General features: G+C 28.1%; 3 protein-coding genes across 4 annotated transcripts; 1 reads left to right on the top strand and 2 right to left on the bottom strand.

The window, feature by feature from the left end:
• Nucleotides 1–2432: 2432 nt before the first annotated feature.
• Nucleotides 2433–5406, bottom strand: LOC119676326. The gene is made up of 5 exons (XM_038087565.1): nt 5364–5406; nt 5096–5309; nt 2757–3097; nt 2511–2596; nt 2433–2469 (listed from the first exon to the last, which is right to left on the bottom strand). The coding sequence occupies exons 1-5, from the start codon at nt 5391–5393 to the stop codon at nt 2433–2435; spliced, it is 708 nt and encodes a 235-aa protein (XP_037943493.1). The 5' UTR covers nt 5394–5406.
• A 29088-nt stretch (nt 5407–34494) lies between these two features.
• On the top strand, nt 34495–82480 carry LOC119680203 (DNA-binding protein D-ETS-4). 2 transcript variants are annotated; one of them, XM_038092901.1, is made up of 5 exons: nt 34495–35284; nt 76747–77659; nt 77745–77905; nt 81689–81929; nt 82001–82480. In XM_038092901.1, exons 1-5 carry the CDS (start codon nt 35234–35236, stop codon nt 82417–82419), a joined length of 1785 nt encoding a protein of 594 aa, XP_037948829.1. In that variant the 5' UTR covers nt 34495–35233; the 3' UTR covers nt 82420–82480. The 2 variants fall into 2 exon arrangements, with proteins under 2 accessions (XP_037948829.1, XP_037948830.1); XM_038092902.1 differs by lacking the exon at nt 34495–35284 and adding an exon at nt 72511–72561.
• LOC119680205 (high affinity copper uptake protein 1-like) lies at nt 55338–56994 on the bottom strand. Its single transcript, XM_038092903.1, has 2 exons — nt 56562–56994; nt 55338–56045 (listed from the first exon to the last, which is right to left on the bottom strand). Exons 1-2 carry the CDS (start codon nt 56688–56690, stop codon nt 55566–55568), a joined length of 609 nt encoding a protein of 202 aa, XP_037948831.1. The 5' UTR covers nt 56691–56994; the 3' UTR covers nt 55338–55565.
• Nucleotides 82481–124414: the final 41934 nt, after the last annotated feature.

Here is a 124414-nt window from a genome sequence, read left to right as displayed (position 1 = left end):
GTGAATTAAATGTGCATCATTATATTATTTATAATTATATAATAATTATAATTATTATTTATAATTATTCTTTTATATAACTTAAATAAAATATATAAACCAATAATAAGTAATTTTAAATATCTAGTGTGTTTAATTATGTTATACATTTATTTTGAACACTTCAATAAACCGCAGTAATTCAGCGCAGTATAGAAGAATAGAGGGAAATAACGGGTGATCTGCTGACAACTAAGAAATTGCAGTGTATGCAGATCTGAGGCCAATTATTGCTTAGTCTGATGAAGTGATAAACAATAATCTAGTCAAGGCGCAAAGAGGGGTTTTGAAGAAACCTCACAGTTAATAGAGAGTAAAAGTGCTCAGGTGCACTGACTCAACTAGCCCCAACATAATTAATTAAAATAAAATAATATAAAATTAAGTAAGATATGATTAAATAATATTAATATTAATATAATATTAATATTATTTGATTATTAATATTAAATTTGATTTTAAAGTCAATATGACAAAAGTGCCGGTGGTATTTAATAGAGAAATTTCGAACAGTATTTAGCTACTGTAATTTAATAATTAAAAATAGAAATAAAAGTGTAATTAATTAATTCAATTATTCTACAGCTGGTTTATGATTCTGTTCTAACACAGCAAGTGAATTTGTTAATAAAACTTTCACAGCAAATTAACAAAACTCCAGAAAAATATGCGAACATAAAAGTTAAGTACGGCTTCGGGTTAGTTGGTTAAGATGCGCTGACTCCGAGCTGCAAATTTGGCAGGACAAGAGTTCGATTTCTGGTATTTGCAGTCTCAAAAAATTAATTACGAATCATTAAATACAAGAATTATTTCCAAGACCACTGATGATGGATATTAGGCAGTTCTTGAAACAGCTTTATGATCAGTCAAAATTTCAATTAATTGTACATATTTTATTTTTGTTGTTGTAGCTCTTCACTGTTCGAAATTTCTCTATTAAAATAATTAACATAATATAAAATAAAATAAACTAAAAGAAAATATAGCATAAAATAAACTAAAATAAAATAATATAGAATAAAAAATAAATAAAAAAATAAAATAAAATAAAATATAAGCATGTAAATGAAATAAAAAAAAATTGAAAGCTGTTAAAATATATTTGACATTAATAGAACATTAATAGAATAAGATGTGACGCAGCATATTGATGTGACACCCTGTCCTCATTTACAACACTTTAATTGATTGTTTATAGACAGCATGGTTAAATTCAAGTCATGCGGTCCAAGAATTCTTTGGTGGTCGCTATAAATCTTTTAACCTTTACTCGTCCTTGTCAGTTTAACCGAATCTCTTTGAAAACTTTTAGTGAACTTTTGTTGTATTTTTAGACAGTTTCAACAATTCTATCTTTATACCATTGCTCAAAATTTTGTATGCTAATTGAATTTAGCTTTAATCTTTGTATTAGTTAAAAATTTTCATGTTAATTTAATTATATATCAAGTTTTGAAAATTTTGTGCTGTTTTATTGAGAACTTAGGCTCATTCATTATCGATCTCAGGAACGCCATCTGTTTACCATCCTTGTCAAGATTTTCGACTATCTCAACTTTCGATGCTGTTTAACCATTGTTGTTCAAATTTCATCATTACAAAATCAAATTTCTGACAATTATTTTTAAATCATTTGAATCTCTAGATTTTGTAAGATGAAAGTAATAACTCATTTCCCTATGCCATGGTATATCTGTTTTTATTATTCACCTAGAACTATTTTTTTTCTACTTCAATATTTCTCATATAACTGGTGTACCTATAACTTATACAAATAATGAATTTATGAAAATTTTAATTAAAAACTTTTAATATAAACTTTCACATTGACTTAAGAAATCATGTCTTTTTCATAAATCTGGTTTAACGACATGTCTTCACTTGGTAGTGTATTATTTTAAGAAAGCACATTAAATAATTAATTAAATTCATACAATTGTTATTGTAAATTAAGTGCATTAGATAATTTAACATATTTAGCAGCATAATTTTAATAAGTAGTTTATTATAATTAATGCCCAATTGTAACAAGTCGAATAAGACATCATAATAGATTCATGTTCATATTGCGAATTTATTAAAATCAATAATTTAATCAGGTGTTGAAAAAATGGCTTTGCAAGGCTTTCAGAAAACTGTAGACTACAATAGATTAGATTTAAAGTATAGATTCAATAAAAAAATGTTATTTTTGGTTTACTTAAGTCAAGTTAGTATTGGGTTATTACCTACCATGCCAAATTTTTAAGTTATCGCATGATATACATATATTTTTTCAGATATTTTTTTGCAGCGATTTATTGCCCTTAAGTTTCTAAACTACTAATATGATTTGTGGCTGTACTTAGGTTTTATAAATATTGTACTAAATGTAATTTTGAATATTATCTTTAAGGATTGCCAAATAGTTTTTTAAAATGATCGATACTATTCAATGCATTATAAATTAGCTGTAAATTTTTACTCACCTAAGTAGATCGTGATACATTTTCTGATCTAAGTTTCCAACAATTACTATAATTATTTTAATGTTTTGTGGATGATCTTCGATATACTAAAAGAGGTAAAATAAAAAAGTAAACATTAATAATTCAGTAAATAAATAAAAAGCATAATAAAAAAATTTATACAATAACAGAGTTACAAGAACTAAAAAATAAAATAATTTGAACTCCCCGAAATACTAATCAATCACTATATATCTATTAAATTACCTTTCGTTTAGACAACTGCACGGGTCGTCCAACAGAGTGATGTTCTTTACGTATAACATTTGTGCACATAGTCAAATCAAAACTTAGCTCTGTCATTAAAGTAGTTCCAGTACTAATTCTCTGACTTCTTCGTGTTTTAACTTTTGTTTTTGAATCTTTTATTGACTCCTTTTTAGTCAATATCGGATCTTCAAACATAACTGTGGTTTCAGCATTGCCAAGCCAGTACACCAACATATCGAAACGTTTTTCTTTTTCTATTTCTTTGGTTATTCGATCATATTCCGATCTGCATTCGGCAATAGATTTTAATAACATTTGAAGAGGTGTAACAGGTTTTTCTGAAAGAAAAAAGAAATGTGAATATTTTGTTGGAGAATATTGATTAAACTAGTCACATAGGTTAGTTTAGAGAAAAAACAATATTACCTGAGTGTTACATTGTTTTCAGGGAGGAATATGGTATTGACATGAAAGAAGCTTTTAATTTCATGTTAAAATGAAGGGAAATGAAGTGGTCTTGTATTAACATCGAGTGTAATTCTTCTAAACTTAATTGAACATATCATTGATACAAATGTAAGATACTATTATATATTTTGATAACAGTTAATTTGCTTCCTGATCATGAAATAAACGACTTTAAAATAATGTTTAATAAACTGTTTTATCCCGTTTTTCAACACATATTTCGAAGTGTTAACTGTAATAATAATTTCTTACGTAAAATTACGCGGTGGTCATTAATTGTTAAATAAGGGTTGTTAAATTTTCAATGACAAATATCAAATGTGTGAGATGTCACGCTCACATTTGATATTTGTAATTAATATACAATGTCTGTGACAATTCTTTAACATGTTAAACTGCATTTTATTGTTTTCGGTACAATTCCAGACAATTCGATCCTTCTAGAAAGGTATAAGGCTTACCTTTAAGCAATCAGTTTAAGATCTTTTGCAAAAACCATCACAAAAGATGGTTTGGTTGTCTTTATCTCGCATTGTTGAAGTCTGATCGGGTTACGCTAAATGGTGTTCGAAAGGTGAGATTTCATACTAGAAAAACTTCTGACAGTTTCGTGATTGGTTGACTTAGTTTTATATGAGCGCGCGTCAAAGATGGACGCCAGCGAAAAGGAAATACGCTATATTTTACAGTTTTTCTTTGATAAATGCGAAAATATAAGCCAGGAGGTTGAAAATGTTAATAACATTTATGGTTCTGATACTGTAATAGTCAACCATGCGAAATTTTGGTTTCGTCGATTCCGTCTCGGTAATTTCGACGTCAAAGATGCACCACGCACTGGAGGGCCAATTGTCGATAATGTCAATGAAATTATGGAAATTGTTGAGTCTTATTATCGTGTAAGCACTGCCTCTATTGCCTAAGAGCTAAATATTACACAAAGATCCGTTTGGAAGCATTTGAATAAGGCTGTGTACAAAAAGAAGCTTGATGTATGTCCACCACACGAGTTAAGGCAAAAAACACATCATGAACTGCTGATGAATCGCAACAAAATCGACTCAGTTTTGAAACGGTTGGTGTCTGGTGATGAAAAGTGCGTCACTTACAACAACGAATTAACGAGTTAAGCCAGGATTGACGGTTCGGAAGGTTTTGTTGCGTGTTTGGTGGGATTGTCAGGTAATCATTTACTATGAGCTGGTTTCCTCTGGCAAAATTTTTAACTCGGAACTATACTATCTACCAGAACAATTGAATTGTTTGAAAGAAGTAATCTCCGAGAAATGGTCAGCTTTGGGCAATAGGAGTGGATTTGTGTTCGATCAGGAAAACGCCAGGCTACACATATCGATAATGACCCGTCAAAAGCTCCGGCAGCTTGATTGGAAATTTCTTATACATCCACCTTACAGTCCAAACTTTGCACCAAGTGATTACAATCTGTTCCATATTTCTGTCATTGGCAAACAATTTTACAGGTAAAAATTCGTTTCAAGAGACGCTTGTTAAAATCAGTTGTCTTGATTTTTTGCCAATAGTTACGAGGTTTATAAAACAGGCATAATAAATAAACCCTCAAAATGGCAACAAATTTTTGGACAAAACGGCGCATATTTGAACTAAATCGGATCATTATAATTATGGTAAATTTCATGTAAATTTCATAATTTCATGCAAAAAAAAATTTTTTTTTTCTATTAGGTATATAGATATATAAATATATCAACATAAAAATATATGCATATTTATTGCATCATAGTAAATAAAATTAATTGTGAGACAATATTCTTGGATAAGATGTTATTGATTAAAATATTCATAATTTTTAAGCAAAATAATTCTAAATATATTTTTTAAATTTTTACCTTTTGCACTCTTTTTGCCAACATTTTTTGCTGGAGCTTCTGCAATCGCAGCTTGTTTTTCCTTCATTTGATCAAAATTTATAACAAATATCTTTCTCCTTAAACCACCTTTTACTTGTTCCAAAAATACATTATGTACTGTATCCAGATAACTTCCGTGGAAGTTTGCTCCATATACCAAATAGTTTTTACCAGGAGCATTAGGACGACTTGCCTGAAATAATAAATATTTAATTAAATTAAAATAAAGTTTGAAATAATTATTTACAGTAGCTTTAGGGGTCGCTCCTTTCTTCATTTTCGTTTGAATGGAATTGTTAAAATATAGTTCAAGAAAGTTTTGAAACTAGTTAATAGAATTAATCTAACAGAATTTTTTATTAATATTGAAATAAAATTCATTGCATTTTGATTTTGTATGTATTAGATATTTAAGCTAAGTTTCCGACTATACATTGACAAATGGAATAGTTTTTCAAATTAAACTATTAACAGATATGGAACTCATTTCACTGACGCTCCTACCTTTATACGAACTTCAAGGTTTTTATTTGTGTTACCATAGAAGGTTAAAGAAATGGAAAACACTGATATTATAATTATTATTTTTCTGTATCACATTAAGCATATTATTATTTTATTATGTTTCACTTTATTGATCTATTGATATACTTTCATCCAACTGTAATTGAAATTACATTTTGAAATAAATTTATATATATAAACTAGTGTTTCCACAGCCCTTCTCCTGCAGCGTTGTTTTTATGTCTGCCAATACGTCTACTTAAAGAATATAGTGAACGGAGTTGTAATTCTGACTGCAGGTCATATATTTTATTATTTTTCATTTAATAATAATCATTTAATATTGTATTGACCTACTATAATTTAATTGTATAAAATCTTTATTTACTTTTTCTTAAGCAATATAGATCTATATATTGAAAATAACGTATTACTTTTGAGTGAAGTTGAGCTCTAAGACTATGACTGATCTTTTTTGTTTCTTGTGAGGCACAATCTTTCAGTGTGAATTGCTTCAATCCATAAAAATAATTTTTTTTTTGTTTTGGGTCATAATATGGTTTAGTGGCAGTCATGTGTTAAGTATGGTCAGAAGACATTAAAATGGGGCTTCTAATTAGGTTATTTCAATATTTTATTTTAACATAGTTTTGATGCCCGTACCAATTAAATTTTTTAAAGTTTAATTTTTATATCTTTATCTAAAAAGTTTGAATAGAATTTTTTTTTAATCAGTACAATCTCGGGCTAAACTAAGATTTTCTCTCTTTTATATTTGAAATGCAATTCATGGAGCAACAATAAATTCCATTTCATTGAAAAAAACTTAAAATCCGGCATAGAAATGCAATCAAGGAATTTTCTACGTCATCTCGAATTGCATACAAAACAATTGCTTTGCTGGAAAGTTCGAGTGAAGAAAATTAAATTGCAAAGTTTGAACGAAACTTCCATGAGCTTCACAAAATCTAAACGGAAATTGCAAAGATAATGCAAATAATTACAATAAGACAACGTAGCAAGTAAGTAAATATTGAAGGCACAGGCAACATCTAAACAAACAAACAAGCAAGCAAGTGAGTAGACAGACAGACATTGTACACACAATAAAATACATATAAAAGCAAACAAATCAAAGATATGCAAAAATGTTTTGCGGGCATTAATTGCATTTCAAAAACTGAAAGAGTATTGCACTTTCAATTAAGCCTGGCAACCGGAAGTTAAGTGCTATATTGAGGCGTTGCTGACGACATTCCATTGAAATGCTTAAGAGCAAAATGAGGTTCGACTACCCTAAAAACATTTCAAACCGACATGAATACTTGGTATCACTTTACAAATTCTAAGCCAAATAAATGCAAATGTCGAAGATATAAAATGAGTGCAATATTTTAATTGAAAGGTGATGCTCTGCCACACCAAAATTAAGTGCATGTGCAACTGCCTGATGCACTTTGAAACCTTAGAAGTTAGTTTCCTTTACTGATCCTTGTTGTCCTTTGCCCTTTGTTGTTTGCATTTAAGTTGCAATTTTGCATCGCATTGAAACAAGGATTTTATTTGAAATGCAAACAATTAATGTATATCGAAATAGATTTATGAGTTTATGAGTTTTTGCTTTTAAGAGGAAGTCCTTTGGGTAGTAGCAAGGCGTTGTGGTTAGCATTATAAGTATGAGCGCTAGTCGAATGAATCAAAAGACAATACGCTATTTGCCAACTTTGTGCTAATATTAATTATAATTTTAACTAACTTTATGTATTTCAAATATTTACTTGCAAATGTTTGAATAAAACAGATTTTAAGTTTTAATTACAATCGACCTTTCAGTGTGAGTTCATAAAAGGTTCAAAGTTAAGCGAACCTAGGCGATATGGTAAATATATTTTTCATATTTATTTATCATTAGCAATCTAATAGTGATATAAACTTTAAAAAGAAAATTAAATACACTTTTTTATGTTAATCAAATGTTTTATATATTGAAATTCTTTTAATTCATTAATATGTATTTATTTGATAAATATGTGTATAAGCATATATGCTAATTAGGCATAATTCATATACACTCATATATCTGGCAGCACTGGTATCATTTCAGTCTACCTTTTCGCTAAAAGCAGTTGTTTAATTTGTCACTATTGTAAAAAGTTATATTGATTTGAAAATTATTAAAATATCTAAAAAAATACGTTTACTCTTTAACATTTAATTATATATGTAAATCATTTAAAAATGGCAACCTACGCAAAGTCAAATACAACGAAATTGAACTATTTTTGAAACAAATCATTATGGGCGATAAAAAATGAGTTGAATACAAGAATATTTAACTGAAACGATAATGGTTAAAAGTTTATGACCCTTTCCGAACGACTTTAAAGCTTCAATAGACGACAAAAAAAATTATGTTGAGTTTTTGGAGGGATTGGAAGAATCACCGCCTAGTTCAGTGATTATTTCGATTTTTTACTGTTCACAACTCGACCAAAATAATTTAAAAAAAAACGACCAGAATTGGGTTATATTACAGAAAAGGAGTTGTGTTCCATTAGGATTATGTCAGGCTACACATGTCTTTGTTAAATCATAACAAATTGACTGAATTTAGAATGTTTTCAACTTTTGATGGATCCCTCGTATATCCCAAATCTTTCACAAATGAATACATTTTGTTTTTTGCAAGATTTTTTTAATGGTAAAAAATTGGCTGACTAAAGTCCTGCTGAAAATCACTTAGTTAAGTTTTTCGCTTATAAACCGCAGAAATTCTACACTGATGGTACTTCAGCTCTTCAAGATTCTCGCTCGGCTACGTGTCTGGTACTAAGATATAATTAAAAAATATTTGTAACACTTAAAATTAAATTAAATAAGGTATATATGTAGGTGGTTTGAATTAAACTCATAACTTATTCAGGGTTTTTTCTAGAAATTAGTTTCTTTGTCATAATTGATTTTAAAATAAAATTTGTTATTAAATAGATATGTTTATATATGCTAAAGAACTATGAACTTACCTAGTTTGAACGATAAAATAAAAAAAATTTGCAGAAATATTGTACTCCTCGTTCATTGTTGGCTGGGGATTTCGTATCTACCAATAAGAGTAACTACATTTGTAATTAAAGTTTACAATTACTCAGGTTATGGCAAGTTATGGTAAGTGCTTCTAAAGCAATTTCGTTTAAATTTAAATTTAATTTAAATAAAAAAAAATACATATTTAAGTTAACATATATCTATGGGTATATTTAATTCAAATAATTAATTTAAATTAATATATAATTCATACAAAAAGTCACAATATATATTGTGTATATGATGATATATTCTTATACTGGTAAAGGAACATGCTAACTTCGTTTCAAAATAACACATATAAATATAAGAAAGTCAATATTTTAACAACTCAAACAAGTAAATCAGCTTTCCGGTTCAACAATAATAAATCATTCTACATATATGTATCTCAACATGGAAGAAGCTTCATTTACAATTAAAGGCAATAAATTTTTATACAACAATTAATCATTTCATTTCTACTGATCATAATCAATATCCTTTGGAACAAAAAAAAAAGCTGTGCTCTAATCTGCCCAAATCTAAGCTAAAAGAAAAATATTTATTTTTCCCCTTTTATCAAAGGAAATTCCTTTAGAAAAACCATTGGTCACTCGTAAAGTGGCATTTATATTTCGGCGGCTTTGAATGAATGCCATACTTTACAGTCGACGCAAACCAATTGTCCTTTTGACAATTATAATTAATGAACATTAACATCCGTTGATAGTAGAAAAACTATTTACGCAGAAAACACATAATTTATTCGCACTCAATAAATCTTAGAGATACTTTTGTGATATGTATTTCTTCATATGTGGGTATAAAAAGAAAAATTCCTCTGTCATGCAATTTTAATTAATTAAAAGGATTAAAATCTTTGAAGAAATAACTAAGATTTCTCACAATAAAACAGGAAAAATTGTGACAAAGCTGAGGATGATTTATTTATTTACTTGTACACTTAACATTTTTTTTAATTCTGGACCATATTATCTTAAAAAAGATTTTTTGTTAGAATAGCAAACTAAAGACAAAACCTTGGAAACGGAATATTTGTATCGACTCATAATAAATTTACAATGAAATGTATTATAAACATAAGTGTTTTGAAAAAGTTAATAATAGAAAGTGATGTTTGTATAATATTTAGAAATCAATATTAATTTCATATCTAAATAACTTAAAAGTGCACATTTCATGAAATAGGTGTAATACAGTGTTGAAAAAAAACTTAAAGACTCTAAATAAATAACCTAAAAAAATAAGAGTAAGTTAATTATTTCCAAAAATTTTGCTAAATGTTTTACACTACGCATGAAGGAACAAATATAATAATGTATGGTATATTATACATATATATAATATATAAAATAAATAATTCCATTCATGTGAGTTATTGGTTATAAAGTTTAGTGTCAGAAACAGAAAGGAAGAGTATCAGAAAGAGAGAGAGAGAGAGAGAGAGAGAGAGAGAGAGAGAGAGAGAGAGAGAGAGAGAGAGAGAAAGAGAGAGAGAGAGAGAGTGATGTCAGCGAACAGTGAAGCTGAACATTCTGTAGTAAGCAATAGCAGAAGTCATTCTGTAGTAAGCACGGTTGCCACTGAAAATTTTTTTCTGTACCAAAATTGGTTCAAAAAGGTACCATTTCTGTAAAAAAAGGTCCAAAATTTCCTTTTTGTCCTTTTTGTTTTCTCGTTCTGTGTTTTTCATAGTGTTATAAATGAACAAAATATAAAATAGTGCAAAGTTGCATTTATAAAAAAAATTAATTGGAAATATCCACAATAAAGTTGGGTCGTCAAAAATGCACCATTTTTTGAACATGAGTACCAAACGAAAAAAAAAGTACCAATTTTGGTACTAAAGTACCATAAATGGCAACCGTGGATATTACCAGAGATAGAGTATGAGTTCTCTAGTTAATAATCGCTCTGTTGTATTATATAGTTTGTTGAGCACATATTCCCTCTGTTATGATTTTGTTGTATATTATCAGCTAATGATTATGAGTTGATTAACTTAAAACCAAGCCGGAAATAACATTCATATAAAAACAAAAAAAAATAACACATAAATAATTTTATTAATTGTTTATATAAGTAATTTTATATACTTCAAAATTTTAAGATTTTTATAAATTTTTTAATTTATATATATATTAAAAAAAATAAAGCCGAAAAATTTTGCCACTCAAAATTTATAATATATTTATCAACAAGTATAATATTTAATTTTTAATTTAATAATATTTAATTAACAATATTTAATATTTGCATAATAAAATACATATAATATTTTAAAATGGTTTTATAGCTGTAGTATCAATTTTTTACCAAGTTGCTTGCATTCTAGAATAGTTAATATACTACACTTTAATTTATAAGTAATATTAATGAAAAAATGTTCAACTTTTTCAATTATGAAATATATAAAACCACAATTCAAATAAAAAATTATTTACATTACATCAATTAAATGGCTTTAATTTTTAATTTAATACTTATACACCATAAAAAACCAATTGTAATTTTTATTTTTACATATAAATTTAACTAAATGCTGATTTTTTTTTCGTGTTTGTGGAAAAATTTTTTTTTAATATATATATAAAAAAAAACCAAAAAAAAATCCAATAAAAATACTTTCAAAAATGCACATGCCATAACTTACTTTTCTTTAGATCTGATATACTCGTATAAGGAAAAATACTCGTTACTTCTTAGACGAGAAAAAGGACATTTTCACATCTACGTACAATAGTTTATTGCCTTCATCAGCCAACTTTCGACAAATGAAGAAAAATCACATGGAAAACTTAAAACAATTATAATTTCCTGGTAAATTAACTTGATCAAATACAAGGACATTAAAAGTTTTTCCTAGTCATGTTTCCCGGCGATTGCGTTTAAATGAAATGTGAGATTTCCACAGTTTTCTTGTGGAGGTCCTTGCAACTTCGGAGCGCGCCTTGCCTTCGCTGCAAAACTACAGCAAAATGAAATGTCCAGCAGGAAAATGCTTTGGCAGGATGGAACAGCAAGCAGGGCTAAGGAATTAAGGGAAAAAATTATTGTCGCCCAATGACAAAAAAGTTCAAATTGCACAGAACAAAACAAAAAGTGTAGAAAGATTTATAAACAGTGAAATGAATGGAATGGTATGGAATGCACTAGAAAAAAATATGAAACCATTATATAGTATTGTTTTTTTTGATTTTTTTTTGTTCTTCTACCCGACTTTTTTTCATATTAGACATTTTGAGCCATGATCCAAAGGCAAAAGTCGTTAAAAGTTTATAAAAGTCAAACAAAGCAGCGCCACAGCGAAGATGGAGAGAATTTAGTAGTTGGAAATCAGCACAGCATCACTTGCAAATGCTGGCTGGGTACTCGAGCACAGGAGCAAGGATCCCACAAGAAATGTCTTTTATGAATTTAATTTTTTTTATGTCACAATAACACAGTACATCCTGGCTGCCATAAATGACGTGTTTTAGGGTAAAAACTACTGCAACGCGGAACATTATTCATATAACTTCATTCTATATGAAGTTTATATTTTTCACTTTCTGTATTTGTTGTTGTGAACCATTTGATATGCTGTCTCGGTTCGCTCCCCAGCTAAACGATTTGATGGCAGTGTATCCATTAGAATTGTTTACTTTAAATTTGCATATAACCTTTAGTGTACTTGATGCTTTCTTCGATAAGCCTTTATTTACTAAAATTTCATTTCTTTTTCATATTCAACAAAAACAAAAAAAAAATCCAAATTTATTTTTGTTTTTTTTTATTATTTGTCAATTTGCATATTGAAATTTTTATTTAACTTTTGACTATAATAAACTCTTTACTTAGCACGAAATATGCAGAATAACAAAAAATAAATTAATAAAAATCATTTTCCAATAGAAAGTGCATAAAGGCACGAGATAATAAACAGAATGGAAAAGCCTTCATATAGCAAAAAGTTGAAATTTGCACATTAATTTCACTTGTCAAGCCCTATAAAAAGTAATATCCATATCAGTATTTTACTCTTAATGTTTATATTTTGTCAGAAAGTCTTTATTTTATTAGTCGCATCCTAAACCATTATGAACTGACCCCATTAGGCCCAAAAGTCTCATATAGCTCTCTTGTGCTGTTTGTCTTTCGTTAATAAAAAAGTTTCTTTCAAACTTTTTCATCAAATTTTTAAGGATATTTTTTTTTCATTTTTGTTTTTGTTGTTTTTTATTTTTCTTGTGTATATTCCAGCAGTTTGGCATAATAACTCTCTTATTATTAGCTCATAAAATGAAAATTTTAAAAATGTTTTTTTTTTCCAACCATTTTTTATATACAATATATTCTGACTACACCTAAAACATAGAACTGATCCATTATACCGAATTGACGCCCAAATTGTTTCAGTTCCCACCCAATATTGCTCACAACATCCTTCTTTTCGTCCTACAAGAATAGCCAATTTTTGTAATTCTTTTAATATTATTATTTTGTAATTTTTGTGAAATATACACTTTAATAATTTATGATGAGGGTTGTTACTTTATTTTCCCAATGGAGAGTACACACGGCTACGAAAAAAATATTAATCGAAATTTTCGCTTTCAGTTCAATTTATTGTTTTGCTCTGCTTCATAAAACATAAATTTAAGCACATTAAAAACTTTCTCCATACTTTCTACGAGTATCGAAAGTATGGAATTTCTGTCAAGTTTGACTAACTTCTCTCAAATTTTTGGTTGATTTTCTTTTTTCCGTTTTTAATACAACAGCATATTACTGTATCTTTAACATTTACCCATTGATTATTTTCCTTTAGATATATGATACGAAATACTTCGAAAACAATTCCTTCTTAAACTTTACTACAAACAAGTTTCTTCAAGTTCATAACCAAGTCGACTCCGTAGGTGTAACTAATAATCAATAAGTAAGAGTTACTGGAGAGTTATGTGTACTGAAGCCAATAAAAAATTGATTTATGTAAACTAAAAGTAATTTATTAAAAAAAAAAAAATAAAAGAAAAAAGCAAAAAATATAAATAAATATTAAGAAAACACAATAAGAGTTTAACTTTTTGGATGACATTATCGGTATAGGAATATAGGAGGTAAAGACATGAGTCAACCCTGAAACCACATTCATAAATATCATTATGTAAACTGGTGATAAGGCATTGGTTTCTGAGTTTGAGTTATATGAGGCTTATCGGAAACAATCATTTTGAAGTCGATCAAAATTGGAAGACGATGTTATCAACTTTCCTGATAATAGAGGTCTTGTACACTAGGAATTCTTAACAGAAGCTGAAACAGTATAAAAAGAATATTATCTAAGTGTTATGCGGACCTTAAAAGAATAAATTTATTGAGAAAAAACCAGATTTGTGAATAAAAATCACAATTAATCATTTTAAAGCCAATTAAAAGTGGAAAAAGATATCAACTTTCCCGATAATAGAGATGTTGTGCACTCGGAATTCTTACCAGAAGGTGAAACAGTATATAAAGAATATTATCTAAGTGTTATGCGGAACTTAAAAGATTAAATTTGTAAATAAAAATCAGCAATTTTATCCACGATAACAAGCCGTCTCACACATCTTTCATTGGGACTGAATTTTGATCAAAACATATATTAATATGTTATTGAACAGTCAGCGTACACAGTCACAAATGGATATCATCGTGTCAGAATTTCTCTCCAAAAACTCAACAAATCTTATAAATAGTCCTCAAACGCTGATATACCTCCCATTAATATTTTTCTGTTTCCAAAACTGGAATCATCACTTCGAATAACTCAATTTCAGTTGACACATGACATTAAAGTTAATTTACGGTGAACACTAGCGTCGAATTCTTATTAACACTTCAAGGCACCCATTTTCAGTGAATAGAGAATATTGATATCGGTAAGTATCGAATCAAAAAAAATACGTTTGAAATACTTTTTGATAATTAGATTATTAATTGCAGTAAGTGTATTATTTTGAAAACAGCCTACTTTGTCAGCGAGCTTCCGAGCTGCAGATAACGTGCCTGATTGCATTTAAGTTTGCAAATGGTAGCATAATCCTTGTTCTTAATCCAAGTTATTGCACAGTCTACACGTGATACCCATTGTGTAATGAACTAAAAGTTCGTACAGCGAGTTCTAACTCCAGTAGTTTAAATTTGGGTTGTGCACAAGGTTTTGCACCCGTTACGTAAAATTAGCCGCTAGTGAAGGTCATAAGGATACCCCGAAATTGTAAACCAATTAACGTTGACGACCCACTCAAACACTGAAAGGAATATTGATGAATATATATTGCAACCACACTATATACACTACTACTACTCATTTTCTGAAATCCTTTTGGAGCATAGAGCATCCACTATCGATTTAAATCGTATTCGATTAGAGCTGTGACGTCTTTCCAAGTAAATCCGATATCCGACTCTTTTTCCGCCATGTTCCTGTTAGTGCACCGGATCACCGACTACCTTGTGGGCGCCTTCCTATAATATTTGCAGGTCGTCCAAATGTGTGCCCGATCCATAACCATTTGCGTTTTGTTACATTTATTGTAACTTGGAGTTGGTTTGTTCTCCCCCATAATTCGGTATTCGATATTGTTTCTGGGTAGTGGTTTTTGAAAATTCGACGGAGGCAGGTGTTGACTAACACTTGCAGCTTATTTTCTTTGAGCTTTTCCATGTTCGCCATGAGTAGAAAAGGACTGCCTTGACATTTGAGTTAAAGATGCGACAAATTGGCTATATTATATGTAATAATCACGGAATAATGTTAAAAAATTTATTATTGTATAGTAAATGCAGCCACTAAAATCCAAATATGGTCAGACAATCAAAGAATGACTGTAAAGTTAGTAGTAAGATATCCTTAAAGCAGTTATTTATTAAGCTGAAAAGCATTATCTGTAAGTTAGCATATTTAGTAATGATTGCTTTCTAATTTCTTTTTGTTTCTTCATGTTATTTTATTAAAATACTGCAAAAACCCTTTACTACTTGACCATGCTAATAATTCCATGAACATGTCTAGCCCAGTCCATACTATTCGTGTAGTATATAATATTAAATATTATCGTATAATGGAATTTATTATGGTATTTTAAATAAATCATTTTTATTTCATTAAATATTTGGAAAAATATTTATATTTATTAAAAATTATTAAATAGAAATACAAATAAAATAAAAATTGATGTGTACTCTGTGAGATACTTTACCCGTATGTAAAATGAAATTCGCAATTAATTACTTTATAATGCTGGGAACACAAAAAATATTCCAATGCTTCATGAATCATGCTTTAGTCCTTGTACGACTTTTTACTGAATGCCAAAAGTCCATATATTTTAAAATTATGGCATGAAGAATGCAGCTGAACTGCAAATAAAAATAGCATCTCCACCAGCAGAAATGGAAAAATTCTCTGCGTACCGAAAGCTGAGCACGCATGCATGAGCGCACAAGGATATATTTACGAGCTCCAAATGTGGTTATAAATGTGCGTAAGGATGTATAAAACAAATACTGAAACAATGACTCCAAGTTCTCTTCTTTAATGCAAAGATAGATTTTCACAAAAAATTGTTAAAAATATTTTCTTTAGATAAAGTAAATATATTGTAAATACTCCATATAAAATTCTTAACGCTAAGAAAAATCCATTATAAAGTATGCTTCCTCAGATTTATTGATACTCTGCGGAGTTGTTAAATTCATTGAGGGTATTTGTTAGTGAAGAACATAAAAAAAATAAATAATATTAAATGATAAAAAGCTATCATTTTTTAGACAAAAATAAAATAATACATAAAAAATATTCTGATATATTATTTTCAACAAACATTTAAAAGATTAGCTTTAGCTTTGTCGAAGAAGAAACAGTAGGCTGCCTTATTTACCACTATCTAATCACAGAGTAATCACTAACCGGACGGGGCGGAATTGAATAATCACGAAGCTTATAAGGAATATACAAATAGCGTCCCACCCATCTAGGTGGGACTCTGCAGAAACTGGAGGGTTTCATCAAAAAGTAAAAGTGCCTAGATGCACTTACTCGGAAAAGGCTCAACATTAGAGATCTTTATTTTTTAGTCAAATAGGGTTTCAAAAATTATGTTAAGAAATTTAATCATATCTTCTTTATTTAGTAGTGATATGGACTTCATATAAACAGTCTCATTACAAATTTATAATTAGCTTACTAGACCGTAACATTTGTAAAAACACTTGTAACTAACGTCAGACACTAACTACACAAAGTATTAGACAGTATCGAACTATGTTAAGGCCGTGTGCGAGTTCGAGTAAATTGATGATAAATTGAGATAAATAGTTAATTTAGTCGGTATGGCAGCGAATATTGGTATTTACCAGAATTTCGAGTAGGGTAAATTAGATAAAAATTAGGTATTACCATTGTGAAAATTTAATAATATGTTTAATAAATATATAAATAAATTTGAATCTATTTAAATAAATATATAAATAAATCTATAAATTTGAATATATTAGACGTGTTCAAATAGTTAAGAAAAGACAAGGACAAAAATTTATTTAATTTATTGAAATTTGGCTGACCATACAACGCTGTTTCGAGTATCGCCAAGTACTCATCATCAATGGTCTTAGGAAAGATTTGGATTTCTTAAAATAAAAAATAAAATAAAAAAAAAATAACATATTAACTTATTTTAATAGATTAAATCATATTATATTATATTAAAGTATGCTAAATCACTTTAGAGAAAATTGAATTAGATTAAATTTCGATTAAGATATTAATAATTAATAAATTAAATCATATTAAATTAAATTAAATTAAATTAAATTAGATTAAAATAAATTAAATTAAATTATATTAAATCAAAATAGAGCAAATTGTTTAGATTAAATTAAATCAAATTAAATTACATTACATTAACTTAAGTTAGATCAAATCTCAATGCTAAGAACAAGAAACTGATATATAACCAAATAATTCATCCGTTACTTCTATATGGATATGTAGCGTTAAGCAAAACTTCAAACACTACTATTCGTCAGCTAGAAATTGCACAAAAGCCAGGCTCTGAGTAGACTTTTCAAAGTACCATGGTACATTAGGATGAATGACATCCTCAAGGACTTCAAGATTGATCCCATCAAAAAAATACATAAAGGATAGAGCCCTGAAATTATTTACGAAAACTGACAAACTTACCAACACCGCGTTATCAAATCTCAGAATGGTTACAGGCTCCTCGGGGAGGTGTGCAGATCTGAGGTCAATTAATGCTTAGTCTGATGAAGTGATAAACAATAATCCAGTGAAGGCGTAAAAAGGGGTTTTAAAAATACCTCGAGTTAAGAAAGAGTGAAAGTGCTCAATTGCACTAGCTTCAACATAATAATAATAGATCAAACTAAATATATTAAATCATACTAGATCAAACTGAATTAGATTAAATTAAATTAGATTAAATGAAGTTAATTAGTTTGAATGACGTAAAATTATTTATATAATTGTTCTTTCTTTTATTGTTGAATTAATTAATTTTCTTCATTATTAAATAAATTATTTTTAATTTAGTGTAAAAAACAATTTGCTATGCACTTCAATATATTTGCTGAGCATTTCTAAAGGAGTACAACCAGTAGATACATTTAATTCTACTGATTAATTGTTCATTAAGCCATCAATTTCGTTGGATGATTAAAACCTTGTGTATATATATATCAGTGATTTTCTTAATGAATCACGCTCCCTGTAAACAATTGATTATCGCAGTTAAATTCCCGTGTTAATTTGACAAAATCAATCTTAAATTGTTTCATTATTGCATCCATACCGCAAATATTTCACGCAAGCAATTTAATTACATTTTGTGGCATTCAACATGCAACAATAGCTGCAAAGCAATTGAGTTGCCACATTTTCCGCCTGTGAACAAAAAATTCCAAAATATTAAACTTTTTCATATATTTTGTTTCAATTTTGTTTCAATTTTGTTTAAATATTTTTACAAAATTATTCCACATTCAACAAATGCAATTGTCTTGTCGCAATTTGCCGTGTATTTTTTTTGACAAATTCTCTGTAGTAGCGCTTCCTCAAAAACATCCTTAATAGAATAAATAACTCTTTTAATAAAAAATGAAAAAAATTATTAAAAATAGCTGCATTTTTTCATAATATGACAAATTGCACTTAATGTCGAGCAAATTTTTTAGTAGTTCTCATCTTTTATTAGTTTTTCATTGTCGTAGAAAAATGAATTCACAACGCAAATATCATTAAAAATGGAATTCATGAATGCAAGCATATGCGAAATGAAATATTTTCATATAATTTTTCTATTTTAATTGGCAGATGAAATATATGCTGAAAACTTTGCTTATATGAAATTGCGCTAACAGCAAATTTCCTCAAAACAAAAAAAAATACTATCAAAAATTCAAATAAATGTTGAACATTACATGTACTAAATTAAGCGACTTATTTCTGTAGGTCACACGAGACCCATGAATATCATATCATTAATATGTGATATATATATATCATTTTAGAACTCAACATTAAGTTGGATTGCTATTTGAAATTTTTTAATTTTTAGTTAAAAAGAACGAATATGCAAAGAATATTCATCTCAGAGGCGACTAAACTTTTCGACACTCATGAATATAGTTATTAAGCTGTCAAAGACTTTAGCTATATTGACACCCTTCACTCATTAGAGTAGATGAAGAATTGCCATTACCAATAGGTGCTAATATGAAATCAACCGACATAACTTATACACTGTAGGCGTAAGTAGGTCATAATTCATTCTACTATGTCACAGAAACGATTAAAATATTTGATCCACTACCGCTTTTCATAGTTTATTTGATATACGCTATTATCTATATAAGCCATTCAGAGACTACTTTTTTTTCTAAACCTAAAAGACCACAAAGGACAACATTTTTCAGTATTTTTTTTTCTTGTGGTGGAATGCTTTATTCACCATCGTCGTCGAAATAGTGTGCCCGACTCCCAAACATTAATAGGTAGTGTACGCACTCTCTTCGTCGAGACTTACTCCCTCTCGGAACCGCTTTCGCATTACGTCGAGAAACGTTTTTTTAATAATTGTTAAGATAAAGATGAAATGGTAGAACGAGTAGTTCTAGTAGTTTTTCAAGACCCATGACTAACTGAAATTTATAATATCTTTTTTCCTGTAAGGTTATAATAGCGTTATAATACAATATTTGAACGCGAGCTGTTACTACTGTTACTCATTTATTTTAGATGCATATCATCGGGTTTTTGATGATCCTACAGGCCTGGTGAATGAGTAGTGGCTTATCCGTGGTATCACAACGGACCCATTATTTAAACTCAAATGGACATTGAAAACGAGGCTTCCACTCCAACCTAAACTAACCTATATTTTATGGCAAACGCTGTGGAATTAGGATGAATGCAATGCAATCAACTCACTTGTCATGACTGTGTGTCGTTTTTTACCGCTCTCGTAGCTATAGTTCCCGCTTTTAGGAATTGAAATTTCTAGTAGATTGCTTAAATAAAAAATAATTTGAAAAAAAGTTTAAAGAAATATATCCTTACGAAAACTTACGAAAAAAGTATGGAGAATTGAACAAAAAGTCACATCAACTGTTTAGCATTCTATTAGGCCCGCTCTGTAGGCAAAAAAATATAATTCGGATAGGTAAATCATATTTTTGTGAATTTTTTTATAATTTTTTATATATATTTTATTCAAATTATATTATTTCTTAATAGTTAGTTATATCTTCAGTTAATTTAAACAGTTAATTACCTACTTAGTTGGCTATTACAGATATAAGTCATCCTTGACCGCTGTCAAGTTACTGTCGCCAGTTGGTAGTACCGAGTAAATACTCTAAATAATCTTGTCTAAATAATTTTTTATTCACTTTAATAATTTTAAAATTATTTAATGCGTACCTGGTACTACAGTTCCTAGTAACTTTTTAAAATAATATTTTTGACTGACAGAACACAAAAATCCAAAACCATTTGAAAATATTTATACAAAATCATATATATACAATCTAAATAAATAATATTAATGAAAGTTCATTAAAAATAAATATTTTCTAATTAAAATATTTATTCAAAAATATGTTTGCTTTACAAATTTGCATTTTATTACCACAAAACAAATCGGAATATCTAATTTGTTATAATATTTTTTGGACTATGGCAAACATAATTTTCTGTTAATAATGGTAAATAATGTCTATTTAGTATACAAGCCAAAAATGAGCCATTATCAAAATTAATAATCAATAAATTTTTTAAATTTTTCCTATTAAAGATGGAAACGAAAATATCTACCACCACAACCAGTTCATATCTAAAGCAAGAAAGCAGACAAGCAGGCAAATGCTTAAAATTAATAGTAAATAAAATTAAATCATGAGTAAAAAATAATAAAAAATTTTAAATCCTTATAGGACGTAAATGCAGTGTGAGTGCAAATATCGCCACATACCGACCCATAAATAAATGCGCATTATTTGCCAACATTAACAGGCGAAGCGGAAACAATTTTCAACATACTTAATGGTTACATTTTGCATTTTAACATTTTTAATAAAGACAAAAAATTTATAACAAACACAGCCCGAATATTGTGAATAGCTTCACAATGTTGAAATAATGAGTAGAAACATGGAGCCATGGAGCCATAGAGCTATCGAGTTGGGGATGTGAGGCTATGAGTGAGGCTGCATGATTATTAGAACACTGCCTGGGCCAGCCCATGTTAGTTTAGCGAAAATTGGTGGCGCTCTAAAAATGTCGTCGTTTGCCAACAGTTGTTCATGATGATGCACACCACACAGCTGACCTGATTATATTACACATCAAAAAGGAATAACGAGTTTAATATCCTTACAGTCATTCATGGCGTATATAATAACTGTGGTAAATATATTTTTCCCTAAAACATTAAAATACAAAAAAAGTATATTATTTTTATAATAATTAGTTTCATTTAAAAAAACCTATTCGATTTTCTTAAAATAGCAAGAAAGTACATTAATTGCTAGCAATTATGTTTTTAAGTAGTAATTTTAATTAATCCCACGGAAGTGTGTCTGCAGCATTATTGACGTTTAAAGCACACACCTCAGCTGCCTTTTATTAGCTAAAATAATTTTATTTAAATTTTTAATTTCTAAAATAAATTTTAAATTACTAAAATCAAAAATAATTGCATCACAAGTTAGCAAACAAGCAACAAAATTAAATTTTGAATAGCACTGAAATAGCACATACATAATCAACCCAATTTCAACTCCCAAAAGCGTGCTACAAAAATTTAAACCAAACATCATATCAACGTTGATATCTTTTACTATGGCATTCGCTAGTCGCTTTAAGCGCAATTCAACGAAATTTTTGTATGCTACAGTTTATTTTATTACTACACAAAAAAGTGAAAAGAGTTTAAGTAAAAAATTATATTCTATATATTAAAATGCTGTGCTGCAGTGTAGATTAAAGAATTTGTAATTATTAATTTTTCTACATAAAGCATTGCCATGTCCTCATTTTTATTGGCACCTCTTTTTTCACATAATCTGCCGTATGCAGTGCGGTCAATTACACCTTAAGCTTTAGCCACTGGCGGTGTTAAAAGATAAAATGTGTTTATATAGTGAGTTAACATGAAAAAAAATGTGTAGATTAAAGCCAACTCTTCAGGGTATTTGCTATAATTCACTTAGCATAATCTATGACCGCATATATAATGCATGCAGTCAGACGCTTATATATTTGTTTGTCCCTTTCTGCATTATATGTTTACCTTTCGGTTGTAGGGTACAATTAGTGACTGGCGATTAAAAATAAATTCCTGCCGGTACATTCATGCATGATGTGAATATTAACGAAATCATTTTGAATATAATAATTATGTGAATAGGTTTTCAAGAGGAAGAAGAGTTAGTATGCAAAAGTTAAAATTATTTGTTGACTGTAATGGAACTGAAATAAAGTCAGTCTGACAGCATTTTCATGTGCATGTTAGCTGAAGTAAGTAAGTATTTAAAAGAAAAAGGAATATGTTTAGAAAAAATATAAAAATAAATGAAATTGTCTTATAAGCATATTTATCTTTTTTTCTCGTAGTTGAAAAAGATCGAAGACCATCGTATTAGACATCAATCCATTAAAACCACCTCTTAGGAATGCAAAATGGACCAATTTGAGCTTTTGAACCATAAGTGGTAAAAATTGAAACCCAATCCAGTCCTTGCCAGAAAGGCAGACATTAGAATACAGAAGGGTTGGTATTTAGAGAAACCAAAATTGGAAAGAAGCAAGGGGAGGAAAAGATAATGGTTTTTCTAAATACTAAGTACTGACTTAGAAAGAACTCTGTGCAAGGCGTTGTTGTAAACACGATGTTAGATCGGGATTACGGAAGATAAGCGGACATTGTCGTCCAAATAAATCGCTTGGAATATATTAGGGCAGCTAATACCTCATATTATTAAGCAGATCGATAGAGAACTTAGCTTGGTAAATAATATCAAAGTAAAAATTATGATACCTGGTAAAATATCTTTGCGCTTGTGATAACGAAAAATAATCTAATCGTTTGATATTAGAAGACTTGCAGCTAGCAAAACTCAAAAAATATCTGCTATTAAGTTTTTGTAAATTCTGGTGATGAAAACCACTTATAGTGAAATATAAGCATAGTACAAAATGTTTTAAAAATAAAAGTGTAAAAATTTTATTAATAAAAAATATTTCTTTATTATGTTAAAATATGGCTCCCAATATTTTTAAAATATGATGTATAACATATAATAAATTTAAATAGAAAACTACTAAAAATATACAATATAAGAAACTATTTTATGATATTTCCTACTTAAATTGAATACTTGAGTTCCATTTTACTGTTTATTAATTAAGATCGCACAGTGTAAATATTTAATTCTTTAAACCACTAATTGCGAAGTATCAAAGGTATCAAAATTTATGTATGAAATGAATATCTAATAATTATTTAATATTAATAAACACAATATAATATAATTATTATAATATATTAGAATTATAATACAGAATATAATGTATAATAATATATATCATAATTAATTATGATTAATAATGTACTAAATTATGAGAGTATATATAGAAAATGTGAACTTAATTACTTAAGAATTAAAAATTTCTGGATGAATAGGAACATTTAAATAAAAAATTAGTTTTTTATTTTCATTTTTTTAATTGAAATATGCTTCAAATATTTTAATATGTAACATACATAACATACTAAATTCAAATAAAAATATACTTAAAATATAAGAAACTATTTTTATGATACTACATAGCAAATATATATGTTATCATATTTTATATTGTTTCTTAGTGTAAACATTTAATAGCAGTTATTTGGAGACCACTAATAGTGAAGTGAAATCAATACATAAAATTAAATTTAAACAAAAGCACATGCAATTTTATTTATAAAATAAATGTTTAATAATTTGTTAAGTTAAAATAGGTCTAAAATGTAATATGAATTATTTGAGAATTATTTGAAAATATTTGAAATTTAGTTATAAAATTAATTTTTAATAATTTTTTAAGTTAAAATATTACTTAAAATATTTTAATAATATATATAATATACTGTTAAGGTATTGAATAGAAAAATACCTTAAATGTATGTAACTTCAGAGCATAAATTTAACATATAATATTTAAAAATGTTTTTGTTGATTAAATAAAAAATTACACTTATAAATTTGTGATGAATATTTAATTGTATGTTCATTTAAAAAAAAAAATTTTGTATTACAGATATTGCGGTCTATTTCGTAGACTGACTTCAGTGTAAAATAATAAGCAAAACAAATTACATTTTTGAATAAATAAATTGTTATTACGATTTATTTAACGTATTATTCAATACGTTTCTTAAATTATTACTGGCTTAAACCGTTATTTGAACACATAAAAATTAAAAATGTTTTTTTAAATATTTAGAGAGTTTTTCGAATAGCAAAGAAAGAAATAAAGGACAAACACAAAAATTAATTTTTTTAATTTTTATTGAAATTTGGCTGACCATACAACGCTGTTTCTAGTATTGCTCTTTAGTATTGCCCTTCATCAGTGGTCTTAGGAAATAATTGAATTTTATTTAATTAGGTTATAGTCCGTATATAATTTGTTTGGACTGCAGAAGCGATGACTAATCGTGTTTATCCACAAGTAGCCAAGGTGAATATTTTTTTTTATTTTAATTTTTATATAAAATTATTTTCATTACAGATATTTCGGTCTACTTTATAAACCATCTTCTGTGTACGAAGATTTAATTTTTATTTAAAAAAAAACATTTTTAATTTTTATGTGTTAAATTAATAACCTTAGCACAATAATAATTTAAAAAACGTATTTTTAAATACATGTAAAAAAAATATTTATTTTCTATTTATATTTATGTTAAGTATTATTTTACCATTCGTTAATTGAGATACCGTAGTGTGAACACTTAAGTATGAGCATAAGCAAGTATGAAGTCAACTTATCAATATTATATAAAATACTCGCAAATTAGGCAGCGCTTAACGCTTGTATTTCTCTCTTAAAATACAAGAATATCATTTATTTTTATGTGTATGCATATATTTAATACATACACTTGACAACTTTCTCTCTCTTTCTTTCTCTGTACAGGTATGTCGACGGAAGTGTGTGCGAATTGCAGATTTCTTGTTATGGCAACTCATTAAGCCGCATAACATCTTTATTAAGTGCAGAAGCTAAGCGTGTATGTAAATGTTAAAACACACTAAATAATATCATTAATGTTGTCTATGTATTTGTTGTAAAACTTTTTTAATTTTTTGCCGCAGCTCTGGAGTGTGACACAGAATCTCTAATATGGAAAAAAGGATACGTGGAAAAACAAATTACAAATTCTAAATATTTGACGTTGTAAGCTCAGATGTCATATAATTAAGAGGATATGTGTTGGGACATATTTGCATGTGAATGACAGCATCACATGCACGTATGTGTGATATTAAATACAAATAATTATGGTGAATTTTCTGAAAACGAACGTAGCTGAAGCCTCATAAGATTACTTAAATTAGGTTAAATACCTTTTGATATTATATATCATGTCTATTTTTATTTATTTTTTTTTTCTGTGTTGTGTTATGTTGTTGTTGTTGCTCCCTCATTTTGTGCACAGGTCAATTTAATTAAATTTGATTTTATACGCAGAGTTGCTCAATTGCTGCTGCAGCAATTCCCGTTGATGTGATACCTTGTTTAATGTTCACAAAAAACAAAACACAAAAAAAAATATACTCAAATGCTTTAGCGCAATATGTGTGCTCATTTAAAATCTAAACATTTTCATTAAATTTTCCCCAGCACAAATTACTTTTATTATTTTGATGCCAAAAAACATTGAAATTCAAAAGTTGCGCTCATACGTTTCAGCGTATAAATGTGCAATTTCAATTACACACAATAATGAAACAGCGTTTAAACAACAACAACTACACCACCACCACCAACAACAGCAAAAATTTATCGCACAGTTATATACACGCATACGCACACACATACATATATTTATATTGCATATAAATATATATTTTCACACAAATATTTGTTGGTGTACGCATATGTAGCCACTTAAAAACGTCAAAATACGCCACAATCAAATTACGTTCACTGTTGTTTTACGTCCTTAACGTTAGCCACTTTGGTACCCCATCACCGCACCATACCACCGCCTGCCGTACGTTTGTTTCGTTCAATTTGTGGCAGGTACGCACACGTTGCGCATTTTAAAAACCACTCACACCAATATTAAAGCGTTGGTAATAAACGATTTTGTGCACTTAAGCAAAAGCGTCCACTCTCACCCACTCTGCACTGCACACAGTTAGTTTCTGCTACTAGTACTAGTACTATTTTTTTCGTATGGCTGTAAATTGGCTGTACGTGTGAAGTCAGTGCTGATTTCTTGTGTGTGAGTGAGCCTCAATAACAATAAATTTCATTTTTAAAATCGTAAAAATGTTACCCAACAAAAAAGCTTAAAAGTCATCCAGTAAATTTCGTTGCACCCTTACACTCTCTCTCGCTCTCTATCGCGCTTTTGCCGGCTTTTCCATCAAACATTTGTACTCACTTGAGGTAACCGTGGTTGAGTTCCTTTCGTTCTCACTTTCCAAGTCAAATTTCGTATGCAAGATTGCCGGTCAGTATGTGTGGCTGAAAGCATTTAATGCTCTTCACCGATTGCAAAATCGTAAAGATACAAATTTAATTTGATTATTTTTAAAAAAAGGCCCGCAAACAATTCTTCGGGTTTATACTCTCAACTTTACGATGGAACTTTAACAAAATTGCCAAAAAAGATATTTTGTAAATTCGTAACAGTTTTGCAGTGGTTATTAAATAAGCACTCAATTCTTTAAGGATTTTATTGAAATCTTCTTAAGGATTGCATTAGATGAAAGTGTTTTTTACACATACGAAACATATGGTTTAACTAAGTACATGCTTTAATTATGTAGAAGCAATTAGCTGAAATCGAAACTATTGAAATTAAAATAGAATATTTATGGCTCTCCAGAAACAAAAATACCACACCCACAATTAAAATAGGTCAATACAATATTGATAATACTACAGATTTTCGTTACCCTTAAGTTTAGATACTATTAGTAATGTGGAAGCATTTAGCTGAAAACGAAGTTATTGAAATTAAATTAGAATATTTATGGATCTCCAGAAACAAAAATACCACACCCACATTTAAAATAGGCCAATACAACTGACAATTGATAATACAACTGATTTTCGTTAACCTTGAGTTCAGATACTATTAGTAATGTATTTTTCAAGCAATATAGTAGTTTTAGTAACTTTTTATTTATTGAAATACTTTTACAACTTTGAAATTAACTCGTCACGAGTTGGCACAATGCGATCGATCTGAAAATTTTTCCCTTAATTTATCATCAAAGGGAAATTTGAAGCCACTCTAATGCCCACACTACTGTGTAAAATGCAGACGGATTTGCTAAATAAATTATTTAGAAGCATTTGGGTTCTATGTTCTAAGAAGCATAAATTGAAATGAAAACATAATATTGACCAAGTCACGATGTAAGAGCGCGACTCTCACTTATAACATCGGTCAATTTTAATTCGAAAATCTGAGGAAGTCTCGGTATCTTAAATCTTAGATACAGTGCTAACATTAAATGATGAAATGCAAGCAGGTCATAAAATGAGTAGGTCTTCGGCGGTCTAATAAAAACTAGTCTCGTCAAAAGATATGAAGGTTCAAAAATGCACAAAACTACTCTTGTCAAAATTAAAGAAGGTTCGAAAATACACAAAATAATTCTATACTAATGGGAAAAAAGTAGTACTTGTTTTCACGCACAAAGTCCAAATTTCTAAAGTCATTACCTACCATTAAGACTTAATATACCACAGTTTTCTTAGCATATGATTAATGTACTCATCATTCATATACCCAATCCTAGGAAGTCAAAGGCATTTCCAAAGACTGAAAATGTTATGATTTGTAGTTGTAACAAGTATCTTTTTTTATTTGTAACTGCTTAAATATAACATATTAGCAGTGATTTTAACATTTAACTTATTCATATTTTTAATATTGTGTAACTTGATAACTATAGATTATTTAAAACAATAACTTGTAGTGGTTGATTACATGTACTTCTTATATCTTCTGAATAACTACGACGAAGACTAATGGCGGGAGATGCGGCTATTGCTATCTCTTTTCTGCATTGTTGACAGCTCTTTATATACATTTTTGGCGCTGCCACAGACTGATAAGTTGGTGTTTCAGGGAACAACAATTAAAACTATATGTATAGATAGAGTTTCATCCATAGGTGGAAGCAAGGTCATCTAACACCTCTGATTTTCTATAGCTCCTTATTGGATAGTGAAATTTCACATTGAATGCATATAATAAATGCAGTCGCTATACCAAGATACCGCGAGAGAAACTTATTTACTACCATAATCTAAACAGTATCGGGTGGTGCCTTTTGAATTTTAGTCGCCTCTTACAACAAGCATTACTTACCTCGGGAATATTCCAAAACTTTCCCTTGGAGTGTTCTTGCATGAGCAGAGAATCTTTCAAAAATCACTACCTGTTGGGCCTGATTTAAATTCAGACTGTTCTAATTAAATAACCTAATTATCTAAGACTAGCCATTTAAAATAAGAAGTGATACAGTTCAATCGACCTTAATAATAATAAACCTATCATTATTTTATAAACGCGATCTCACCAATTTTTATCACATAATACAGTGTCATAATAAAGTTTAAAAAAAATTATTTTTCATAAAAACAGAAAAAACGAGAATATTTTATAAAATTAAATTAACTCGGCAGTGTAAGTTAATAAAATATCTCTTCACACTGTGGCCAAACTGAAGTTACATTAGCCTAATTCATGCCGTAAATTGCTTACCGACGGCATAGTCCAACATCCTAAGCGGTCTCTAGTTTCGAACGCAACCACTGATTCACCCCAAAAAATGGTGGAAGCATGGTTAAGTAAGAAGCACAACTAGTGACTGCAGCAGGAGCTGCAAATTGAAAAATACCAAGCAAAAAGTTTAAATTCAATTTATATTGACGGCACAAAACCACAGAAATCGAGCCAAAGTGTCTACAAAAAATTTTCCATTTAACGTAAGTACTTTTTCAGTTCAAAAATTAAAAAACAAAAAAATATAAAATGAGAAAAAAATGAACAAGAAAAATGCCTAAGTACATAGACCAGTAGAAGGACTCTTCATTGCTTTGGTATGAGCCAGTTTATGTATGGTAAACGTTGCAGGTAACAAGTGGCAGGACGAAACCACATGATTTTAAAATTTTGCCAAAATTGTAGTCCGTGAAACAACAACAATTTTCAACACTTAAAAAAGTAAATTAACTAGAAGTACAAATTTGAATCGGTCATATGAGAGTATTTGACACGCTACCATTAGAATGCTACCATTAGAGTTCACGTATAAATATTCATGCAAAAATAATTGGAATCATAGATTAGTTAATTAATTTTCATATCAATTAAAGAAATAAAATTTAAATTCAACTAATGTAACTTATAGGTTTATAACTACATATTGTTACAAGTAATGTTTCTACTATATTTATCTATAATATATATAAAATAGCTTTCTCCTACTCCATTAATACTAATTCATATAAATAATAGTGTTTCGGAATAAATTTAAATTAATTTTAAATAAAGAATAACTCTTAATATTGTTATTATAATGATATATTTGCTATATATTATGATGTATGATAATCATTTATGATATACCTATACACTGATTTATGATTTATATAATAATGATATGATATATAAAATCATTTATTATTAAAGAAAAAGAGATAAAACAAGAAGAAAGGCCAACTATTAAGCTATATACATGTCGTTTTAATATATATAATCATTTGTAACAGGAAAAAGATAAAAAATAAAAACAAAAACAAAAGATCTGCATATCTGTATATAGTTATGATACTTATAATCACTTTTTACAAGAAAAAAAAGATAAAAAAGGATAAAAATCTTAAAATATCTAACTATAGTTATAAAGTTTTCTTTTTCTGACTACAAATATGTTCATCATTAGAAGGTAGCTGATGTCTTTCGTAACAAGTCACCTGGACTATATCACCTTGACAACGAATCTGATGCATTTTATCATCTCAAACCATGTTTCTTTATTACAATTTCTTTTCCATTTGCTTTCTTCATTAGCTAATGTTACTAATGGGTCCTTATTATTCTTTGATGAGTCATTTCAATTCACTAATTTACCAAGGTAGAACTGTCTCAGTGGTCAAAACGCCATGACTCTCTAGAGACATAGTCTTATTCTGACTGAACATATTTTCAAAAGGAGAATACTTAAGTGGAAATACTTGGTAGCTCGTTGAACAGTTATTTTCCAAAGAACAGGGTTTTGGCTTCGTTGGATTTATTACTACAATAAAAAAGTGTATGGTATTATATTCGCAGCTTCTACTAAACTAGAAACCTTAATCATATTGTATATTATCAAGTATGATAGACTACAGTATTGATTGTTACTATCTTTAAAATATCGATATATGTGACCATATTATAATAGTATTTATAAATATATAGCCTGAAATACCTATTATCTAAGTTGTAAGGTATTTAGAAAATCAAACGCAATTGCATTTAACCAACTTGGTTGAGCGTACAGGCAAAAAGCATCGAACGTCAACAGACACGCTAAATTGAAATTTCCTTTGGACTCTTGGATTTCCTCTCCTTATATTTTCCTATTTTTCATATATCCCCTTTTTTTTGGAATTGATTTTTGGTTCGTTTTTTATAACTTCAATTTAGAGTTTTTAAGGCTTTTACCTTTCCACGTAGTTTAATGTAGCCTTTTTCAACAAAGATGCTGCGTTTAATTTTATTTTTATTCCTTCGGTTGCGCTGTCTGTCAATGGTAATGAAATTGCAATCTTTATGGGCAGATCCATGAAAAATAAATGAAGCTTAAAATGCTGCCGTGGCATAAACGTCAGTTTCCACTGCTCTTACGAGTGCTCGTAAGAGGATTCTCAGGATACATTCGTAATAGTATTTAAGCATTAACTTATCTGTGTTTGGTTTGCTCGATTGATAAGTTACCGATAGGCACATTTCGAGCAATTAAGAATTACAGACATGATGGATGAGTCTTTTCAAGGACTGGAGTTAAAAGGAAATTAACCACACAAAAATGATTTTATATGCAAATGTATTGGCCTCGACTTTTGTGATTTTTAAAAAGAAAAAATAATATATGTTTTCATGCTCCATTTTTTGTGTATAAATTTTTAATAATTAACTTAAAATAGTAAGAAAACTTTTATTGAATCGTTTTTTTTTGTTAATTTGCAAATAATTATTAAAGGTTGTTTTTCAGCGACATGATATCATTAGAATACAACAAACAAACAAAATTTTACACTAATTTTACGAAGTCACACTCACGTTTTGATGCAATAAAACAATACTCTTGATCCATTTCGATGATCACTTTTAAAATCTAAATGTTAACAAAAGAAAGTATAAACATAAATCATTACAGAATTTCTATCAATAATACCAAGTAATAAAGCATTATAATAGTAAAGAAGTTTTGAACAGTAGTAAATAACAAGAACAAAATTTTATTAATTAATTTAATTTTGGGCTAAACATACAGCTGTTTCGAATAGTACCAAATGCCCATCATCAGTAGTCTTGGAATTATTTGTTATATTTAATAAATCGTAAAAAAATTTTAACTAAGGGTTGTGCTCGTACTCTGCCAAATTTGATACTCATAGTCAGTGCTTATTAGCAAACTGAACCAAAGCCGTACTTGACTTTTATATTTGAACTTGAAATTTTATCAACTTGCCTGAAAGTTCATTAACAAATTCACTTACTGTGTTGTGTTCGAATAAAGTGATAAACCAACTGTAGAATAATTAAATTAATTAATTTTGTTTTATTTTTAAACTATTAAATTTTAATATTATTCTTCTGAACTATTTTTCTTTATTGCATGATTTTATTTCTTTCTTGTGCATAGAACCTAACCTAAGATAGTAATACGGAGAAAGGTATGCTCTATATGATTACGGAGCAAATGTGCTCCGAATGTTACTCTCCGATTTGTACAAGCGATTCTGAAAATTGAATATATTTATATTCATATTATTTCCATTATAATTCAATTTCCATTATAATTAAATTTGATTTTAACGTCAATATGACGGTAATGACTATTTTATTTATTGGAAATTATTATTTCTTTATTGTTATACAACAGTTTCTATTAAGTGAAATAGTCATTAGCGTCACATTAACATTAAATCAAATTCAATTAAAATAATATCCTATTACATATAAAGACAAGAATAATAATTGTGTATAATTTTTAATTAAGAGCTTCATTATTAGGTCCTAAAAACCCAATAAAAGTTTTTTAATAAATAAAATTTCTACCTATCAAACAACAAAGGACAAAAAAATAATTTTTTTTGCAGTATACTATTTTAAAAGCAGCTTTAAAGAAATTTGCTGCTTATTTCCGGTCTTCCAAGCGAACGTATATAAGTATATTAGTAAAATGTTTATCTAATTGATTATAAAAGAAACAATTGATTTCCTTATAACATTTTTTGCAGTGTACTTTAAAATTTTTAAAAACACCTTAAAAGAAATTTTGCTGTTCATTCTCGCTCTTCTAAGCGGACGAATTCACCTATGGTAGTAAAAATCTAACAAACTATAAAATAAACAAATAATTTCCTTATATTTTTTATTTGCAGTGTACCTTAAAGTATTTAAAAACGCCCTTACTGTTTATTCCCGCTCTTCTAAGCAGACGAATTCATCTATAATAGTATAATAGTAATAATGTTTATCTAATAAACCATTAAAGAAACAAATAATCTTCTTATTTTTTTCGCACTGTACTTTAAAGTTTTTGAAAGCACATTTAAAGAAACTTGTTTATTCTCCGTCTTCAAAACGGACGAATTCACATATAGTGGTAAAATGTTTATCTAATTGACTATAAAAGAAACAAATAATTTCCTCATAATATTTTGCAGTGTATTTTAAAGTTTTTGAAAGCACTTTTAAAGAAACTTGCTGTTTATTCTCTGTTTATTAATTGCCTATAAAATATACAAATAACTTTCTTAAAAATTTTTTTGCAGTGTACTTTAAAGTTTTTGAAAGCACCTCCGGCGTGTAAGCTTTCTTTAAGATCAACACAAGTAATCTGTTCGTTAAGCTTTTACTAACCAAAGCTTAGTTGTACAATCGAAAGCGCATGCTGAAGGCCACAAGGTGCGTTCAGTATAGGCCACTGCCTTTGGTGCTTCATACCTGTGACAAAGACTTTATTTACAATGAAACCAGTTTGGTAAAAAAAGCTTTGGTATGCAAGCCGCTAAAATTATGAGGTAAGCCGCACGATCTGCAAAATCTCAGCAAACACATTTGAGCGAAAAGACGAAGCAAGCGGTTGGGCTTCGCAAACAAAGCGGAGAAGCAAACTGAATATTGAAAATACAATTTTAAAATAAAATTTGCGTTATTGTCAAACGAAAAGTGCAAGTTACTTCAAAAGACTTGAGAAGAAAGGAAACAGAACACATGAGGGAGAATAAATAAATAAATAAGAAACAAAATTAAAAGATATATAAAAATAAAAATAACATTAAAATAAAAATTGTAATAAACTGAGGACAAGAAACAAACGAAAGCACGCTTGTTTTGAAAAAAAAAATAATTATGCAGACAAAGTTGTTAAAACAAAATTTTAGTAAAATAAAAAAAAAATAATAGTTAAGCTAAAAACTGAAGACGAGTCAAACCTGAAACAATTTAATTAAAAAAAAAATACAATAAAAAAAAATTTATTACAAAATACAAAACAAATACAAAAAATTTTAAACTTCGAAAAAAAAAAATTAATTAATTTAAAATTGCAAGTTGTTGGCGCGCTGTGTAGCGTTCAACTGTATGTGTGTGTGTGTGTGAGTATCTGTGTTACTGATATGCATTTAATTAAAACAATAACAGCAACAGTAAATATTGCATATATGACATGCCAAAGACAAACAACAATGACAAAACTAAACAAAAATAGTTTAATAAGAAAAATTGTATTTTAATTATTTATGTTTAATAAAAATAAATATAAAAAAAAATAAAATTATAAAAAACATTGCAACGAATTTATGACCAAAAAATCCGCAAGAGCCAGAAGAAAGCCTAAAAATAAACAACAACAACAACAACGCCACATTTAACAGATAAGATAAGCAAAGATCTAAGCAGAGATTGTGGCGTCTGCGCACATTGCGCTCACAGTTTACAACAGAACGCGTACAACAACAACAACGCATGTGTCTAGTCTAGCCCGCCATTCATGCAGGCAACCGCATTGAGCAACACCGCCGCATTAACCTCGCCATTGATGCACTGCGCACAGTAGTGCAAAACCGCGCAATCTGTGCACAATAGTGCAGCATTGAAGCATTGAAGCAGTGAAGCAGAGAAAGAGTGAAGAAGCTGTCAGTGTGCTGAAGAGTAGCTGCAGTAATAGTTGTAGTAGTACATCGTAAATATCATAAAATTATTGCCATTGCGATAATTTTCAATTCAATGAAATCTAGTTTCGAATGCTCAGAGACTTTTTTGCCCAACGTGCGCTGCTAAATTAAGATTCTTCGCCTGCATTAAGGAAAAGTAGTGCAAATTCCTTGCAGACTTGGCTTTTTTCAATCACATTTCGCATTCGCACATAGACGATCGCACATAGAATTGTGGGGAATTGTGAGGAATTCTACAATATCATTGTAATTGCTAATTTAGTTTTTGTTTCGATTGCTGCAAAATGAAAATGGAATACGAGAAAATATCTTCGTACTTTCAGAATTCAACAAAGGTGAGTAACATAAATAAATTACTCTTATAAGAAATATACACGACCTCATGGATGCACAAATGCACAGATGCACATAGTTATTCTCATATGTGTACACACTCATAATAATAAAATTAATTAATATTAAATAGGTTAATCAAAACAACTGCCATAATTATTCACAATTATTCCATACACATCCACATACATAGTATTTATTGCTTTTAATTATTTTTAAGTTTTAATTTCTATATAAATTATACAAAAAAAAAGTTTGTTTTTAAATGTTGCGCGTTTTAATCTCTTCACACCAAAACTAAGCCAGGCGCAGATAACCTTTTCTATTATCAAAAAAAAAATGTATTAAAAAAGTTCAAATAAATTTCACAAAAAATTTGATTAACTAAAATATTTTTTTTCATTTTATGTTATTCAATTATATTTAAGTATAATTATTTCTAAGTTTTACAAAAATATTGTTACACATTTTCAGGAAAAGAAAATATATATTTTACCAAACGCTATATTCTGAGAAGTTTAAAAATTTTCTTAGTATTTTTGCACATAAATATGAAAATTAAACATAAATATTGAGTTCCAAATAAAATATTTGACTTATTAAGTAGATTAGCATAGAAAATTAATTATATAGACTGAGTAGCATTGCTTCTTAAGCTTCATTCTACCTAAAATAGAAAAGTTATTACAAAAATTCTTCGAATAATCTATGATCCTCTACGGGTTGGTGACTACTACTGCATCCGAATAAACCATGTGCTATACGAGCTTAATGACGACATATTTATAGTTCAACGAATTAACAACCAGCGGTTTCGCTGACTTGGTCACGTCGCACAGTGTGCCAAAATAGAAATTAGCCGTTCAGAATTCAATATGTTCTGCACCAATAGAGATATTAACATGAAATTTTTCTGAAAATTTGGCCTTTCTTTTATATCGAATTTGAGCACAATCGGGCTACTTGAACTCCTCCAAATTTTTGATAAAAAATAGTCCATTTTTACATTTTCTTAGTTCTCTCAAAAACTATGATAGATAGGAAGTTGAATTTTGGTGCCCAAAATACCTACCTATAATACATATGCCCCAAGTTTTTCGAATTTTGATCGGCTAATTTCTGTTTTGACACACTGTGCATCGAGAGAATGGATTCTTTAGCGTATCAAGTTGAGGATGTATAACCGTACTTGATGAACTGGGAATACCCAGTAACGGGTTGTTAAGACTATTGAATAATAAATTGTCCAGCAGTAATTATCCAAATAGTGTTAGCAATATTAACAGGAAATCCTCATGATTAACAAACAAACATAAAATTGTCCTATTACTTCAGTTATTGCATTTCTCTAGAATAATTTAAATTTTTACCAATTGAAGAATTAAAAAAGATTATTCACTTAAGCCTCAAATAAATCCAATATATCAATATATTAAGTTGTTTATAAAATAATTTAATTTTTCCCAAACGGAGAACTTAAATGTATATTGTGCCCCCAACTTTATTTGGATCAATTTTTGTTCCAACAAAGATCAAACGTTTATAAGCATTATCTCATGCTAATATCAGACAATATAACAACAAAAAGAATAAAAATTAATTAATTAAAAAAAACACATATAAAAATTCCAACAACAATATAATATATATAAAAAGATATTTTAATGATTAGACATTAAGTTGCCCTGCTATAATTTTTCAAATTAGAGTCCTAATAACAACTGGTGATGTTATTCAGTTGATGGTGTTATCCCGAACTTTTTCTGGTCTTTCAATTAAAATTGATGGAACTCGAATTCAATCAAATCAAATTCTATTTTTTTTTAAACATGGACGACTTGGATTATTTTATGAACAATGTTCTGAAGTTTGTGGAGCTAATCTAATTCATCCATGCCTATTGTAATTGACTGATTCGCAACTAATTTCTTTATCAAATAATTTATGAACTAAATAGATGACTGATAGCTAGTCATCTAATGGTTCTTTTAAATCATTCAACAGTTAATTAGCAATTACTTCAAATCAGAAACTAATTTATAAATGAAACCATATTTTATTTTTATAAAAAGCATTTTTTTCTAAAAACAAAACCAGAGGTACGATTATAACTAACCAATTGAAAAGACTTTTTAGACACAAATAAACTAACAATATTTTATTTTTTATAAACTATAAAATATTAATTATATTATTATTAAATACTTTTTATATAATAATTATATATATTATAATATAATTTGTACCATAAATGTTTAAATTAATCATTATTACTGACCTAACATCAGACTTTAAAACTAACAGAACTTAAGCATACAATATTTATATAATAATATATAGACAGATTCAAGATACTTTAAATTAAAAATATTAATACAAAGGTTTTCTTCAGAAATTTAAAAGCATAAGGAGATATTTGTCTGTTTGACCCATTTTTAGTGCTATTACAGCTAACAGCACATTTCGGTACTAGTGCTTATGTTTATTTTTGGTACTACTTAGTGTAACTATAATTCTTGAATATTACATATATTGTAAGATTTTATTGCTTTAACCTAGCACTTTTATTTTTGAATCTTTTATTATAAATATAAAGTAATTTGAATATAGATTAATTTCGAGGAAGAGGTTTATTTCTCAATTTACATTAATATATATTACATAATATGCATTATCTTGAGATCCGGTCTTTCCACAAATGGTAGATTGTTTATGGTATTTTGGGAAAGTGTATGAAGTGTTTGCAAAAAGTTAAAATACTCTAACAGAAATAGTTGTTATTACACTGCAGTCTTAACGATCATGTCCGCAAAAAAAAATATATAATAGTCTAAGATATCCAAACAATAGATCTACTATATAATACATGTAGATTCTAATGTCATTTAAAATTTATTGCAATTTTATTTAACGTTCATGCAACCCACCGATTATAGTGGACAGGGTTTAAAACGATATAAAAGTATAAGAGAACAAATCAATAAAATCAGATGGAAATCAAAGTCGGATTTTTACTTCAAACATACATTTTCTTTCTGAGTATTGCCACAAGTTCTAACTTCGATCTACTGTAACCATAAGCAAATTCATTAAAATTACACATAATTGAGCACATTAAATGCAGCATATATCCCTGAAGATAAAAATAAATCTAATGAGAATTATAAATTTTTATTTATATAGTATTTGTAAAAAAGCAATTCTGGAGTGGTCAGTTCATGAAATAGTTAACTAACTTCAGTCCATTTTTAAACTTATCAGTTTCTTTTCACAATAAGTCTTCATGTGAAACGTTATTCGATTAAAAAAACGAATTTTTTTTTTTGTATAGACAGGCATGTAGACGTTTGGACGTACATTGCGTTCGGACGTACGATTTTTTGTCTTGCTAAGCAATACTATAATCTAATATATTGTTATGAGAATATGTGTTATAGTATTATATTGTATAAACGTCCTATACAGCAACATAATTATAAGCACTTAGTATCAATTTGTCATAACACATAGCTGAAGGCCTCAGTAGCCTGAGCTATATCTATACATGTTAGTATTAGTTTTATGAACTAAACTATCATAATTAATAAAAAACAAACAAAAATATATTGTTTATTTGCAAGAGATTAAATTTGAAATATATTTTGGACAGTATATTAACATTAAAAAAAATAACTAGCTCAAAACAAGTATTAGAAAAAAAATTAATTCTAATTCATTATTTCTTTCGACTCAAACGCAATTAAAAGATAAGAAAGTATTTAAAACTGCTTGAATGAAATAATTATCTCAATAGTTTAACACACATTTTCTTTAATCTTTTACAAAATCTATTCATAAATAAATAATTAATACAATAATAATAAAATTAATACATAATTCAAGTAAGTTTATATGGAGTAAGTTTAATTACATGCCAATTATATATTTTTAACATCTCCTAAGGTATTATTATAAATAACTACATACTTTCTGGTAATAGTAATAAATATTTTTAAAGTTGGATAATATAAACGGTATTTAATTTTAAATTCCGTAAGTAATGGGTGCAGTTTCTCAGCACTTTATAAATTATGTTTATCACTTTACGATATTGTTTAAAAGAAAAGTATCTATGCTTACACTCACTTTACTGAAACCCCATATTTGTAACGCGATTCTGTTTACAATGACTTTAAAGAATGATTAAAACTTGATCTCCTTGGGCATTCAATAATTTTACAATATCTCAATTAAAAAAATACTTCCTATCCAATTTATTAGTAAATTGAGTGACTAATTTTTTAGGGTAAAATTTTTAATAAAATGTTTAAAAATATTCTTATATCGATTTAAGTTTAGCTGCGGTTTTTATTTAAATTTTAATGTTTTTCACAAATATATGAAAAAAACATGAATCAGCAAAAGTGATAGAAACTGATCAAATCCGCATAGTTTTGAAGTAAAAACAAAAATATTGAATGAATTATTTTAAAGAATTAAATTGTTATCAGTTAAAATTTTAATTACAAATCATACCACCCCTGCTTGATATAATCAAGTTGTAAAGAACAAAGTTCAATTTTATTTAAAAATACTAATACGAGTATAAATAATTGATAATAAAAGTTATTAAATTTTTTTATTGATGCAAATTTACATTACAATAATATACAAATATATCAATAAAAACAATAGTAATATATAATCATATAGACAGTAATTCTTTAAAGTACAGATAAACTATTCTAATAAGTCCATTCATTCTTGTTTCGAAGTAATCGATCAGCTCGACTTTACTCGAATTCGAATATTTGGATCAAACACTTTAAATACTTGAAATGTTGGAGTTACTAAAAGAGCATATTTATATTTAATTTATTTTGATCTTATTTTATATAAATATGTATAGTAATAAATGCTGGAACACCATTTCATGTTCGAATATTTTCGAACAGTTCATTCCTGAGCCATATGCACCAGAACACTCGAACATAGATTATATTTTAACCTCTACTATTAATAAAATATGTATTAACCTTACCTTTATAATGTAAATCGGCTGACTATAAGCCAGTTTGGACCCTTTTTATATGTAGTGGTAATCAATATATAAATACATAACTAAGCTATAAATTATGTCGCATTGGTTATACAAGAGCACATATCGTCGGATATTGAACCGTTTTTAGTGGATTGGATTTCTTCACATTTTATTAAAAATGTTTGCATTTTAAATTCATATATGTTAAATGTTTACTACAAGTAAGAATGCTATCAGGACTGTCATCCACTCAATATTACAGATAATCTAAATGGGCACCAACAATTAGACCAAAATTTATTTGAAGCAATTTTTATAACGAAAAGAGAATCTGAAACCGTCTCTCCATACCATCTTTTAAACTGCAATATGGTATGGGGATGGCATATGATATGGGAATGAGAATAAAAAGCACACAGTTTAATTGACATTTGTATTTCTAAAAATATTTCCCTATGGTAGTATGTGTATTTCTAGAGACCACTCAGATTGAGATCCTTCTCCAATTTCTGCAGCTGGCTAACTAAGAATGGAAGACAATCATAATATGTGAAACATTTCAATCACGGTGCCTATTACAATACGCTCACGTTCTGCTAAGTTAATTACAGTTCTTTTAGGTTGATTTTTAGGTTCTTTTAGGTCTTAAAAGAATAATCCCACGGAAAAACAATTTTTTATGTATATTAATGAAAGTCAATAGAAGATAAACATGTACTTTCTTTTATACTTACACACTTTCTCTGTCACTGCCCAGGTTTTGCTAACTGAAGAAACAACTCTTTAGAAAGAGATTAATTTTCATCACACAATATAAAATTCCTCATTAAGAAAAGATTAATCCAGTTATCTGCCGATCAGCCACTGTGATTGATTGCAACCATCTATCATATGCCACACCATCATATGGTATGATTTACTATATGATTTACTATAATATCCTGATCCTAAAATAAAATCAGAATTATTACTGCTACTGGATTTTCCATTATGATGGGAAATGGATACGACAAAATAATATTACATGACGGTATCAGCAGATATATTCTCATTAAAATTCTTTGGAAAAACAAAATATAATGACTTAGGAGAAGTCAGAGAATAAGTACTACACTGATGACTAGACTGAAGTGTTTCATTGAGTGAGTAATTTTTACGATGCATAATATGTGTTTCACCTAAAAAATAGAAAAACTTGTCTTGTCTGATTAGAAGTATTTTAAATAATATTTTCGATTCTAAAGAAATTTATGCATTTCCTTTTAAAAATAGTCACAATATAATTTACAGGCATATGAGTTACATAGGCTCAAATCTATTATTAATTAAACCTACGTCTTCGATAATCTTGGGTCACATAAAGGTAGTTACTGAAGGGAAAAAAATATCTAATACTACTATATAAAAAGTTATTATTATGTCTGACTACAACGAGAATTTATAATTCTTTTAACTATATTTTTAGAATTAAATTCTTTTGAAGAAGTGATAATAATAAAACTTTGTTTTCCTCTAAGCTATACATTTCATATCATGTTTAACCTTGGCTTAGTAAACACTATTTCGTCGATTAAAAGCTCACTCCTCAAAACATAATTCTTTTCATTGTTTTTAAAATATCTTAAGTCTTCACTTAATTAGTTAAAGATTCTTATTTATGAAGATTCTGGTGATTTTTACTATGAAAAATTTTAATTTTATTATCATAATCCAGTTGGAGAGGTTCAATCTTTTTAAATGAAACTAAAAGTAAATTCAAAATTTATGTAATAAAAATTTCAAAAGAAACATGTGCTTTTGATTAGCATTTAAAGTGACGATAATTAACTTATTTGGTCAACAATAACTTGAATTTTATAACAATTAAGACATACATAGATTTATACACAAGTGTTTGAATAAATTAATTTTTGAACTTCGCGCTTAGTTTATATAAAATAAATTATAAAAACAAATTATTTCTTTAAAAAAAAAATGTTAGTAGGTGACCGTTGAGATATCTCAAAATAAATAAATTTTGGACACATAAAAATTTACCTAAGTGCTTATACAGATAAGTTGATATATATCTAAAAGCTTAAGTTAACAAATATATTATTTTTATGATTACCTTTTATTTAAAGTTAAGACAATTAATTATATGTTTATATTATTATTTTATTTCAAATATTAATATTTGAAATATTACTATTTCTTTATATATTTTCAACTAGAGATATATTTATATTTATTATATAAAAATAATAATAAAATATTTATTATTTTTATATTTATTTACATTAATTGGTGCAAGTAGCTGGCAAATTATATATAGAGTATGTTTCGCACCAAATATTCATCTCCGGAGTTGAACCCTTTGTCGAAAAATATTAACTTTTTTTTATAATAGTATTAGTAAGTTATAATATTTACTATTTTTAAACTAAATATATTATTTATATTGAATATATTTGCTTAGATATACTTGCTTAGATACATGATGTAAAGAGTCGTACATACGAAATTTTTGAAAATAAAAACTTCTAGTAGCGTTTTTTTAATGTTGACTTTTATTCTGTTGAAAATAAATATCCTGCCTATCGTTGGGTCGCTGGGTCACTATCGCTGGGTTAGAAAATTCTTTGTAGGGATATTAAAAGAAAATCTCAAAGATTCCCATTCTAGTCCCATTCTAATAATAATAATAATTACAACAATAATCTTTAAATTACTATTTATCAATATATTTAAATATAATATACTTATTTAATGTATTTAAATGTATTTACTAACTAAAATATATATTATATATTACATATTATATATTATATAGCCCTGAAATTATTTGCGAAAACTGACAGACTTACCAACACCGCGTTATCAAATTTCAGAATGGTTACAGGCTCCTCGGGGAGGTGTGCAGATCTGAGGTCAATTATTGCTTAGTCTGATGAAGTGATAAACAATAATCTAGTCAAGATGTAGAGAGGGGTTTTAAAGAAACCTCGAGTTAAAAGAGAGTATAAGTGCTTAAGTGCGCTAACTCAAAACATAATTCAACATATATATTATATATTACATATTATATATTTTTATACTTATATTCAATATATTTAATATACGTATTTATGTTCAATATATCTAATATATTTGAATTCATATTTAAATATATTTAATATATAAAATTAATATTTAATTCATTAATATATTCTTTATTCTATTATATTCTATTTTTTATTTATTGTTTTATAAACTTATTTAAACATCAATTTGCGGTTCAACAAAGTAATAAATAATGTTTATTTATTAATAATTAATAAATATAGTTATTCACTGATTCGTGTAAGTTTTCCACTTTACACTTATAATTTGTTAATCGTTTTCCTGAACTTCTGAGAAAGTACTAATCATTTCTGATCTACGTCTTGAACTCACACCTTAGAATACGTATACCTGTGTATATGTAAATATATATTTAAATATACATATATAAACTATTGATTTTTCATTTTGTGTATATTTTTTGTTCTTTTAAAATAATTTTATAATTTTACGTTAAATTCATTAATTCACCTAATTTCTTCTTCAGACTTTTATCTAAAAAATCTGTATTTTTTTCCACAACAATGCAGAAATGCATTGCTTTAATTTGTGGAAAAGCTATTTTTAATATGCGTACAGCTACTTTGAGTAAGCTAAATACCTTCTTTAAGTGATAGATACAATTAACAGAAGAGTAAGCTTCAGATTCAGATTCTAACAATTAGCAAATTCTGCGAAATGACATTTTCACTTCGCTTCTTAACTTCATTTAATTTTTTTTTTTCAACTTGTTTACTGGATCTTCTCAGTTGCGGAAAAGTGCATTTTTATTAAGTTTTGTCAGTAGACGCAGCAGATGCAGTAGACATGCAGTTTAACTACTGCACTACTGTCTGGCATGAGTCTTGCCGCTGAACGTACCTAAGCCGACACTTGGCCATAGACCTACTTTGGCTCCTGCTTTGGTCGTCGTTCTTTACCACTTTTTGATCGCGACTCGTTATATAGACTGCTTAATGGTATGATTTGTTGGTAGCTTGTTTTCCAATATAAAAAGCATTCATAAACTTGTATTTGCCATTTTTGATTGATTTTTTTCATAAGTAATACACATTTTTTTGATATTATTTAAAATATTTGATTTGATGTGATGAAATGGTGACACTTGATAAATCTGAACAATGTTTATATTTTGCAAAAAAATCTATTTTTCTTTGCCAAGTTCGAAGCAAGTGACTTGCAATGCGTACTAAACTCATTTCTCTTAAGTAGAAAAATCTAGGTGGAAATAGAAATGGTTTAAAAAGTGTTTAGAAGGGGAAAATATCTATGCTTAAATGGCAACAAATTGTCATTTATTATGACCATATTAAAATAGTACAATAATAATTAATTTGAAGCTTAAGTCCAGTTTGCTGATTGCAATATTTTGAATGAAAGTAGAAGATTTCTTGATACAAAAAGATTGACATGAATTTTTAAAAACTTCAATATGTAAGTGATTTCTTTTTCTCATAAATAATAGTTATTTTATCAGATACTACATTTGAGTAGTAGAACAGATGTGTACATTAGTATGTGATGTGTATTTGTATTTTTAATAGAAATAATTGATTATTACCAACATTCTCATATAAAGAGTACATTATGGTATATACTAGGTGAACTGATAATTAAACAGGTGGCAACGCCAGAACAAAATCAATTTTGGCAAGTTTTAAACAATAGCTATAATAGTTTGGACTTTATCAGATGTTTAGTTAGCTATTGATATAGTGTACCTTGGTGATTATTTATAAAATGAAGCAAATTAAATATGGTTCAGTAATAAAATTCCTTCATTTGTAAGGAATGAACAATGATGGAATCAAATTGTGCATGTGCATTTTTATCATTCATTAAAAAAGTTTTTATTAAAATCTCATTCGTATATAAAACTTAAACAACTTTTTCGAAAAATTATGATTTATCGATTTATTGTAATATGCCAATGCTAGTCTGAGCGAAGCTATAATTTATTACCATGATTTTATAAATACTCAATTAGATACATTCACTTACTTCTTAAACGTTTTAACTGCACTAAGTTTGTACGAGTATTTAATAAATCTCCTTTTCTTAAGAGTATCTTTTTTTATTGACTTGCTTAGCTACAATAAATGAATTGATATATCGTTTTTTATAAAATTAAACATTTTTCTAACTTCAATAAAATATCAATCAAAATTAAAATGGCTTACGAAAAAGGGTGCGGTGTACTTGGGTCTTGTCTTTATGACGAGGTTTATAATTTACATTTTTCATTACTTCAAAAAAAAAAAAATAAATTAAAAAAAACTGCAAAAAATATCTTTAACAAAGCAAGAAAGAAAAAAATATTTACTTTTTGTTTGCTGTTTAGTTTAATCAAGTTTGTTTTTGATGTTTATTTCGATTTTTTTTCATTAGTTTTTATTCGAGTAATTCAGAATAAATGCTGGCGCGTGAATGGAATAATAAACCAGATATGGTCAATTGTCAATCACAGCATAATCTACTCCTTTTTCCAGTAGTTATGCATATCAATGGACGCAATTGTACATTTCGCTGAGGGCAAGGCCTGCGGTTACCCAAACAAGTCGCTTTGCCGTTGTATTCAAAATAGTTATTAAGACAAAGTGAAGCAATTTATTATAGACATTATTAGCAAATGATAAATATTGTAAACCATGGACTTATGACTCGCTAGAATTTGCCTACAATCTTAGCGTGTAGTCGTGTAAAAGAGTAATTTTTCAAAATTAAAAGTTATATTATGCAATACCGAATCAAACGAAGTAGATGAAGAAATTTATTTGTTGTTATTAAGTTAAATTTATTTTTAATTAAGTTGATACCTTTATTATTATATAAAAAAATTCGAATTCATAGACTCATTTGTTAAGTGTAGCATATACTGCTCGGTTAGTCAATAAGTTATGATTCAGGATGCTTGTGGTGGACCTATATCGCATCCCTAGTGATTAATCAATTAATAAAAATCATTAAATACTTTTTAAAGCTTTCAAAAGTATAGACGAAAGCCTATTCGCATATTGCTCCTGTTACATTGTTAGAAAATGCAGCATTCATAGTGGATCCTACTTTCTAGAACCCACAGCTTGATTTAAAGTATTGGTCACTATACGTAGGAAAATAACTAAATTTCTTATTAAATTTTCATTTGGTAAATAATCTGGATAATCCCCCAAAATCATATCCTAGATTTTTACAATTTCTGGAATTGATGCAGTTTTTGATCATCCTTCACATGGATCATTTCAAGGACTTGTACAGCCACTTATAATCAAACTAGCAAACCATTATTTTAAAAGCTGCAAACTTTGCTATGAATAATTCTTATCCTAAAACCATTTCTTAGAAAGAATTCAACGATTTTCAATTTCTTTCATTATTCAACAAATGCTCTAAAACATCGACTTCAAAGAAATTGTAAACAAGGAACGAATTTACAATAAGAAATCAAATGATGACTATATTCTTATGAAAGATAAAATATTTAAATGCCGTCAAAGTTTAAATTTTATTACATCTAAAGAATAAATGTGAACTCTATATAGATGGCATCAGTCGGTAACTAGGTTTCACTAATTTTTGTTCCAATTGGTATTTCAGATCATATTTACATGCTACATATTTAGAGGTAATTATATGCATATGTTACAGCTATCTTTGCTGCTATCGAAAATGAATTTGAAAAAATGGGCTAAGTAATGAATTAGGACATAACGAAGTACCTATATGTTGGTTAGTGGCCGAAATGAACGTCGCTCAGATAGCGAGCTAGTGGTTGTCGACCACACTTTTTAATCTGTCAAGGATTCAACAGGCACCACCGTTATGAGCATCAACGATGTCCTGCTGGAGATCAAACGATGAATCGGCATTAGCAATAGGTACTACTATGGGTGCAGTAGAGTAAAATTCTCTCTTGAAAAGCAAAACTTACGCTCTACAGGGATCTTATCCTACCTGTGCTGTTGTATAGTAGAGAAACATGGATGTCATCACAAAATGATGAAGCAACAGTGGGCATTTTTAAGAGAAAAGTTCTTCGTAAGATCTTCGTAAAATTCACCGCATCCAAGTGAACCGCGAGCTGTACCAGTTTAATCACGATATTTTATGGTTTAGCAAATTAGCATCCAGAGGTTTTGATGGCTTAGTAATATCGTGATAATGCATGACGGTGCTTTAGCGAGAAAGGTATTTGAAGCAGTATTTGGAAAAAGAAGATGAAGAGGTAGACCGTGTCTGCGATGAAATGATCAAGTTAAGAGTGCACTAAACGAACTTGAAGTACGAGACTGGAAAAGGAAGGTGAGCACACAGCAAAGGCACTTGGACAGATATGTTGCGACAGTTCGAAACCCGGTAACGAATTGTTATGGCCAAGAAATTCAGTAAGATCATATTTATATCATTATGATCGAAAACTTAGAAAGGAGTTTGATTTCTTTTATCACATAAGGTGAATTTTATTTACCTTATTGTATTTTATAATAGTTAAAAGCGTAGTTAAACACTCCATACCATAAGCTTTAAACCAAAATACATACAATATACTTAATTGTGATTGATATACTTAATGCAGAAGTCTACATTGATTTATAGCAACTTAATATTAATTAATATTAATTAAACCAAAAACTGTTACATATTGACTAATGGCTATAAAGATTTTGAATAAGCTGTTGAGTCAATTAGTGTGATAATTATAATTTCTCATGTAATAAAAAGACTCTAAAAGCTTTGAGATCCGGGTTTTATGCAAGATACTGCACTACTTAAAGTTTATTTGCATAAACAAGTACATATCTTTAAGTTATACTACACAATAGTTAAGTACAGAATTAATTTAAAATTAAAACAAACATTGTAGATCAAAATAGATTTTATAGCTTAGCAGAATGAATATCATATTTAAAGCAAATGATAAGACTTTTAGTTAAAATCATGTTGCATTAATTACTTATGAATATTTAATAAAAGAATTAATTAATTAAAACATACTTAAGATTTACTTAATTGCTTTTCTTGCAGTTGTTACGAGTATTAACCGACAATATGAATTGAGAATTTTCTCATTATGCATATCAGATTCTATTTTTTTTTATTTGTTGCTTCTATGCGCTTTTATTGTAATTAAACAAGGTCGAAACACAATTCTAGTTACTTATAAAGTATCTGCAAGGCAATAGATAAAATTGTCAACATAAGTTCTAGCTTGCATAACTGCTACTTAACGGGTCACGATTTATGGGTTTTATTTAATAATATTAATTTTTTATTCTAGTAGGATTTGTAAATAAACAAAGCATATGAAATTAAGTAAAAAACTTGAATGGTAGCGTTTAACCCACGCAAATGCTACCACGACAATCTGCAATAGTTATCTGAACTCAGTGTATGCTTTATTGTAGCACTAATTAAGCAACATGCAGTGAACACGTTGTAACTTAAGTCATTGTTTCAATGCGATTACTGTAGATTACATAGAAACGTGTCAGGTTTTTGGTACTTAATGGAGACCAAACCAAAAACGAAGTAAAAAATTAATTGCATTTAAATACGTCAGTCATATTGTTGGCTTAAATAAACTTGTAGTAAAAAATGGTAAACACCTGTGGAGATATAGACGACACGTTGTAACCGAGTATCTAGTTTGACTCTGAGCATCTGAGACTCTGAGTCTTGCTATAATATAACTTAGATTTATAGATATTTAAAATGAAGTATATAGAAAATTGTTTTAACTAATAACAATGTTAAGATATGAAAGGCTCTAAATGAATTTGATTGCCAGTTCAATTATTTGCACATTTGTCATATTCAAGGCTGACAAGTTGCAAGCAGCATAACATGACTGCTGCATTTATTTTATTTAATATGTATTTTTCTATTTTTAATTTCAATTTATTATTAATTTTTATTTGCATAAATCAATATTTCTATTTTTCAATATTGGAAAAACTAAAAGTCTCAACAATATGTCAATAAACTAATTGAAGTACACTTTTCACACGAAAGTTACAGGACAATCTGCTTTTGTTAAAATTTAATTTGTTAAATTAAATAATTTAAAACAAAGCGTTATTAACGTTATATATTAAAAATAAAAAAAAAAAATAATAAAAATATTTAAGTTGCACTCTTTCTCCTCAAAAAATAACGCAAAACTCAAGGTTAAATTCTGAAGCGTTTCTTTGTCTGCTAAAAATACTGCTAAGTAATTATATCTCGTATCTTGTAGCTGTTGTTTAATTGTAGCATGGGTTGGGCCAGTTGGCACTTTTTTATAAATTATTTGTTAATTTATACATTTGTGCCTTAATTTATTTATTTGTATCAATATTTTTTACACAATGAAATCCACAGTCACAGTTCGAGCCGCACTAATAGTTACAGCCCGAAGCATAAAACTGCGATATAAGTACGAAACATTTTATTTAACTAAAACTCAAAATAAAAAAGTATATACCATATTCATAAAAGTTTTTATCTGACATAATATTTTTATCTGATTAATTTTTTGTTAGTGTTTTTCGTTCTGTGCCTGTTACCAAACGTCTTTTTTTGTGCATTGAATAGTATAAACTGGATTTTGTAATCGAATTAAATTGTTCTAATGTATCTCATGCTGTTTGAAACATATTTTTCACTTTTTAACTGGTTTCGCAATATATTTCTTTTTTTTTAATTTTTTTATTTTTTTAAATTTATTAAAATTTTTAATATGTTTAATTTATATTTTGTTTGAGTTTTTGACTTTTGTATAATATTTTTTATCTGCTGATATATTTTTTATATTTTCATGAATTTTTTGTTTTTGGTTCTGTCAAATTAGTTACGCTTCTTATTGTGGTATTAAAATATGGTAACTTTACTTGTAAGATTGTCAAAAAGTAGTTAGAACATTTAAATGCGACCTTGTCGCTATTAAGACAAGTATATATTTGTATTTGTATTTTTTTTTTGTGTATCTACGCCGTTTATATATATATATACACTTTCTAAAAACTTAATGACTGTACCACCCAAAATGTTTAATTACTTTTTATCAAAGTATTCTTTTACTATTGTTTTTGCAATTTTCGGTCAACAAACTTTTTTATTTTGTTTTATTATAAAATGTTAACTTATAAAACCATTCTTATTTAATATTATTTATAATATATTTTATTAAAAAAAAAAATAAACAACTTAAAAAAATCCGGAGATAATCTTTTGTGTTCACAACAATCACTTAAAGTTTTCATGAACTAAAATAATCTAAGTAGACACGGGTATTCCTACAACAGATCACTTTCGACCATCAAATGTACTGTTTGATAAGTGAAGGGAAAATTAAGTAAGGAGTTCAGTTGTTAAAACTAATTATATTTACTTTTCAACATAGACCCCTTAACGCTTATTGCAATGTTATTCCAAAATAGTCCTCAAAATAGTGCTTGATTAGGCCCAAGTTCAATTGAAAATTCTGTTTTTTAATGTTTCCTTGATAATGAAAAGAAAAAGAAATCATAAATAAACAAAAAAAAACAAAGAGATGAATAAAAAAATTTCCTTTATCATACATAACATACTACAATTCCTTCAAAACAAAGTTTTAGAATCCAACGACGACTTCTTCTGTGCACAAATATATTTGTTAATGCAGTTTATCTTCCATGTAAGGGAACCAAAAATAAATCATTGGGAGCGAAATGAAAACTGTTTGCCAAATGATTCATTTATTCATTGTTTTTTGTACTCAAAAACTCACTTGCTTCTGTTTATGTAAAAGTATTCTCATTGTCATGATGAATAATTGTTAGTATTTGGTAGTCGCTCTCTCTAATTTTTCTTATACTTTTTGAAAAAAAAAATTATAAAAGATCTGAGTTGTTCACAGTCCAAAAATGTAAGCAACAATCAGAAGATTTGCCGATATCCGTTCTATTTTACTTTAAATAAAAAACGGTTTTAAAGTGACGCAAAAGTGATGTAGTGCGCGGTTTTTCCAGTCTCAGTCAATTGACTTGCACCCGGAAGAACGAGTAAAGGTGATAGCTGTTACCAACTTCATTAACTCACAATTTAAAAGAAAAATATGGCTATTTGATTTGAACGACTTTGGTTGTATATGTTTCATCATGAAACATCCATGCAATCCATGGCTATTTTGCTTCAGTACCATACGCATAACTCCATGATTTGTAACCCGTCCAAATTCTTCGCACATCCATTGAAACTTCACTTTTGTTCTATTGTTCACAATTGCGAAAAATGGAGATAATTTTATCGATGTACTCAATGTCACTAATCTACATCAAAAACTGTAGAAAATCGTTCCAAGATATTTTTCATGGGTTAGTTCTATTTTTCGTTTTTGAGTTATTGTACGTAACATATACCGATCTGATATGATAAAATTCTCTGAATAAAGTATAGAAAAATGTCACACTTTTAAGAAGAATAAAATGTCGCCAACTTGTGTCGAATAATACTTAGAGTTCGCAATACTCGCACTATATACTCGCACTATCAATATTAATGCCTTAAATTTATAGATTTACAAATAATATTTTATTCTCATTCCGTTAAAGTGCTCAACCACAAAAAAAGCTTAAATAAACAATGATTAACTACAACAAATAATACCATCAAATAATACCATCATTTCGATCAAAGAGAAGAAACAAAGTTCTAGCTTAAGATCTTTATCTGTTAAAAAAAAATTTACAAATTATCACAATCTAATTAAATGAAGCTTCGCAGTAGAAAAAATATCAGTTATTATACTTTTAAGTTCTATTTATTTCACTCCGATCAGTGCTCACCTTCCTATATGAAACCATAAGGGTTACAAAAATCAAAGACGCAGCTAATAGCACCAAGAAAATATAAAAATAATATGCAAAAAATAGTTTATAATAATATAGGTATATGAAAGTACTACCTAGTTGGAAAATAAACTTCCACAAGTAATTTAATTATAAACAATTTTAATGTAAACTAGAGAATCATAAAAAAAATATTTAACTACTAGTTTGAGAGCTTTTAAAGTGAGCTTAGTTTTCAAGACAAAAGCTTTACTGTCAAAGCTTACCACTCATCACGGAGGGTAAAACTATTTATGAGAGGAAATAACAATACAATGTGTTGGTCTTCAAGTCATATCAAGAAAATTATTCTATGTCAAAGCGAAAAGACACTATTTATGCTATATATACGTATAAATAAAGATTTTTTCATTTATATTTAAAGTTGTTTATTCTAATTAAATTTTTATTGTTATTTAAATATCGCAATATATAATAATAATTTAAAAGAAGTAATGATAATAATGACTATAATGTATTTAAAATGTTAATTTCTTATAATACAAATTATTTTATATTAATTTTTAAATAATATGAAAATTGAAATATTATTAATTTAAAATAGATTAGATTAATTTAGAAAAGATTAGATTTATAACAGTAAAAACAGATCTTGTATTGTAATGTTTATACAGCACATTAACCCCTTCATCGCTCACACGGAACGACAAAATGGTCAAGTACCATATTTCAGAAACAAACCTAAATCCGCACATAGTCTGGCCTGAGCTTTGTTTCCTGTTCAACGCTAACACCAATAAAATCCTGGTATTAGTGTTCAACCTTAGGAGTTCTACCAACTGGCAAACACCCGCGAGTGACGCTAAGGTCAATAACCCTATTCCCTAAACCTTAAGAACTGTTGATGGCAAAATAAGATATTCTAGGCATACCCCAATAATATATATAGTCACTACAATATATATTATATTAAATAAGTATGCAAACTACTTAACCTCAAACCATAACCAATTAAACATATTATATATATTAATAATACTGCAACATACTAAAAAATCAAATATTAAAATAAAAATTAAAAATAAAAACTAAATTAAATTAAAAATTAAAAATTAAAATTAAAATTAAAATTAAAAATTAAAATTAAAATTTAAATTAAATATTAAATAATAAATATTAAATACTAAAAGTCTTATCTGTCCATACAAACGTCCGTACAAAATGGATTTGAAACCTACGAACTCCTTTTCAGGAGCTAAAAATCTCAGTCCTCTAACAGTTTCCTCTTTTCGAAATGCAGGATGTCCTTTAAAGACTTCCTAATACGGATATCAAACGGGTATGGAATTATTTGTAAAAATTAAATATTTTTATTTTATTCTTAAAATAATTAATTCTTTTCTTTACATTTTATGTAAATAGAATGTGTATGTACAATCTATGAGCAATGAAATTTTTTTATTATTCACCAAATGACTGTACAAAACTGAATTTGTTGAAAACTACTTAAAAATTTTACAATTTAATTAGTTTTTTTTTATGTGAGAGAAAAATTGTTCGATTATAAAACTTTCCGTGTTTAAATATATAAATTAAACAACTTTAGAATAACTTTAGATTATAAAAACATCATAAACATGCAATAATTCAGTAATTTTCATTTGCATATTTTACAATACATGGAAAATAAAATTTTACGGTAGTTTTTTGAAATATTTTCCATTTTTTATATACCGATATAGTTATAAAATATAGACATAAAACTTAAGTGATCATAAAATTAAGACCATTGTGATATTAACACTGTTGTTAGTTTAATTTACTTTTGTTGCAATTAAATTTAACAATCTGTTGTTAATATAATGTAATTGAATAATAAATTTAAGAAACAGTTCACACCAGTATTTACTATAACATAATAATGTATATTTAAGTTTTTTGTATTATTAATAGCCTTCAAGTACATACTTTGTAGGAGTAATGGTGAGAAATAATAGGCTTTCGATTTTTAATCTAATCTATGTAGCATTTGGCGACAGTAGTGTCAAATATAATTGGGTCATTCTCCATATGTAACAATAGAAATGGTACTACTGTTGCACCGATTATCCCTGCCTACCTAGATTATTTTTTTTCTTTAATCACTTTAAAAAATTACACAAGTAACCCATCAATTTTTGAACAATTTTGTCCATTTTCTATCCATCCATCTTCTCTCATCCATCGCACCATCAACGCATGAAATCACTTTCTATCTAATGAATACTTAGTTTTTAGTTTGAGTTTAAATTGATTAAATTTTAAATAATACGCTTGATGTTTATTAAGATCTTTTGGTGATATATATTGTCGTGCAGTATTTATAGTGGAACGCACACAAGAGCTGCCTTTTAAGTCCTGCACCTAACAATAAAAACATAGTAATTAATCAGTGACAATGGTTTTATTATTTTTCGAACTATGCTCCATGATCAATACATTTTTACATTCGATTTAAACAATTTTCGTAACAGTATAGGGTCGGAAATTTGTACTAATTTCTGCCCTACATAAATATATAATAATTATATAATATTCATTTTGAAGTTGGTGTCTCCAAAACTAGAGTTTTGAACGATCGGTCATTTTTTCTTAATATTTAGGAACAAGAAGAAATCATTAGGTGCCAGGTAGGGACTGTAAGGCGGTTGACCCATATATAATAATTATATAATATTCACTTTGAAGTTGGTGTCTCCAAAACTAGAGTTTTGAACGATCGGTCATTTTTTCTTAGGTGCCAAGTCGAGACTGTAAGGCACTTGACCCATCAATTCGACGTTTTGAGACCCCAAAAACTCTGATGTGATGCGATGTGTGGGAGCTCACATTGTCGTGTTAGAGTGTGAACTTCCTTCGACGATTAATTTTCTTCAATTCTCCTAAGACTTCCAGCAACTGAATGGTTGTATATCACTCAAAATTTGCCATTCTATGTTGTTCAAGTGGTGTAGTTATTGCAACTATTTGCTTGGACGGTCAAAAAACATGTATTGCGTATTTCAAAATACCTATATTGAATATAGAAATATTTTTATCATATATCAAACACAACTGAACTAAAATATTATCTCATTCCATATTATAACAAGAAATTTAAAACAGTGACAATTTATGTGAGAATATAGAAACCTTTATTGAAAGTAGAAGCATAGATATAGATACATTTTTGTGTTGTAAAAAAGCAGCACTTGCGTTACTAGCCTTTTATAAAAAACCAATGAATTAAAATTTCAAATGCTAGAATATAAAAAATGTTATTAATGTTTCCAAATATAGCGCCAATATTGAATATAGACTTTATTATTTAAAATATGCAAATACAACATAATTCATTATTTAATGACAGCAATCATCATCAAACATATCTTGTTTGATCCACCCGAAGAGTAGATAACCCAAAGATAGACCCAACACAACAGCCAAGCACAGCCAATAATTAAAAGTCATGAAAATCAACATCAGCAGGTAGGAAATAATAATCTGTATCACTTTGAAGACCGTTTGCACTAGATGTGATGGCGATGTAATGCGTCCGAAAAAGCTTTCATTTTCAAATTTATCAGTCAATGGTGTGTTGGAAGAGGCACGCGCCGGTATAGTTGTACTGACGACAATATCATTACGTTCCTGTCTCTTCTTAGCACGATAATTAGCTTCCTTTTTATTAGTATATTTCAGTAAATAGAAACGTGCAAATTTTAGTGCTTCAAGACCAAAAGCCACCAAGAATATAACAAAAGCCGATATAACAAATTGGGTAACAGTACTTGCCATCCAACTATCGAAGAGTATGCGTTCACAGTGACCACCATGGAACTAAAATTAATAATATGTACTATATTAAAAATATAAAATATATATATAAAAAAATTTATTTTATATTATTAATTTATATATAATATATGTGAAAGCTTTTTAAATATTTTCTTGTACTTTTTCTTTGTTCGCTGAAGACTAGCAATCATGCAATTTCGTTGTAATTCGCAGAGCTTTTAAGGCCGTAATAATTACGACATCAAATGGAGCTTTTCAGACGTGGCTTGCACGATAAAGACTATTTGGATATGTATATATGTATGAACTATTTTACTGATTATACATTGATAAAAATAATTTGTTAACTAAACGCGTTTTGGGATTATTTTGTTGGCAAATAGTTCTTCTTCTTCTTCATTTTCTTCCTCTTCTTTTCTTCTTGAAAATTAACGCTCGTCTGCAAAGTGTTTTCGTTTCGGATTTAATGTATCGCTGAAGTATTTACACAAATGTGTACATCATAAACTTGTACGAAGTTAATCAAATAAATTTATTAAGTCAACAAAGGTAACTTACCGTCATAATCATCGGGCAGTCGTCTAAGCCGTCACCAACAACATCCATCTGCTGTTGCTGTTGCTGTTGTGTTGGGCTATGATGATGGTGTTGGTGCTCATGTTGGTGCTGGTGATGATCGTGTTCCATTGTGAAGCAATATTGTTACAATATTTATTTTCGGTGCTCTATGTTTTGGTCTGGTAACGCGATATATGCGAATAACGTTGCTTTAACGCGCCTCACAATATTATAACTGAAAATCCACACAAACGTGTTGTGGTTTTTGAATAGCTTAAAAATAAATTTTTGAATGATATCTTCTGAGCTGAGTTAGCTTTGAGCTGGGCTTGGTTGTGTAGCCAAAATAAAATTATACGTTTGATGGTGCAATAGCCGTTGTTGTCTGAGCGGTTCGACCAGCACTGGAAGCTTGTTTTAGCTTTACTTTTAATAAAAGTTCATATTATTTGGAGAGCTTACGATCTGAGTGCAGTGCAGATATAACCTTATACTCAAAGTGGACAATAATGAGACTGAGATTTGTTAACTTCCACAGAGAGTCTGAGTTACAAATTGTTTCATCTTCAATTCCAAACAAGCCGATAAATATTATGTAAATTTTTTTAACATTCATTTAAGTTATTTATATTGTATTAAGTAAAAAATTCAATACAATATTTCTTCTTTGGTTATTTAAACAAAATATATTTGTAAACAAAATAAAAACTTTTTATATAAGCAATTCGAAGCCATGAGAGCGGCGCCTGATATAAACTAGTTTTTCCAAGCATTTCAATTTAAATTTGTTATTTTACAATTCAAATGCAATTTTTATCTGTGCAATACAAAAACGAATTGCGCTGTTTTAGAATTGCACCAGAGTGAGTCTACCACTCTAGTACGCCGTACGTCGTGCTTTGAGATTCAATGCAGTTGTTTCTCAAGGTAGTCAGTTACAGGCACAAATTCGTGGTAGCATAAAGTTAACCCGCAATAAATCAAACACGGCATAAATTTCTGAACTTTTAACAGTGCAGCTGCACATTAAGCACTCAAGGTTAAATTTTATAGAATGCATATTACTATTAGATACATAGATATATAGATACATTATAAATATTAGCTTCAGTATGTTTCACTTTTATGAACATAATATATTTTATATATTGTAAGTATTAAAAGATAAATAAGTTCCATATCAATTGCTTATTTGAATTGTGTTAGTAAACAAATTTTATATAGATACATTATGAACAGTATAGTAGTTGTGATCAGTCTCACTTTAATGAACATAAAAAGTTATATATATTATAACTATAAAAAAATAAATAATTCTGTATCAAAATGTTTTTAAAATAGTTTTTCAAATTTTTTTTTATTCTTTTATAGTGTATATATATTATCCATAATTATTTTATGAGCACAATATCTTTTATATACTGTAAGTGTAGAAGGATTAATAAGTTCCATATCAATTCCTTATTTAAGTTATAATTATTATTGAAAAAGAAAGGATAGTACTTTCTTAAAAAATCTATTGTGCCCCTTAGTCGGATTATAGTGTTTTTCCAAGTTCAAATTCTGTAATGAAAGAGAGTTTAGAGCCTATCTTTCCTAGTCTTGTATCCTTATGATCCATGAAATACCCTAGGTGTTTGTTTTCCTTTCACTTATTATTTTAGAAAAAAAAAAATTTATATGGATACATTTTAAACACTACTTTTAATCAGTTTCACTTTTATAAACACAATATATTGTATAGATCATAATTATAGAAGAATTTACAAGTTCCAATAAAATTAATATTTAATCATCTTAAAAAAGAAATTTTATATGGACTTATTATAAATACTAGTTGTGATCAGTTTCAGTTTTATAAATATAATAAATTTTAAATATTTGCAAAATATATAAGAATAAAAGAATAGAAGAAGAATAGAACAATTAGTAATTCTACCTCTATCAATATATTTTTAAAATAGCTTCCAAAGTTTTTTTAGTTTTTTATATTGTATATATATTAGGCATATTTAATATTATTTTATGAACATAATATATTTTATTATATATATTGTGACTAAAAAATAGTTAATAAGTTTCATAACAAATGCTTATTTAGTTTATTTAAATACTGTATATATGTGTATTAGAACTCATAGACCGTCCTTGTCTCTTCTAGTCTCAGATAGTATAGTTATAGTTTCATGTTCATGTTAAGTTTGTCTGCAGTGGTTTTTTTTTAACGTTTAATATTAATATTCACGTATAAACAATTTCAATTGTTAAAACTATTTCTAAAATATTTGATAACATATTTTTACAAAGCAAAAACTTTTTAGTCTCTACCATTAACAGCGCCTGAAATATAGCTATTTAAAAATTAGTCTAAAATGCCAGTTTTCAAAAGCCATATCTCCAAAGAAAACAATTTAAAAATTTTTCCACATACAAAAGTTTCAATTTTAAAAAAGAGCTTAAAAAAAATATTGAAGATGATGAGGTTAAAAGCTCATCCTCTTGTAAAAGAATGATCCATATAATTTGAAGATACAATATATAATTTAAGTTACATATAATCTATATCGGGTAGTTTCCTCTCATAATAGCGTAAATACAAAAAACAATATATAAGTAGTCCGGATACTAAAAACGGTCATTCATATAATCTTTATAAAAACACTTCAAAATAATTTAAAAATTCATTGCTATATAGTATATCTCACTTACTCATAAATTCTTCAAGGTCTAAACTGTTTTTAAGTAATCTGAAAATTTTTATATGTATACCAACAAGCATCTATTATTTCACTAGTTCAATATTTATTTTTTGATATATACTAAGATATTTGTTTACTATATTCATTTATAAAAATGTTGAGCTTTTTTATCTTAATTTTTCCTTTTTTAAAAGCACAACATGCGATAGAATTATTTTGAAGTTCGTTTTTCTTAAACGGACTTTTCAAAGAACAGAAAATTAATGCCAAAGTCTGGAGAAAAATTATTTATAATGGAACTAAATTCTAATAAGACATTTTTATAACAATTATTTTTACAAATAATTAATTCCTCACATTAAAATCATAACGCAACTGCCAGACAGCATGCAAAGCCATTTTATAACTAACGCAATGCTGTATTATTATGTCTAAATGCTTTCCTCCAGCACTATTTACAAATTTTATGTGAACTTTAAATAAAGTGTATGGAAATAAGAAATCATGTTAATTTAATGTTAATGTGACTAACTAGTGAAGATAGATTAATAAAGTATTTCCATATAACTAAAATTGAATTTTTTTTAGAAACTCAGAGATTTACACATTAAATGAAACACAAGTTATATATTTAAGCTTAGGGAAATTTTCGTATAAAACTTAGTATTCAACTTATTATTATTTTTATTATATTAACTTGAATCTCACTAACTTAATTTTATTTACTATAGACACTTGTCAATAATTATATACTTTTGAAACATTGTAATATGAACATTAAAAACAAACAGTGGAAAATAATTAATATTCAATCGAAACTTATCTGAAATTGTTTACATATGGAAAAATTGTTATTAAGAGCAGAAGTTAATTATATACTAAAAATTTTCCTTGGAATTGTTTTGCAATATTTTGAAATTTTATTGAATGAATTTAAACTTACGCAAAACTTTGAAATTTTTTAAATTGTTGATTAATAAAAATATTTTCAATGAGAATAATGTTAATGAAGTGGTTAGAAAATAGTAAGACATTTAATCAAAAATCTCTCATTATAATGTTATTTTAATACAAGATATTATATTATACTAAGCGATTAGCATCAAAAAAGTAGTAGCTGTTTAAGATATACTGTCAAAGTTAGTGTATCAAGAGTATTTTTCGTCAGGACTTTCATTAGTTTTTGCAAAATTTATTTGACTCTGATGTCCGAAATTTCTAATTATTCGACTATAACCCTAGCTGAGAAGAGAAGATGAGGTTCTATTCTATTTAATATTAGAAATTTCTGATTAACTGGCTTTTGTTTTAGCTTAAAAGATCATATAAGGTCGAGTACTTCTATCTCTGTCTGATATTAGAAATTTTTAAATATCCGGCTTTGATCTCAGTTAAAAACAGAATAGAGGATCGATCATCGACTTAATTTAAAGTTCTAATCATTTAACTTTTATTTTATGTGAAGAGAATATAAGGCCGTGTGCTGATATCTCTGTTAGACATTAGAAATTTCTTATATAAGATCTTTGCCAGAGTTTGCAACAAATCATCATAGATTACGTTACCATCTCAACATGATGGGTCTGTTTTAAGGAATGAAATGCCGGTTCTGTCTTTTAAGTTTATGCGTCTGTCTTTGAAGCGACTGTTCTAAGGTGCAAAATGTCAAATATTATATATATATTTATTAAATAACTTTACATCGAGAATTAATATTATTTATTACATTTCCATATAAATATTTTATTAAACTTTTAGCAAAAAGAATTAAATATAATTGTATATGAAAACTCAATCATTTGCTTCTCTCAGCTGCTATAGTTGTTAGTTGTACTGATAAGTTTGCAGCTCAAATCGCAGTACATTTGTATTGAATTTCGTCTCTCCTTTTTTAGCAGTAGCCCGCAGTTAGCAGTTTAGTGTGCGGAAAAGTTGGCCGCACATTCATACGTTACAAGTGTGTTCGATTTTGTTTGATCACTGCATAAACATGTATGGTTCTGAGTACAAACTCTTTTGTTTGAAAAAAGTTGGTCTGATATTATAAGAGGAGTGTGAAAAGTTGTGTTTATTCCATATTGATATAATATTAAAGTTATATATTTATATATATTATTAATTTAATTTATTTAATATGTTATTACAAGTGTGTTCGATTTTGTTTGATCACTGCTTAAACATGTATGGTTCTGAGTACAAACTCTTTTGTTTGAAAAAAGTTGGTCTGATATTATAAGAGGAGTATGAAAAGTTGTGTTTATTCCATATTGATATAATATTAAACTTATATATTTATATATATTATTAATTTAATTTATTTAATATGTTATTCTTTTAATAAATTGTTAAAGATCATGTTGTGTATATATTGTCGCCTAATGTAATATAGTTATTATTAGTAAAACATCTCATATATTTAAATTTATTATTTTTAATTTAAGCGGTACATGTAAAAACAACATTGTAGAAGGGTCACACACCCTTCCAGATAGGACACGTTTCATCACTGATTCTTAGTGACTTTACAACTTTAATCTGGACTAGAAAGATATTGATATTCAGATGTCTGAGTTGGTGAAACAGCACCTTTACTCTATTTTATCTGTGGACAGTTTTAAGTCACACTAAATACGGGGCTTTACGGGGCTTTATAATATGATGGATCTGATGTCTTTGTATCTGCCTGTGTTTAAGAAATTTCGCTGTATTTTTAGGATACTGAGAGTTGGATTATTGTGACTGTCAATTGTATTGAACAGTTTCAGAGCACGATCTTTAATGTATTTTTCAACTGAATCCACTCTCAGATCTCTGTGGATATCAGCTCCTCTTACATACCATGGGGCGTTAACCAGTTTTCTTAAGAGTTGAATGTATTCTATTAAGTTTACTACCTTTACACCAAATAATACAATAATATAATTTAGTTTTTTTTATTCACAAGCACCTATTTCCAGCTATTCACCTTAATATATAATGTTAAACTAACTTTGTCTGCTTATGTTTAATTCACTCTACTACTATCTTCTTCTTATTCAAATATAGATAATAGTTAGATATAGATATTTCAAAATAATTTTCGAAATGTTGCTATTCTCGTACATTATTTATTAATTATTCATTTTTATTCAATTTTTGTTTTATATTATTTGTGAGTTCTGAATATATTTTTTATATATTCCTTGTGCAATAATCCCATAACATAACTGAATTGCATAAATATCTGTAAGCACAACAACCTCAAAATGTGCACACTTATGGCTAATAATAAATTTTTTAAAATGTTTATTTGTTATTTAATTTACTTTTATTTTTAAACTATAAATTCAAAGTGCATTTATGCTGCAAACGTAGAACTATAAATGAAGTGTCCGTCACGCCAAACCACCCATAAATTATGCACTTCTCGCAAATTGCAGAATATAAAGTTTGTGTACGCCACAGCCGATACCGGTGCCGGTGCCGTTTGCATAAATGACTAAACATTAAAATTATTTTGTGTCTATGAATTTGTTTTGTATTCTTAAAACTGCTCACATTGCGTATCTGTATCTGTATATCTATATCTATATGTATCTGTATCTGTATCTGTGCAAAATGAAATTAAAGCGCAGAGCAAACGCTTTTTGTCACGTGCGTAATCCCTAAAGCCAGTAGCTAATTTTCACGTTCTTGCATAGAAACGAAAAGTACTTAAGACACTTTAACAGCACAGACATGCAGGTGTACCCGTACTAGACCCATTCCCGTACCGGTACCCGTACTGCTGTACCTATACTTATATCTTGTATCTGAGTGCAGCACGAACATTTGTGGTTATCTATGCTTTTCATCAAATTGTGCAGTATTTCTAATTCTGCACGCGTAAGCAACTAAGTACGCATGCGCGCCCAACCCTTCTCACTACTGCGGCTATGAAAATTTTATATCTATTATTTTTTTTTTGTTTTTTTTTTGTTTTTAAATTTTTAATAAAAATAATTTTTCACTTTTCAATTTATGTGCAAACATTTTTATGTTCAACAATAATAAATAAATAATTTCATTTGTATGCAATAGTTTGCATTTATTTGTTTACATTTTTATTTATTTTTTTTTTTCTGTTTTTTTTTGTAAATTTATTCTTGGCAATTTGTTAATAGCCAAACGTAATGCAAATTTATTAGTGTTTCGCTTGCAGTTTGATTAATGCACTTAATGCAATGCAATTATAAATCGTAAGCTCACACGCAATTTTTATTATTAAATAATTATAGTAAATTTTTTGAAAAACTTTTTTTTTAATTTTCTGCATATAGAAAATACCAAAAATATTTAAGCAAGTAATTTACATTCTGTCAAAAAGTTTGTATATTTTAATTAATTACTCTAACTTTTTTCTCTTCGATTTTAAGCTCAGCTTTATTAAAATTAGTTTTTACGAATTTAACCGAAATTTTTATGACTCAACTGAGCGCTTGCGTTTGCGTTGTTCAATATTTATTGTTTTTGTGCTATTAAAATTAAAAGTAATTTAAAAAACTTTTTTGCATTTTAATTAATAATATTACAGTAATTGTTAATTACGTTGCTGAAAGCGTGCTGAATATATTTTTGATTTATTAAACCGAGCTTGTAATGTTTACAAACAATTTCCTCTGACTAGCAACCCAAGCGGGTGGTTGTTGTTTATCGAACGTTCAAAAATCCCCTGAGTAAGCCGCTCAACCATTAGAACGAGAATGCAGTCACCGCTGAGAATCGCTCTTTTTCTGTTACTCATAGACTACTGACGTACTTAATGCACTTTGATCGTGCATTTAGATTTTTTTTTTAATCATTTCTTAATAATTGTTTTTATTTTCTTGTAACTTTTTCAATATGTCGTCATCGATAAACGATTATTGACGTTGACCTTTGGTATTGTATAGGCGAGTGCATGTGAACCCCGATTAAGAACTCAATAATTGCTATTCATTGTAATCAAGAATTATTTTAAGTTATTAAGCAAATATTGATTTGTCATATTGTAAATGTAATAACCAAACCACCAAAAGATACAAGAAGTGTTAAGTCCAAACTAATTCAAAGAAGTAGAAGTACTTTTATTTATTTATTTAAAAAAAATATTTTTAACAACTTTTTTTATAGCTTTAATCAATGTTATTTATAAACAATTACCAATGATTACTTTTCAAAATATTACACGGAAAGCATTTCATATGAAGCAAAAACTGCAACATAAATATAAACTGAAAAGGTGTGCTGACTCTGAGTAACAAATTTAGCAGAACGAAAGTTCAATACTTGCAATCTCAAAAAATTATTTTTATTTTATTATAATTCTTAAACACAAGAATTATTTCCGAGACCACTGATGATAAGTATTTGACAATACTCGAAACAGCTAAAAAATCAATTAATTAAAATAATATAAAATGAATTTTTGTTGTTGTAGTTCACTACTGTTCGAAAAACCTCTTTATCAAAATCTATTTATTAAATATTTTTACAGACGTTAAGAAATCAAATGCCAATTTGACTTTTATTTATTTAATTAATGAATTTAATAATTAATTTAATTTAATTTTTAATTTATGTTTTTTTCTTCTTTCGTAATTTGTAAATAATTGTGTAGTCCTTTTCTTTATCATTATCCAATGTATACATTTGAGTCGAGTTAGGAATAACAAATACCAATTTTTGCAATATAGGTATACATTTAAGTTGAGTTGAGAATAAGAAACACCAATTTTTGCAATATAGGTATACTACATTAAGTTATTGAATTGTAATTAGGTTTGACAATATTTTTAATATAGGTGAACCTTAAAGTTGAGTGAACAATAAGAATCATCAGTTTTTATTCTGTTTTTTTGCATATATACTTATGATTGCAACTGAACTTTGAAATTAAAGCACTGAGCAATTTTAATATGTTACTTATATAGACAATTCTTTACTATAGAAATAATCATGTAAAATTTAAGCATATTATTCAAATTGATATCGTCCCTTTCAAATTTATGGGATTTTAAGTTTGTACGTTTCGTTACTGATTTAGCATGTAAGTTACTGAATAAATGATTTTAAAGCCCTTTTAATTCTTTCATGACTGACTGAATTTTGTGTCTCTGTGTGTGTTGATAAAGAAACATCAACGCAATTATAAATCTTATGTACAAATAACAAACAAATTAACAACAAAAATGATGTTGTCTTGTGTGCTATGAAAGTTTTCTTCTAATGATACATATTACAAAAGGGGATAGTAAGAAAAAGTAAGCCAACCAATGCCTACAACCAACCAAGTGATGTATAAACTTGATTTTATTATTAATTTTTTTATTATATATTATGTGTAGTTTATTATTATTTATTGTTTTTCAATCATATCAAATACTTTTTAGGCTACATGTATGTGTTCAATTGTTTCATTTAAAAGGATAATGCGAAAAAAACCCATCAATTAAATGAAAAATTAATTAATAATTATTGATTTTTAATTTTTATACAACGTATAGCAACAAAAAAATAGCGTCTTCTTAGTATTATGCACAATTTCAATATCTGTTAATTTTTTTTTTTTTCGTAAATAATTATTAAGAATATTATATTGCTGTTGCAGTCAAAACAAATTATATACGTACTAAAAACTAAATAAAAAATTCAAATATTTCCTAAGACCAATGATTATAAATACTTGGCAATACTCGGATAAGTGTTGTATGGTCAGCCAAACTTGCATAAATTAACCAAAAAATTTTGTTGTTGCCTTTTTACTTCTATTTGAACCCTTCTAGTTATTAAGGATATTTTTATTGTGCTTATAATCAATGATTATCGGTTTAAATACTTGATAATTAAGGATGTCTTCTGATTTTTTACCCTTTTACTTTTACGTAGTGTTTTCTTACTGCTAATATTATTTTTAAAATTGGTTTGTTTTATGAATATAAGTAAATATGAAATTCTGTATTATGTGATACCAAAATTTCACAATTAAATTATTAATTGTTTTTTTATTATAATATACTTTGAAAACCTTCAATCAGATACATTGTATCTTTCTTTTTTCTAATTTCAATATAATAAAATTCTCAGCGTTAATAGTTTATAGTTAATTGATGGTTTTGCTTGGTTTGCCATAGCAAAATAATTGGTGTTTCTAGAATATTGTAGTAGAAAATAATTAATGAATATTGCTATCTCTTGACAACTACTAGACAAGTCTAAACTATGTATGTTATACTTAATTACACTAACTAGACAGGTCTGAGTTAGCATTACAAAACTCTCGCAACTTTTACTCTTAGTGCAATTAAATCTTTTAAATGCAACAATAATTTTTGCATATCAATCAAATGAAAATTACAACGTAAGGAATTTAAATCACATTTTGACTAAGAAGAAATTCATTGGAAATAAATTGCATTTAATATGAGTAAATAAAAATATAAAAACTAATTAAAAACACATTTATAGTTTATAATATATGTACAATTAATAATCGCTTTTAAGTGGGAGGCTTGGAGCTACATTTAATCTACCTTAGAGTCTATGAAGTGAGTCACTAATCACTTTACGTTGAAGCTGCATTGTCAATTGAAAAACTATTTAAATGTAAATTTTGTTTTTAAAAAACTATAAAATAATTTAAAATAATTTAAAATCCTGCACTAATCGAATATGCGAATACGACTATGAATACAATGCAAATTTTAATGAAAGTAAATAAATACTTTATGAAGCAGTACTCGTACTGATTTATGTCCTCCTCTAGAATTTAATGATCAATTACCACTGAAATTAGATCATTTTGGAAATTCCGTACGTTTCCTGCTTTGCAGATTTGCCAGATTTGCCAGATTTTTGTAATAACAAACAATGCCAAATCAGTTTTAATAAAATCACGTTTTCAAATTCGTTTTGTATTGTAATAAATTTTATAAATGAAATTGTTTGTTATTTTTATTTTATATAACTTTTTTTTTATATATATAGTTTTTTATATTTTATTTTAATTTTTTTTTTTATATCGTTTAAAACTTAATTTTTTTTTTTTGTTCTACAGTAGCTGTTACGTCCGTCTGTAAATAAGACATTCTATATATATATTTTTTTTTTCAAATAAAAAACTTCAATAAACGAAACGAAACGTCATAAATGGAATTTTTTGTGTACTTAAAAATTGTAAACAGTTTTTATATTTTTAAACTATTTTTATTTGAGTAAGTGCCTTCGAATATTTTTAGAAAATCCAAAATGATTCCACAGATTTTTTTTTAAATTTATTACGTTACTCGTATATTTAATTTTGGCTCATTAAGAAGGTGACAACAATTTATTATTTGTAAATTGACAGAACTTGTTAAGTTTTCTTAATTGGCGTAAGTGGCTAATATAATTTGTGGTATGATTTTGTACTCTATATGCTATAGTTGCGGTTTTCAATATACTTAGAATATCATACAAAATGCCAATAAAAACTTATACCTTTTTCTCAATGAATTCATATCATATTAATACCACATCTGTTTGTTTGCTAACTTTCACTTTATGAATTTTAATCGACAAGTTGTGAAAAACCTATATGGCTATTTTAGTTTGATTATTTTAGCAGGATGTAATAATTAAATAGATAGAAAATTATTTTAAAAAAATAATCTCATTAATTGAAATAAAATTCTAAATTAAAAAATTAAAATTAGATTAAATGTACGTAGGGACTTTTTTATACAATGCTTTTGGAAGGAATAATTACACAAAAATGTTCAAAATAACTTAGCAATAACTTAATTATTAAAAAGAACCGGGTATGCCTTATCAAGATTCATTGAGTATTATGATAAAAAATGATTAATATCAGAGTCGAGTAGGGTCTTTTTTTATACAATGTTTATGGAAGAAATAATTACATAGAAATGTTCAAAATAACTTAGCAATAACTTCATTATTAAAAACAACCGGGTATGCCTTATCAAGATTCATTGAGTATTATGATAAAAAATGATTAGTATCAGAGTCGGCTAGGGTCTTTTTTTAAACAATGTTTATGGAACAAATAATTACATAGAAATGTTTAGAATAAAAATAACTTAACAATAACTTCATTATTAAAAACAACCGGGTATGCCTTATCAAGATTCATTGAGTATTATGATAAAAAATGATGAGTATCACGAGTCGGGTAGGGTCTTTTTTTATACAATATTTATGGAAGAAATAATTACATAGAAATGTTCAAAATAACTTAGCAATAACTTCATTATTAAAAACAACCGGGTATGCCTTATCAAGATTCATTAAGTATTATGATAAAAAATGATTAGTATCAAAGTCGACTAGGTTCTTTTTTTATACCATGTTTATGGAAGAAATAATTACATAGAAATGTTCAAAATAACTTAGCAATAACTTCATTATTAAAAACAACCGGGTATGCCTTATCAAGATTCATTAAGTATTATGATAAAAAATGATTAGTATCAAAGTCGACTAGGTTCTTTTTTTATACCATGTTTATGGAAGAAATAATTACATAGAAATGTTCAAAATAACTTAGCAATAACTTCATTATTAAAAACAACCGGGTATGCCTTATCAAGATTCATTAAGTATTATGATAAAAAATGATTAGTATCAAAGTCGGCTAGGGTCTTTTTTTATACAATGTTTATAGAAGAAATAATTACATAGAAATGTTCAGAATAAATATTTAGAGTAATAACTTCATTATTAAAACAAAACCGGGTATACATTATCGAGATTCATTGAGTATTATGTTAAAACAGAGCTTTTACTTGGAGAACTCAGGACAATGTTTAGTTATAATATTATCCTTAATTTTGTAATATTTAATTTTAGTTCTATGTTGTTGATGAAGATTGATAGCTATTAGATTCTTAATATCTAACTATTGGTGGACATTTATAGATGTGTCCCACTAGCCTTGAGGTCATATTTAACTTTAGTTTAAAATATAAATACAAATATAGAATTTTTCTATAAAAATAGTCAAGTCAAACGGCACTTTTATTTGTCTTTATACGTCAACAACAATACGAAGAACTAGTAATTGATTGGGTTCATCTAATTCAATGTGGAATATAAGTGAAAATAAAAACTGAAGATATTTAAGATGCATAATGTTGCTACTAATACGATATTATAACTAATCCATTCTTAACAATTAATCATCCTTGAACAATGGATAATGAGTGTATCCTTTCAAAAAATTAAAAACTTCTCGAAAGTAGAAATGTAGGTTACTTCAAAGAAGTATAGACAGGTGTCAAGCATTTTTGTCATCTCTGTGAAAAATGTCAGTTACACATCTCTCACAGTATTGCAAGTCACTGATATGTGTATTCTATCTTATTGCACGGTATCCTCCCTAACAGTGATTCCACCTTAAGACTAATATATTTGAGTAACACTTCAATTATATAAAGTTATACACAGTGAATACATATCATTAAACTTTTCAATATTAAATTTTACTGTTCTATATTGTAGAGGTAGATTTCACAATCCGTTCTGCATGATTTTTAAACTATATTTTTAACGTGTTCTTAAGACTTTCTTTGTTATTCTAGTGAATAGTTGTCAAGATATCTGAGTATCTGATATAAGAAAAGAGTCTCAATCGATTCCAGACTATTTAAGTTTATTTTAAGCCCCATTCATTTAGCATTACAAACATCTAAGAAATTTTTGATTAACGTATATTACAAAACACAAATATAAAATTCTTTATTAAACTGGATTACAAAAATCTAAAAAATTTTTCATTAATCTAGATTAGAAACATCTAAAACAGTTTTCATTGATCCTGAATAAAACAAATATGATTCTAAACAAGATATAATCATCAAAAAGAAAAACTTAAAATCATCACATGAATCCTAACAGAGCATCGTAATTTAAAATACCACCTCAAGAGACTGGGTATATATACGAATGCAAACTGTAAATTCTGCGATGAGAATGAGGAATCAGCCACACATGTACTGTTAGAATGCCCTGCGCTAATGCACATATATAATAAACTCCTTGAAATGTATACCCTTACAGAAGCGGCAATACAACCCTGCAAATTGGATTCTATTACTATTAAATAATAGGCTATGAATGCATCCCGATCTATAAGATCTATTGTGTGCTTAAAGCACCAACTAAAACAATTCTAGACTATTTATAAAGTAGGTTTTATACCACTTTTTATTGACGCAGCCACGCTTAGTGACCTGCTCAAAACCCAGAAGGGGGTACAATAGACCCGATGTTCAAGTGCCACGTCCCATAATAATAATAATAATTGTATTGAGTAGTTCTACACTTTATTTATATTCGTGCAATGATCTAAAAACACAAAAAATGAAACTGTACTCTTTATTTAGTTATGTTCATCCTTTCCAGTGTGATTGTTCAACTTCTATCAGAATAATTAAAATCTTTTTTGCTTCGTACATTCATACATAAATTAAAATTCATTTAATTTAAAATATATAAATATCAAAAATTAAAATGATATTGATTTCAAATTTATTAAAAATTAATTGAAGCTAAAAAATTTTCAGCAACTTTTGACTTTATTTTTTACTTATAAGAAAGTAACATTCCTTTAATTACTTTTGTGAATAATATATTCTTCTTAAAAAATAAAAATTTTCTATTTTCTATTAATAGACAATAGACAAAAATTTTCCATTATCCCCAATGGCCTTAATTTGCATATAATATCATTTCTAATGCAGTGCTGCGGTAACGGCTTCTTATTTACTGTATTAAATATAATTATCTTTTCAGCATTACTTTATAAATAGAACTATTAATATGGCTTAATATTTATAGAACAGTAACAGCCCACATATAAAAGAAATGTACTTCATCATGCCAATTAGTTGAACTTTATTGTTATATATTCAAGCAAAAACCTTGTATATGTCAAATGGTTGGAATTATAAACGCAAGGGGTGTACTATAGTATGCCAATCTAAGGTTTAGCTGAGATTGTTGTTATGTTCGTGACTTGTTCGATTTACGTTCGATTTGCATAAAATTATTGATTTGTCATATAGCCATACATAATTTTCATATCTCCATCCACAGATACAGATAGTTCTCACGTAACGAACGAATTTTTATGTTTCAATAAGAACAGCAAGCCAAGGCACTCTAACTGACACTGGACCACTTAGACAATTTAATAAAAATGTTCTGTTGCAAAGTGAAGTGCGAACTTAACACAACTTGGAAAAACCCATATAAGATACAAACTATAAATTCGAAAAATGACTTTATACACGATACCAACGAGTGTAGATCAATGAATAGCAGTTGGTCATAGCAACAACAAACAAATGAAATGAAACTTTTTTATAAACTAATGAAAATGTAAAATAATGAAATTTATTATTATTGTAAATATTCGTAGACTTGTATGGTAAAAAGTGTAGAATTCATTTGTATCTTAAACTTGACAACAACAAACACTAGATAAATATTCTCCATTACGTACAATCGATCTATCGATTGATCAGTCGATCGATCGTTGGTTGATTTGTTCGGTGCTTTTCCATTGAAAGTATATTTAGCAAGTTTTAAAAAAATAAAAATATTAATAAAAACAAAGTTAAGAAAAAAAACCAGTTTGCAATAAATTCGATATCATTTAAATGTTTTTTTTTTATTTTGTTTCAAATACAAAAGCAATCTTTTGTTGTTGGTTTTGTATTTTACGATTTTATAATTTTATATGTTTTGCTTTCGAATACTCAAACAAATTTGTATCTAAAAACTTAAGTACCAAAACAAAAGTCTTGCTACTACCAAGATAGAGAAACACTAACTAAGCTGCGATCTATTCGAGCTGGAAAGCTTTTCCGAGCAAACCAAAACAAGGGTAGAGAGTAAACCTAGAGCTCATTGTTGTAGTTTGTTTGTTCTAAGAGTGATGGCATCGTTGTTCTAAGTTCTGTTCTGTTGTGTATCTTTTTCACAGTGGGTTTTTCTTTACAGTTTGTATTGAAGCTTTTAGCGTCATTATCTCAGCAGTATTGTGTTTACAGCAGTTGTCTAATATTGATTCAAGCTATTTACATAAATGAGTTAGCTGAAACCTATCAGCCGCTAAATTAAAACGATCGAACGATCTCTGCTCTGAGAGAGATAAGCAAGTGTGGAAAACGAAAGAGCAGCTATTGAAAAATATATAAAATATTTTGATTATTTTAGAACTAATATAGACGGTTTAAGCTTTAGTACGAGCTATGCCGGCGTGGAGTGCAAGGTTAAACGAATTTCTTTTGGATACCAAGGTTAAAAAATAAATATTTTATTTTAACTAATTTGGGTACGTTTTAAGGCGCCAAAAGTAGTGATTAGAAAAATATTTAACATTAAATAAAAAGCGCCTTTTTCAATTTAAGATAAAAAAAATATTTTTAAGTTCAATATTAAAAAGAAATATAACAAAAAATTAAGCGAAATAATTATTGCAAATAAAATATTATTATAAAAATGATATAAAAAAGTGTTTTTAAAAATTTGAGTTTTAAAAAAAAATCAATTTACAAAAGTTTTGTTTTAGAATGTGTAAAAAAAAATATGATATTAAATATCTGACTAATGAATACAAAAAAATTTCAATATATATAAGAGAAGAAAAAAAATTACAAATCAAATTTGGTCAAATAATAAAAAAAATCAATGCGAAGAAAAGTTAACAAACAAATGATATATTTAACCAAAGAAAATATAATTAATAAAATGAAAGATATATGTATTTAAAATATTTAAATAAATTATTATAACTTAAAATTTTGACTTGAAGTTCTTTTTTGTTATTTAAATCCAAAATTAAATCTACAGAAAATACAAAAAATCTTCAAATTTGAACAATTCGACTTGAAGTGAGTGAAAAATATCTGAGACTTGATAATTAAAGTGCGCTTGAAAAAATAAAAAATAAAAAATGAAAATAACTTTAAAAAATATATAAAATTACAAAACAGATATATAAATCGCTATTAATTAATTTAAAAGAATTGAAAAAAATTTCTAGATAAAAACAAAATAAATGTGTATTAATAAAAATATTAATAATAATAATTAATAATTAATTAATAAACACAAGTACATATTTGTTAAAATATAAAAGAAAACATAAATGTTTATATATATTTGCTATATTTTGATATATTCAAGGTATGCAGATGTATTAAAAATTAAAAATATTGTGCTACTACTACTGACATTCTCTGCTCCTCACAGAAAATAAAAAGATTATGTGAAAAAATATTGATTAAAAAATAAATTAGTTTTTGTGAATTTTTTTAAAAAGTTTTCAATATATTTTTATACTGATTAAAACTTATATTAATAAAAATAAAAATCGAAACATTACACAATTTTTGTCTAGTAATTTTAAATAGATCAGTAAAATCTTTCGAATTAATATTTTTTTGATTTTTTATTGATTTTTTTTCCGGCAATACAAATCTTTTAAAATATATCAAAAATATTAACTTGATTAGTTAAAATACTTTTATTTACTTAAATTATTCATATATACTCATTTATTGAAATTAAATGAGTTTTCTTTAGTGAAACTAATTATAATATTTAAAGGGTTAGTTCAAAACCTCTATAAATAGAAAAAAAAAATAACTCATACACTACTACAATACAACACACTAATATTGATCAAATTTATTTATTTATAATAAGTTCGGCTTATATATATTATTTTTTAATAAACTGTACCAAAGCAATTATAATTTTAATACTTTCAATTATTTTAATACCGTGATTAAAAAGATATCAATAAAATTACTAAATATTTTACTTGATTAGCGTTTAATACGCTAAAATGATGAATAATATTCATATAATATAGCAATAAAAATATTTAATTAAAATTTGTAATAGAATAACTAAAAACTTAATAAATTGAAAATAAAAAAAATTTATCGTCTTATAAAAAAATAAATCACAATAATAAAAAAAAAAGATTTTTTTCTGATTTTTTTAAAAATGCATGAATATATACAATTATAAAGCTACTATATTGAGTTAATTTTCATAAGTAATTTTTTTTTTATCAGAGTTGAATTGGTTTATTTGGAAATATAGTTTTAATAGTTCAAATTTAAAATTGTGTTCTATAACAATTGTTGTAAATGGAAAGATTATCAAAAATCATCTCTTTCATTTGATCTATGGTAATGAGCGTTTTGTTATGAGATAATTTCTGAAAATTTAACATCAATGAAAAATTTATTTAATATACGAAGTATTATTTCTTATCTTCAAATATAGTATTAACCGACTCAAAATGTTATGCCTTGAGAAAAAAAAATAGTTTCAAACTAAATGACCGACAAAATTAATACAAAATATTTATTAGTAATAGTTGTTTTGTACTTATTTTAATTTCGTATTAAAATGATAACATTAATATATTAAAATTATCAACTAAATATATACTTATGATAATGTTGTCAATTCTGACACAACTAAATTTTTAGGAAACTACTATGATGAATACTTTAAAAAATAATATTCAACAATATAAATAAAATATTTAATTAAAATAATTATTCTATTATTAAAACTTTATTTTATTAATGAAAATATTTCATAAAAAATATTTTATTTAATTGAAATGAATTTTTTATTTATTATTATAATAAATTATTGTTATTATTATATTACTATGACAATATAAATAAATAAAATATAGCACAAAAATTATATAAAGAACGACATTAAATAATTATTTTAATTATTAATTTGTTTTAATAAATTTCTGAACTGTTTGTATTAAAAAATTATATTAAAATAATTATTATAATTAATTATTATACGGCCCTATACTCCTCCTAGGACTTAAAGGATTAAATATGTATATAATTAATTATTATAAGTAACAAAAATATATATAATTTAATAAAATTAGAGAGAAATAGTATATATACAAAAATGTTCTGCTAAAAATATTAACATATTAAAAAATGTTAACATTATATTATACTCAGAGATTATGTATGTGTATATAACACATACATATAAAGCATTAAACATATACGCACTTCTTATTCATTCAATAGTTTAATTACTTATAAATACCTTAAAGGTATGTGCTCTCCAACAGTAGCAAAGTTCACAATATTAATGGTAATTAAATTATAAACGATAATTTATTATAATAAAAAAAAAAATTAGAAAACAAAAAAAAAAAATTAAATACATATTTCTTTTCATTATGGCGCCAAAAGGTTTTAATCCGTAATTAAAAAATTAACGCCTTAAGAATTGTTTTGATTCAATTTTATTTGATGATATGTCAAGGCAATCAGCTCTTAAACTACAATAAAATGAATAATATTTTAAATCTTATCCATATATAAGATATCAAATGATTAGACTTAAGCCACAATATTTATAACATTTGAAATTAAAATTATGGACACAAAGTGAATTTTACATAGTAAACCTACTTCAGTAGTTTCATTCACAACTAGATATAATAACAAATAAAGACAAATAATTATAAAAAATATCATTTAAATAAAAATTAATAAAAGTTTTCTAAAAAACTAAATATATATATATAAAACCGCAATTAATATATAATATTATAAGCACATATATATGAACTAATAGTAAAAAAAATTCTTAACGAAAGTGTTTCTGGAGCGAGTATGTGATAACATTATAGTATATATAATATATACATAAATAAATATTTTAATATTATATTAACATATAAATTTTATATCGTATTTAATGCATTTATAAAATATTTATAAAATAATATATATTATAATTTCATAGTATATTAATATTTATGTAATGATAGAGTTAGTCATTTTATTTAACTTTTGATATTTTTTTTGAATAAATTGAAATGATTTATTCTAGTCTTAAAAGAAATTATTATTAAATATTACGTTTTTCTTACTTCAGACTTTACTTAAAGTAATTTGCTTCTTAAGTGATTTAATTTGAAGTAAAGCATGAAGTCTTCAGAAACAGAAGTGCTCTTCAAGATGCTCGAAAACATCTCAAACAAAATTATTTGGTTATTAATAAATGATGATCGGTAAACGTCAGAATGTTAAAAATAAATTTAAATCATTAAGAAATAAATAAAATTGTAGTGTAAAACTTGTGTGAAGCTAAGGCAATTAAATGAGAGAAACATAAATTATAAATAATATAAAATACAATTAAAAAACTGACTCTCCGTGATTTTAGCAATTGAAGTAAAAATATGACATAAACTTAGAAAAATGTTGAAATAAAAACTGAAATTAAATGAAAATTTAATTAGTTAGATTAAATCAAAATAAAATTAAACTATAACTTATAATAATATATTTTTAAGTTTAACATATAAATTTAAATCTCCTCCATTTAATTTATAAGCTTTTATTACTATATTAAATTTAAACAAAATTACATTTTTAAACCTAAACCTTTTATTCATATATTTACAGATGTCTGAATTGGGCTGCAGTACAATATCCGCAACACCGACTGATTTTAAAGTGGGTGAAGCAGTAACGCATATGCATTTCCAAACACTCGATCCATTTAATATTTATGCTGATAATTTTGATTTATCATTGCTACCTCAAGATTGTGCTACATCCAACGAAAACATACCCACCATTGTTTATCAATATACAGGATTAACGCCAACGACCACACCAACACCAGAAATTAAAGTTGAGCATACCTGGCCCACCAATACAATAACTGATATTAAGCAAGAACAAAATTATTTAACAAATTACGAACAACAAACACAACAACAACAATTTACAAAAACATCAAATCAGCTTATACCACCGCCACCTTATCCACACATATATCCTACACCGCAATCGAGTCCCGCACAATCGGACTACGCTTTTCCACATACACCTTTCAACAGTTGTTACGAATCTTTAAGCTCATCGCGTACATCACTCTTTTCATCATCGCCTTGTCCATCAATTGATACTAGCGCTATCAAGCAAGAGTTACATATACTACCACCTTCGCCACCAGAATCAAATTGTGAAGCTCCTTCTCCACAGTCTACCACATCCAACGCGGATATTAAAACTGAACCTTTTGATACTGAGACTGAATCTCTAATCGATTTAAACACTTACTTGAGCAGTGCAAACCAATCGCAACCTTCTGATCAAGCCAAACTGCAACAACAAGATCATCAAGTGTTGCGTGAATATTTGGTTGACGATTCATTTCAGAGAAAACACAATTTGAAGCCTTTGGCTCTGGAGTCGTTTATTGGTGGCCTCGAAGAGGTACGCAGCGATATTGATTCAGTAATATCGTTAGCTTTGGATCATGCTAAACGTGAAGTTGATGAAATTTGCGCTAAATTGCAAATATCGAAAGGTAACACAATTACTAATTTTAATAAAATTAATTAAATTTATTAACACGAACTATATAATTAAAAAATATTTTATTTAATTTTAAGATCCAAACACTTGGTCAGCGACTCAAGTACATTCTTGGCTACGATCCACCATTGCTCAATACAAATTGCAACAGATCGATAATTTGGAAACGATATTCATTGAAAACGGTTCGGCCTTGGTATTACTCAGCGAAGAAGAATTTATGCGCAGAGTGCCAGAGGTGAGTCTTTTAGTATTTATATGAATTGTTTTTTTTGTTTTTTTTGAAAATATTAAACTGGTTTTCATATACAGGGTGATACTAAGTTATAAGTAATGCTTTAAGTATATGAAATTTGCAAAAGTTATTATGTTTAAACCGCAGTCATCTTTTAAGTATAAAAATATCATATAACCGTAAAATTTTTATTCATATTTTGTTTCTAATTTTCATCGAGATTCTAATATATTTATTTAATGAAATTTCACTATTTTAATATTTTATTAAATTACTACAATACTGTTATGGGTTCTACTAGTAAAACTCCTTTTATCTACTAACTAATAAAAAAGGTTTAGTACAAACTTTTGTAAACAATTTTTCGAAGTAAGAAATAAAACTACTAAATAAAAATTGGAAATAAATTAAGAATTCTAAAAAATTTCGTTATATATGTATATATATAAGAGACTCTTTACAATTAATTTAAAATTAATATTTCATTTTGCTCGTGCATACAGTCAGTGCTGAGCTTTGCTTGAGTTTACATTGAATTAACAGCAGCCAAAGTGCTGTGTAACAGCTCTAAGAATGAGCAATAAAAGAAGAAACAAATAAAGCACCAACTAACAGCATATAAAACTGATAAAATGAAAAAAATAACAAAAAATAAATAAAATAAGAAAAATTGACAGCTAACAGCATGTAAAACGGAAAAAATGGAACTAAAAGCTGAAAAACAAAATAAAATATAATTAAAAGTGTAAGCTCACAGCATGTGAAATGAAAAACAAAAGAAAAACAACCAAAAAAAAATAAGAAAAAGGTAGCATCTAACAATTATGCGCTGTGAAAAATTTAAACCAAAAACAACAACAATAATATAAAATATAAAAAAAATGACAGTTAATAGCACTAATAAATAAATGCACATCATAAAAAATTTCTGTTGAAAAGCTCTTTTTCGATATTTTTAATATGCATTTTCTTTATACAATCAAGGGGTAGCTAAAAGCACCCTGGAAAGTAAAAAGTTGAAGTTCAATTGAGGTGACGTTAATTGAAATTCACCTCAACTGATTGAACAAAAGCTTGCAGATCATTCAATTTCCTTAATTTTTTTTTTTTCTTTTTTATTCTTTAAACAATATAAAGCATGTCAAATAAACGCAAAATGAAATCAAATTTATTTAATTTTTTAATGGAATTAATTTCAATAAAAATAATTGTAGTTAAAAATTCATGTTACTTAAAAAACTTTAAAAATAAATCCAAACAAAAGCGTACTTAAAACTGCGACACTTTAACAAAACACAACAATCAATAAAAATCGAAATTCAAAATTCAAAAAAAAAAAAAAAGGAAATAATATATAAATAAGTTGATTATAAACAAAATAAAAAATCGAAAAAAATAAATAGAAGCAAAAATGTTATAACATTATGAACCATATTTGAACAAAGACCAAATCGATTACCAAAGCCCAAATTCCATGCAAAACAAATGAATTGCAAAATCGAGCACAGTCGGTAAAATTGAAATTCGCATAAAACAAGTTTCGTAACTGGCGTTGACGTCATTTTCATTGTATCCAAGACGACGACGACGCAGCTCTCAATACTCAGTCAGTTAGTTATAAAGTTTACAAAAGCAATCAAGTCTTAAACTGAACGCATAACAAATTTATAATAGCAACAACAACAACAACAACAATTCACTAACAACAAAGCACAGTAACCATAATAATAACAACAACCATATTACAACAACAAAAATAGCAACATCAATAACAATCACCAATAAGCTTTACCTATAACCAGAAATGCTGCAAAGCATATCGCAACGCAAAGCTACCAATTAGCAAAAGCTTAAGACTATTTTTTTTCAAAATAAAAGCGTGACTAGAAGCGGCTTTGCAAAGCAATACAAATATGTTATGCGTTTTTTTCTTTTTACTTGGCTTATAACAAGGGCCAACAAAAGAGCACCAACCAAAAAGCCAAGCATTTATATGTATGTATATATAACCGCATATAAAAACTAATGCACTGATCAAAAACCAAACGATGATATACTGTGGTGGAATTGTGGTGAAAAATCAAAATGTTGTGTGCATATGTGGAAGAGTATTAATGTTAAAATGCAAATTCTATAAACGAAAGTAAACGAAAACACATAGCAAGCAAATCAACAAATGAAGTCAGCAAGTGCAACAACAACAAATAAAAGAAAGAAAAAGAAACATATAAAGTAAAAAAAATAAAGTCATATATATGTTAGCAATAACAACAAAAACTTACACATAAAACCACAGTTGGTTTGTAGAAACATACGAAAAATTAGTAACCGTGGTCATGGCTGAAGGTGAAAGAATGTGTGAAGGTTGTTTAGTGAAACTAAGGCTATTGTGGAAAATAAGTATTATAAATTATTTTTTTTATTAACGATGTTAACGCTTAGCACAGCGCAACAGTGGTACTGCCGAACTCTGCCGAATATGCACAACAACAGCACAACAATACGCTGCATAAATATTAACCACAGTGCAGCAACAGTTAATAATGATGATAGCACAACCGCAAGTTGATGTTGAAATAATGTATATGCCAACGACCAGCAACGACATTGCAAGGTGAAAGTGAGACGCTGTAGTTGATGTTGACGTTGACGGTTACGTTATACGCTAACGTTAATAATGTTTATTACTGTATTTTGTTTTCAACCATTGGCAGTGGACTTGTTGAGTAAATGTAATGCAGTAGCAGCGCATTTAATGCCTACTTTTCGCCGCGTTTATGGGCGCACATAGGCAGCCACTATGTCATTTACAGGCTGGTATAGGCAAATCAATATAAAACTTTAAAATCAAAACAAAATTTAAAAATAGACTTTTTTTCATTTATGATAAGCCGCATACTTGCATTCAATCGTGCTTGAAAATTTTATATCAATCAAGTTGATAAACAAGAAGAAGAAGCAGAAGATTTTTCTGTATTCGGTTCATTGGAAAAATGTGTGGGCAGCGCGTGGTCTATGCATATTAATTAGAAGCAAAATTTAATGAAAAATGTAATGAATATTTATACATAATTTAAGCATTCATTATAAAATTAAAATCGAGCTATAAATTTTGCAAGAAATAGAAAGCGTTAAAAGTAATAGCTAGATGGTTGGCCTGACGTATGATTAATTTCTATCCATTTTTTTTTTTGCAAAATTTGCACATGAGAATTATAAGTCAAGAACAATTATGAAGACTCGAAACTCAAAATAATTATAAAAATTAGAGATTCTAATTTCTTGAAATTATGCAGATTGCATTAAGAAGGAAAAATTAGAACATTACAAGCCATGCCTATAAATATCATTTATTACATAATAATCGTCAATTACTAATAAACAATGAGTGAAGCGTGATTGTAACGCAGGAGATCTGCTTAACAGTGGACTCACTCTTTGAAGTGATGGTGCTCACTCTATATGTTCTCCGTTATTTCCATCCGTTACTTGACGGGTTGTCATGTTGTTTAACACAGACATACATAATTAATATGAGTCAACTTCTTTAGAATATTTTTCCTCAATTTTAATGTATCCTGCATTGTCTACAACCATTAATACTATACTTTTTATACTATAACACACACCATTAACACAAAATTAATATGAGGGAACAAATTTAATTTCATTTAAGTATCCTTCTTTAAGTTTAGAATCTTTCTTCATAATTTAATATTAAGTATTTATTAACCTCTATCATTTTTAACTATTAAAATTAATTTAATTTATTTTTGCTTTTTCCAGGGTGGTAGTACCTTACATGCGAAATTGGAAATATGGAAATTAGCCTACTTAGATAGCTATCAGAACAACATCTTACCACAACAACAACAAGTACATCATCAACAACAACATCAGTTACCACTTCAACAACAGTTACAGTTACAGTCCACAGAGAATAACAGTGTAATTGGCTCAACGCAATTATTACAATCAAATATTTGGAATATGGATTACAATATGAATATTGATGAAGAAAGCGAAGGTGAATATTCAAATTAAAATACAGAAATAGTACAATAGATTTTATAATTATAAATATTGAATTTTTAATAGATGAAGATGAAATTATTCCAACTACCAGCAATGGATTGCAAATGCCAACAACGACTAACAGTGGCACAACAGCAACAACTACAACAACAGGAACAACAGAAACGAAACGTAGTGGTGTGGTTGGTGGTCGCAGTGGCGGTTCACATATACATTTATGGCAATTTTTAAAAGAATTACTCTCTGAGCCACATATCAATGGTACTGCTATACGTTGGATAGATCGCAGTAAGGGCATTTTCAAAATTGAAGATTCAGTACGTGTAGCAAAATTATGGGGTAGACGCAAAAATCGGCCAGCTATGAATTATGATAAACTTTCACGTTCCATACGACAATACTATAAGAAAGGTATCATGAAGAAAACGGAAAGGTCACAGCGATTGGTATATCAATTTTGTCATCCTTATCACTTGCAATAGAAACAAGGAAGAGTAAATGATAAAAAGAATATAATTATTTATTTATTTATTTATTGAATTATTTATTAATTTATTTATTTATTGAGTTATATATTTATTAAATTATTTATTGAGATATTTATTAAATTATTTATTGATGCAAAAATTTATTTATTGAACTATTTATGAAAATTTTTTATTAATTTATTTACTTTAAAAAACATTAATTAAATTATTTATTGAAATATTTATTCAATTATTTATTAATGAAAATGTAAAATTGAGTTTTTTAAAAAACTATTTATTAAATTATTTGTGTAAGAAAATATTTATTAAATTATTTATGAAAAAAAAAAATTTAAATTATTTATTAAAGAAAAAACTTATTTATAATATAATTTTTATATTTATTTGTTGCTACAAATATGTGTAATTTATTTATTTATTTATTATGGCTTTGTAAGCTTTATTTGAAGCATATTTGAGAAGTGCTAAAGAGTGTCGCCATTTCTTTTATATATATATATAAATATACATATATATATATATATTAGAATTATTTATTAAAATATTAATTTATTTATTTATTTATTTATGCACATTTGTGTGAAAACATAAATTTTGATAAAAGATGAATACACTTTGTTATTGTAAACAATAACAAATGTTGTATTACTACTAATAACCAAATTATCTATGAAATTGGTATTATTATTTCAAAATTTTTAATTTCATTATTTTATTAATTTTTATATATAATCTGCTACAGACAATAAATTCCATACAATGTGTAAAAATGCAAATTTATATAAAATAATGAAAAATTAAATTCTTTGAAAAGTCGCCAAAAATAAAACTGTTAACAAATGCCATTCTTGAAAATATTTGAAAATAATATTATGAAAATAATATTTGTCAAAATATCATAAAAATATCTATGATATTTAAGTGTACGTTCTATGAACAGCCACAAACCTAGTTTTAAGTTTGAAATGGGTTTAGAGTGTAGTAATGAAATGCATTTAAAAATGTCGGTAATCTTTTGCAGTGAAGTAGGAGGTTTAAAACTGAGGTAGCCCAAAAGAGTTTTATTAAAAATATCTAAAAAACTTATATCACAAATTGATTGACTTTATTATAATTTGAGGCCTTGACAATTTTTTCATTTTAATTGTGAAAATTTTGCACTTGAAATTAAAAAATTATTGATGCAATTACCTGGTATTTTAATAAAACTCAAAAACAAATAGATCTTACGCCTTAGGAGTAAGTTTTGTATGAGATTTTTTTCTTGGTGTTCGGTATGTTAAGATTTGTTAATTAATTTATTTACTTAACTTTATTTATTTATTTATTTATTGTTCAATGAAATTATTATTTATTTATTTATTGAAATATAGTTTAAGGAAAAAAATTACCCCATTCCATGTATGTGCTCTTAGCAATATGGAAATGCAGATCGCTTCAATTTATTTATTTATTCACTTAAATATTTATTAAATAAAAGTTCAATTTAAAATATTTATTTATTTATTTATTTTTGTATAAATTTTTAAATTTATTAATATATTCATAAACCAATTTATAAATTTATACATTTATTAAAAAAACATCTCTTTGCGTTTATAAATATTTATAAATAAAATTTATTTATTTGTAAATTTGGATATTAGATTATCAGTTTATGAATTCATTAATTTTAAATTTATTTATTAATTAAATAATTTGTTATTATAATCGCAATTACATATTGTGAACCGTTCAACTTTGTCATATAATTGTAACATTTTACCTAAGAGAAATGATAAATTTGCTTCACTTTGTGCCTAAATAGTTTGTTAAGTAATTTATTTATTTATTTATTTATTAAACAAAAGAAAAATAATAATGAAAACATGAAGTCTATTTAATTATAAAAAAAAATTTATTTGAAAATGAAAGAAATCATATTTTTCATTACAATATTTATAAAAATACTTTTTGTAAAATAAATATTTATTATATAAAATGTTAAAAAAAATATATAATTCTTAATAGAGAAAGAAAAAACAATATTTACTTATACATAAATAATGACAATATTTATTTATTTATTTATTAAACAAATAAGTTTAACTTATTTTTAAAGTTAACTTATTTATTTAATAAATATATAATATATATATATTAATTTATTTATTTTTTTTTTATTATTTAAAAATACTTGTATCATGAAGAATTATTTATTTATTTTATAAATTAATTTTTCATTGAAATAACTAATGTAAATAATTTATGCATTTCAAAACAATAATTTTTAAAATAATTTTTATAAGCGATGAAAATAATTTATTTATTTAATAAAACTTAAGGAATATCTATTTATTTATTTATTTATTTATAGCAAATAAAAATATTTATTAAATATATTAAGACATATTAATTTTTTTAAAAAATGGGTTGAAATTGTAATATTAAGTGTGTTTCTTAAATCTTATTTATTGTGAAAAATAACTTGATAATATACTCAATTATTGTTTTAATAATTTTGTAATACATAATTTATTTATGCTTTCAAATTAAAATTTATTTATTTATTTATTGAATAAGTAATTTATTTATTTATTTATATATTTATATTTACGTTTTTTCTCAATGTTAAACATGTAACGTAAATTTTTTTTTAAATAAAATTATTTGAACATTATTGGTTGAGTTTTAATAATAAACATATTAGTAATATAATTATACAAATATAATATACAAACTACAAGTATAAGTTACCAATATTTTACCAGCAAGAAATTATCATAAAATTTGATATAGATATAGATGGACAGATTTTATGGCTTTATGTCCTCTATTTTGTTGAGGACATGAAGCAGTTGATAAGTACTGAAATCTGAGTTTAGCAAGACTATCATAGTGGCACAAAATGTGTTCTTCTTCGTGACAAAGTTTGCAGCTATCGCCCCTGGTAATACCTAGATTTGATAGATGTTTTTTGACTCCGCAATGTTCAGTGATAAACCCTGTAACAATTCAGATGCCTTTTCTGTTCAGCATAAGTAGCTCCCTAGTTCTGACTTTTGATAAATTTGGTATGGTTTCTTTGGCTTATCTGCAGGCAATCATATTATCCCAATCAGTCTTAGGCTGTACAACCGGATGAAGTACCGTCAAGCGAGTGTCAGGAGGTACTCGTCGATGCAAGTGATTTTGGCTGTGTGATAAAGGACGGTGACAGAGTAGTGCTTGCCGTGAGGCCTGCGCTTGTAGTTGTTGCAGTCACGTAAGAGCTTGCGTTCAAAAAGACGGATTCCTTCCGTATGTGAGTAGGGAACAAATGTGCTGTATATAGTAGAGCAACCAGCTTTGTAATTAAGCTGGTTGTGCCTTCGAAGGGCATTTTTTAGTTAAGTATGCATGAACCAAGCTTTGCGGATGGCATAGTCCAAGTGGGGAAGAAGTCGTGCTAAGGGGATAGCACAACACCAATGTACTTTAGCTTGATAACAAGCCGTATAGGGATAATACCAAGCTGTAGTTTAATAAGTTAGGCATCAAAGCGTCTGGGGCAATCTCACCTTTGTTTAGAAGAGCTATGGCAGTGATCTTGGTGGGGTTTAGCTTAATCTTTCACCTGGTGTAGTAGTCTAGGTGGATCCTAAGGTGAACATTCAGCTCATTAGAGATGCGGTAGGAATTTTATGATTGCATTAAGACTAAACAAATATTTTAAATATCATTTTATATAGTAGTTAAAAATATAAGTCCTAGTCTAGTTATACCATTTGTATTATAATATGTTTCCATGCCATTGACTAAAATTGCACAATTTAAATTTTTGCTTAAGAAGGAGCAAAATGATTACTTTTATTTACATGAACAATTTAATTTCATTTATTCTCGCATGTTAAGTGCAATCTGTAAAACCTTTCTAAGTTGAGAAAATATTTCAAATTAATTTACCTGAAACTTATATTTTTGTATATATTTAATCGAATGAATGCATTTAATCTTTTTGTGTTTTTTTCCCCCACAACTTTCCAATATTTTTCTTCTTACTAAACAAATTTTACTTTACCGAAATTTTCATTTGCTTTGTTCATATGCCATATATCCTTTTTTTCGAATTGCAATTCCAAAAGCACTTCAAAACTATTCAAAGGTTGCATGGATATTACTTGCAACGCAACCATGCAATTTGGTTGCACAATTCAATGTTGCATATTATTATGCAGAATTCAATTTTATTTAGTTTCGGTATTATCCTTTTTCAGTCTGCTGCAATCAATGTATTGGAAGTAAAAAAGCACTGAAAAGGATGCCAACAAAATTGCAAAAAACAAAATGGAAAAATGGAGGAAAAACATGAGAAAATATTTGTAAATATATTGTGTTTTTGTGTGAGAAAGGATTTGTCGATGGGAAATATTTGTTTGTACGTCGATATTGCTTTTCTCATAGATACTCATTGATAGTAAGTATATGTGGGTGGGTGTTGTGTGTGCGTGTGTTTACTTTCATGCCTTGACTCCGTATTTTCTTTATACATTTTTTAATGAATTGTCAATATAATGAAAAGGTAGAAAAGATTTTCAGCCAAGCAAAAATATTGAAAATATAGGATATTGCTGACTTTTTTATAAAAACTTGCACACACCTTTGAAGAAAAGGTAAGGGAATACAAATTGAAAACGCAGATATTAAATTTCGCTTAGATGCGAGTAAAATTTTACAGCTCAACAAAAATATTTAGTAATGAACTTGGAATTCCTATTCAGCTTGCAATGCGAATAGTATAGAAATAGATATACTGACAATAGAAATAAAAATAATTTAACATTTTCGTGTTTTAATAGTCTCAAAGGAGTTATACTGGGTGTTGGTGATCTAAGTGGAAAAATGCTCTTTGGCGCAAGAAAAATTAAAATAAAACAAAAAATATGTATATATATCCTAGCGGACCCAACAGACTTCGTTCTGTCAGAAAGATTTGGAATGTGGGAGTTTTTTGTTCCTACCTATTTTATAGTCGGGGCGAAAAAATCTCCTGAACAGAACAGTCACCCTGGTGTGTGGGGTTCAGCTCGGGTGACCAAAGTATCTTCACTTCCAAGAACTTTGGCCACCCTTCTGGGATCCACTAAAAAACCCCGACTGAGAGGTCTGTCAGAGGGTTTCAAATTAAGCTGCGAACTTAGGGTTCAAACCTGATTGAAAAATAATCTAAAGGGGCAGTGGAAACCTAAAGGTGACAAATATATGGATGGCTCGCTTGGATAGTTGAGATAATTATCTGCAAAGGAAGTCATGGGGACTTAATAAACATACCTACAATAATCAACAACTTATTACAACACACAAACTCATCTATTCTAGTTACGTTTTTGTCTTCTTATATGTAAAAATGAATCGAAAAATGTGTTGGTAAGCGCATAACTCAACAACGCCTGGACCAATTTGGAATTAGCAATAATTCGATTTTTTTCTCGCCGCAAAAACCATCGTTGGACTTCAATGAACATTTAAAAAAAAGAATTGACCAAATTAGTCCAGGCGTTGTTGAGTTATGCGCTTACAAACACATTTTGCGATTCATTTTTATATATAAGATATATCGAAACGAAACCAGTACGGATAGTACGTATACCGTATTACGTATATAACTTATAATAATTATATTATATAATTATATATTGTACTTTAGTCGACTCCTTACAAAATACAAGTACTTTAACAATTTCAACCGATTGATTTGGCTTTCTCTGGTTGGTAACTATTAAATGGAGTCGCAATATGCCTCTAGAGTGCTGCAGCCATTCTTGTTTTATGTTTATATATCAGAAGTTTAAATCTTTCTTATTGAGGTTTGATATGTCATAATAGAATTGAGAATCATCAACTCGTGCTTTTTTATAATTGTCATGAACAAAGTCAGTATCTAATATGACAATAGTTTCGCATTGCTTAATATATATATATGAATGTAGGTACTTCAATTTTTTTTAAATACTTTTGCAATGTTTTATTATTATTATTATTTTTTTTTTATAGTGAAGTTTCGAACAGCAGTGAATTGTAACAACACAGTTTTTATTTAATTTTAATTAATATAATTTTTTTTATTGACCATACAGCTATTTCGAGTATTGCCAAATACCCATCATTAGTGGCCTCGGAATTATTTTTTGGTTGAACTCGTACCCTACCAAATTTAAAGCTCAGAGTCATCACTCAACTGAGCCAAAGCCATACTCTACTTATGTGTTCAAGCTTGGAGTTTTGTTAACTTGCTGTGAAAGTTTATAAACTATATTAACATATAGTTAATATAGTTTATTAACAAATACACATGCCGTGTTATATTAGAAAGAAATCATAAACCAGTTGTAGAATAATTGAATTAATTAATTATATTTTTATTTTTAAATTTAAATTTCAATAAATTTCTGTTAAATTTCAATACTATTCTTTTGTGAAGGCATTATTTATTGCATGTTCAATAATACATATTTTATTATAATAACAATATAGTAGGTACTAATTCAATGGGACAACAATAACCATTATATCTGATAGCTATCGACTGATATGTTAGGTTAGGTTATGCCGACGTTTCAAATAATCCACTGAGGATTTTTGGTCCACTGTGTTACTGTATAAAGAAAACTTTAGAAATCACCTACTGGTAAGAATAATAATAAAATTGTGGCACACATATATCTTCTAAAGATAAGTACTGTAAAACGGAGTAGTGGTTCTTTAAAACTACAAAATGATTTTTTTTCAAGTGGCACTATCTATTTTTTAGATCCAACTTAATATACATAGTCTATTAAATGTCATTAGTGAATAAAAACATGTTGTATTAAAACAAAAAATACTTATTGATAAAGCTTAAACTTTTTAATAACCTATTTTATAATATTAAATGCTCATTTAATATCTCCAAACATCATTCGGATTATAAAAATTCAATCAATTTATTATTAAATCATGGATAATTTATTGAATAATTTAAGCTGCTTACGTACTAGTTTAGTCAAATAAAGTGAAAAAAATATTTAATTTGCAATTTTTCCATTTATTTGAATTGCAGTTGAGTTGGTGTTTTATTCTTGATAATTTATGCTCATACACTGTTCAAACTGAGATTATTTTAATATTTTAATATGCTAGAAAGGGTACGTCATCTTCATTTGAATACAAAATCGCATTAAATCACATCAAGCGTAAAATACTGAAAAGCTATAAATTCGTATATATTATTTTCTTGCACCAATTTCGACTGCCTGATAGAGGTTTCTTTCTTGCCAAGGCGGCGAGGCTATGAAATAGTCATATTCGTAACCTTGTGCTTCTACACTATGGCATCACTTTTTGCCAACTACGATGACGACTATTGCTGGTACTGGTGCTGGTGCTGGTGCTATTGCTATTGCTATTGCTTAGTGACAAAGTAAAAAAAAAATTTTTCTGCATCTACAATTTTGCCTCTACGACATTTTGCCAAAAGCGCTTATTTAACTTTTCAAAGGATTTATTTGCGTGTATCTTTAAACTACAAAAGCAAATATTTAATTGAATTAGTCAAGCTTCCTTTGTTCGTCATTGTCTGCAAACAGCAAAACAATAGCGCAAATTTGCTTTAAAACGCCTTCAAAGTCTTCCTCATCAGAATTTCTATTTTTCTTTCTATTCTCTACATATTCCATTTTATTATTTTTATTTTTTTTTTTTGTTCAATTCGTGTTCTTCTTCTTTTCCTTTTCTTATCGTTATTAACATTGTCGTTACCGTTAGCTGTCATTACTCCAGGACTGACTGCTAGTTGCCGCATCCTTCAAACTCCTCCATTGTATGATATTGTATCGAGGACAATACAAAGTTTCTCGGTTTTCCTTCTGGTTTCCTTTTTTTTTTTTGTTATTTTTCGGGTTTTTTTTTTTTTTTAATTTAAATTTTGAAAACGACGAATTATTTTACTAAATGTGTAAATTAATTTCTTATTGAAATAACAATTTTCCTGTGTGTTGCTTCTGCTGCTGCTGATTGCGGTAATTTTGGGTTTAGAATAATTTTTTTCTATTTTTAAGTTTTTCATTCAGTTTCTGACTTGACATGCGCCTTTTCGATATCCTTTTTTCAATTTTTTTATTTTTTTTTTTTGAAATACTAAAGATACCTTTTTCCAACAAACACAAAATTCCAAATGAACATGCAGACTATGTATTATTTCCTCTACTGTTTTCGGTTTCCTGTGTTAATTTGTCAATTGCAGGTGCCAATGTCCTTTTTAAGTTAAATACATTCTTGACATTATTTAATATTCAATTCGTTGCTGTATTAATTTTTTGCCTTACTGAAGTTTTGAAATTTATTGTGTTCACTGATATTGATGGTTCAGTTGACAATTAAGTAGGGTTAAAATCCTTCAGTTGCTGTTTATGACAAATATTCAATATTGTTTATTCTTGGGAAGGATTTCGTTATTTTGTAGCACAAGGAATAGCACAAGGAAGTGGTTGAACATCTCAGCTTAACGTAAGCCACTTTAATGCACTTAAGTCCTTAAATAAACTTTGTGAATTTGAATTTTTTAATATTAGTGTAAATTATTTTATCTTTATTAATGTTATTAAATGTAGTAATAATGCCAATTGTATATAGTTCAGCACATTATTTACAAATTTATTTACACATTTACAAAACTTAAGTAAATTTGACTTTACTTCTATTTCAGTTTAGTTAAAATTGGAAAGGCTTTATTTACTTAAATTATTAAAAAGTGTTGACAATTCTAACAGAAACCGCGTTAATTGGCTTAAGATATGACAGTATTGTCCTATTCATATATAGATGAGAGCACTACAGAGAAACTAGGTGGAGAAATAAATTTTATTGAGTTTGAAATTATTTATACATCAGTTTTATAGTTAGTACTAATTTTCATTAAGCATAACATAGTATAAAATAATTACATATAACACATTATTTTATCTTCAAATTTATTGCAATGCTTGGTGCGATCTAATATTACAAAACAAGTGATTATTAATATTACTTTTACAGTATATTAAGTATTAAGTATATTAAGAAAGTCCAAATTAGAACATACAAGTCAAATACGGTTTTGGGTCAGTTGGCTAATGAACACTGACTCTGAGCTTCAAATTTGGCAGGGCACGCGTTGACCTCTTGGTACTTGCAGTCTCAAAAACTTATATACGCACAATTGAATACATGAAATATTTCTAAAAAAACTAGTATTTCCAAAAGATGATGGACATTTGACAATACTCAAAACAGCAATTAATTAATAAATAATAAAAATTTTGTTGTTGTGATTTACTACTGTTCAAAACATCTCTCCATTCAAAAATTTTAATAATTAATTAATAATTATTTTAATAACTTGAATTTTTAATTAATTAATAAATAATAAAAATTTTGTTGTTATAAATCATTATTGTTCAAAATAGCGCTCTTTTCAAAAATTTTACTATTTTGCAAGAGTTGAGCCAAAACTAATTTACTTTTAATGCCTAATAAGTAAAATAACCTTACCGTATCTATGATATTTGTTAAATATCAAATTTTTCTTTCATAGCAATCAATTAACTCAATGAAATGATGCTTTACCAAATCATCATTAACTTTTTTTTTTATATCTTAATTACACAATTTGAGTGCTCACTTAAAGTCCACTTTAGAACTAACAAGCAAAGATGAGAATATCTTGAAATAAATTCATCAACACAATTTTAATACAAAACACAACACTCAGACGGTACGCAATGGACAAGAGACATTGTCTCGACCATCATTTTTTAACCCAATTGACCGTTCAAATTAATTCGTATAAACTAAACTGTCGAAAATGAAAATCCTGCTGACTTCTAAAATTGTTTGTTCTCAATTAAAACTACAAGGACGATAACAAAACAGAGTCTGCTCTGATATTTGCTGTTTGCCATTTAAAATGTGCTTAGCACAATGTTTTATGCTCGTTTACATTCCTTTCAAGCCTTCCACTATCCCATTAATGCCAACCGGTCAACATCTTATGTTAAAACACACTATATAGCACATCAACTTGTAAACGTTGTTGTCGGGTACAAGTGCATTTCTCGTACCTTCTGGAGCAGCCGGACCAACGTATGCGTTACGCAATATTGCATCTGCTTCAGAAGATGCATTGATTGTGTCAGAAACGTAAGGACATCAGGCGTCACAGCGTACACAATGGGATTTCCTGCAATTTCCAGACTTCCGATATAGAAGCCCACTATATTGATGTAAATGAACGGAATGGCCAAACGATACACAATGCCCAGAGCACATGCCGGAAATGCACCATCAACAATAGCCAAATGGAATTTCTATGTCAATAATTCAGCAGTTCGAGCATCGTTTAGCAAACTGTTGCACGCCTGCAACAGCACAAAATGAACAGAGCTCCAGAGCTCAAAAAATTGGCATAGCCGTTGGGGATTACACAAAGTCAGTTTGTGTGTTTTGCAGTTCTGGTCCGACATCGAGAGCCACACCTACATTGTCCAGTGCGATTGTGTGTATTGCATGCTGCACGGATGAATTTCTAGCTGAACGAAATTTTATTTTTCTTATTGTTTTGACATTTAATGGTTTGTAATTTACCTACAACGCCTGTCAGCCGAACATAATAGGCTCCTCTTACCTGTATTACTTGCACCCACTAAATCCCAATTTGTTCAGATTTCTGTGTAATGGAAAATTGTGCAAGTGTCACTGTACTTAGACTATCAATATGGGGAAATTGCTGCGTAGCCATTCAAGATTTCTACTCGTATAACATGATCTCAGAGAATTTGAGCACCAAATGGAATGTACACAGAGTGTTAATGTATGCAAAGTGCAATTAGTTTTTGGTGAAGTACTTATCTGAAGTTTTTAGTTATTTCGTATATATGTTGATATAATTAAAATCAGTATAAGATTTAAATATTTTATTCCGTTCAGCTATAGGAAGAAGTAATAGTGCTTCAAAAAAAAGTTAATAGAAAACTCAATATTTTGCTTTAACGACACTAAAACGCATTGGAAGCAAAATATAAGATATCAGACCAATCAAGATACAAATTTAAGATATAAGTTTCCACTTCACAGACAAAAACTATGGAAATTAGTGACTTCACCTTCTGTAATATACGCGAGATATTAACAATAACTGGCAAACAAGCTGATTTACGGCTCCTATTATTCTGCTCCTTTACCAACGAATCAAAAAGTCCGAGTATGTTGCTGAAGCAATTAAAACAACCTGCCCACTTCAATATGATTCTGCTCACAAGAACCAATACAAGAATGGCAAAAGGACGAATGAATACGATTCAAAGTACCTTCGTGGTTACCCGCAACAGAAATTCCTTCTCATTTTTATAACTGCACAATGCTTTCTTTAAAAGATGCGAAGGTAGATCGCATGCAATGATTTTTGATGCGATATCCTGGTTAAATCCATTTGATCCTTAAATATTTATGCTTTTCCTATGCTGATAACTGTTTGTTTAAATTTCTTGAAGTACTTACTTACTTACTTAGTTGACCATTACAGTCGTAAGTGGTCCTTGACCGCGTCCTTGGACGTGTCTTAAAATACACTCAGAAAAATAATTTAGTTGATTTAACCAGATTTTAACTAAATCTCTGGTTAAAATATTCTTACTCGACACATCATGTTTTTTCAACCATTCCACATATTGGTCTTCATATCTTCTTTACCACTAACAAAATGATCTGGTCTATTTAACTAGTATGTGGTTAGAGCATATTTTTCTGAATCTATGTAATAATAAAAAAAGCTTACTAAAATATATTTTCCCGAAACTAAATAAAAGTTGTGGATTTATTTGTATGAAAACTTATTTATAAAATCCTACACATATTAATCTCGTAACATATAATCCAGATTCTATTTATTTAGACAGTTCTAACGATAGAAGATATCTTGTAGAACTAGCTGTCACAAAGAAAGCCTAACCTTAAACTGAAAGACATCGAAACTAAAATATGGCGCAATTATAGGTTAATTTAAAGTTTCTTAGGTATTCTGTCATATAAACTCTAAAAGGGTCCAAATTTCTAAATTGAGAAATATATAGATAATACTTTTGTTATTCATATAGACATAAAGACTATTCTTTACAGTTTACTTAAACTTAAGTCAAATTTATATTGAAAATATATGAAACTAAACAGATTGTATTTATGTTTAAATAATAACTCAAATGGAATAATAAATTGCAATAATTATATAAGAAAATGGGTTAAGTTCCCTGACCACCATTATTATGAAACTTCATATTACCGAATATAACTTCTCCAGTAAGTAGAATCATAGTGAGGCTCATTATATGGAGTTTCTTTCAACATTTCGTTATCATAATAAACACATTTAAACTATGATAATCACATAAATTGACAAACATTTTTGAGGAATCAAAGTACACTTCAAGAATAATGATACTAGTGCAGATGATACGTCCTTATATACCAAAAGATTGTAGGATTTATTATGCTTCTTTATTTAAAATCACAAAGACGTCTCCTTGGACAATTCAGTAATCCAGGTTTAAGTAAAGGAAGGTTTATTATTATAAATAGGCTGTGCCTACACTGCAAACTGAAAGATCTTTTATGCAGAAACCATAAATATATTTATGGTGTTTATGCAAACACCAATACTGAAAATAAAAGCACCCTATAGACCTTATCTCGTTTATATAAATAGATATTATTAAAATATACAAGGATTATAATTGCGTTTAGTGAAATGTGAGGAGAGAAGAGTATTGGATAAAATTATTATTATTATTAAAAGTGTAGACGTGAAAATTGCCCAAGAGCCGGTACTGCGGCCAGAAGAATCCTATTGTACTAATTTCACTATTGATTACACAAAGCTCTTTAAAGCTTTGTCAACAAAATCTAGAACTGAATTTAGAGAAGAGCTCTTAACCTGCTCCGGTGACAGAAATTCCATATGAAACAGGTTTCTTCTGTGCGTTATTAAGGCTGGACAGACAAAGAATGTGCATGGTCGCTTCCTCATCTTCGAGGCGTAATCTGCATACCGAGTTAGCAGATAATTGTAGTTTATGAATGTGATATTTCAGACCATAATGACCTGTAAAGAAACCAGTTATCAACCTTAAATTACATTTTAAGAATTTAAGAATGCCTTTGTAGAATTACGGTGTTATCAGTGCATATGATTTTTCCTTTCCTTGATAATCTGTTTTGTGCTGGCCCAGTTTATTCCACAAAAGGGTTGAGGGCATATAAAAGCAGTTTTTGATGCAGTTCTGGCTAGCTCATCAGCTTTTTCACTTCCCAAAACTCCCCTGTGGCCCGAAATCCAGTAAAGCCTTACCTTATTCTGAGCTGCAAGTGATTGCAGGTGCTCGTAACACTCTAGGACCTGTTTTGATTTCAAAGAGTATTGGGTAACTAAACCTTTTTAAATTCTAACAGTTTAATATTTATTAAATTTAAAAATAAAATAATATGCAGTTAATTAGGGAATTAGGGAATACACTTCGCTATGTTCAGATAGTTGTTATACAGATTAATACATCATATGATTGGAATTTATTAAAAGATATGTTTAAAGTAAGGGGTTCATATATTTCAAATGATTGATTAAAATACAACAACGGTATTAAAATGACTATTAAAAAATTATTAATTGAAAAATTACTCTCATTCATACTCGTTTATTACGTTCAAAAGTTAAGATATGATTTTATCAAAAGAACTTAAGTTTTTAAGATACAAATATTTAACAGAATTAAATCTACAGTTTTTGTGTGAAAATTTTAAAAAATATGCATTTTTCTGCTCAAAATACTTAATATTCTTCAAACAAAAGGACCACAAAATATGAAGTCAAAGTTAATTTTTAATTAAATATTTTGCAGTGAGGGTAAAACAAACTCTAAACTCTTCATTTAATGCATAATAAATTAAGCAAATAAATATATTTTACATATTTTTAATAAAGCATATATACTATATATATAGTTAAATGCAAAACATATATTCTATTTGTATAAAACTCTAAGACTTTTTGGACAAAATGTATATTTTTTTCTATGTATGTGCTTGTATCTTAATTAAACCTTTTAAACTTAAGAAGGAAACCATACAAAAATTAGTCCTTTAAATGATTCAAGAGTATCTATTAAGCTTATTATTAATTGTTTCACTCTCACCCCTCTTATATTTACTCTCATCCCTTTTGTGTGTGTCTTCAAATAGGTAAGAACCCAAAATTATGAATTCAAAGTCAGGTCAGTTGATTAATTTGCTGCACATAACTTATAAGACTTCATAAGATATTATTCGTATCATTCTAGTTATAGTTGTTGTTGCAAATATATTGTTGTAAACCCCACAAGTGACCGAAAGGATTTATTTTACCTTTTATTGTAATTTTCAGAAACGGTCCCAGAAATTGTTTTATGCTCTTAGGTACATTTGCTTTATTATCAATTTGTGTATGATAACATTTATTACATAAATTGATTTTAATAAATCTTAATGAAATTTTACAAAATTTACTAATGAATCCATATATATTATTTTACTTGGCAATTAATTTGTACAAGTAAATGAATTTATAAAAGGTCACAATTTGCACTTTTTTTAATTAGAAGTTAAACTGTTGATTAGAGAAAACTTTCCGTTTATTAATTGTCTATCATTAAATTTGACAAGACAATAAAAGGTACCAAATATTTATTATTTTATTATTTGAAATGAAATACTTTATTAAAGAGCATTCAATTTGTAACTACATTTTATATAGATAAAATAATTAAATTAAATTAATTAATTAATTACATTTATTAAACTTTGCATGCAACTGTATGAATCACTATATTAAGATGGAATCATGTAATACAATTTTCCCTCAGTTAATATAAATTTTCATTAAATTCAATGTATGTATAAGAAATTATTTCAAAATAACTAAGCGTATAAATTTTAAAGTAAACTTCCTTCCCCTATGAGTAACTCTACTTAATTACATGAAGCTTAATTACATTTCTTTTGCATTTTCTTAATGTTTATATGAAGCACTTAATAAAAAGGGCGAAAACCAGGTTAAATAGATGAAAAAAGCGTAATGCAACCATTTCAGCAGTTTAACCACCTTAAGGTGCTGTAGTAATAAACGTTCCAACAGACACAGCGACAACTTAATGCATACAAAAATGTATCTACCAAGTAAGTACATGCGGTACGAGTATCAAAATCACATACACAGCAACCAACCAAGCAATTTCGCCAAAGTATCTATAAGACGAAGAAATTTCAACGTTTACAGCCATTTAACTTCTTCGTCTGTTGCGAGAAAGGATTTTACTTACTTCGTAAATTGTTAGTAACTCTGTGCAGTCAATTAAACTTCCACCAACAGATATAAAACACAATAAATTGGACTTGTAACATTTTAGGAGAGATCACTGACTGCCAGGTAAATTCTATTGAGACAAATGTATCTGCACATCTCCGCACGTAACCTTGTTAAGGAAATATGAAATAAAAACTATAAAAATAAAAGACAATATAGTACATAATATTGAGTATAAGTTCAAAGTTAAAAATCAAAATAGATTATTCTATTTTATATAGATAAAATATAAAGAGCAAACACTAACAATCACTGCTGCACAAATGAAGTGAATATCAAAATCAAGGTCCTGCAATTTATACGGGCGTACGGCCATATGCGAATATATAGCAATAGATATGGGTATGTAGTATATTATAACAGTATTTTATATACTATGTTATGTAGTATGTTATAGTCTGTTATACCACATATGTATATATATTGCAAATGATATCTATTATATATATATACATATATATATATATATATATATATGTGTAAGTGAAAAAATGCGTATATGCAAATATATATATATATATGTATATACACGTATGTGGTTAAAACATTAAGTGAAATGTATCAACCTCTGAAGTTATTGTAACTTAAACTACTTTAAAAAATGTTCATTTCTATATTGAGAGCAAAACTTCCGGAATATACATCAAATTGTAGGCATTATGATGTCTTTCATATGCTTTTAATATATAACAATCTCCAATCTTATTCATCGCATTTACGTATGAAACAAAAGGACTTGAAACTAAGCTTCTCCTTTTACGTTTTCTCTAACTTTTTCATGTGGAAGTGGATCAGAAAAGAGATTACTAGAAAGGGAGCACCCATCTAATATTACAAAATCCTCAACAAAATCCTAAAATTTATTCGAAGAATTCGTTTTCTATTGGATTAGCTGTTACAAAATGTTAAACATAATCACAGTACTTCGTTGTAATGTTAATCTGAAACAATGAGCTAGGTATGAATGCGATTTAATACTGGCAGTACTTCGTTCTAATGGGAACCTATAATAATGGGTAATTCTGATTATAACATTTAAAAAAATCTCTGGTGGGCTAGATATAAGTGCCATTTTCTAATTGCATTACTGCATTCTAATGGGAACCCAGAACAATGAACCCAGCTTCAAAATAATCTCTTGTGGGCTCGATATGATTAGTTTTATTATTTAAGTATGTGTTAAATAAACTATGTTAATGTTTTGGAAAAATATCTTTAGCTATAACAAAAGTATTAGATATCGAAAAACTTTCAACTAAAAGTTTCGTACGAATGCTTTAAAAATAATTTTAACTATATAACCTTAACCTATATAACTTATAATCTTAATAAAAGTTGTAAAATATTCTTAATATACATTGTATTTTTGTGAAAACTCTATGCTTGATAATCCAATCAGACACAGAATATAAAACTATCTATAAGTAGTATTTACAAACATCTAACAACAGTTAACAATTTTCTAAATCTTATTAGTTTCTTGTAATATTTCGTTAGTTTTTTTTATTTGTTGTAATTTTTCTTTTTTTTTTTTGAATAATTCTAACATTGATACTCATTACAGTAATTAGACTAAACGATTAAGTAATAAAGCAGTGTTGGATAATGGAACATAGCACTAAATGAATCTCAAACGAGTACCTATTCTTCAAGTAATGAACTCGTTTCGAGATCCAGTTTGTGTTTATATAATGTATATCCAGTTGTATATTATACTGTAAGTCTTAATAGAGTTTATATACAATGTAATTCTGGGACGAAACAGTCTAAAAACTATGCACACCACTATAACCCTATAGTGGGTTATAGTAACAATTAATGTTATTTTATAATAACTGTAATAATCTTTACAAAACTAACCAAAAAAAAATCTTAAATATAATAAAATTCCGCATACAAGTTGAAATGCTCGAAGAGACTAAAGGTCTTCTGCAATGGCAAAGGTACATTACTCTACACGATATTATGAATCACACGGGCGTACGAACGTATGCAACAATCTGAGCATCCACAGCTATAAAAACAACAAAAACAATGAAGCAACAGCATAAATGGCAACCACGTAAATGAACTTTTTGCTAAACACAAGAAGAGCACAAAACACTGTAATAAAAACTTTTACCAAACTTTTTCATAATTCTCTGCCCCATGTTTTCTTAGAAGTACACAAATACTCACACTCCCCAACATATACAATATATACGTGTTCGAGCTTGTAAAAGGTCCTTTGGAACACATAAATGAAAGTGACAAATATATATAAATACAGATTGTATCCTGCGTCTCAAATGCTTTAACTAATAATTAAAATATGCAAATGTTTCCTTACGTCAACGCCAGTGTTGTCATATGCAAATTCTTATGTCGTACTTACCATACTTAATTTACAATACAAATATTTTTCCCCATTTTCCTTTTATTAAACATTTCTTCTTTTCTACTTCAAATTCCTATTTGGTCTTTGCACTTTGCTGCTTCGTTATTTCATTATATTTGCACATAATAATTTGCATGTTAACTGGCCATTTTTCTTCTTGAGCTTTATGTGAGACCCAATAAAATTTAACTTTACCATATAATTTTTCATATTTTCTTTGGACACAAGAATAATGTGATAATTATCCTAGAAATAGTTGAAAAAATGTCCCTCTATTCGCTTTACGTTCCAGGCATTTCCTTCATGTTTGCCATTTATAATATTTATGAGCGTCGATTTTCATGCTAAAGACTCTACTTTCAACATTTTTGTAAAGGAAAAGTTAAGGAGAAAGGTCTGTGTGTTTAGTTATAGTAGAAAAAAATAACTATAAAAGTATATCGTTAAAGATTTAAAATAGTTTATTAAAACCATAATAAGTTTCTGTGACGAATCGAATATCCCATCATCATTAAGAAATAAAAAAGGATATCAATATGTAATAATATAATGAATACCATAATTTTTTATGACGGTACGATTCAGGTACCCTATTTTCTTATCATATTATCTTATCTATAAGCGAGCAAAGATATCAGATATTAGAAATGTAGTTATACTATAATATAAACAAGAAAAATATTAAATGTAATATATAATGAAATCAGATTCTTATGAAGAAACGGTAAACACTGGAGACACTATGTTAACATCTTTCTTGATACAGATCATAGTTCAATATAATGTACTTAGTATGACTTCTTACCTCCTAAAGTCATGCAATTTTATAGGATTTTTCTAGATTTTTACAGGATAACTGCAAAACATAATGTTTCTGCAGACTTTCAATCGTAGATCAATTAAAACCATATCGAAGACGTAACGTACGATTCATATTACTATGGGATCTATAACCTAATATATTCGCCATTGTACGAAATCATCATTAATATCATAACGGCACATCATTCGTACTCATTATTAATAATTTGACAAAAAAAAATAACAAAATTCATAATATTATTGTTAAAAATTTTAGTTATAACGATAAATACCGATAATAAATAAAATAATAATAATAATAAAACCTCTTTAACAAAAACTAAAAAAGAGCCAATAACTTTTATATACATTCTGATCTTGGGATTAGAAATATATTTGTTGGCCAGTTTATGAACTTTAAATCCTTCTTAATCTCTTTAGATTGTTAAGAGTTATCTAACTGTATTTTTATATTGATTTTCTAATAATAATATATAATTATTGTCTAATTTTTCATTTTCCTTCTTCATAATATTCTCTTTTACATGCTTGTGAATATTTTTTATATAGAACAGAAAGCTCTAAAAATAATTCTTAATGTTTTGGACTACAATCATTAGACTCTGTCTAGAATCAAGTAAGAACCAATACTTCACATACGACCAGCATGTCTTCATCGCAATATTAAATATGAGCATTTTGTTATCTGGACAAATTTTAGATTTAGGACCAACAATCCAATTGAGATTTACAATTATCAGTTTTACTTCTATTAGTTTTTTATCTACAAGATTTTTCCATGTCAATCTACAGTTTAGAGTTACCCGCAATTAGAGAATATTTTTGGAGAATCGTTTTTCCTTTAATAATCAAAATTGCACATAACTCCTTTTTGAGAGTAAGCATAAGTTGACTGAATTTCGATTCAATAACTGATTTTATATTATATAGGGAATGTGAAAGTATATATATAGTATATATTAAGTAAAGTACAGGTCCCACCACACCTCTAGCAAGAACTGCGAGAACTATCAAAGGAATAATTTCTCTGATGCAAATGAAATTTCCTGTCAAGAAGAAGGATTTTAAATATGTTATATATGTTAGAAGTAAGTATGGTGCTTAACTCAAAAGACCCCCTAATTAAATTCGATTAACTGTAAGGATTGTTCCTATATAAGCGCCAGAGTGAATAATCTGTTACGGATTTAGTTTAAAAACTTCAGATAGATGAAGTTAAATATTATCGCTTCAATGCGACATCACATTGTAACCGAATTAGATTATCTGTAAGGATTGTCTCTATGTGAATGTCAGATGTCGCAGTTACGGATGTCGCAGTTATGGATTATAAATGTGATTGAATAGTTATTTCCTTGTTTTTTCTTTCAATAGAATAGTTGACATTTATCTGATTCAAGACGCTTTTTAACTTGGCACAGATTTAAGAAATCTGCTGTTATTCTTTGTTATGAGTAACGCAAAAAATTTGTTATAGAGTTCTATGACATTTTCTTTAACTCAAGACATCCTCTTCAAGACTTCAATTCTCTTCATTATACTCTTCTTTTCTGTTAAGTAATTTAATTGGTATATTGTTGTGATCACTCCCCGTGTTCACAAGTAAAACACTGTCCTTTGTACTTTAAGATTTTTGTCTTAACGAATTTTAAATAATTCACTGAATTTAGTAAACCATCCATTGCATATTTGAAGGGCACTACCGCTATATCGGCATAAATTATCCTAGATAAATAAAGTATGTGCACAATATCTACATAACACTTACGAATAATATTGTATTTTTCAAAAGTAACACATACTTAACATTCATCTTGGAAGTAAAACTTTTCAATACTTTTTATTAACCTTGTCAATTTTAAATTTATTTATGTAAAATAAGGAATAAATATTAACGCAATATAACATGTTTACTTGCAAGAAAACACACTTGTAGTTGCAAAATAAGAGTATATCGTACTTTCGCTGCATGCACTTTTCTAAGTAGACTCTTGCGTATAACATTTTATATTTCAACTTCAACATTTTTTTTATATAAAAGATACTTCTTTGTCTACTAAAGAAGAAGACTTTTTTTTTAATTTTTTTTTATATTTTTTTGGTGAAATTTTCTGCTCAATTGTGCATGCATATGGAGGGGAATATACGCTAGTATACAACCGGTGTTGCATCTGTTTAGTAGCTTATGTATTTGAGATTTTTATTGGTGATGTCTTATTTGCAGTCTAATGCTTACTGTATTTAGGTGTACCCATGTGTATATATGTAACACTACGCTATATATGAATATATCAGATGAGTGCGCTTGAACAGTACAATAATTCAATTGAGTCAAGTTATCAAAATCGTTTCCATCATTATTGATATTTCTGCCATCAAAAGGTATTTCGACGATATTTTTGCTTTAGCTACAAGAGTACTTTTTGCATAGCTGTATATATATGTATTTATACATATGTTTACTTATATATACATTTGAATTGGTAAGAATTGGTATGTGCATCAGGTTGTATATATTTTTTGAACCAAAAGCATTTATATCAATTGAATTTATTTAAATGAGCTTTGTATTACTGTGCTTTGTAACTAGCGAAGCTTACTTCCTTTCTTATATGACGGTATAAATCTGAAGTAATATAGCAATATATGACTTATAATGTCGTCAATAAAAAATATATGTATTAGATGTGTATATAGGTACATAATATAGATTGGTATGTGTTTGTATGTATGCAGGACAGTAAGAATATTCTGGGCGTTTCAATTTTTGCACGCTTAAAATATAAAAGTACAAGCTGTATTCCTTCTTTGTTTTTAGTTTAATGGAAAAGATACGATTTTGTCTTTTATAAATCTTTGCATTTTTCACTGATTCTGTAAAAGCAACAATTTTTTTTTTTTTTATTTTTGTTTTTTATTCAAAATTTATTTTTTTCGTTCTTACATTGTTTTTCAAATAAATCTGATGAATTTGATGATGACGTTGTTGTTGTATAAATATGCAAATTTGCAAGAATATTTGTCAAATTCACGGATTTCAAGGATTTCACAAATAGAAAAGTCAAGTAACAACAACAAAAATCCAACATACAAAGCAAAGGAATTACACTCTAGTAAATCTGATTATACAAATTCGTTTTATTACCTCCCCTTCCTTCCTTCCACACATTTTGTACTTTGTACTCATATAAAAAGTATTTTAAAATATTTAAAATTTTGTTGAAAAGATTTTGTTGCTATTTTTATATCTGAGTTCCGCATTTCTAAAACAATATGTTTGTATTGCACAATTTTATTCGAAAACATACCATAATAAAACGAAATTTTAACAAATCGGTTATTTCGATTGCTTATTAAATATTTTTAATGCAAATAATAATGCATAAAATTCTTCTACAGCTACACCTGGAAATGCACACAATTTAATTTTATGCATAAAAATTATACATTTTCTGGCTCAACAATTCCAAAAAATTCCTGACTCAATGCAATTCATTATAAAATATGCAATACAATACTATCGATACAATCATTATTACGTTTGAAGTGCAAAACGTATGCGGAGTCTTTGAAATTTTATACGCACGCATAATTGTTGAGCACTCATACGCACTGTAGGCCCAACGCATAACTGCAGCAAATACCGAGAGCACATAAGTATGCAGCAAATAATTTCAAATGCAAACAAGAAATAATAAAATTTATTTAATTATGTGGTATTAAATTATAAAATAGTAAATTCATATTTTTTTAAACAATTTATAATTTTACTCTTGTTTGTTCTGTACAATTGCTTACAAATTGCAAATAAATTCGTTGCGATTTTAATGCAATAAAAACGCAGACTTTAGGGAAAAAAAGCGTGCATTAATGTACAATAAATAAAAGGAATTGGCATTAAATATTTAAAACAAAAATGAAAGCGTTCACTGTGCAAGCAGAAGAGTGGCATGGCTCACCACAGGAGTATCTCATTACAAAGGCAACATGTCGAAATTATTTCGCATGTGACAAGTGAAACTGCAGCTGCAGAATTTGTCGCATACATGCATTTATGTTGCACAGCAGTTTGCATTTGGATGTGTGGTATGGCAATGCATACAATTCCAATACTCAACTGAAAATTGCCAACGGATTCCTATATAGGCACGCACATACCACATCTGTACACTCACAATTTAAATGTTGTGAATTACAATTAATTACATTTTAATGACGCTTGCTTAATTCATGGCTTACAATTACAATTACAATTAAAATAATTTTAATTTGGTTTTTTGTTTTCATTCTCATGACTGTTCTTCTCTTTAGTTATGTTGTTACACACAAAAAAACAATTGCGAATATAAATTCACTTATTTAAATAGGCATTTATGCAACTGAGCAGGGTTTCCGTTTCCACATTTGGCTACTCTTGCAAATGGTAATGGCTTAATATGACGGAATGTGTGATAAAAATGCAACAGGCAAGTTAATTGTTCAGCTTTAGGTTTATAATACGTGAACTAAGTAATTTTATTCATTATTTAAATAAAATATTTGTTACAAAGTTTTTGGTAACACTTCAACCGGTAGTATATGAATTCTGACTTCCCAAACACAAAATAATTTAAAAGTTTTATTTTTTTCAATCCTGGCACTTGCAAATTATATACGGACTATAAAATAATTAAGAAGTTCGAATATTTCCTAAGACCACTGTTGATGTGAACTTGGCAATACACGAAATAGCGTTGTATGGTCAGCCAAATTTCAATGAATTAAATAAAATTTTTGTTGTTGTTTCTTCTTTGCTATTCGAATCGGTCATTTTTGGTTTTAATAAATTACCTTAATCTTTGTTCTTGACCTTTTTTTGCTATTAGACACCTTCTAATTTTTAAAATAGTTTCTTTTCGTCATAAAGACGCTTCACTCTTCGCAAGAAAAATTTAATATTAAAAAATTTTATTTTGAACAATTGCAGGAAAAGTAAAATATTTAAATAGATAGTTGAACAAAGTGTTCGGCTTTTAAGCATTATTAAGATTAATAAAAATCTCAAAAATTTGAACAAAAAAATACTTTACATATTATAAAAAGTACCAGACTCCGACCCATGCTCTGAGAAAAAACGGTACTTGATACAGTAAAAAAGCTACTTGTTACTTTCATAAGTGTGACAAAGTACCGAACAACGTTTTTTTTATGAAGAATTGTCTCCAAAATACCAAGACATGACCACCCACATGATTCAGTTATTTTAATATATAAGTTAGAAGAAAATTATATACTGCATTAATACATAAGTTATACTAACCATTGCTAGGAGCTAGCAATGACTCACATGGCTGGCTTCACGGTTTTGTTTTGTATAATGTGCAAAATTTTAAGTGTTAGAAATAATTCTAAAAATTTTTGACTGGAACAATTGTAATACCCATATATCCACGTTTGAGCTTTCGGCTACTCATCAAAATTGAATACCAGAATTGAAATGTAGTAAATTGCTACTAAAGGCGCAAATTCTGACATTTATTAGTGAACAACACTGCTTTGCCTATTTACCAAAACACAAATAGCCCGGCTCTCATATCGAAATTTGAACCGACATTTTGTTTTTTTTTTCTGACTCTCAATTTTATAATTTGCTTTGAAAACAACAACAATTCTGCTCATGACGTGCCCGTGAGACTCTACATAATATGGGTTTTAGTCTCTCAAGTGTGACAGGATCTAAACTAAAAAAATTGCGTTACTAGATATATTTATAGATATATTTATATCTAGTAACGCAATATTATATATTTATATAAATATAACTATATATATATATATATATATATATATATACATATTTAAAAAAAGCAGAATAACACGTAGTATAATTAAATAATTAATAGATCTCATAATACAAGGAGTTAAATGTAATAGTTTTACATATAATGCAAAATGAGTAAACTGACAAAAAATAATGCAGATGTACATATACAGTACCAAGACCCAGCAACCGTAATTCCATAAACTTTCTTAGAGCAAAGATATCTATGAATGATAAGTGATTGGACTGCACTTAATCTCTACGGTTGTTGAAATTTTGGCAAATCTGTTTAACATATATATACCGATATCTATCAAAATTCAGCAAAAACTTTATTGGAAATAAACTCAACTAATTGAAGTTGACTTTAACTTCCATTCTTTAACATTCTCAACCACTTATATTACTACGATTTGGTTTGAAATTAAAAACAGTACAGCAACTTACTTATTAAAGGAAAGAGTAATGCTAAGGTGTTGGCTTCTTTAAAATTAAATGGAAGCGGGACCAAAAACAATGCTCATAAATACCAAATGCTGCCTGAACACACCTGTCGAATGTCAGGTATGCGATGGTGAAAAACGCAACAAAAGTAATAAAATCGGAAACCGTACGCCCGTCATTTCTACCATTTATTCATGATAAAACATGCACAACGTAACGAAAACTACAACAAAAATAAAATAAAAAATAAATTTCATTGCTGTAAATGCGACGTACGTAGAGGAATGTAATGTAAAGGACCAAAGAAGAACGTAAATGAAACAGCAAAACGTGGTTCGAAAGCGGTATGAGGACGGCGTTAGTACGGACGTCAATGAGATCGCAATTAATTTGGAATTTATGCCGATGAGTGCTTAATAATAACAACTACAACAACAAGAACATCAACAGTAAATGATAATATAATTTCAGTATAATAAAATGAAAATCGTTAGCAAGAAGAATTGAAAATATATTTTACATTTCCTGTTCCGTATGGCCCATACGTAGCCGAACGGAAACGGAAACAAGTTGTGTATTGCACACATCCCCACTGGTCATATTGACATGGACTATGTAATTTATTTGCAAATTATTATTAAAATGTTTTTTGGTAGTGTATTTATATACTAAGTTTTTTTTTTTTAAATGCTTTGAACTCTGCTCCATAAAAAGCAACAAATACTCGTATACCAAATACCAAAGTCCAAAGCCCGTACTTTTTTGCTCGTACATAAATCACAGCTGCCCTACGTACCTGAACTTCGTACTCAGCCGGCAGGGACAGGCAGCAAGACAGTTGCTCCTGGCTAGCATATGTCAGCTGTTCATTTCACCTTTTTGGCATTTAACGTTTCCCGGACTGTGCACATTCAAAGCCCTAAATGATTATCAGAATTCGTTAATTTCGGAGTGGATTTCACATTTGTGCACGTAATTTATGGCGCCTTAACACATTTAATGCGCTATCATGGACGCACCTTTTTAAACTTCGAAAGTAGCTCTTCATTAATTTTTAATTTAGATTAACATTTTCAAAATTTTCACTCCTCTATGACTTCATAAGATAAGTATTTTATGCTGTTGCATAGAAAAGTTTATGCGTTTATTTAAAATTCCTTCTGAAGATTTATTGTATTTCAATTTAAAATTCCAAAACTTTTTAGTTAAGCGGTAGGAAAATTTTATTAATAAATTTATTTCTTACTGTAACTTGAAGCTCCTACTTGTAGTCTTAGATGATGGGAAACATATAAATTCTTAAGCTATAAGCTACATACTTCTCTCATTTCCATGAATTAAAAACTTAGTGATTATAAATGCATATATCTATATACATATATTACATTTTACAGTCTGATAAAATTCTTACATTATTCAACAATTGAGAAGATTTGTAACTCTTTCTCTTTTCACTCAATCTTTTTAATTGATAAAATTTACTATGGCTATAAATAATTAAAAACTAATATTGATAAAGACAGAGGTTACTGAAGCACTACAACCCTTACAGAATTTTTATTCAGTGAGTTTAATTCATATTTTCACAGGTTAGAATGGACTATCTAAATAAGTGCACCTAATTTGAATAATGAAAAGGAATTTTTCTATTTCTGCTTCATGTACCTCTTCTTCTTCTTATTTTTCTTCTTCATTTTCTTCTTATTTTTCTTCTTCGTTTTCTTTACATTTTTCCTCTTCTTTTTTTTCTTCATTTTTTTGTTTTTTTTGTTTTTTTTTTCTTTCTCTTCTTTATATACTTATGCTTCTTTGTCATATAGTTATTCTTCTTCTTCTCTTTACACTTTTTCTTCTCTTTCTTCTTCATTGTTAACCTAACAGCTCTGGGTGTAGATTAGTGCTTCCACAACCAAGTCTCTCTCCTCGTGTTGCATATACGTTACTCCTTTCTGATTTTTGATTAATTTAATGTTGTGCTTTCAGCATTTTTGGTGAATTGAACTTAAAATCAATCGTATGAAAGTATGATTTAATCGATGATTTTTTTAAATAACACGAATCAGAATATATCATCTACATAGTCGTCAATTCTATCCATAGCATCATTTCTTTGAGTAACAGCTTCCTTTGAACTGGGCTGCGTACATGAAACATTATCGTATGTGATGTGCGGTTCATACTCTGTTAGCTTCACTTGACTTCTTATCGTTCCATTTCAGCAAAAAATTCTGGATAGTCCTATCAATTTTTTTTAACTGTTCATATAATATTTAGTTATTTTCTCTTTGTGTTTAGCTTTATATAAATGACTTAAAATAGTTTTGTAGTTAATCACTGGATCCTTAGTGATAATTTGATTTTTTATATATTAGTTTTGATTGAAGTTTCTCCATAATTTCATCCATTTTGCGATGAGTGATTAACCAGAACGAAAAATATATTTAAATATTTATAACAAAACAAACCTTGGATTTACACGAGTACTGTTAGTATTTCGTAGCAATTAGTTGTAGTATTGTATCTTCACCTTAAGCAATATAGATATTTCGAAAAGTATAGTATATACTTTTTCCTTTGTCTTAAAAATATATTGTAGTATTTACAAAAACTCTTTCCAAAATATCAAATCCAAAACATATTGAAAATGGTACATACTGATTTAATGTTGTTGCAGTTCAAACTCAAGCAAACAAAAAAACGCCGAATACTTTTCTATCAGCCTGAAATCTAAGCTATAGTCTATTAAACAAATAAAAATTTTTAGATGCAACACACCATTTCGAAATTATTGCAGCTAAAATTTAGGCTAACCGAAAAATGCCAAATACTTTTTGCCCAAACTTATATATCTTATGTATTGAAATTTAACTAAAATCTCATTAGTGGAATTACTGTGCATTTTATTGATAATAAATTAATTCTATTTCAAGTAGTAAATACTTATTGCAATTAAAATGATAGTATAATAGTACAACATTGTCATGCTGACAAAATAATATGCAATTATCTATCTTAACGTGAATTCATATTGATTCACTTTACCGTATAATACAATGAATACAATAATAATTGTTCCTGCCATGCTTATTCAATTAAATGGCAAACTCAATTTCAAAATCGCATTTATCATCCCATTAGAGCAAAATCAGGATTCCTTGCACAATGTAGCAAGGAAAAAAAATTTCAATGAAGTATTTCATAGTATAGAGTAGAAGACACAAGAACCATAGATACTACAGTTAGAATCCATATATTAAGTTTCTCCCACAATAGTGAATATTTCCCATTATAAGCCTGAGCACACAATGAAAACTAAAAACTTAAACTCCACCAAACCAATTGTCAGTGAAACGCACTATATATAGATATACATGGAAAATGAATACTACAAGATATATATATATATATATGTGTGTGTATGTATGTATGTCTGTATGTGTATAAATTATGTAGTAGAATAGTATTAAGTAGGAGAAAAAAAAAACATTAAGTTGACTTTAATCTAAAAGCACAATGCACACTCGCACTGACGAGGAAAGTACAGGGAGGACGAAATAATAACCATAGTTACAAGAATTGTGGAACATAATAACGTAGAGACGAGTAACTACTAAGAAGGATGGCAGTAATGTGAAAGAAAGAAAAATATTGCATAATAAAAATGGTTGAAAAATCAAGAGATTACTGCAAGGACAATAAGTGCCATACTCCAATAATAATGTTGGCTGCTGTTAAAACGTTGACAAAGATGACTACGCTGGCAGCGTCAGACATTATTGCCACGAATATGATAAATGCATACAATATCTACGACCAACATCACGGGCTTAGCCAACTTAAGTTGCCCAGTAGCGGAATGCATGCTGCAAAGGACACAATGAATGTCGACTCTAAATAAGCCACGCTTATGTAAGTTATCCCAATCGAGCTGACAATACACTGCTAGTCAATGTCACATCATATGGACTTTGTGCAAATTAGCTGGTAAAGTCATTTTAAGTCCTAACAAAATACTTTAGGAGATTTGAAAAGCTAGTGGTATGTACATTAGAATAAATATTTTTTTTACCCATAATTCTCATAAATTATTTAAAACTTTATTTAAAATTTTTCTGCCGCTTTCCTGCACTTCTCGTCGTTCTATGCCTGAAATTTCTACACAATTTTGTTAATAATGCAATGTGACTAACGATTGTAAGCGATTGGCTGTTTGGCTCTTCGGCTGTATGCCGCCGTTCTGATTACTTTATAATCGCATTAGCGCAGTGCATCGGAAGAATTTTCATCTTGGAAAATTTGCGTTCAAAGGCATTTCATTGCTCTTGAATTCTTGATCCTATCAAGTAAATTGAATTTGGCATTTAAAAAAGTTTTTCTCCTCATACCGCATAATTTCAATTTCAACTCTCCTCTCTATTTATGCAATTTATCCTTTAGAATTTATTTTAATTTATTTTAAATTCTTTCCACATTTTTTTACACTTTTTACACTTTCCACCAAGCTTCCAGCAAGCATTTCAACCAAATCATATCGATTGCAGTGCAAGGATATATATGCGCCTAAAGTGTTTCAACTTTTGCAATTTGTGGTTTTGGAAAGTTCCTTTCTTCTACTTCTTTCACTTCTTTCACTTCTTTCACTTATTCCCTGCTGCTCCCATTGCTCTTCTTCTTCTTCTGCTTCTACTTTCTTCACAAAGATTTATGAGCCAAGTTAAGCATCTTCAGCGTACTTATTTCGATAATTCTTGAATGTCTGATTTTTGCATTTTCGAAAAGTGGCACGTGGCGTCATTAAAAGTTTATATCACTGCACACAAATTATGTTTGGTTTGTTGATTTCATTCAATATTATTTCGCAAAATAAAAAATATAATAAAAATAAAAAGAATAAAAAACTAAAAGAAAACTTTTATATTCAAACTCAATTTTGAGACAATTTAAACTTTCAATTGATTTCACTTGCAGGCTTACAAACTGAGAAACTTGACAAAATTCCATTTAATTCGAAAATGACTAACAATGTCATCGCAATTTTTATTTATGATTTTATTTCAACTATAGTTTTATGAAATCTCTAATAATAAGATAATAAGACGACTGCAAAACATAAACAGAAATGAAGAAAAGGAAGGACTTCATCTGCTAAAGTGTCACTTCATAAAAACTCACAGGAATTAAATAAATTATAAGTACCTGGAAATCCAAGACCCTTATACTATATCAGCAAATTTGTCACTTGTAGGTGAAAATTGAAGCGCAACAAAAAAATGAATCCCCATCACCAATGTTAAAACTTCAGGGATTTGACCAATTGATGATAAACTATAGAAAACAAAAAAAAGATAAAATAAACTGACACAAAAGTGGTTACTGCTTATCAATATATAGAAATCTTAATGGCAATAAGAAAACAGTTAAATAGACCAGAGGATAAAGACCAGAGCAGAGAGTATAAAAGCATATTTACAAGGTCCAGCCCCATCTAAAGTTTTTCCTCAAAAGATTATGGAAAATGATTATAGAACAGACCAATACTTTTTTTAATCTTAATTTTTTATTGCCGAGAGTGATGCGTCTTTATGACGTTAAGAAACTATTTAAAAAATTAGAAGGTATCTAATAGCAAAGAAAGATCAAGAACAAACATTTAGTTAATTTATTGAAATTTAGCTGACCATATAACGCTGTTACGAGTATTGCCAAGTTCTCATCATTAGTGGTCTTAGGAGGTATTCGAATTTATTTTTAAATAGTTTATAGTCCGTAACATATGGTATATAATTTGTTTGGACTGCAAGTGCTGGACTTAGAATTGGTGCCTGTCAAATTAAAAGCGACAGGCTTCTACTCCACACCTTCTAATCCATTTTTAATTCTACAGTAAGAATTAATGTACACAACGAAATTACTCTTCTTTCAAGTTAGTATATTTAAATTTATTAGCTCCATTCTGAAATCGAACTTTGAATTTGTAAAGCGGGAACTTGTAAAAATTCTTACATTACAAAATGAAAGAATAAGACCTATTATAACTCAAAAACTCGCCTTTTAAGAATTCTAAGCAAGACAAGGCAAATTACAGATCCAACTATCAATCGCTTAAAAAAAGTATCACTATATCGCACGATAGAGAGATTGCAGCAAAAACAAAAAAAAATAAAGTAACCAATTAGCTCTACTCGAAAATTAAAAATTGGAAGGTGGGAACTAACAAAAAAAGAATTTCCATCCACAACAAAAAGAGAAAAGAAGATGTGCTTTATGACTCAAAATATGTCTTTTAATAATTCTAAACGAAGGTAAAGCCATTTACAGATCAAACTACCATCCGCATAGACGATAAGAAAATTGCGGCAAAAACGAAGAAATAATAAACAAAGAAACTAAGCACCAACTAAGAAAACAAGAGGTCTTCCAAATCTTCAACTAAAAGAGGGAAAAGGAGGTTTATGGCTACCATACAACTATCAGCCACATAGACGATACGAAGACTACGACAAAAACGAAGAAACAATAAGCGAAGAAACTAAGCGGCAACTAAGAAAATAGGAGGACTTCCAAATCTTCAACAAAAAGAGGGGAGATGGGGTATTACGTCTTTTGAGAATCTTAAGCGTTGACACAGCGATTGCAGCTGAAACTACCACCTACTTAAATTATATATCTTTGCCTTAAACAGAATCAGAGGCGCCTTTAAAAATGAATAGATTAAATAGTAAGTAGTTTTAAAATTATTACTTCTATTCTATAATCTAGTATTTTAAATTTTTATAAAGGAACTAACCAAAATAGACATCCTATCTTAAGCAAAAAGGGTATAGAAGTGCATAAGATTTTTTTGTAAGTATGAATGTAAGTAAATTTTTGCTCATTACCAAATGCACAATATTACAATATATATATATGTTGATATATGTATATTGACATGTATTGTCATTATTTTAATATCCAACAGATATTTACAAAAAATAATTATTATTTTTTAAAAAAATTTTAGATACAAATTCCATTCAATAACAGAATGCAAAATATTTGAAACATTCTTCTTCAAGATATCTACTATCTAAACAGCTTACATATTTGTTTATGCTTGTAATATTAATAGTCATAAATATTAGAGTAAATAAAAATAAAAATATTTTAAGCTCACGTATTACACACTACAGAAAAAATAAAACGAATAAGTTTAAAGAATACCAAAGTAAACTATCTCAAAACACACTGCAAGTCTAAGTTTTTTAGCGCATTTACGACTAATTCCCGCAACGTCATTACCAAAATACCTCATTAATGCCTAAAAGCCAAGAACGCGCCCTCACATCACTAGTAAACCTTAAAGCTTCTTACGGTGCGTATGCTTTTGCGGGCATGCATTACATCGCCCCACGCACACAGATACTGACGATGTAGTAATGTGAGTGCGCCCAAGTGTATGCTATGCTTAATTTCTAAGACAAATTATGACAGCATTTAAGCCACGTTGCTACTTTAAATAAGTAATTCGGATGCTTGCAGAGACTATGAGTCCCTATAGGAGGCAGTACGCACTTCCTGTTTTTCGTGTGCAAGACCAAAAGATAAGCATGACTTAAGTCTTACGTGCATGTATTTCTTCTGAGCTTTTGGCGATATACACACACGTGTAAATGTGTGCTGAGGCGTAAAGTCAACAATAAACTTCATCATCCCAATTTGCTTACTTATGTTGTTGACTTAAGTGAACGTTTCGAATTTTCGCGCCATAGTTTTCAATATTGTTGCACTATTGAGAAATATTAAGAATAAAATTCGCCATTCAAAGTTTAACAGCAGTAGACAGTAGTATCACTGAGTTATATATGTATTAATATATATTAATTATTTCTAAATAATTTTTAATTTATGTTTATAGATGTAGATTGTAGATTTTTAATAAATATATCATTTATTTCATTTCACTTATTTTTTTATTGCCAATGCTTAAAATCACTAATAATCGGAGGATATGCTTATGAAAACTTTTCCAATTTTTTAATGTCATTCCAGTCCAAGTCAAGTTGTGAGAGCTCTTCACGATACTGTTCCTTTAGTCACTAATACTAAAAAGAGCTACATTATCCTGGGCTATATTCAACCACTAATATTAAGAATGCTTGGCTAATATTTAGTGGAGACATCCTTAACTATATTATCTAGCACAGATTTATTCATTTGTAAACTATAGGTGAGTCATATTACACGTTTTTACTTATATTTTCTACTTTAGAATGTATACCTATGCTATTCTCATATATATCTATAATATTGTTTTTCATCCAGTTTATTTCCTGTATAGCAATTGGATCCAATTTTTACTTGTAATGCCCTATAAAATAATAAGTTCCTTCTCTACTGCCTTTTGGAAAGAGTCTTCACAAGTTATATGTTCTAAAAATTATATTCTTTAAAATAATGTCGTCATTGCTAATTATGCGAAGCACGGGGTTCTGTCTAATATAAAGTTCTTGACTTTAAAGAAACTAAATTTGAAATTTTACTAATTATATTGAAATCTATTTTCGAATTAGGTTCCTGTAATAAATCAACTTTATCAAAGAACTTTCAATAGGTCTTCACAAAAACACTTTAACTACTGCAAGGCGAGAACCAACATCTGACCTACTTTAATTTATTTTCTTTTTACAAGACTTCTTTTTAAAATTTTTCTTAACTTTTATATAAGGTAGAACTTTTGACAGATGATCTCGTAGGTCACCGCGACCTGCCATCCAATCTTAACAAAATGCACAGAACACAAAATGGTGCCATCCGAAACACAGAATGCTAACTCTGTTTGAAAATAGATAAGGTGAGATGAATCACATTCTGCATGATTGTCTGATTTTGATAGGGGTCTGAAGGAGATTACTAAGCATATAGTTTTTATTCCCATTTGATGCTATGAAATCATCAAAGGATGACATTTTAGCCTTCATTTTAAGGTTTAGTATCTTCTGATCCATTGGGATCAGTTAACAGCGCAAAAATTCAGTCATTGTTGGAGTGTTCCACTGCGATGAAATCAGTACCCCGTTGCTTCTTATTATTTATTGTAATAGTTTGTAATGCTTAGACTGTTTCCATTGAGTAAAAAATTTTCCACTTCTTTTTGTACACAGAGAAAATATATCTTAATATTGGAAATGTTTATAGACATGATTTCCATAAAAATGTTTAAAATAATAATGTTTGTTGGTGTTGGATAGTACATTTTCACATTCATTTTTTGATCATATTTGTTATTTCTAGTCAGTATTTTTAATCAATTTTGGAGGTTACTCGCAAAACATTTCGTAACACTTTTTTTTAAAGCACTCACTTATTTTGTGTTATATTATCTTAACAGTCAGGTTAGATGGACAGTACCCAGGTCAGCCTTGTTCCACGTAGAAATCTTCCAAAGCCATGTATCTCCTTGAGTATTGTCCTGACAGTCTAGTTAGGTGGACTGTACCCAGGTCAGCCTTGTTCTAGAAAAAATCTCCCAAGACAAGGTGACGCATTTGCTTAGCTGAACTCCCAATGTTAAATTCAAGCAATAGCATAGCATACGCTGTATTCTTCCTGTCATGCAGCTTCCGCAGAAATCTCTTATAGGTATATTTACTTCATTTTTCATCAGTAAATAAAAAAAAAATATTAACTTCAGGTATTTTTCATAATATTAAACTTATTTAAATTTAAGATACTCAAAATGAAAAACAAACTGACATTTTATTATGGCCGCTGGCTCCAAAAAAATCATAAGTTTTACGCTACTTTCAATCAATGATACCAACATTTAGACAACTTATGTGTATTTTGTAAAAGTTTTAGTTCCTGTTGCCGTAGGTTCGAGTATGGCACGTAATGCTCATAATATTCAAAAATAAAGTTTCTTTTACTAAAATTAAAGACACAACATTGCCACATATTCAAATAACGAAAAAGAGTCTCAGAGCAAACAATTCACAATACAACAAAGTTTTAGTTCTCCTACACACACTTATGTAGAATATATTATGCGGAAAATTTAATAAACACAATATACAAATGTGCACATTCGTATCGTAATACATCTACGAGTACAATATAGTATATGGGTATTCTCAAGTAGTCTACAGTCTCGAAACGGAAAACCGTAATTAGTAAGAATTTCTCCTGGAAATGTATGAATTTGTTTTATACAAAAGTTTCGACTTTATCACTAATTGTGTGCAAATAAAGAAAACTTTGCACTTTATTTCTTTATATTTTACTTATTTTTTATTTATTTTGAATTTACTTTATTAAACCATAAGATTCTATGTATTCCTAAAAATGTACTATTTAAAAAATATAATTTCTTTAACAGAACATTTATTTATTACTTATATACTTATAGGTTAATAGTAAATTTCCTACTATTCTTCTGGCATATAATGTCACTCCAGAGTATCTATCATTTTCAAATCAAAATGTATTTCATTAAAGGTAAGAAAGATATTATTTTCTAGTGGTCACCATTTAATATTTTCCTCAATTATTTAATTTTATAAACATATTCAATGTATTTGCCGTTTCAACACAACTTTAGTTTGGTATGCTTTATTGCTTTGAGGTGCTGCTAGTCAGAAAGTTGTAGTAAATAGAGAACACTGTAGATACAATTTTCTTCCACATTAACAAAGGAAGAAGAAGTATATGGTGGCTTCGGAAAGTTGTAGTCAGTAGAGAGCATAGTAGACACAAGATTAAAAACTTTTTAGTTCCCAAATTTTGTTACAAATTAATGATGGATTGAGAAAAATAGGTAGCATCCTCAGGAATAATAAAATCTACAAATGGAAAAACAAACAAGGCATTTCACACGACTTTAAAGTGTCACAATCCCTTAACTACCTCAGATTAATCGAAGTAACTGTCAGTAACATTAATAAGCAAATCCAGATAAGGAAATCTGAAAGCTGCTATTGAAATTCCATAAAATCTACAACAGTTTTTTGAATATAGGAACCTTTCCCTAACCTTCCAGTTGCGGTTGTTTAAGACAATGATCTCACCAGTACTCACATATGCATCTAAGACTTGAGTGCTTAAAAAAATCATTCTGGCTTCTTATTTAACCATTTAAAGAGGTGCTAAGGAGAACTGTCAGTCTCACGTTCAAGAAAGGGCGATTTCAAAGACCCTACAACCACTAGTAATAAGCGTGAAGTAGAGATAATCACAAAAATATCTTATCAAAATTAATTATGATCGATGGGTAGGTCATCGTGCTCAAATGAATGGAGAGGAATCTTCGAAAAACACTTTGTGGTAGATTTTATGATATACAGTGGCGAAACAAGTTATGACTGCGTTGGAGGAATGCTTGGAGCCTAGGGAATATCATACATGTGGATGACATAGCCTAACAGTATAGAGATATATAGAGAAAAAGTATAGAGATATAAAGATAAATGAGACATGGGTCTTGAGATGTAGAGATCTGAGATATAGATGTAAAGATATAGGCATTATGAGAAGTTTATGTAAAGTAAGTTGTATGGTTAAACATTAACAGTTCAGCATGCACTGAAGTTATTGTTGAAAATATACGATAAGCACATAATCTCATGTAATGTTCCTGTGATCATGTGATTTCGTCCTTCTATATTATTTTTTATAGGCATGTATAAAGTCGTTAGTCTGCTGAGATAATGCAGGTACAATAAACCACTTAAAAGCCAATATTAATAGAGTTATTTCTATTACACGACTTCAACTTGAATCTCGGGATTTTATTGCATTCAAACCCATCGAGTTTCAGCCCAAAAATATATTCAGACATTAAATACATACAAATACCATATCTTTTCAATAAAATCATTTTCTCAGACGTTTCCGTGATTTCAATGTAATACATATTAAAAACCAAACTTACAAAAAATATCTTTTATTTGGTACCACAAACTTAACTATAATTTTACTTTTAGTAATATTTTTATAAAATTTTTATAATATTTTTTCACACTTTCACTCTCTCCACAGATTTAGAGATTGCAAGTGAACGGCACTACTTGAAATGTTTCCATATCAGCGCATTCTGTAGAGATTTGCACTATTTACCTTTCCGAAAGTCATCATTATGAGTTCATTAAAAATATGCACACTAAGAATATTCATTACAAACGATTCTATATCCAGGGTAAGGGGAATATTAAAATAAAATATTTTAAATTTTTTATTTTATATTAGCGCCAACGCAAGTTTCGTTAATAAAATCAAGTGAATGCCGAAGGACATCAAGTACTTATGGAAATACTTGTAAACATCTTAAAAATTATTAACGAGCAAAAGTAAATTTATGCTAACGCGTACATAACTAATGAGGTCAAGGTCCATCCCACAATATTTCGTAATAATTTCTGTGTTTATAAATTTGTCAAATTTAATTTAATTAGGATTATTACACTAAAGATAAGCAACATAATGTTAAAAACAGAATTATAAGTCATGTACCAATTTAGAATTTTCAGAATTTACAGATCAACAAAGGACTACAAAAAATTTCGGAAAGGTTTCCAGACAACAGGTGAGATAATATTTACATACTAGAAGTTATTCGTGTCCCACTCTAATAGAAGTAACCTATGTATATTATCAATCAGAAGTTGTGGTATAAAATTATTAAATATTTAATTTTATCCTTTAACATAATAGTCATAGAAAATCAAAAGCTCTTAAAGTCTCAAATTTCCACTCTTGTCATTTTGTCACTCTTATTTTCCTTTTCGTTAAGATATCTTTTTGAAGATCTAAATTTAAATCTTAGTTAGGCTTGTCAGGGTCAAACCCATATGGGTTACCGGACATAGGATCATCTCCGGCAACTACAGAGCAGACAAGCTTCCTAATTAAGGCATGCTCCTCCCTAATATTCACTTCTCAGATATAGGCGTTCCTCTTGCTATATTTAAACTGCCAATTAAACAAAAATTCTTAGTATAGCCAAGCAATACTGGGCTGACGAACGCTCTTGTCAGATATCTAGGTTGACTTGTTCTAATTTCAACAAAAAATACACTAGTCAGCTACTGCAACTAAGACGGAACCTACTGTGCTCTATCGCTTGTGTCAGTGCCCTTTTTTAGCTAGGAAAAGAAAAAAATCTCTGGGGACCCTTTTCTTACCGACCTAACCGAGCTGCCATCCTGCAATATTAGCGACTTAGACAAATTCATAAAATTGTCAGGTTGATTTACCATTACCTTATGGGAGAGTCGTTACCTTTTTCGGCGTTGGTCGTATACTGACCTTTTAGTCAGTTTTTACTCCCCGTTGTTCTATATACATAAATTTTCTTTTTTGTTTGAATATGTAGCATTTTATAAACCTTATACCCCATTTATTTATTTTAATCTTATTTATTTATTTTTCGTCTATTCTCAAAAATCACGGCACAGAAGAAACTTGATGAATCAATTCGCCAGCCTGGCACTGGCACTCCAAACAAATTATATACAGACTATAGACTAGTTAAAAAATCCAAATATTTCCTAAGACCACTGATGATAAGTACTTGGCAATACTCGAAAATAGCGTTGTATCGTTAGCCAAACTTCAATAAATTAACTAAAATGTTTGTTATTGTCTATTCATTTCTTTTTTAACCCTTTTAACTTTTAAATTGTTTCTCTTCGTCATAAGACGCGTGACTTTCGACAAAAAAAAATTACGATATAAAACGTTTTATTTCCAGAAGATAAGACAACAGATTTTACTGAAATAATACATGAAGATCATTAGATCTAATATACATCGGCGGACGTATTTACTTCTGTTATTAAGATTTTATAAATTTCTTTAATAAAGCTCAGTCACTTTTAGATGTCATGGAAAATTATTGTTTATTTACTTCTGTTATTTACATCCAATAAAGCTCCTTACTTTCAGTTACTTTTAGATATCATCGAAAACTGGAACTCCAGGACTCAATTTTTAAGACTTTTCGGCAGCATAACCCATTAATACCAAAAAATTATCTATTGTGAAAAAGTGATTTACCTGCTTTTCTAGAGTTCTTTGTGTTGTTTTTACATTTGAGATTTCGCCCCTGTTAAGAAGTACCTTATACTTGGAAGCACTGACAAGGAGTGTGACCAGCTTTCAAGCGGAAATTTCTTTCATTAGAGAAATCTGACTGGGAGAAACACTATTATCCGACTAAGGGGCATAATAGATCATTTAGCTCGCAGTGTACAATCCCCTTTCCTAGTAATATGAATGAAGGGCATCCTATATTATCCATCATGCTAACTTTTTCTAAATAGTCCCAAACTTTGTTAGACTTTCGGTAATTATGTATCTTATATGCATAGCAGGATTTGTTAGTTAATGAAAAAGTGTTGAATATGATAGAAATGCTCCAAAAACATCAGCATTTTTTTCGTTTTAAAGAAATTGAAAGACAACTTCATTGTATACTAAGTAAGTCTTTTATAAAAATGAACTATACAAATTCAAGAAAATTTATTTTTAGTTAAGTTAAAAAATTAATCTAATCCAAAAGAAACTACGAGTATCTCAACATATTTCAAGGAATTTCATATAATTTACTTACTGCAAGAACTGATATAAGATTACTTCTAAGCATCACCACAACACAAGAATAAAGTAATTCATACCAACAACTATGAGTGCCGCAAATTGAAGTTGACAAAATATCTAAAGACATTGTCGATACACAAACTAATAATTTTAGTTTGATGGCTAGCAGAATGTGCAAATATCTATGCAGAAACTATTGTTGTTGTGGCATTTGTTGCTGGGATTGTTGTGATTGTTGTAATTGGTAGATGCAAACTTATCTAGTGAAATAATCAATAAATTACACACCTACCTGAATACAAAAATATTATATTACAACACCAACAAAATATTTGTATTAAAATACTCGCACAACACACAATCCGAGCTAAGTGCTATCCAGTACTCGTACCTCATGTACTCATGCCTGCAACAAAATTGTCGAAGCAAACGCTTCAAGGAAAATACTGCATATAGCTAGTGAGGGGAAAATAGATAGAAAATGCCCTTTGTAAGCAAAAATTATAGACGCAACATGCTTACTTACGTACGTGTAAGGAAAATATATGAGTATTAGAAACACTCCGGCCCCAACTCCATGCGACAGCCACGATTTATACGCTAAGCAAAAGTATGCGAAGCAAAAATATTTTTTAAGATTCCTTTGGCACATTCTTCAGGTTCCAGCTTATGTTCTAGTATTCTCGCATCCATGCTCGCACTTGACTTTGTGGAAATTCTTGTGGATTTGTTGTGTACAAATATTGAAGAGCATGAACTTGCAGTACTTCTTCTAGCCAACGCAACACACAACTAGCAACAATTGAAGGATTCCACAAGTATAGTCGCATATTCGGTCGGTTCTATATATATGTATATTTCACTGAGTGTATATATGTACTCGTGTATATTTTTATTTGTTATAATTTTTGTGGCCACCAACAATTTGAGATGGCAGCAATACACAATTTTTTTCACTTCAATTTACTGCTTTTCAATTGCATGCTTCACTTATTTAGTATTAGGCAAAAGCTGCAGTGGAGAAGTGGGAAAAGCCAAAAAGGTATGGGATCAATGTCCTGCTCAGCATTTTGATTGAGTGGGCGTGAATATTTGAGCTCCTGCTGCAAGCAATATTAAAACAACTATCGCTATATGAGTTGTAGTGAGGGTAATACACTTGTAAATTCCACCATTCTGTGGGCTTCACTCAACGGTTTGGTTTTAGTTTAGCTTTAAGTTTAGGTGTGGGTTTAAGTAACACACAAGTAGCGCCATTATGGCATGGGGTCCTGAATTTTTGATTTATGTGCTTACTTATGCTTTTAATACATATCTTTTCAGCAGCAGCAGCAACAGCATCCAATGGCAGCATTCAACAGCAGCTTCAGGAGCAGCATCAACAGCAGTGGCAATAGCACAATACACTAACTACACACTATACTTACTCACATACCATTAAATGCCCTCCATAGAGAGTCATCAGCATTCCTCAAGCGGTTTTACTTCCTTTTTCATTAATATCACTGTTACTGCTGGTAGCAATGGTGCAGTTGCTCCAGCTTTTGCTGGAGCGGTGGTGCTCCGTGCTATACATGCTAACTCCGTTCCGTAGGAAATGTGCTGATATAGTTTGTCAACTCTTCCCTTTAATGTGGAGGCGTTCTTGTGCACGTATTTTATGTTGACATTCTGGCAGCAAGAAAATGAAAAATGTTTGCGATAATTTGTTGCATCAACAGGCGATTTTATTTGCTTACTTATTATATTTTTCCTCAAGTCTAAGTACTTTGCTCTAATGAATTTTATTCAAGTGAAGTAAAAATATTTTTATATTAAATAAAGTTTCGGATGCCAAAAAATTTAATGTTTTTTTTTATATATACCTACTTTATATAAAGCAGGCAAAAGTAAAGAATTCTTACTTTTATGTACTTAGGACCACTTAAAACAAAATCGAACCCTTTTCATTAAACTTTTAATATTATTTTCGCCACTTAATTACTTTAAGGATAACTGTTGAGATTTTTTACGAACCGTCTAGGACTTTTTTAAACACATCTTTTTTTTTAATATTATTTTGTTGGTATATTTTCTTTTTTTGATAGATCATAGAGAAATTAAAAAAAAATAGTATATTCAATTCGATGAACTTTTTATTTGGCAAAATTTAATTAGAAATTGTGCGCCCACATATTTGCATCAATTTTAAATTAATTTTTAAGCTTAATAAACTTTATATATTAGATGTTTATGAAGGAAAATTGTTATATAAATAAAAAAAGAGCATAATTTTATAATAAGATTTATAACTTGATAACGGAACAAACTTAAAATATAGAAGAAAAAAAAACAGTTTCAATGAAACGCTTTTTTATATAAAAATTTGTAAAAATATTGTTTTAAATTTAATAATAAATTACGGAACAGTACACTGGAAAAAATTTTAAGTAAATGTAAACGAATCAAGCAGTGGAGTATTTTGATGATAATAAGATATATATAACTCGCTAGATAAACAAAAATTTTTATTGTTTTAAATTTAATAATAGATTACGGAACAGTACACTGGAAAAAA

The sequence above is a fragment of the Teleopsis dalmanni genome, chromosome 2 (assembly GCF_002237135.1).
Source record: "Teleopsis dalmanni isolate 2A chromosome 2, ASM223713v2, whole genome shotgun sequence".
Taxonomy (NCBI): Eukaryota; Metazoa; Arthropoda; class Insecta; order Diptera; family Diopsidae; genus Teleopsis; species Teleopsis dalmanni.
The sequence above is the reverse complement of the archived record's forward strand: the minus strand, read 5'-3'. Positions and strand labels throughout refer to the sequence as shown.

Coding starts and splice junctions, on each gene's coding strand:
- LOC119676326 (XM_038087565.1), bottom strand. CDS start 5,393: ATGAAGAAAGGAGCGACCCCTAAAGCTACT. Junction 2,597..2,756: donor TGCAGTTGTCTAAACGAAAG/GTAATTTAATAG, acceptor TACCTCTTTTAG/TATATCGAAGATCATCCACA. Junction 2,470..2,510: donor ATGTATCACGATCTACTTAG/GTGAGTAAAAAT, acceptor TGCATTGAATAG/TATCGATCATTTTAAAAAAC.
- LOC119680205 (XM_038092903.1), bottom strand. CDS start 56,690: ATGGAACACGATCATCACCAGCACCAACATGAGCACCAACACCATCAT. Junction 56,046..56,561: donor ACTGCCCGATGATTATGACG/GTAAGTTACCTT, acceptor TATTAATTTTAG/TTCCATGGTGGTCACTGTGA.
- LOC119680203 (XM_038092901.1), top strand. CDS start 35,234: ATGAAAATGGAATACGAGAAAATATCTTCGTACTTTCAGAATTCAACA. Junction 35,285..76,746: donor ACTTTCAGAATTCAACAAAG/GTGAGTAACATA, acceptor ATATATTTACAG/ATGTCTGAATTGGGCTGCAG. Junction 77,660..77,744: donor TAAATTGCAAATATCGAAAG/GTAACACAATTA, acceptor TTTAATTTTAAG/ATCCAAACACTTGGTCAGCG.